We start from the raw sequence: 144,179 nt of genomic DNA on the forward strand, positions 1-144,179 counted from the left end.
AATAATTTTTAGACTCTGTCATTCAAAATCCTGGAGTGTCTTTGAGCTGGAGGAGATGAAAGAAATGGTATCACTTACTCTGGATCAAATATAATTCATTTTAAATTGTATATAAAATGTAATAAAGATATTCTGATTGACTGAATAGAATTAATATGAATAATAATATTCTTTCATTTCAGTTCAGTTCAGTTGCTCAGTCATGTCTGACTCTTTGCCACCCCATGGACTGCAGCACTACAGGCTTCCCTGACCATCACCAACTCCCAGAGCTTACTCAACCTCATGAGCATTGAGTTGGTGATGCCATCCAACCATCTTACCCTCTGTCGTCCCCTTCTCCTCCCTCCTTCAATCTTTCCCAGCATCAGGGTCTTTTCTAAGGAATCAGTTCTTTGCATCAGGTGGCCAAAGTATTGGAGCTTCAGCTTCAGCATCAGTCCTTCCAGTGAATATTCAGGACTGATTTCCCTTAGGATGGACTGCAGTCCTTGCAGTCCATGGGACTCTCAAGAGTCTTCTCCAACACCACAGTTCAAAAGCATCAGTTCTTCGGCACTCAGCTTTTTTATAGTCCATCTCTCATATTCGTACATGACTACTGGAAAAACCATAGCTTTGACTAGATGGACCTATGTTGGCAAAGTATGTTTCTGCTTTTTAATATGCTTTCTAGGTTAGTCATAGCTTTTCTCCTAAGGAACAAGTGTCTTTTAATTTCATGGCTGCAGTCACCATCTGCAGTGATTTTGGAGCCCCAGAAAATAAAGCCTGTGACTATTTCCATTGTTTCCCCATCTATTTGCCATGTAGTGTTGGGACCGGATACCATGGTCTTAGTTTTCTGAATGCTGAGTTTTAAGCTAGCTTTTTCACAAATATTCATTAGCTCCTGACAATGATTTCACTTGCTACTAAGTCACTTCAGTCGTGTCCGACTCTCTGCAAACCCATAGACGGCAGATCACCAGGCTCCACCGTCCCTGGGATTCTCCAGGCAAAAACACTGGAATGGGTTGCCATTTTCTTCTCCAATGCACGAAAGTGAAAAGTAAAAGTGAAGTCGCTCAGTTGTGCCCAACTCTTAGCGACCCCATGGACTGCAGCCCACCAGGCTCCTCCATCCGTGGGATTTTCCAGGCAAGAGTACTGGAGTGGGGTGCCATTGCCTTCTCCGATGATTTCACTTACTTATCACTTATCATGTGTAGGTTTTAGCTTGGAAACTGTCCGCATATGAACAGAAGAGGATCAAATCAGAATTATTTATTGTGTTCCATCTTTCAGCTCCATCACTAATTCTCTTCACCTAGAGCTTTTATGAACATAAGCTGTTTTTATACACTTCTAAAATACTCTGATCTTAATTTTATGTCAAACCTGTTTAGCAAATGTCTTTGCTTTTATATGAATTATACCATAAACTCCTGATATTAAATCATTCTCCCATTTTGGAACATGTATAGCAATAATATATTTAAATGCAATTCAGATTACAAAAATGCATTGTCTCCCTGTCTCTCTTTCTCTCTCACACACACACAGACACAAAGAGACATAGAGGCAAACTAGCTACTCCCTTTTAAGAAAAGTCAAAAGTTCTGATGTATAATATTCACTCATTTAGCCACACTATAAAAAAAAAAATCCAACATTCATTCGAGGTTTAGGATCAGATTCTATGCTATATGTTGGTGATATCCCAAATAATAAAATGACTAGCTCTTGTCAATAATGGACTTTTGATCTAATTGAGAGGCATCTTGGTACATTATCTGCTTGTGTGTCTAACTGCTAAAGTATCAGAAAAGGTCAAATATGCTAAGAGCAGAGAATAGAGAATGACACATTCTCTCTGGGGAGAATTCAAGTAAAGAATAAACAAAGATGTGCAACTTTGTGAAGAACTTGGGTATAGAATCAAATTGACTTGAGTTTCAGTACAATATTTTCAATATAACATCTGCACACCCTTAAACAAAATATCTCATTCTATACTCTAATTTTCGCCTCTGAAAAATGTAACAATTACTTCCAAGGAGTTGCTGTGAAGTTTAAGTTATATGGTAGAGAGAAAATGTCTTAGAAAGTTTTGGAGCCTAGTATCTTTTTCTCTCTTTCTATTTTCTTTCTCCCTTTATACCATCTCCCCATTTCTTTCTCTTTTCTGTCAAATGACTAAGAGGTGAAAAAGCACACCATTATGGCGTAATATTTCACTCATGGCTTGAATAGGAGAGAGGGATTCCAGTTTCACCTTCACATAATGATAAAAGTTTGGGCAGGACCTGATTGTGTAAGTCTCTCTGATCACATTAGAAATTTGGGACTTATGAATTGAAACTACCTATAACCACTCAGGTTATGGTCTACTACTTAAGCATGCTTTTACTATTTCATGAAATTCTTGCTCAGGGAGAAGGAGCTGCAAGTAACTTTATTATTTGCTTCAGAAACCTCCTAAAAATGTATTTATTTGAACAATTTTCATCTGTCAAGGTCGATGGCACTTTCTCAAACTGCTTGACTCATAGAGCTGTTTATACTTCTAAAACTCACCTTCAGACATTTGTCTCCTGTATCTTTCAGTTGTAGACTATAACATCATGAACTTCGGCTGATGCCAGTAGGATATCTGTCCTGGATTACTCACCTAAACCACCCCTCTAAATTTATATATATTCTGTCTTTGACCTTCCACTTTGGAGATGCTACTAAAATTGTCAAATTAGTGACCTCTCTCACTGCAGTAAGCAAGAAACTTGGCTTGCATTATTAAGAAATTAATTTAACTTTTTTTTTTCCCTTTCCTAGCAATTGGCAATCAACAGATTTTAATTACTTTTAAAGTTTATTCAGGTCAGGAAGCAACAGTTAGAAATGGACATGGAACAACAGACTGGTTCCAAATAGGAAAAGGAGTATGTCAAGGCTGTATATTGTCACCATGCTTATTTAAGTTATATGCAGAGTACATCACGAGAAACGCTGGGCTGGAAGAAACACAAGCTGGAATCAAGGTTGCTGGGAGAAGTATCAATAACCTCAGATATGCAGATGACACCACCCTGATGGCAGAAAGTGAAGAAGAACTAAAGAGCCTCTTGATGAAAGTGAAAGAGGAGAGTGAAAAAGTTGGCTTAAAGCTCAACATTCAGAAAACTAAGATCATGGCATCTGGTCCCATCACTTCATGGGAAATAGATGGGGAAACAGTGTCAGACTTTATTTTGGGGGGCTCCAAAATCACTGCAGATGGTGATTGCAGCCATGAAATTAAAAGACACTTACTCCTTGGAAAGAAAGTTATGACCAATCTAGAGAGCATATTGAAAAGCAGAGACATTACTTTGCCAACAAAGGTCCGTCTAGTCAAGGCTCTGGTTTTTCCAGTGGTCATGTATGGATGTGAGAGTTGGACGGTAAAGAAAGCTGAGCGCCGAAGAATTGATGCTTTTGAACTGTGGCGTTGGAGAAGACTCTTGAGAGTCCCTTGGACTGCAAGGAAATCCAACCAGTCCATCCTACAGGAGATCAGTCCTGGGTGTTCATTGGAAGGACTGATGTTGAAGCTGAAACTCCAATACTTTGGCCACCTCATGAGAAGAGTTGACTCATTGGAAAAGACCTGATGCTGGGAAGGATTGGAGGCAGGAGGTGAAGGGGACGACAGAGGATGAGATGGTTGGATGGCATCACCGACTGGATGGACAGGAGTTTGCGTAAAGTCCGAGAGTTGGTGATGGACAGGGAGGGCTGGCGTGCTGCGATTCATGGGGTCGCAAAGAGTCAGACACGACTGAGCGACTGAACTGAACTGAACTGAACTGAGAAAACTTGATCTAGAGGCACAAACCGATAACAAAAATGATGTGTTAAAATGCTTGTTGAATTAATAAATTCCATACTTAAAGGTCCATCCAAAGCAATTTACTATAACAATAGAAAAGCGGTGTCAAAAGCAAGAATATTTCCAAGGACGACAGAGCAGGTGGTCAGCTCTCTCTGAACCCCTCCTGCTCTGCTTCACTCTGGCCCTTGCCCTCAGTGCTCCCGTCACGTGGGTGACCTGTTTCTCTGGAAACACAGGCTGAAATCCAGCCCATCTTCCCAGAGCCGTACACAAGGCCACTCGATTCAAGAGACTGCCCACGCTCCCTGTGCGCTGCGCTCAGTCGTGTCCGACTCTTTGTGACCCCATAGACTGGAGTCCGCCAGGCTCCTCTGTCCATGGAATTTTCCAGGCAAGGATTCTGGAGCGGGTTGCCATTTCCTACTCCAGGGGGTCTTCCCGACCCAGGGATGGAACCCAAGTCTTGCGTCTCCTGCATTTGCAGGCGGATTCTTGACCACTTGCGCCACCTGGGAAACCCCTCACAGAGCTCAGCGCTGACCAAACTGTAAGTAGCAGTTCTCATAGCGCTTTATTTAAGCTTCCACTTCAAGTCCTCTTTCAAAATATAACCATCAGCTCTTCAATCTAGTCTATGAAGTTTTCAATTTCTTATGTGAGGCACAATTATAACTTAATTCTTCCTCCCTTCATCTTCTGAAAGTGAAAGTCGCTCAGTCATGTCCAATTCTTCACGATCCCATGGACTATACAGTCCGTGGAATTCTCCAGGCCAGAATACTGGAGTGGGTAGCCTTGCCCTTCTCCAGGGGATCTTCCCAACCCATGGATACAACCCAGGTCACCTGCATGGCAAGCAGAGTCTTTACCAATTGAACTATCAGGGAAGCCCTAACAGGAAGTTTACTTCTGCACACAGATTGGATATGCAACAAACTGAAGTGGATTTGAGACTCTTCCCCAGATTGATAACTGAGTAAAGCTGTACTATTCATTGCATGTCTGCATAAGTTATATTAATACTAAATTTTATTTTTAGAAAACAAGTAAAAGCATCACTTTACCCCAGATATTTTTTTTAAAAGTTTGATGTCTTAATTAATTAATTAGAGAACCAAGTAGATGTCATAACTGTTTCAAAGAAGAAGTCTATATATATGTATATATAAATTTGTATGGAGAAAAGACTGTTGAAATTAATATAAAAATAGATGAACACTGACTTTTCCCAGGGAGAAGAAGGTAACCAGCTTCCACTAGACAGAAAATATTTGCAAGTCTATAGTCAAGAATTGCATTGCACTGCTCTCTGTTATCCACAACTTCCAGAGGTGTGAAGTAGCTCACAGAAAATCTAGGCAAATTACCCTTGAGTGTTTACTCTAGACAATACACTGCTTTCCCTTGAAATACATCTTCCCTTGCAGTTATAATAGTTCACTCCAATTAAGATCTGAACTTTTTAGATAAAATATGCAATCTTTCAGGCAGAATAAAAGTTAAGTCTATTCTAATCTGCTGTGTGTTTCCATCTATCTCCCCCTTTAATTCCCACGCAATCTCGTCCAGTAGAATGACTTTAAAATCCGTAAAATGCCACTTCAAGATTTGATTTTTATGTGATAGATTATGCAATCTTGTGGTATTTAAAAACTATCACTATCAAAGGATGTGATTTCTTTTTATTTGGCAAATTATCTTGCGGTACATGAAAAGTGGGTTGCTGTTCATTTCTTCAGGAAGTGTTTTTCTCAGAAAAAAAATGTATTGAACATGAAAAAATTATTAGAATATATATATACACATATATACACGTTTGTACTAGTATGACTGTCAATGCTTACCTATACTTTCCATTATATAAACAATGGTTTTAAAATAAGGAAAAATATTAGTGAAATAAATTTCAAAACTATTTACAATGAAAGCTGTATTTTATGAAGTTTCTTAAGCGATCCTAAAGTTCTGCATTAGGCTCCATCATATTTCCCTTCTAAATGTTCCCAATTATTCTTTGGCCTGACAGTTTCATCTATAGCCGACATTAATTTCTAACTTCTCAGACTATGACAGACAAAGCTAAGATCCTACTGTTTACTTCAATGGTAATTTCCTCCAGATTTTGTGTTCTAAGCCAGAGCCCACACAAAAACTTTACTTAAGATTTTTTCAAAGTTTCTGGTTCTTGCAAATTTCAGTTTTAAAAATTCCTTCCCAAGTTTGGTATTATATCTTCCCACACAGTAATCCTTCTTTTACCTTCTTACATTATGCTTTTCTTCTTGAGGATAAACCAAAAGCACTGGAGAGATTACATTTAGACTTCAAAAATGTCTCTCCTTTATTTCAGGAGGTGCCAAAACCTTTCAGATGATTATACTAGTTTGTGATCAAAGATCCTAGTATAAGTACGTTTCAAAATAAAGAAAATAATAAGGATTAAAAGAGACTGTGACTGCAGCCAAATTATCTAAAATTCACCAATGACAGAAAGATTTCACAAAGATAATGACAAATGGTCATGATAATAATAAAAGTTAAATTTATTAGACACTTCTTATATATTAGAAACTTCTCTAAGCGTTTCATATACATTGTCTTATTAAATCTTCATGCAACAAGAAATATTTTAAAAGTATTAACCTCTGCTTCTTTTTACCCATTACTTATTCAGTTATGTAATTGTGAGGGCAACCCATACTTTCCTTCTTCCAGGTAGAAAAGTAGCAACAGACATACAAGACAGAAAACGTAATGCTTTATCATTGTGTTTCAGACACTTAAATTCTTGGTACAGATTTTGCATCAGTGAAAGGACCTTTAGAGAAAATTTTTTTCTCCTTAAAATCAAAATCCAGAGACTAAAATGACTGAAGGCATACAATTTATGCCATAAAGAGTAGGCATCAAAGAATGCCTAATGAGTCACAGCCAGTCTTCCTGCATACTCAGAGAGAGAGAGAAAGGAAGTCTACCACACATTAATGAAATGATCTTATTCAGACCATTGCAATAGGGAGTTTTATACATGAGGAGTATCCTAAAAAAGTGGGCTTACCTTGTGGCTCAGGAGGTAAAATATCTGCCTACAATGTGGGAGACCCTGGTTTGATCCCTGGGTTGGGAAGATTCCCCTGGAGTAGGAAATAGCAACCCACTCCAGTATTCCTGCCTAGAAAATTCCTGAAAAAAAGGAGGCTTGGAGTTTTTTAAAGGCAGCTAAATAAGGGAGTCACGGGGAAAGCTAGACGTGGTTTCTACCTGGGAAATGAGAGAATATGGGCTCCCCAGATGGTGCGGTGGTAAGGAATACACCTGCCAATACAGGTGATGTGAAAGATACAGGTTCAATCCCTGGGTTGGGATGATGCCCTGGAGTAGGAAATAGCAAACCACTCCAGTATTCTTGCCTAGAAAATTCCATGGACAGAAGAGACTGGGGAGGGGGTCTACAATCCAGGGGGTTGCAGAGAGTGGGATATGATAGCACACACACACACACAGACACAAGAGAGAAAGAATATAGTGGTCCTTGGCTATTACTCTCTATTCTGAAAGAGAGAATGATGGAGGGATTTTCTAAACTTAAGTGCTTCCCCACAGTGCAAAGTTAAACATTATACCACATGAGAAAAATATCTCAGGGGCTGGGACTGAGATGTAGAGTCAGAGATACTAGCAAAAGAGTTAAAGGCTGGGTGGGCTTTGCAAAGGTGCCTCTCACCTTGATCTCACACACAACCTCAGGAGCCATTAGATTGGAGTCCAAATTTGAAATCTAGGCAGGATAGGAGAGGGATGAGTATGAGGATCTGTGTGGGAGAGATGCGGATCATTGCTGAGTGTGGTCCGGGAGAGCAACAGATTACCCTTTACCCTCTTGCTCCCCCTCTCCCTTTCCCAATCACCAACCTCCAATCCCTGCAAGGCTCATAATCAGAATGAATGGACAAGGGACACAGTGTGTCTGAACAGAAAGACCAGACATAAAGTCAGTAGAATTGCCACTTCCAAAGAGGTGCATATGGGCATGCAATTTCCTAGCAAACACTAGCTAGGAATCTGCTCTCAGGTCAATAATTCACACTGAACAGACATTTCTCCAAAGAAGACATACAGATGGCTAACAAACACATGAAAAGATGCTCAATATCACTCATGATTAGAGAAATGCAAATCAAAACCACAAGAGATATCACCTCACACCGGTCAGAAAGGCCATCATCAAAAGTCTACAAACAATAAATGCCAGAGAGGGTGTGGATAAAAGGGAACACTCTTGCACTGCTGGTGGGAATGTAAATTGACACAGTCACTATGGAAGACTGAATGGAGATTCCCTTAAAATCTAGGAATAAAACCGCCATATGACCCAGCAATCCCACTCCCAGGCATACACCCTGAGGAAACCAAAACTGAAAGACACACATGTATCCCATTGTTCACTGCAGCACTATTTACAATAGCTGGAACATGGAAGCAACCTAGATAATCCATCGACAGAGGAATGGTTAAATAAGTTGTGGTATATATACACAATGGAATATTACTCAGCTATAAAAGAACACATTTGAGTCAGTTCTGATGAGGTAGATGAACCTAGAGCCTATTATACAGAGTGAAATGAGTCAGAAAGACAAATATGACATCCTAATGCATATATACGGAAGCTAAAAATAAAAATGGTACTGAAGAATTTACTTACAGGGCAACAATGGAGAAACAGACATAGAAAACAGACTTAAGGGCATGGGGAGAGGGGAGGAAAGGGTGAGATATATGGAACGAATAACATGGAAACTTACATTACCACATGTAAAATAGATAGACAACGGGAATTTGCTCTATGGATCAGGAAACTCAAACAGGGGCTTTATATCAATCTAGAGGGGTGGGATGGGGAGAGAGATGGGACGGAGGTTCAAAAGGGAGAAGATATATGTGTACCTGTGGCTGATTCATGTTGAGGTTTGACAGAAAACAATAAAATTCTGTAAAGCAATGATCCTTCAATAACAAAAATAAATTAATAAAAAATAATAATTTACACAAGGCATCTTGTATCTTCCTTGTTGAGGTTTATAGGGCTCTTTCAGGCTACTAGCTTTCTCTGGGCTCTTTGTCGAACTTCTCAAGGAATATAGGAATGGCATTCATCTTTATATGTCAGTATATCATTTTAATATTCAGTATATATTTGAACACAAAACTCAGAAGTTTTGCGATAATGTTCATATTTCACCTATGGTTTCTCAGCCTCCAAATTATTGCAACTTTGATCAGGATAATTCTTTGTCTTTTCATTCATTGTTAAGATATTTCCAAATATCTTTTAACTTTACTGATAGATTACAGCAGTACTTCTCCCCTTCTTCTGCAGTGTAGGTTGTGACAATCAAAAATAACTTCTCCAGTCATTGCAAAATGTCCCCTGGAAAATAAAGTCCCTCTCAATTGGGTGAAAGCCACTGGGTTAAACTATGAATTGCTCTTGACTGACTGGCATGGAAGCGGGCAGGTGATACTGGTCTGGCCAATAAGAACAAGTTTTCTGGGCGACTTCTTTTCATGTGAGTTTGCTCAGGCTGTTCTAAAACTTACCATAGGCTGGGTGGCTTAAACAATAGATTTTTTTTTAAATCCATTTGGTTCCTGGTGAGAACTCTGTCCCTGACTTTCATTTAGCTGCATTCTCATCGTGCCTGCAGATGACGGGCACTGAATGATGAGGGAATTAGACAGAGAGGAGTCTGTTTTTCTTCCTCATCTTATAATACCATGGTCTTATCAGATTAGAGCTCCAAACTTATTTAACCATAATTTATTCCTAAAGATTCTGTCCTCAGAGGGAGTCACATTGGAGATTATGGCTACAACATATGAATTTGGGTGGAACACAATTCAGTCACAGCACCTTCTGAGAAGGTGTTTTTTTTTTCCCCTACTCTTACAAAGGACCACAAAAAATGTGTCCTGTTGCTTATTTCTACCTTTTAAAATGGTCATTTGAGGAGTAGAGGCATTGACCTACCTCTTATGCCATCTTTAGGAAAATGGCTAATCCACTGTTGATGATGACTGGAAAGTAGGAACAATTTTTTAATTTCCCCACTTCAATAGATTTGTTTCAACCCATTACCTCTTATATCCTCCTCAAGCTTCAGTTATAATCTGTTCTGGCTCTCTGATCAATAATTGAGTCCATAAACTCCCAATGTACATTATTGGACAAAAAATTAAATCATCACAGCAGAGTCTGGGCATCCCTCAAATACTTTGTTCTAAGATTATCTCCAGGAAACTCAATTTACGCCCCGCAAGCCACATTTGGAAACAGAAAGAACTCTTCAGTATATCTTTATCTAGTAGCAAGGAGAGGAGGAGACCTTCACTGAGAAGGAATGAAAAGGCAAACCTGTGTCCTGCACAGGCTCAGAAAGATTACCTTCTCCAAGACTCGACATGTCTTACTGTGTCATAAAAGAGAGAGAACTAAAGGGAATTTGAAGGAGGGACTGGCGGCAATTTAGAAGCTCCAGATTTTCTATATGGAAACAGGGTAGGGGAGAAGGTTTGCTTGGATGGATGTCAAGAAAAAGCATGGAATTCACCGTGAGGATGGGCTGCTCGGCCTCATGACTGAGGGATGCACAGGGAAGGATCAACCTAGGCAACCCTACACAAAGGCCCAGAAGTCAAGCTGGAGAGAAAGCCCAACCCTAGCACAGCAACTTAAGGAGAGTTTTGCTGACCTAACAATTCAGCAGGGAAGTCTCACTGCCTAGGATTCAAGACCTTGTAGGCACCCTTGTCTTATTACCACAAAAGATGCTCCAGAATGGCCATAGGATCAAAAGGCCTCCGTAAATCTCTATATATCTGTGTCAAGTTGGTACAGATTTGTGAACTACTAAGCGTGGAGAATTTCTTATGTCAAAAGATTACAAAATCCTAAAGGAAAGAATTATTTTATATTTGTGTTCCCTGTACTAAGTAGAGTACATGAACAACTAAACCTTTCTGGAGGAAAAAAAAGAAGAAATTATATAAGTGTATGAGTCAGTCTCAGTTGAATTATGGACAAGAACAAAACACTCAAGGTAACAGACTAACTAGCATGTGGACGTTTGGAAGGACAAGGATGTAAGTTCTGCCAAAGACCATACTTGTCTTGGTCATCACTGTATCCTATGTGGTGTGAGCAGTGCCTGGCTGATGTATAGCTGTCACTTCATAGACAGTTAATAGAGTTAAAGCTACTTTTTCCCTTTAACTTATGGTTGCTAAATGTGAGACGTTTTTATTTATTTTGAACTTTTCTCAAATAAGTTTTCAAACTTTCTTTCATGATTTATTTAGTTAAACCCGCCCATAGACTTCTGTTTTGCCTTTTTTTTTTAAAATTCATTGTCCTTATTTGCCAATCAAAAAAGTTATCTAAAAATCTTCGGTAATGAAAACTCCATGCATTCAGAAGCAATGAAGGCAAAGCCCTTAGAGGACCTGGATTCTGGATCAAAGGCACATTAAAAAAAAAAAAGTTGCCTGTTCCAAAACTGAACCCTAAGGTAAAGCATATAACTCCCTGCCTGCTTTAGTTGGTGAAGTGAGCAGATGATCAATATGAGGGATTGGTGAGAGAAGGACATTCATTTCAGTGTTGATCAATACCAGACCTGCCTTCAGGGAGAGAGAGCCCACTGAAGCTATGCCACCTGCTCCTAAAAGCACTTCAAAAGGAAAGGAGGAGGGAAGTATTTTTTTTTTTTCCGCACACGTAAAGCTGATTTCTGAAAAGGTAAATGTATATGTTTATAAATTGATAAAAAGAGACATGACAATATTTTCCTCTAAGTATCTTGACTGGTAAAACTGACCACATTTTGTCTAGAGGTTTTCTAGCAAGTTTCATACATGAAAGACAAAATAGAAGATATTGTCTTTAATTTAATTTAAAAACTTAAAAAATTGTTTCGACAGTTTAAAGCTCTGAAAAATGATCACATACAATAGTACCATATGCCTGTTCAACCCTTTACAGTATTGAATATTTTGCTACATGTTACCATGATTTGATTCTTGAGAACTTTTACAGGAAAATTTGTTGAGCATGATCAGACAAAAACTGTTATTCCTATTTGACAGATAAAGGAAATGAAACTCATAGAAGTTAAGTGATTTAAAAGAGATTGCAGAGCTAAAATTCTAGAAATAAAAAAAAAAGTAATGCCTTCTGACAATATTAGACAAGAGGAAAAGTTTCAACTCAGTGATGTCAATTTCAACCAAATAAGAAAACTGGAAAAACAAAGCAAGTGAAATACACAGCATGTTTAAGGAAAAAAATAATAATAAAGATAAAACAGAAATCAATGAAATGGGATACAATAAATAAGAATCAGTGTAACAAAAACTGAATCCTTGAGGAGATCACTAGAACTGATAAGCCTCTAGTCAAAATCATCAGAAAGACAGTAGAGAAGACACGAGGAGAAGACATCACTACAGACTCTGCAGGTAATAAAAGAATACTGTGTAATTCTTACGAGCAATGTTACATCAATATATTTTACAAGTTAGATTAAATGGGAAAATTCCTCTTCATACAGAAATTACTAAGCTTACTCAACAAGAACTAGATAACCTAAATCCACTATATATGAAATGATATTTGTAGTTTAAAACTTTTCCACAAAGAAAATTCTAGGTGTACATAGTTTCACTGTGAATCTATCAAACATGTAGTTGATAAATAATACAAATTCTATGTAAACTTGTTCAAAAAAAATGAAGAGGAAGAAATATTTCTGAGTTTATTCTATCATACGATTATTACTAGCAACATTCATGAACATAGATTAAAAAATACTGGATATGAAATTCAAACATAACTAAGTGGAGCTTATCCAAGAAATGCAAGGTTTGCTTTACCTTTATGGGATCAATTAATATAACTCACCACACTAACAACTAAAAAAGAAAAAAAAACAAATGATAACTTCAATAGACACAATAAGTGCATTTGACAAAAGTCAAAATTCATTCATCAAAAAATCTGTCAGCAAAAGAGAAACAGAAGAAATCTTCAATCTGACAGAAAGCATCTACTAAAATCTACAGCAAGTATACTTGCTGCTGAAAGACTGAATACTTTTCCCCTATTATCAGAAACAAAAATAGTATGTCTTCTCTCACTACTTCTACTCAACATTGTACTGTAAGTTTTCTTGACAGTGAAATCAAGCAAGATATAGACATAAAAATATCCAGATTTTAAAGGAAGAGATTAAAGCCATTTATCTCAGATAATGTGATTATCTATTAGGCAATCTGATGGAATGCACAAAAAAGCTATTAGAACTAATAATTGGGTTTAATAAGGTGGCATGGTATACAGAAATAGATTGTGGCACAGTAAGTCTATTACAGCAGAATACTTGGTCAGGTTTTCACTCCTGCTAAGACAGTTAACTGTTACAGCTTCAGTTTCCCTTACTTTTGTTATGCCCACGAAGTCACAAGCAAGTAAACGTCCTGTTTCATCTTTCACCTTTGAGGTGCTCCGAGGTGGAGCTGAGCTGGAACAAGGTGATCTTTCGTCTTCTTGTTTCAGTTCTAATATTATAAACTACTATCTTTTTCATGGCATATTTAGGGCCACGTTTTTCACATTTTGTGTGTGTGTGTGGTTTGATGGAGACTTGGCTGTTTAAAATGGCTCTGGTAATAGTGATGAGTGGCAAACCACTCCAGTATTCTTGCCTGGGGAATCCCATGGACAGAAGAGCCTGGTGGGCTACAGTCCATGGGGTCGCAAAGAGTCGGCCACAACTGAGTGACTAACACTTTCACTTTCTTTTTTTCATATATTTGCTAAATAATCACACATTATAGCTTTTATTCATCACATTAAAACATATTAGCTACTGGTAACAGATGATTTATACATCATTTGTTTGGAAGCAGAGGTAATGTTGTGTAGTGAAAATAACACTTATAAAGCAACTATTATAAGCCAGCAACAACATTGAGTTTGTTGAGAAATGTTATTTAGTTTCATCCTTACAAAATCCTTCAAGATGTGAAAGACTTTCTCATTTTAGAACTGATAAAATTAAACCTAGAAAGTTAAATAGCTTTCTCAATGTCACGTTTTCAGAGGCTGACCTGCAATTCAACCCCAAGTTTTCGTGACTCCAGAGTTTCAGGATATATATTATATTGTATTATATTTATTATATATGTTTTCTCCTCTCTCTCTTTAGTCGCTAAGTCATGTCCAACTCTTGCAACCCCATGGACTGTAGCCCGCCAGGCTCCTCTGTCCGTGGGGTTCTCCAGGCAATAACACTGGATGGGGTTGCCATTACCTTCTCCAATAAGATGTTGTAAATACCATGTTCTTGTGCTCATACCTCTGAAATGATAACTCTCAGAAACTTTCGAGGTAAACTCTCCGGTGTCATGATTCTGTATGTATCTCATTCAGCCTTCCTATAACAATTCATGTAGCTTCCCAGGTGGCGCTAGTGGTAAAGAACCAACCTTCCAAAGCAGGAGACATAAGCCGATCAGGTATGATCCCTGAGTAGGGAAGATCCTCTGGAGTAGGAAATGGTAACCCATTCCAGTATGCTTGCTCGGAAAATCTCGTGGACAGAGGTGCTTGGCCTTCTACACTCCATAGGGTCGCAAAGAGTCGGACATGACTGAAGCGACTTAGCAGCAGCAGCATTCTATAGCAGTGTAATAAGCACAATGTTTATGTAATAAATTCATAGCAACACATATTTTTGTCAATACAAAATACATGTTGAGGAAAACATGCATGTTCCATAGTTAAATACCAAACTCCGGCTGTCTGCATCAGTGAAGAATATGTTTGCACTCCAATTGTTAAAATTAATTATTTGTTTATGTAAGACATTCTGCCTTCATTAATGCACATGATTAAATAGAAATGCTTCAGAACACAATAATTATTAACCTCACTTCACTAAAAGGAGTCTCACATTCAGTCAAGAGCTTTATAAGTACGGTTACAAAAAAGGCAAAAAATCTTCCTTAAACTAATTCAAGGTTTGCTTGAAGAAAGGAAAATATAAATTCCATTGATGTGTTGGCTCATTGTTCTTAACACAGGCTTCAGTCATTGCACCATCTTCAATTATAAAAGCGTATATATATGTGCATGAGCATATCCACATATGTCTGCATATGCATATGAAAGCCAAACAGCATCAGATATAGTTTAAAACTTTGTAGTTAAAGATACCGAAAGAATTGAGTATATAATCTGGCACTGACTTATACTAACTTTGGAGAATTAATAAACCATGTCTTTGCATTGTATCACCCCAAAAGCCATGCTGAGCCAACAGAAAGGTGATGTTCTTCTATTCTGCTAAAAGTGCTGTTCATACCCTCATGTTCATCTGAGAATACGGTTATAGCTCAGTCACTCAGTTGTTTTTTACCACTCTTTGTGATCCCATGAACTGTAGCCAGTCAGGCTCCTTTGTCCATGGGGTTATCTTGGCAAGAATACTGGAGCAGGTTACCATTTCTGACCCCAGAGGAGTTCTTGACCAAGGGACTGAACCTGTATCTCTGGAATTGGCAGGCAGATTCTTCACCACTGAGGCACCTGGGAAGTCCTGTCATATATATATGGCATATAATGAATATGAAATATGTTTTCCACCAAAGAAATTAAGAGGATGAAAAATGGGGAGATTTTTGCCAGTTTTAAGTTAAGATAGAGCTATGGTTTTCAATGTACAATCTTTAACCTATTGTTAGATTAGGAAAATCCTTCCAATGGGCTGTGAAACTAAATAAAAAATATCAGTCTTTCATACGGTTCTTACTGGTTTGTGACAATTTCACAGATTTTTTTTTATATAAATAAATAGGAACTACTTCTTGGTAATCAATTAAGTAAATTACTACACATTATTAAAATTTGGAATTCATGAATTTAAAAGTTCAAGGACAATAAACATTTTGCTAAAAAGTCTTACAGTCACACAAAGATGGAAAGTTCTGTGAGTTCTCTCTCCGGGCTTGAGCACAGAGGGTTTTCCAGAAATATCACGTTGTCTTGAGTTGCACATTTTTAATTGCTGTTCTTCTTTTCAGTAATTACTTATCACAATTAAAGAGTTTGCTGCAGTGTCTAAGTGAGTACTGTTGCATTTTTCTCTAACTAGAGTTTATTCGGTTCAGTCACTCAGTCATGTCTGACTCTTTGCAACCCCATGGACTGCAGCACGCCAGGCTTCCGTGTCCATCCCAAATCCTGGAGCTTACTCAAACTCATGTCCATTGAGTCGGTGATGCCATCCAACCATCTCATTATCTGTTGTCCCCTTCTCCTCCTGCCTCTAATCTTTCCAGCATCAGGGTCATTTCCAGTGAGTCAGTTCTTCCCATCAGGTGGTCAAAGTATTGGAGTTTCAGCTTCAGCATCAGTCCTTCCAATGAATGTTCAGAACTGATTTCCTTTACGATTGTCTGGTTTAATCTCCTTGCAGTCCAAGGGACTCTCAAGAGTCTTCTCCAACACCACAGTTTGAAAGCATAGAATCTTCAGCACTCAACTTTCTTTATAGTCCAACTTTCACATCCATACGTGACTACTGGAAAAACCAGAGCTTTGACTAGATGGACCTTTTTCGGCAAAGTAATGTCTTTACTTTTTAATATGCTGTCTAGGTTGGTCATAGCTTTTCTTCCAAGGAGCAAGCATCTTTTAATTTTGTGGCTGTAGTCACCATCTGCAGTGATTTTGGAGCCCAGGAAAATAAAGTATCTCAGTTTCCATTGTTTCCCCATATATTTGCCATGAAGTGGTGGGACCAGATGTCATGATCTTAGTTTTTTGAATGTTGAGTATTAAGCCAGCTTTTTCACTCTCCTCTTTGACTTCATCAAGAGGCTCTTCAGTTCCTCTTTCCTTTCTACCATAAGGGTGGTGTCATCTGCATTTCTGAGGCTATTGATATTTCTCCCAGAAATCTTGATTCTAGCTTATGTTTCATCCAGCCCAGCGTTTCTCATGATGTACTCTGCATGAAGTTAAATAAGCAGGTTGACAGTATACAGCCTTGACGTATGCGTTTCCCAGTTTGGAACCAGTCCATTAGTCCATGTCCTGTTCTAACTGTTGCTTCTTGACCTGCAAACAGATTTCTCAGGACGTTTGGTGCTTTTCCAAAAACTACATATTAATATATAGTGTGTAGATAAATGTGAATAGGGAAATTACAAATAGTATTGACTTTATTATATATTTTTTTAATTCTGCCTTTTATATGCATTATCATTAAAAAGAAAGATTCGATATGAATAAGTTGGCCTTCGATTAACGATGCCTAGTTTCCTTTTTGAAGCATCAGAAAACTAGAGACAGCAAGGAGAGGGAAAGCTGTAAGTAAACACATGTCCACACCACGGTGATTCCTGGGTGGGGTCTGAATAATTTTAATACTTGTGAGTACGGACTGAGAATGAATGAACTCCCATTACAAAATAAGGACATTGTCTATATTCTATTCTTTAACATAAAGCACAGCTGTGTTCTATGCAGTTGGATTTAGATATTAACTTTTGCTGGCTCCTAAGAACTTAGGCAAATATTTTGAACTATCTTCATACTGGACTCGTCTTTTTTCAGGCCCTTGACTTCATCTTTTGTAATTCCCATGACATCTTGTACATACAGTAGGATTCTTGCTTCAGTGCTCACACTCATTTTCGAAGTCTTAATTTTGATGATGCTTGCTTTTCTCATTGTTTTACTTCACAAGCCTCTTGTTAACTGCTTTCTAAGGAATCATTTGCCTCTCTCAATAGCTCTGCAAAACTTGCCTTTACAGGTCTATGACTTCCCTTTTTCCTTATCAGAATTCCTGGGTATTTGTATGTTTTCTCAGTTGCTTCTGCCTATCATGATGACTATCTGCACAGTGGAATACTAAGTAATGCATTTTAATCTTTTCAAAGCAGAAAGAATTATTGCCTTTCTTGGAGTCTTTGCTAAAAACAGATTCTCCATCAGGCAGCCCTGTGACATTTGCCTTGTAGCAAATGTGACCTAGAACACATTTGTGTTTGTGACCTAGGTCACATATGTGACCTTCAAGTGACCTAGAAGAACAAACTTTTGGGAACAGCTCAGGGAAATTAGTGTTTAACCACATCAAATTCATTTTTTTGTGTAACTGAATGGGTTCTTGGAGTCTAAGTTTTCATATGTCTTTATAACTTTGACCACCCCTAGTGTCTTAGTGGCTCAGATGGTAAAGAGTCTACCTGCAATACAAGAGACCTGGGTTCAGTCCCTGGGTCAGGAAAATTCCCTGGAGAAAGTAACAGCTACCCACTCCAGTGTTCTTGCCTGAAGAATTCCCTGGACAGAGGAGCCTGGTAGGCTTCAGTCAGTGGGTTGCAAACAGTAGAATGCAACTGAGTGATATCACTTTCTCAGTGTGTTCACAATATGTAAAACAGATGTCAGATGTTTGACTCTAGGGTAAACGCTCTAAATAAGACCCTCTGCTGATCTCCATCTACCTTAGAAAACCCTACCTTTAAGAAAGGTTTCACCATGACTAGAAACCCCAGAATAAGTGATATTTTAAAATTGTTAAATGCTTTTAAAATAAATGACTGTCACAGTTTTTATCTATACCACATTAATTCAAATTAAATGTGTTTAAAAAGTAATACTAAATGCAGTCACAGAACTCTGGCAGGAAACTTCTGGAAATTAGTCTTAAAACTGACAAAACTTAAAATCTCAGATGTTAAATTTACATATGGAAGTTACTGTTTAAAATAATATATGCAGAGTTCATTAGAGGAATTTGTGCCCCACACAACTTATCAAAATGTGGCTAAATGTATAGTCATCAGAAACTGGTAATATCAGTTTCTGCTAGATTATTTTCTTTGCTAATAGCCTGTCTAATAAATTAGAATGTTAAAAATGTTTGCATATTTTATACCCATTTGTTATCCTTCTTCAGCCCAGGCAGGCATTGCTCAGTTAAGCATGGAGAGCTCATCAACCTCCAAAGGACTTTGGGTTTAGTCAAGTCCCCAGGGTGTGCTACAAAATGAGAAAGTATGCCTCTTGACATTAAGGTCACAGGAGAGAACAAAATTCTCTACCAAAGCAGTGGGAAATGATCTCCCTAGTGTCAGAAAGTGACAGAGTTAGATATATTTCTAGTTGTTTTTGAACTTCATGGGAAAAACAGGGGGCAGACTAAAATACAGTAACAAAAGTGTTTATAATTATGAACTTTTATCCTGTCTATAAAGTTGTCTCCAGAAATATTGCATCTTGAATCACGAAGTTTTAAACTGGGACAAAATACTCAGAAGGGACTTTTAATCTTTAGCTGGGGAGACACTAGAAATGGGAACAACAGTAACTTAGTTGTTCTCTAGTTACATTAGGAGCACTAGGAAGTAAATTTGGAGATATCGCATGGATTTTCCTAATGAAATCAGCTGTTTTCTTAAGCTGTGATTGTCACCGGCATAGGGCACAATATCTTCTCATTTATTCTCTTCATGTCGGAATCTTCTATCAGCGGGAGTGTTTCTTGAAGGCTCTTACGAAGTCTAGTTCTTTTTTATATTCCTGGTCCTTGGCATATGGAATGAAAATCAAATAAAGCCTTCCTAAACAAAACATAAACAAATGAAGCCCTCTGTTACTCTCTCCTTTCCTGAAACCAGCCATGATTCTATCTATTTTCAATAAGCATATAAAATGCTACCAATTGGACAGGAATTAGGATGGTCAGGATCTCCGAGCCCAGTGGGGGAGCCCCACAAAGCACAGAAGAGGCTTCTGATGAATAGGGACCAGTTTTGCCTCCCTCGTCTCTGATGGGACACTGAGCTGCTGCCTGCTCTGCATGCTGTAACAATGGGAGGCGGAGCGGCCACTGGGGTCACTGCGTGGGCTCTGCTAGAAGAGAGCGGCCAAGGACAGCATGCCAGCTAGAAAAGGAAAGTTTTGTGTTTTGTTTTTTTCCTATTCTACCTGCCTTTTACTCCCTCTAATAACTTCTTGGGGAAGAGCAAACCAGGAAGCCAGCTGACAAAAAAAAGAAATTTATTTTGTAAAGTCCTACTCCCAACATCACAAAGTAGCAATAGAAGAGTATAGAGTTCAGAACTAATACCTTAGTAACCAGGGCATGATGGTATATTAGACAACAAACTCGATTACAAAATCCTTGAAAGCTCAGGCCTTCTCCAGTGCCTATCAAAATGAGTGGAAAATTAAAGGTGCTTAAAACTCTTTGCTGCACTGAAATAATTTCATTTCAAAATTAACTCTAGAACTATTTATCGAAAACAAATATTTATCACAGGCACTACTGGATACTTCAGATAAAAGCATGAATTAGACACCATTTCTCTTCTTAGACCATTTACAGCCTAGTGAGAATATATAGGTAGATGGATAGATAGATTGTAAACAAAAGCGATTCTGGGTCTTCAGTGTGGTATTTCTCTCATGGGGACCAAGTTACTAGGAAGGAGGGACAAAAGGACACAGTTACTGAAAAGATGGCTATTTATTCCACATAGTCAATGATAAACATCATTCCAGCTATGGCTCTAGGCTTTGGGAAAACAATGGGGAACTTGATTAACATAACCTCTGCCTTTCCTTTGCTTACAGGCTAATGAAGGCAAGAGAGAGCAAGGGACAATTTAGCCTCATGTGTCGCAGGATGGGTTTAGTGGATCCGTGTAACTGAGCAGGTAATCTTCAGCACCTTTTTGCTCCATGTGAAAGAGAGGGCATTCCTAGACACCGCCCATACTTTCGACCTAACCTCAAACATAGCATAAAGATGTGAGGTCTCTGCATGTTCCCAGAGGACAGAAAAATTAGATCATTCCAAGGAAGAATACTATTCTGCGATTCAACTGATCCACCAGCGATGTCATGGCCTCCAGACCTGGCAACGAAACCAGGGAATGGCTGCACAGATGAAATGGCACAGCACTTTTAAAACCACAGCAGTTTTACTGCTAGCATTGTATGTGTTGTAGTAGAGGAAACTGAGCTCTGGATTTAGATAGACTGAGGTCTGAATTATGAATCTCTTATTTAATAGCTGAAACGCTAAAAGGAGTCGTCATTCAAATTGTCTTAACCTCACTTTGTGATCGGAAACATGAGAAATGCAGCACCTACTTTCTGTGGTTATTTTGAGAATAAAGGAATACTTTTATATTTCCTAACACCCCACTTGGGCTATCATAGATAGAAAGATAAAAAGCTCTACCATCTGATCCCTTGTATTCTTCAGATTGTTTTAAGGTTGAATTCCACTATCAGGAGAACTCTAAGAATTACATGTGCTTGGACTAGTTACTGGGCTTTCCAGGTGGAGCCAGTGGTAAAGAACCCACCTGCCATTGCAGGAGACATGAAACGGGTTTGATCCCACGGTTGGGAAGATCCCTTGGAGAAAGGCAAGGCAATCCACTCCAGTATTCTTGTGGAGAATCCCCATGGACAGAGGTGCCTGGTGGGTTCCAGTCCATGGGGTCACAGAGTTAGACACAACTGAGGTGACTTACCACACACAAATTAGTTACTAATCCCACTGTACCGCTGAAGAAAAGAAATAGAAAATAATAGAAAATGCTTTTTACCCCTCTTTTTTTTTTTTAACTGATATTCTATTCCAAATAGGTGGCAGAACGCAGTGTACAAACCTGGCCGCCTGATCATTAGTAGCGTTAATTCTAGATAGAAAACGCAATGGAGGGGGGGAGCACACACATTTGAAAATAAATATGTGAACAGAGAAAGACAAAATAAAAAGACAGTTCAATAAATGGATGAATCTATTAATAAGCTGGTGTGTATTTATAAGAAAAGGCTTAATCACTTTGATTAATATTATGTGAAATTATAAGACCTTAAAACTAAGGCTCATCCCTAAAAGGTCTGACACAATTGCTATTCCACAAAGTAAATGTATTCAGACTTTAAAACAGACACTCTGACTGTTTAGAGATCTCTGTAGAGACTAAAACACACACCCATACTCTCTCACTCAAAGTGAATATCTCCCAATACTAAAGCAGCCATTATGAGCATATTCTCAGAGAAGCGAAACAAAGACCAAATCAAAAAGAAGCATGATGTCAGGGAAAGCTGGTTCTCCAACTCAGGTTGCCTACAATTATAAATAGAGAGACTGGAGCCTCTAGGGGTTACTTTGTTTAACTTTTATTTTTTGGAGAAAGGAATAAAAATGCAATAAACTCTAATAGAAACCATGTTTCTCTTCTGGTTCCAGAAGGGATTACAATATTATTCATTTTTCTATATACCTCACTCTATGAAAAGGGAATATGAGTAAGAGAAGGAAAAAAAGAAAACAACTATAGATTTGTTTTAACATTTCAGAGCAGAAAATGGTAACAAAGAAATCCCCATTTGAAAAGAGAAATGCATTTTTCTCCCAATGGCTAAGGGAAACCACATTATTGAACTTAATAGTCTTAGAATGCAGCTGGAGAAGAATTAGTTGGTGGAAACTTTTTACCTTGCAAGTATAAGATATTCCTGAAAATTCCAGTGAATAAGCAGGATCCATGAGGTTTTAAAAGAGAGCAACCGTGGGCAGAAATGGAGATTGGTAGCCTTGGATAAGAACAATTACAGGGCATAAAGAGGAATATCCACATGCATGCAAAGCTTCTGAGCTTTGTAAGAAATTTAAAAAAATTAATTGGTGAGGCACATCAATTTTTGGAGGGCTGTTGTTAAGCTGTGCAGTGCTTACCCATTAAAATTATGAGATGGAATAGTAGATAGCTGAGTTTTTAGATGGCACCTTCATTCACTGCCCTGTTCTATTCGACAATGTCAAAATCCACCAAGCTTAAAAAAATATAAGTTCCATTTCATCATATCCTATCAGTTCAGTTCAGTTCAGTTCAGTCACTCAGTCGTGTCTGACTCTTTGCAACCCCATGAACCACAGCACGTCAGGCCTTCCTGTCCATCACCAAATCCCGGAGTCCACCCAAACCCATGTCCATTGAGTCGGTGATGCCATCCTACCATCTCATCCTCTGTCATGCATTTCTCCTCCTGCCCTCAATCTTTCCCAACATCAGGGTCTTTTCCAATGAGTCAGCTCTTCACATCAGGTGGCAAAAGTATTGGAGTTTCAGCTTCAGCTTCAGTCCTTCCAATGATATATCCTATATCAAAGGAATAATAGTATTAGCTTAGGTCAGCATGCATACATGCTCAATCACTCATTTGTTTCCAATTCTTTGGGATGCTATTGGTTGTAGCCCACCATGTTCCTCTGTTCGTGGAATTTTCCAGGCAAGAATATTGGAGCATGTTGTCATTTTCTACTCCAAAGATCCAAGGGTCCAGAGACTGACCCAGGAATGGACCTTGCATCTTCTGTGTCTCCTGCACTGGCAGGAAAATGTTTTACTGCTGAGCCACCTGGGCTCAATAAAGGACAGAAATGGTATGGACCTAACAGAAGCAGAAGATATTAATAAGAGATGGCAAGAATACACAGAACTGTACAAAAAAGATCTTCATGACCCAGATAATCACGATGGTGTGATCACTCACCTAGAGCCAGACATCTTGGAATGCGAAGTCAAGCGGGCCTTAGAAAGCATAGTATGAACAAAGCTAGTGAAGGTGATGGAATTCCAGTTGAGCTATTTAAAGTCCTACAACACAATGCTGTGAAAGTGCTGCACTCCATATGCCAGCAAATTTGGAAAACTCAACAGAGGCCACAGAACTAGAAAAGGTCAGTTTTCATTCCAATCCCAAAGAAAGACAATGCCAAAGAGTGTTCAAACTACTGCACAATTGCATTCATCTCACACCCTAGTAAAGTAATGCTCAAAATTCTCCACTCCAGGCTTCAACAGCAGATGAACTGTGAACTTTCAGATGCTCAAGCGGAACTTAGAAAAGGCAGAAGAACCAGAGATCAAATTACCAACATCTGTTGGATCACCAAAAAAGCAAGAGAGTTCCAGAAAAACATCTACTTCTGCTTTATTGTGTAGGTCCTTTGACTGTGTAGATCACAAAAAACTGGAAAATTCTTCAAGAAATGGGAATACCAGACCACTATACCTGCCTCCTGAGAAATCGATATGCAGGTCAAAGAGCAACAGTTAGAACCGGACATGGAACAATTCAGTTGGAGAACCGGACATGGTCAGGACAATTCAGTCGCTCAGTTGTGTCTGACTGTTTTTGACCCCATGGACTGCAACACTACAGTCCTCCCTGTCCATCACCAACTCTCAGAGTTTACTCAAACTCTTGTGCATTGAATCAGTGATGTCATCAACCATCTCATCCTCTGTTGTCACCTTTGCCTCCAGACTTCAATCTTTCCCAGCATCAGGGTCTTTTCAAATGAGTCAGTTCTTCGCATCAGGTAGCCAATGTATTGGCGTTTCAGCTTCAGCATCAGTCCTTCCAATGAATACCCAGGACTGATCTCCTTTAGGATGGACTGGTTGGATCTCCTTGCAGTCCAAGGGACTCTCAAGAGTCTTCTCCAACACCACAGTTCAAAAGCGTCAATTCTTTGGTGCTCAGCTTTCTTTATAGTACAACACTCACATCCATACATGACTACTGGAAAAACCATAGCTTTGACTAGATTGGGAAAGACAAATTGGGAAAGGAGCACGTCAAGGCTGTATATTGTCATCCTGCTTATTTAATTTATATGCAGAGTACATCATGCAAAATGCCAGGCTGGATGAAACACAAGCTGGAATCAGGATTGTCAGGAGAAATATCAATAACCTCAGATATGCAGATGACACCACTCTTATGGCAGAAAGTGAAGAAGAACTGAAGAACCTCTTGATGAAAGTAAAAGAGGGGAGTGAAAAAGCTGATTTAATACTCAACATTCAAAAAACTAAGATCATGGCATCCAGTGCCATCACTTCATGGAAAGTAGATGGGGAAACAATGGAAACAGTCACAGAGTTTGCTTTCTTGGGCTCCAAAAATCACTGCAGATGGTGACTGCAGCCATGAAACGAAAGACGCTTGCTCCTTGGAAGAAAAGCTCTGACCTACCTAGCAGCATATTAAAAAGCAGAGACATTACTTTGGTGACAAAGGTCCATCTATATAGAGCTATGGTTTTTCCAGTAGTCATGTATGGATGTGAGAGTTGGACTCTAAAGAAAGCTGAGTGCTGAAGAATTGATGCTTTTGAACTGTGGTGTTAGAGAAGAACTTGAGAGTCCCTTGGACTGCAAGGAGATCCAAGTCCATCCTAAAGGAAATCAGTGCTGAATTTTCACTGGAAAGACTGACGCTTAAGCTGAAACTCCAATACTTTGGCCACCTGATGTGAAGAACTGACTCATTGGAAAAGACCCTGATGCTGGGAAAGATTGAAGGCAGGAGGAGAAAGGACGGCAGAGGATGAGATGGTTGGATGGCATCATTGACTCAATGGACATGAGTTTGAGTAAACTCTGGGAGTTAGTGATGGACAGGGATCCCTGGTGTGCTGCCATCCATGGGGTCACAAAGAGTCAGACACGACTGAGCCACTGAACTGAACTGACACCTGGGAAGCCCATATTCTTAGCATATTCTTAGTCAGTAAATCCATTTGCTTTTCCTTAAAGGATAAGTCTAAGAAATTGTTTTGGCTTACGTGGCTTTTTTTCTGTTTCTTCAGATATGAAGGGCTGACTGGAAGGTCTGTTGTGTGCTAGACGTCTGTTCCCATTGTATCTTGAAAGGCAAGTCAGCTTTGGTCCTATTGAGATTGACTTTCTCCATAAATAATATCTCCTTTTAGATAAACTTGTCTGTGTGGATCTCATGCAGACATCTCAAAATCCGCATGCTCAGAACTTGAGCCATTCTCTTTCCCTTCTTTCCTACCCCTACTCTTGCTGTGCCTCCTGCATCAGTCAGCATGACCAATAATCTACAGAACTACCCAAACCATGAACCTGGACGTCACCATCCATTAATCTCTCTAAAATCACTCAAGTGTCTGCTTGCATTTGTTTTACCCTCTGCATAACTCTGAATGTCTATTCTCTCTTGATTTTACTGCCAATATCCTTGTTCAGGCCCCCACAATCCTAGTCTGTGTTATTAAAACAGTGCCCTACGTTGGCTCCCCATCTACCTTGCTAAACCCTTCCTCTCTGGCTTCTACATAAATGCCAGGTCTGATTTTTAAGTGCCCAGGTGATCCCATCACTTCCCTACTTAAAACCTACTTATTGCTGTCTGTTGACTTTTTGATAAGTTCAAACCCTTTAATGTGGTTTGTCAGGATTTCATGTCTCACTATTATTGCTTCTCACTGTCTAATAGAAGCCTGTGACCACCCATCCCATGCTCAGGCAGACTCTAGCATGAACATCCACCCAGGGGTTTATGAATCTGGCACCAAGAGGGTGGTGGTAGGGGGTGGGGGAGACTGAGGCCAGGAAAGAGAAAGGGAGCCCATATTTTCTGTTATTTGTTGTTGTTGTTCAGCGGCCCGGTTGTGTCTGAGTCTTCACGACCCTGTGGACTATTATAAGCTTGTTATTTATTTCCAGGTATTTATCCTGAATGTTTTTACTATGTGTGTGTGCTCAGTCATGTCTGACTCTGTGACCCCATGGACTGTAGCCCGCCAGGTTCCTCTGTCCATGGGATTTTCCTGGCAAGAATACTGGAGTGGGTGGCCATTTCCTTCTCCAGGGGATCTTCCTGGCCAGGAAAGGTGCATCTCTTGCATCTCCTGCATTAACAGCTGAATTCTTCCCTACTGAGCCACCTGTGAAACCCTGTATTTTCACCATAGTATCTGCTTTAGTTTCACAAACATTCAGCTGAGGTGGTTATTATTCCTATTTCATAGCTGAAGTAAGTAAATGTCTGGCAGAAAAGAAAAAAAAAAGGTCTAAATAATCTATAGCTCAATAATGCCTGGACCTGGGTTTAAATCCAGGTTTGTCATTGTCCAGTTCCCATGATTTCTTCACTATTTCAGGCCGCAGCAGGAGTGGGCCATAGCAACACCATGCATACATTTCCTGTACGTTGCTGGTAGGACATCTACCTTGTTTGTCAAGCTCCTTCCTCCTTTTTTTTCTGTTTCCAGGGAGAAGAACGGATGGTACAGGTAATAACATAGATTAAATAATTATCTCTCCTTAGAATCAAGAAGAATGAATGCTTTAGTTACTCTCTTCTCTTTTCCTCAGTAAGGAAGTGTCCCTAGGACAGGAGTTAAGACCTTTTCTGGAAAAGATATATAAACCAAAAGCTTCTGTCTGTAGGGGTCTCTGGGGGAGATCCTGGTGCATGGTTTGCATAAAGAGTGGAGTTTTAGAAACTGATGACTTTGGTAGCTGCCCTGGACCCCAGGAGAGTAAACAGGTCCTGGCCACGGCCAGGGGCCTCTGGTTGGTGGAGAAGTGCCCACAGCGATCTCGGGGTTTCTTTTTACTAATATCTTCTATTTATTGGACACTGTCTTAGTCAACTTGGGATGCCATAGAAGGGATAACTTTAACAACAGGCATTTATTTCTGGAGGAACTATTTCATTGTTCTGGAGGCTGAGAAGTTCAAGATCAAGGTACATGCTGATTTGGTTCCTGGTGAAAAATTTTTTCCTGGCTTGTAGACAGCTACCTCGTGACTATTTCCTCACAAGATGAAGAGAAAGCTCTGGTTTCTCTTTCACTTCTTTTATAAACAGGAATCCTGTTATGAAAGGCCCACCTTCATCTTAACCTAACTACGTCTCGAAGTCCCCATTCCCACATGCCGTGACATTGGGGTTAGGACTCCAATATATGAGTTGAGGGGTGACACAAACATTTATTCCATAAAGGACACCAGCCATAGGTCAAGCACGAGGCTATAATGTCACATGTATTATCTCATTTGATGCTCACAAGGCGGCCACTGAGATTAAGTATAAAGAGAAATCCAACAGCATGATCCAAGTCTCCCAGAGCCCAAGAATAGCAACAATGGTGATAACATTTTCTCCTGTTATTAAATCCATGCCCTCCAGCCTTGGATATACTATAGTTCACAGCATAAATGCATCACCCTTCTTTCCATGAGTGCAATTGCAGTTTGCTCATTTGCAGTTGGCCTGTGCCTCAGTCCTTCCTGCACAGTGCTTCTTGGGTGAGTGAATCCTCCAGCTCCTGGTTGTCCCCAGCCTTGCCCAAGTTATGTAACAGGCTTTGACATGTGTCACTTGAGCACACCCTTCTTTACATCACTAAGTGAAAGTGAAGGTTGTTCAATGATGTCCGACTCTTTGGGACTCCATGGACTATACAGTCTTTGGAATTCTCCAGGCCAGAACACTGGAGTGGGTGGCCTATCCCTTCTCCAGGGGATCTTCCCAATCCAGGGATCCAATCAGGGTCTCCTGCATTGCAGGCAGATTCTTTACCAGCTGAGCTACCAGGGAAGCCCTCCATCACTAAGGTTACTACTTTAATAACCCATTTCCTTCTTTCCTTTTCTGATATGTTTAAGGAGTGTATTCTCCTTTCCATAGCCTCTTCCTTCTGCTTCATCTCTTGTTACTGGCAGCCCTATCACAAATACACTGCTGGTAGACTGAATAATGGTCCTCAAAGATGTCCACATCCTGATCCTAGGACATGGGGAATATGTGACCTTCTCTGGAGAAAGGGACTTTCCAGATGTGACCAAGGATCTTGAGAAGAGGATATTAATCTGGATTATCCAGAAGGGCGTGATGTATATGCAAGGGTCCTGGTTAGAGGGAGGCAGGAGCATCAGAGTCAGAAGTAGGATGTACGATGCCAGATGTAAGATGTTGGAGTGATGAGGAAAAGGAGCCACAAGCCAAGAAATTCAGGCAGCTTCTAGCAGCTGGAAATACAAGGAAATGCATTTCTCCCCTTAGAGCCTCTAAAAGGAACCAGACCTACTGATACCTTGATGTTAGCCCCATGAGACTGTTTTTGGACTTCTGATCCCTAGAACTACAACATAATAAATCTGTGTTCTCTCAAGCCACTAAGTTTCTGATAATCTGTTACAGCAGTGATAGAAAACTAATACACTTCTTCTTCTCCATAGACTGTTCTGAAATATCTTCCAGTTAGTAAGTCTCAGTTCCTCCTGTACCATCCTTCTTGGATGAGTGAATCCTCTACTCTCTGGTTGTCCCCAGCCTTGCCCAAATTATGTTACAGACTTTGAAATATATCACTTTAGCACACCCTTCTTAAGTAAAGAGGAGATTTACTTAAGAATTCAACATGTTCTGAATGCTTGAAAATATTGTTTATAAGTGAAACAGGACTAAATTAAAAAATACAGTTGACCTGAAAAGGTAAATGATTCAACCTCCTTTTGTCTAAATGACTCACATATGTTGTTTCAACACACATTCAGCTGATGAAATTGATCCTCAGAAAAAATATATAATTATTTTTTCACCAAAGTCTCCCAAATGTCTAGCATGTGATACCAGACATGTAGCACATCAGGAATATCAATTTGTTGAGTGGTTTTATGTGATATTTTGAAATAAAGATCTTATTTACATTTAAGACTCTAAAATCTAAATAAGGAAATATGCCACTTGTTCTCAGCAGTCAGTACTGTGATGTGTCTTACTTGGTTTTAGAATTTCAGCCACTCTGAGTATCAAATTCAGGAAGCAGTTAGTAACTATATCAAAGTGGAGGTTACAGATCTGTACCATGCAACTCATGTAGAACCATCAAAAAAAATCTTCTCAATACAAATAAGTTGGATATGAAGTTTAAATGTAATTTTTATTAAAGGATTGTATCTAAGGAGTTAAGCAGGACCGATGTTTTATCAATCAGAAGGGATTGTAGTTGGAAATCTAAATTAACTGGATCATGTTTCTGATTTACATCGATGATATTTTGGAGCTCCTTATGGACTAGTATCAGTGGATTATCCAGCTACTTGCCCTTAATCTGTCTCTGATTCCCAAATACTTATAAAAAAAAATAATAATCATTATATATGAGCCAGGAAAAGAAAAGCTTCATCAGGAAGCACTTAGTGTTATTTCATGTACTAAAGAAATAAAATGACTTTCTTTTTAACCATTCAAAACTCTTTGAACTTAATTCAAAATATCCACTTCTATACCAGCATTCTTCTACTCTCCAGGTTATCGATGAGATTTTGAAAGTGTGTTATTACCTGAAAAGGAAAGAAAAAGGAAAAATCCTTTGTTCTGAGAGCTACAAGACAGGGTTTCTGACATTGCTTTGGTGAGTAACTTACTCATTTGTGGCAAGATACAGAGAAACAGGGAGATGAGTGCCAATGTGCATGGGTGCTAGCCTCACTTCTGTCATCAAATTTCATCATCTTTAGGTAAAATTTTTATGGCTAAGAAAAGTGTTCCCGGAGTCCAATGGACTCATGTTCATTTCAATTTCAGGATAGCCTGCCTAATAGTTGAGTTAATTTGGATAAATTACTTAACCTATCTAAGCTTCAAATTTTATTTATAAATCAAATTAAAGTAAAGGTAATGATGGAAAGTGTTTATCCATGCATTGAAATATTGATTAAGTCCTTATTATGTCTTCTAAACACTGTGCTAGGCTCTCTAATTAGAGGAAGGACTATTATTTGGTCTCCTGGGATTAATATACAAATTAATGAGAAAATTCTTGGGGTGTCTTAACACAATTCTTGGAATTTAGTGGGAGTATTTTAGCTGCTACATCATATTCGACTCTTGTAACTTCATGCACTGTAGCCCTCCAGGCTCTACTGCCCATGGGATTTTCCCAGGCAAGAATACTGAGGTGGGTTGCCATTTCCTTCTCCAGGGGATCTTCTCTCGGTCCAGAGACCAAACCCAGGTCTCCAGCATTGCAAGCAGATTCTTTTACCACTGAACCACAAGGGAAGCCCACCTGGAATCTAGTAGGCCCTTAATAAGTATTAACTATTAGAAGTAGCTGATCTAGCAAGACAAAATAGGGACGCTTCTAAGAACTCCTCTCCTCTATATGAGTGTCTTTCTCAGGTCTGATCAATGATGAGACAATGATCGTTGTGAAAACATTTTAGAAGAGGAAGTGTTAGGTAAAGGCAAAGAATTAGTGCTCACAATTGCCCCAGTTTGTCCACCCCAAACAGAAAGCCCCTGAAACTCAATCTTGACATCTGGCATCCTCTTGGCAGCCAGTAAACAAGGCGCATTTTCAGTTTATATGCAGGCTTCTGCTTTGAGCCATAGCAGCTCTAACAGATTGTAAAAGCGGTAAGCTCACTCTCCCTTGAGGACATGGGTCTTGCCTCATGTGAAGATTCTGTTAGCTTTCTAAAGAAACGGTTGTGGCCTTGGACTGATGCTAGAAACGGGCCCTTGTGTCTGGCATTGCGCTAAGTACTTTTGTGAGAAACTATATGGGATCCTGAACTTCTGACATTTTAGAGCCTGAAGCAAAAATGAAACCAGCAAACCAGTGTAACTGAAGATAGATGAGATGTTATTACATATGAACAAATGACTTGAAGAGTGGAGATAATCCACTGGGGGAAAACCTTAGTAACATGAAATTGGGTTGGGTCTTAAGTGGTTGTATCTCAGGAATCTGGATCAGGGAAAGAATTCACCATCCTAATCCTTTTACTCCAGGGCATAAGCCATGATAGCCTGTTGGTTGCACAAAATTCAAACTAAGGAAAGAAGGTTTAAGAGAGTCTGAAAAAACATAAAAAATCTATGTTCACTAGTGTATGCATTGATACCATGTATGAAATAGATGCTTGCGGGCTCAGTCATGCCCGGCTCTTTGTGACCCCATGGACTGCAGCCTGCCAGACTCCTCTGTCGGTGGGATTTTTCAGGCAGCAATACTGGAGAGAGTTGCCGTTTTTTTCTCCACAGGATCTTTCTGACCAAGGGATCGAACCCGTGTCTCTTGCATCTCTCGAGTTGGCAGGTGAGCTCTTTACCAGCTGAGCCACCAGGGGAGCCCTTAAAATAGATGATAGATAACTAATGAGAACGTACTGAGAGCTCTCCTTAATGCGCTGTGGTGATCTGAATGAGAAGGAAGTCTGAAAGGGAGAGGATATATGTACATGTATGCCTGATTTATTTTGCTGCACAGTAGAAAGTAATGCAACATTGTAAAGCAACTATAAAGATTAATTAAAAAAAAAAGAATCTGAGTTCATAGCAACACGTCCCTCTACTTTGGTATCTTTCCTGTTTCTTATCTTTCCTCCAAAGGCCAATCACCACATGTATTGTTTTAGATCTTTCTCTTGTCACATTATAAACTCTTCTACATTATAAACTCAAATATGCTCTATAAAATTTATTTCCCCCTGCTTAATAAATCCTCTCTCTATTCTAAACCATCAAGTTTAAGCTCTATTCTTTTCTTCTAACTTGAGGTCAAGAATGCTTTTAGGAAACAAAGTGATTTGGCATCATTTGATGTATTTGTGGCTAGTTTCTAAATCTGTTTTTCTGATTTTTACTCACCCTTGGGGAGGGATTAATTGGACTTGATAGCAACACACATAAACATAAAGAACTACATTAAGACAATGCACTTGGTTGGCTTTCCTGGTAGCCCAGACAGTAAAGCGTCTGCCTACAATGCAGGAGACCCGGGTTCGATCCCTGGGTTGGGAAGATCCCCTGGAGAGGGAAATGGCAACCCACTCCAGTACTCTTGCCTGGAAAATCCCATGAACAGAGGAGCCTGGTGGGCTACAGTCCATGGGGTCGCAAAGAGTTGGACACGACTGAGCGACTTCACTCTATTCCTAAGCCTTGCCACACTGTCTTCTGCCCTGTAGCACAAATTTCCTTCTATCTAATCTCTACTCTGCTTCACTTTCCCTCTTCCTGTCTTTTGGCTTCCAGTCATTCACATTGAAGCCCCAAGCAATTTTACAGAACAGATTCCTTTTAATGTTTTATAAACATTTTCCCATCAAGATTGTTTTCTCTATAAAAGCATCCAGGAAAGAAGTGAAGCAGTCAAATGTCACATCATTTGTCTACTGTAGAGTGACAGTCAATAAAGGCTGACTTGAAATTCCTTGAGAAAACTGAAAAATGAATTTAACTTTTAAATTGTATTTAAGTAATTTTAAATCATGACTACACAACCAGACTCACTCCGAATGCCGGCTTCATTCAGTTTTCCCAAGGTACTCTGCTGTTGCCTCTTTTAAGGATCCAGGGAGCCGTAAGAGAAAACACTGGACCAGCTGAAGAGTTTTGAAGGAGGAATACAGTTACTACCGCAGAAGAAATGAGATTATAATCATGCTATTGAACTATAATAGACGAGCATTCCAAATAGAAATTAGCAAACCACAAATGTGCAATTAGAACCCAATAAATCACACTAAGAAGACTGTCAATATAGTGAGGTGTACCCAGTCATCACAATTAACGCCTGTGTCCTGTATTGGCGAAAGCAAGCTGTTTTCATGTTAAAGTCATTAGGGATGAGATAGTTTCTGCAGTTGAATTGTTACAAGCAGTTAAGTGTCTAATAGAGACGCTGCACTTTGAACAAGAACCGTTGCTTTTAAGTTCTACAAACTACAGGAGTTGCTAAACCATTTTAAAGAAAAAAAAAAGTAACAGCCACTATTTTATTTGGAATACAGCATCTTTGTAAGAGCATATAAATAAAACACAAATGTATAGTTCAGAAGAGAATGGATTTTTTTTCTTAATGCTTAATTTTCCAGAGCTAGAGATATCAAAGTCAAACATAAAAAGAATGTATGATTTTCAAATGAATTAAAAAAAAAAAACAACAAAAAACGCTAGCTGAAGACGTGGCATTTTCCTTCCCAGGATTCTAGACTTATCAACTGAGAACTGAAAAATGGGTGGTTTGAACTGGAAATAGTTGAGGTAGGAATTTGGAAATTTGAGCAGTAATATAGAATTTGCTACAAATGGTCTGCTTGCTCACTCTAGCTTTCAGTTTACTTCAGTCACACTCGTGTCTGACTCTGTGACTCCATGGACTGCAGCATTCCAGGCCTCCCTGTCCATCACCAACTCCCGGGATTTACTCAAACTCATGTCCATTGAGTTGGTGATGCCATGCAACCATCTCATCCTCTGTTGTCCCCTTCTCCTCTTGCCCTCAATCTTTTCCAGCATCAGGGTCTTTTCCAATGAGTCAGCTCTTCGCATCAGGTGGCCAAAGTATTGGAGTTTCAGCTTCAGCATCAGACCTTCCAGTGAACACTCAGGACTGATCTCCTTTAGGATGGACTGGTTGGATCTCCTTGCAGTCCAAGGGACTCTCAAGAGTCTTCTCCAACACCACAGTTCAAAACCATCAATTCTTCAGCACTCAGCCTTCTTTATGGTCCAACTCTCACATCCATACAAGGCTACTGGAAAAACCATAGCTCTGACTAGATGGACCTTTGTCAGCAAAGTAATGTCTCTGCTTTTTAATATGCTGTCTAGGTTTGTCATAGCTTTTCTTCTAAGGAGCAAGGGTCTTTTAATTTCATGGCTGCAGTCACCATCTACAGTGTTTTGGAACCCAAGAAAATAAAGTCTCTCACTGTTTCCCCATCTATTTGCCATGAAGTGATGGGACCAGATGCCATGATCTTAGTTTTTTGAATGTTGAGTTTTAAGCCAACTTTTTCACTCTCCTCTTTCACTTTCATCAAGACGCTCTTTAGTTCTTCTTCACTTTCTGCCATAGGGGCGGTGTCATCTGCATATCTGAAGTTATTGATATTTCTCCCAGCAATCTTGATTCCAGCTTGTGCTTCATCCAGCCTGGCATTTCACATTGCATGTAAGTTAAACAAGCAGGGTGACACTATACAGCCTTGATGTGCTCCCTTTCCAATGTGAAACCAGTCAGTTGTTCCATGTCTATGTTTAGTCTGTTTTTTAAGAGTTCATGAGTGCCAGGGGGATGATCTTTTTTGAATATTTAGAAGCCTCAACCTAGAATATTGTTTTAAAATTCAAGTCCCTTCCATTTGCCAGGGCTTCTGATATGCAGGAAGAAATTGAAATGGATCAGAAGCATGTCAAAACTCGCCTACTATTTGAATATTATTTCACACTCTTGTTTATCCAAAATCTGTTTTAGTTTTTCTCTCACCTTCTTTTAAAAGATAATCCATTCTTTTGTATGTACTGTAGCCAGTCTTTGATGATAGCATGCTATGGTCATCAGCAATTCACAAACAATTCTCTTTAACTTCCAAACTGTTTGAAGTATCACGACAGTGCTCAGTAGTAACACAAAGAGGGATATAGGCTACTGTTGGATAATGATGAGCAAAGTGTTTGTTGAATAGGAGTTGAGAGAAGTAAAATGAAGCCACCAAATTTCTTTAAGCAATGGAATGAGCTTTTTTCATAAATATTTAGCTTCTCGCAGTTACTTTAAGTTAGATTTAGAGATTTTCCTGAAAAATATGTTATGTAGAATTAAAATAAAATAATCCAGCCTTGTATCCCTTACAAAATGAGACATTATCCTAACACTGAACTCACATCATCTCAATTCTTACAAAATGCCCTCAAGGTATAGAAGGGCTGTACAGTACCATATAAGCCTGAGTCAAAGTTCCAATTATTTGTCAAGCCAAAATTATCTTTGGAAATCATTCTAGTGCAAATTTGCTGTTGTCCTTAGAACAGGTGCCAAAGAGATTAAGATACCTGCTCAAATATACAGAATTTAGTAGTGAAGCTACTATAAAATAATAGATTTTGGGCATCCTTCCTAAGTACCCATGAGAATACACAATAAATTCAACAGAACTCTCATTTGATATTGCAACAGATGAAACTCTATTGATTGTCATTTATTTTGAAGCCATTTATGTCTGCAATTGTATATATGTAGTTTGAAGAAAAAATAACTTAAGTGTACAAAACTGAAAATGGAAATGAGACCTTTGGACCAAAATCCCTCAACTCCTTGTTTATTTTGTCAGGTGAAAATTACAAATACCAAGAATATTGTTTTTTTCTTGCTGTTGCAATGGTAGGATTTAAAAGCACCAAGTCTAATGTTTTAGATTAAATAGGATTTTGTTAAGCACAGAATGCCAAATATCATCACTCTTAAATGTTTGTAGACTTAAATACATTTTAAAAAAGAAACATAAAATGATGAAAAGTTGAAAATTTGAAAAATGTATGTAAATCTCTAAGCTCCCTTTCAACTCTAGCACTTGATAATTCTATAATATTCATTGTAGTTTATTTAAACAGATTATTAAATATAAATCCTACAGAGACATGTATATGTAGACATCTAAGCAACTTCAAACATGTGTATGTGTGTGTGCATGCACACTCAATTGTGTCTGACTCTTTGCGACCCCAAAGACTGTAGCCCACCAGGCTCATCTGTCCATGGAATTTCCTGGGCAAGAATACTGGAGTGGGTTGCTATTTCCTTCTCTAGGAGATCTTCCCAATCCAGATATCAAACCTGAATCTCTTTCATTGGCATGTAAATTCTTTACCACTGAGCCAGAGGCGAAGTCTAACTTCAACCATAATGTCAATTAAGTTAGTATCTCAGTATCTATGTATAATATGCAAAGTATAATGCTGCTTACAATACACATAATGTATATGACATATTATTCCAATCATAAAAATGCATGTGCATGAAAGTTGAATTAAACAGTGTGAAAGGGCTGCTTTGCAGATAAAAACAATCAAACATAGAGAATTTTGTATGGGCTATTCCTAGGTAGCAGAGTTATGTTTTAATTTATTCTTATATTGATACTTTCCTATATTTGATAAAAGACCTTTGAGGACTATGCATTCCTTTTATTATCAGCAACAAATAAAGTATACCTGAATTTGAGAAGACTCTTGAGAGTCCCTTGGACTGCAAGGAGATCCAACCAGTCCATCCTAAAGGAGATCAGTCCTGGGTGTTCATTGGAAGGACTGATGTTGAAGCTGAAACTCCAATACTTTGGCCACCTGATGCGAAGAGCTGACTCATTTGAAAAGATCTTGATGCTGGGAAAGATTGAGGGCAGGAGGAGAAGGGGACGACAGAAGATGAGATGGTTGGATGGCATCACCAACTCAATGGACATGAGTTTGACTAAACTCTGGGATTTGGTGATGGACAGGGAGGCCTGGCGTGCTGCAGTCCATGGGGTCACAAAAAGTCGGGCATGAATGAGCGACTTTCACTTCACTTCTTCAAATGGGTGCAAGTAGATTATCTTGCTGGAAATTTCTGGTTTCAGTTTCCGTGACACTCTCAGCTGACAACTTAAACCTGCAACACTCAGTGCCTAGGTACCTGGCAGCACAGCCATATAGACTCTCTGTTAGGGCCCACTCTCTTAAACAAAGGATATATAAAGGTGGTGCCAAGTCCGCTCTCTTTAACATGAGCCCTGGTTTTCAGGACACACTCATGCTTGCCTTGATCTTAGTTGCTGTTTAAAGTCCGCCCAGTGCAGGAGTCTTCTTGATGCTTGATTAACACAAGGCCATGCCCACTGTCTTTGCCTTTATGAGTCTCAGGCTAGGGGCAGAGCCGGGTAGTCCACTGTGTCTAACAAACTTTGGGTGACTCATATCAAGTTCTCCATGTAGTCCTTGAAGCTCCACTCATAAGCAACGAAACAAAGGCAAACTCTCTTTTCCTCAAGAATGAGGAAAGGGTCCAGCACCCCCACAGTTGACTGCAAAGCGTGTTTCCCTTGATTTCTGATCCTCAGTCCTCTAGCATTCCCAAGAGTGCTGATGTTGTTCAGTTGCTCAGTCATGTCTGACTCTTTGTGATCCCACGGACTGCAGCACGCCAGGCTTCCCTGTCCTTCACCATCTCTCAGAGTCAAACGTATATCCTTTGAGTCAGTGATGCCTTCCAACCATCTCACCCTCTGTTGCCCCCTTCTCCTCCCACCTTCAATCCTTCCCAGCAACAGAGTCTTTTCCAATGAGTCAGCTCTTCGCCAAGTATTGGAGGCCAAAGTATTGGAGCTTTAGCCTCAGCATCAGTCCTTCCAGTCAGTATTCAGGGTTGATTTTCTTTAGGATTGACTACACAAATTTCAAAGAACCAGATTTTGCTCATCTTCTTGGTAAACCCTCCACAAGTAAGCCAGTGTCTCACCTAGGGATGTAGGATATTTAGCACAGATGTTTTATTTTTGCCCTTTGGGGCCTCAGCCAAAGAAACAAAGACTCCATTTTAGCTTCCTATTAAATGCATTACTTGATAAAAGGAAAATAAATGCTCCTTAGACTCAGTATTCTTTCTCTTATTCACCTCAATTTGGTCTGCACTTTAGAGACAACTGTGGTACAATACTTGGTTATACCCTAACTTAAAACCAAAATTCTCCAAAAGGAAGGCTCTTTCCTGAAAGAATCTGGGGCCTTGCAAGGCAAGGGGTTTCTATAGACCTATCTCTGAAGGTCTCTTTAAGTTAGCAGGGACTGAATTTTCAGCCGTGGATGAATCACTGTGGTCATGAAGCCCTCAAAAAACAGTATTGGTATTTGTTTAAAGAATATTCTATCTTTAAATGTCTATAATTTTATCTTGGGCAGATGTCCATGGAAAAATCTTTTAATGGTCATTATTTTTGAGAATGTTGGTTTAGCTCAAGAAAAATATCCCTGCAAAGAAAAATATTCAACTTTGCTAATCTATAACTTCTGGGGCCTTTTATACTAGAAAAGATTAAATAGCAGTGTCACTAAACATGGTAATTCAGAACAGATTAAAAATAAAAATACAAATGGTTGAAAATAAGGGCAATAATATTGGATAGCTCCATGATTATAGTGATATCATTGCATGTATTTATGGTCGAATAAATATGGTCTAATTATTGTGACTTCATCTTCTCTTGGCACAGGATAATTTCTGTCAACTCACTAAAAATCTGATAACTACATGAGAGGAAAGTAACAGTTGAGAAGGCTAAACAGAGAAGGAATGTTAGGCAGCAATGCTTGAAGTTAAATCCTGTAATTATTTACCCTGCAACCCCTGGCAATGCTTAGGACTCACCAGTATATTCCAGTGTGAGTTGCTATGGTTCCTACCAACAGTTATTGATGAACTGATGGTGGATCCCCTTCAAGGCAAGGGAGAGGGGGAGGTTCCACAAGACATTGCTCTAAAAGTGAGAGTCCTTGGGGGTTTCTCTAGTGGTCTAGTGAGTAAGGCTCTACGCTCCCAGGGCAGGGGACATGGGTTCAATTCCTGGTCAGGGAACTAAGACCCTACATGCTGTACAATGCAGTCAAAAATATAAAATAAGATAAAAATTAGAAGGAAAAAAAAGTTCTTTACTAAACACCAATTGTATGCAAACTATGGTGTCTTATGTTAGGGAGGTAGAGATAGAGGGATGATAGAAAATGTATTCCCAGTACTAAGATAATTTATATACCATTTATTGGGAGGATACAGAGATGCACAAAAATGACCTCAAATAATAAACAAGTTGTTAGAAGGTAGACCGTGGCCAAATCTGAGGCTGGAATTGTCAATTCTGTTAGGAATATAGACAGATTTTAAGCCCCCATTTCAGAGTCTCAGTGAAAATTAGAGTCCTGGCTACCTGTGAATATAGTAATGTGACAGATCTAAGCAGATCAATGTCCACGGGGTTGGGCATATAAGGGCTTCTCCTAACCAGGCAGCATTTTATAAGAGACTTCTTTACTTGGTATATCAACCTAAGATGCAAAGATTTAAAAAACTATCCATTTGATTTGTTAATTCCAGGTCAAGAAACTCTATTTCACCAAATAAGAAATGGTGTGCTTCGTACAAAAATTCATTTATTTTTCTTAAAAGAGAATTAAATACACATAATGTGCACACAGATTTGACCTTCAACCAATCTATGTAATGGATTTCTAGTTTCTGGGCAGGCCACTTAACCTCTCAATCTCTATTTATTTATCACTAAAATGGGCAGTTATAAGGGTTTGTATGGCACTTTAAAAGTACTTATTATATTGCTTAACCTGTGGGAAAAAAACTAGTATTTGTTGATCAAAGTGAAAATAGAATGGCAAATTTGTATTTTATCCCAAATTTAAAACGTATACTGATTTAGTCATTCATAAATATTCATCAAGGCTGGTTATTGCTAAATACTCTTTTAGGTTTTAGGGATTTGGAGATGATAAATTGACATAGTCCTCACGGGGCTTATGTATACTAGTTGGGGAGACATAACATCAACAAATAAACAATAGCATGATATAGATAAGAAAACACAACAAATTTACAATGGGTAAACCTGGTATAAATAATTACGAGTATATTGTTCTATAACTATTCTGTAGTATAATATTAATTGGAAGTTCTTCTTCATTAAAATGTTGAAAAATCCTTAGTCAAGGGTATGTTGGGGAATTACAGGTTGGGTTATTTTGTTTCTGGCCAAGATTTCCTTCTTTCATTGGACTTGTTCTCCCCTCGCACGCTTCAATTTCATGCTGTGTCCCAGTTCTCATTTCCTGTTATCAGAGCTAAAAGGCTAATTATACTGGCCTCCACTTGTTTGAAGTTCAGACTTCAACATAAAAGAAATATTTTACGGATATCGTAGATTATGTTACTATCCTCCCATTACCTGTCTTTTTATGTCCTCAATTCCTGTTGGCAAAATCTACGGTGGTTGCTGCTCCTCTCTGATGAAAGTTTCCTTTAAACATCTTTGAAAACCATGTTGAGAGGGGGCGATTTCATACAGCTCCTTGTATTCACAAAGCAAAATAACGTTTATATTTCCAGTTGAATGCTAATTACTATTTCTCCACCATAACTTGCAAGACTTTTATGCCCTAAGTTGCTTCAAATCCCACCCCAGTAATTCCCAAACCCAGTTATTGCATTTTAAAGCTGCCATCTGAAAACAAAACCCTACCTGAGTAGGCATTTTCTATTTCAAATCACATATTCATGATATGTTAATAGGAATGCATTTCTGTCACATTGAATAACATCCTAATTCTGGCTCCTGGTGTCAGAACATGATATAAATCTATGGCCCAAACAGATATAGAAATACCTGATAACTTTTGCAAAATATTTTGTTAAAACTAGCATCCAATAAGATATGTCAAAAGAAGAGTACGTATAACTCCAGAACACTTGTGACATTTCTCCTTCGGCGAGTATGAATCACTGCATAAGCAGAATCAAGGAATGTGGTCACCGTGCCAGTTTTCTTCCTTTGCTGTCTAGTCAATCTCCTGACTTCAATCTTGCCCACCAGTAATAGGTTCTCTATCATACAGTCATTATGTTTCCTTCTAATAATGTATTAGTCTAACCCTTCACAATGTTGGAGAAAGTTTCACATTGCAGCATATTTACATTTTTAACGTCTTTGAAGATGAGCGTTCCAAGTTAAGATGAAATCACTGAGCTGGCTTCGTGACAGTCTCCAGTGACCCGTTCATGTGATTTATAACACGCAGCCAGTTTAATAGCACAGGTATTTGAGTTCTATGTTTCTACCCTTGGAGAACAACACGTATAAAGATCAAAAGAAAAGTGTTCCCTAAATTCATGGTCGATGGTTAGAACATATTATGGAAATGCTGAGGTGGAAGGGGAATGATAAGTCTCAGCAATTGAAAGGAAGTTAAACGATCTGTTCACAGAACTGACTAGCAGGAAAGCCACAGTCTTGTTCACCCACATTGCATTCTCATTCTGCTCCAGAAGAATAATTGCCCAGACAGGTCACCCAGTGTTCGTATGAGATCTGTTGCTTGTTGAGTTCATGAAATTTGTCTTTGTGCGTTTACCATCACTGACTTCTTTTGCTCGATTGATCAGCTCCGCTCTCAGCGAATTCTCTGCGGCCACTCTTCATTAAGAAAAGTCTCCTTGGAGGGCTAGAAATTAACTATCTCCTTCCACCTCTATTTTCCCTTTTTTTTTTTTTTTATGTCAAATTAAGCTGGAGTATGTTGGTCCTTATTTGAAATCTCTGTAGCAACTCCCCAATGTAAGGGTCAGAAAACATGAACTGGACATCCAAGGCTCTCTAATTTCTAGTTTCATGAAAATGCCATTTTCTTCTATTGTCTAAAAATGCCTGCGTTTTCCTAAGCCTAACAGAAAATTTTCATATGTTCTGTTTTGTTTCTGGCTCTCCTCTTCTATTTCCTTCAAGGTCTAGCTCCACACCACCCTCTGGGTCAAGCCTTTCATAAATGGTTATTAGCTTTTCTGTATTTCTATAGTCCATGCCTCTATTACCCAATGTTTTTCAGTTGACTGTGGTCATTAGCCTACTGATTCATTTTCCCCACTGTGCTGTGAAATCTCCCAAGAGCTAATAAGTTTGTCTTCTGTTTTGATTGCCTGTATTTCATGCAGTGCCTGGTTTTTCCCTGACACTCTCCCCTTAATACTCTCTTTAAAAAAATTCTGTCACCTGAGAACTACATTAAGTCTCTAGGTGTGCAGCCATAGTCATCTATTACGCACACACACACAGAAACACACACACATGCCCCCACACACACACAGAATGGCACAACGTTAATGCAACTGGAAAAGAAAATATTTAGAATCTTGATAAAAATGTCTGCAACTTTTGTTTGCAATGTATTTAAAATAAAACCCAATTGTGTAATTGTTAGAGATATAATTCTAGGTTATAAATCAGGAGAAAGATTTTTAGAATGTGCATTTTTTTAACTCAGTGTGTGTGTGTTTAACAGCTGTACTTGTTTGTTTATTTAGGGCTGTGCTGGGTCTTCCTTGCTGCTTGGGTTTTTCTCTAGTTGCGGCAAGCAGGGCTACTGTTCCTTGCAGTGCTCGGGTATCTCATTGCAGTAGGGTCTCTTGTTACAGAGCATGGGCTCTAGGGCACATAGCCTTCAGTAGCTGCAGTTCCCAGATTCTAGAGCACAGGCCTAACAGCTGTGGTCCATGGGCTTAGCTGCTTCGTGGCTTGTGGGATCTTCCTGGGTCAGGGGGCAAACTGGTGTCTCCTTCATCGGTAGGCTAATTTTTTACCACTGAGCCTCCACAGAAGCCCCAGAATATGCATTTGCAAAACAAAGCTCAGTGACAGAGCCATAACAACTTCGTTTTTTATAATGAATATCCCAAAGCATATAGTTAGCTGCTTTGCCCTTAGTGGCGATGCAATATATCCTGCCATTAATACACACATTACAGCAAAAACATTTGGCAGAATGTGGTCCAGCAATAATAATAATTTTCACTTATAGCTCAAAACTAATAGCTCAGAGCACTTCACAATGTGCTGTTTAATTTCTGCTCATCACCATATGCTACTTATTTCATCTTCATTCATCCTGCAAGGTATATGAGTATATGACTTTCATTAAAATAATAAAAATAAATGAAATGTTTAATATGAAAAAGAAAACTGAGTAACTGCAGAGCCCGTGGTAGGCCGGAAAGCATAAGGAGTATTTGCTTGGAATTTCTCTGAGCTCTGGGATCACTTGAAGGTGAGTGGTAAAAGGTTCTTGTGAATGAAATGCTAATTTGAGTAACTGACTTTTATCTGGGGCTTTGAGAGTCAAGTTGTGGTGAACAATTCAGGAGACTTTTATGCTTTTAGATTTTCCCTGGTAATCTTAGCAATTAGCACCCATGGAAGAGAGAAGCAGACTTACTTCTTATAACAACTAGTCTGAAGATGCCCGCTAGAGCAGGGGTCCCTAACATCCGGGATCTAATGCCTGATGATCTGAGGTGGAGCTGATGCAATAATGATAAAAATAAAGTGCGCAATAAAAGCACATTTGCTTGAATCATCCTTGAACTATTCCCCCACCTGGATTCGTGGAAAAATAGTCTTGCATGAAACTGGTCACTGGTGCCAAAACGTTTTGGGACCTCTGCTCTAGAAGGTTAGAAGACATCACTAAATCTCAGTGTTCTTTTGGGGATCTCTGGTAGGACGGGTGGTTCCTCAGTCTGTACCTGGGTTCTGGTTATACCTTCATACGGAAATCCAGGGTTTTTGCTATGCTTATCTTCTTTGGTTTTCTTCTCTCAGCATCCTACAGCAGACTTAGTGAAGACAGAGTGAAGATTTTGGTTGTTTGCTAAGATCTGAAAATGAGTCATTTAAAATAATTTTGTTCAATTTTCTAGTTGTTTTATGGTGGGAAAGTATTTTAGTTATTGCTACTCCCTGGCTATAAGTGGAAGTCAATTTCTTTTAATACACATACATTTATTCAGATGTTCTTTCTTGTGTGTTAGGTTTGGCAAACTATGCTTCGCAAGAAGTTTTTTTCATCCAAGTTGTCAAGTTTATTTTTGTATCATATTTCTTAGCATCCTCTTATTATCTTCTTAATGTAGCTCTTGTGAGCTCCCCTTTTTCATTCCTAATATTTGTCATCTGTACTTTCTCTCTTATTCCTTGATCAGTAGTAGGGTCAGAGTTCTATTAAATTTGGCTCTAGTAATCTGGGCCTTCATAGTTTTCTGTTTCAGAAATACATGCTCCTTGGTTAAACCCAGCTCTAAGGGGCCTCACTCATAGCTCAGTTGGTAAAGAATCACCTGCAGTGCAGGAAACCCAGGTTAGATTCCTGGGCTGGGAAGATCCGCTGGAGAAGGGATAGGCTACCCACTCCAGGATTCTTGGGCTTCCCTTGTGGCTCAGCTGGTAAAGAACTCACCTGCAATGTGGGAGACCTGGATTCGATCCCTGGGTTGGGAAGATCCCCTGAGAAGGGAAAGGCTACCCACTCCAGTATTCTGGCCTGGAGAATCCCATGGACTGTACAGTCCACGGGATCGCAAAGAGTTGGACACAACTGAGCGACTTTCACTTTCACTTTTGGCTAAATCCAAAGTCAAGGAGGAAGAAATGAAGGAGAGTAATGTGAATGAATGTCCTCTGGTGTCCTGCTTGAATCAAACTCTATTTATCATGTACACTGGCCGGTATATGTGCGCCATTTGACCACATAATGGGCACTACCTTATTTCTTCATTTTCATGACTAACTATTTGAGATTATAGAGGAAAAATACAACTAAACTTGATGGAAGTGATTGTTTAAGGCTGAGTATGCTGTTCTGAATCAAAATCCTCCCCCACAGGAAAGTTTTCTTGGGCATCAGCAGAAGCTTGTCCTCAACTTTGCCCCCTTATTTTCATCCTCAACACTCTTCCCCACCCATCTCTACCTCCCAGTTTTCAATTCCAAACTTCCAGTGACATTCAACTAATTTTTTTGTTGTTGTTGTGGTAAGAACACTTAATATGAGATTTACCCTAACAAAATTTTGTGTGCAATACAGTTTCAATAATTATAAGAGACAATTTGTCTAACAGATCTCTTGAACATCTTCATCTTTCATAATTGGAAATTTGGTACCTGTTGAACAGGAACTCCCAATTTCTTCACATCTTAGCCCCTGGAAACAATCATTCTACTCTCTGTTTCATGAGTTTGACTATTTAGAGACCTTATATAAGTGGAATCTTGCGGTATTTGTCCTCATGTAGCTAGCTGTTTTTAGAATAATGATCCTCCAAGGCTCATCAATGTTGTTGTACCTGGCAGGATTTCCTTCTTTTTAAAGGTTGAATACTATTCTGTTGTATTCTATTATATTCTGTCTCTATGTATGTATATATGGTGTATATATTGCCTTATCCATTCATGGTTGAATATTTAGGTTGTATCCATACTTGCTGCTCCCAGCAGGGCTGTGTAAAATTGGGAGAATCCTGAGGATTCATTGGCACTTTCATGCAGGACAATCTAGTTCACTACTTTTATTGTTATTTACAGTCTATGTCTAAAGAAGTTTCTCAACCAAAATGCTCCATCAAGGCTCACTGAGCGTTTCCTCAAATGAGGGCAATCTACCTCAGAAATGTATTCTACAAATATGCATTTATGAAATTTTGTTTCAAAACATTAGTTTGTATTCTATTCTAAACAAATGGGTCCTAGTTCTGTTTCTTTCTCTCTGCAAATTTCTTAGTATCTCTTTCTCTCATTCATATATATGCACACATGCACACACACACAAAGACAAACTCTTCATACATGACATATGCATTGATGATATCTTGATGTACATACATTTATCTCAACATCTTTCAACAGAATACATTTGGAAAGATACACTTATAACTTTAACAGCGATTTCTTGGCAGAATCAGTATGTGGGAGGTGATGAGGGGGAAGTAATCTTATACACTGTTATTTTCTTCAATTTTCCCCCCTGAACTTATAATACTATTTTTTCCACGTAAAATAAACATATTAAAAATCCATCCCTATTATGTGTTCTTTTTAAAATCTTTTTCTTCTTTCCCAGTTGTGAAAGAACATATTGATAGTTTAAGTTTTTATATCATCCCATTCCTGAAATTATTTTCCTGATCTGTGTGTTGCTGATTGTCTGTGCAAGTGCTAAGTTGTTTCTTTGCGACCCTGTGAACCACCAGGCTGCTCTGTCCATGGGATTCTCCAGGCAAGATTACTGGAGGGGGGTGACGTGCCCTCCTCCAAGGCATCTTCCAAATCCAGCATTGAACCCACATTTCTTATGTCTTCTGCATTGGCAGGTGGGTTCTTTACCACTGGCATCACCTGGATTATCTGTTTAAGTAATAATTCATTTTGGCTTTTTCTTAATGTAATACACAGTCCTCAAATCCACTGGGGTCCTAGTTTACCTCAGGATGAAGTGTTTAAAAATGACCCTATTTGCTTGCAGAAAGTCCAGAAATACCAAAACAATCTGTTCCTTCCTGAGCATACTGCTGCTGCTGCTGCTAAGTCGCTTCAGTCGTGTCCGACTCTGTGCGACCCCATAGATGGCAGCCCACCAGGCTCCGCCATCCCTGGGATTCTCGAGGCAAGAACACTGGAGTGGGTCGCCATGTCCTTCTCCAATGCGTGAAAGTGAAAAGTGAAAGTGAAGTCGCTCAGTCGTGTCCGACTCTTCCCAACCCCATGGACTGCAGCCTACCAGGTTTCTCTGTCCATGGGATTTTCCAGGCAAGAGTACTGGACTGGGTTGCCATTGCTTTCTCCCTTCCTGAGCATAAATACGAGTAATAAATTTCTTTCAATTGGATTAGTCACTGGGTTAACAGTCTACATTGAAATATCTACCTATATGTATGTATATACAGATAGATAGTTTTAATCGGAGTATAGTTACTTTGCAATGTTTCACTAGTTTCGGTTGTACAACAAAACGCTCATTTATATATATAGTCCCTCCTTCTGGAGTCTCCCTTCCACCCCCATCTTACTCCTCTAGGTCATCGCAGAGCACCAAGCCGAGCCACCTGGGCTATAAAGTAGCCTCTCACTAGCTGTCTTTTACCCATGGTAGTGTGTATATGTCAATCCTAATCTCCTAGTTTCCCACCTCCTCTTCCCTATTGTTTCCATGTGTTAGTTCTCCACGTTTGCATCTCTATCCCTGCTCTGCAAATAGGTTAATCTGTACCATTTTTTCCTAAATTTCACTTATAGAGTGAAATAAGTCTGAATGAGAAAAACAAATATTGTATATTCAGGCATATATGTGGAATATTTATATTTAGCAATCAAATTCCTAGATTTTGATGAACCGGATCAACTGTATGTTTTAAGACCATGAGAAAATATTATTATATAAGCAATGTCACTGTTACCATAGTAATGAAATAGAAGAAGCTCACTTTATGTTCAACGTGGAGTCTTAAAATAAAAGACAATCCAAAATGTCTATACTTAGGAGAAGGGCAGCAGCAGCTACTGTTCTAGTCTTTGGATTTCAATTATTATGACACTATTTGCTTTAAGAAAATTTCTCTAAGCTCAAAAAAAAAAAAAAGAAGATATTAGGAAACAATACCTTGTAATAATAATTTTAAAATTTCCAATATAACTGTTATTTCCTTTAAGTCTATCCCATACTATGTTGGAAACCATGGATGAAAAATATAAGACATAATGCTCAAAATCAAGAAGATGATTGTCTAACTGGTAGGATTCCTACACAATTATATATACGCGTGTGTGTCAGTCACTCAGTCATGTCCAACTCTGCAACCCCATGGACTATGGCCCACCAGGCTCCTTTTTCCATGGTGTTATCCAGGCAAGAATACTGGAGTTTATTGCTCTTCCCTTCTCCAGGGTATCTTCCCGATCCAGAGATAGAACCCAATTATATGTAGTATACATACAATTAGTTAAAAAAAAAAACAAACCCTCAATATTACGTTGAATGAAACTCTAAATTATATGACGCAAATAAATGAGCTGGGAAGAAACGGGGATTTGGGTAGCATGGAATACTCTAGAAAGCTTTACTTGAAACTGTGAGGAGTTTTGATAAGGTATTATGGGTATTTAACTAATTGGAGGCACAAAGTCAGTTCAATTCAGTCATTCAGTCGTGTCCAGTTCTTTGTGACCCCATGGACTGCACCGTGCCGGGCCTCCCTGTCCATCACCAACTCCTGGATTTACTCAAACTCATGTCCATTGAGTTGGAGACACACTTTAAAGACTTTATTATGATCTACATATTCAGCAGGTGGGTTTCCCAGATGGTCAAGTGGTAAAGAATCTGCCTGCAATACAGGAGACTCAAGAGACACAGGTTTGATCCCTGGGTCAAGAAGATTCCCCTGGAGAAGAAAATGGCAACACACTCCAGTTTTCTAGTCTGGGAAGTCCCATGGACAGAGGAACCTGGCAGGTTACAGTCCATGGGGTCGCAAAGAGTCAGACACAACTAGAGCATGGGCAGAATTATATATTCAGTAGGTACTTTGGAGACTACAAAAATGAATAAAACAGACTTTTTGTATTTGCATGCTTTTCAGTTTAATGGGACATGTAGATGTATAGGTGATTACAGAACGATAATGCAATGAGTAGTACAACATCAAGAGAACCAGGAGACTGGGGAAGTGAAGTAGTTAATTCCCACCAGAGGATAAAAGAACGTTTATTGGAGAAACATATATGAATTTGTTATTGAGATATTGATAGGAGTTCAATAGCAAGAATTAATGAAAGATAGGAAGGAAGAATGGAAAAGGAAATGGCAACCCTCTCCAGTATTCCTGCCTGGAGAATCCCATGGACAGAGGAGCCTGGTAGGTTCCCAGTCCATGGGATCACAAGAATCGGACACGACTTAGCGACTAAACCAGCACCACCACCAGGAAGGAAGAAGATGTGGTATTTTTGTTGTATTCATAACCATAATTAAAATAGTCACTTGATTTCCAAGTCCTTTGCCCTTTAACTTTGTAATTATTTTCCACTCTGGCTCTGATATCAGCAAATGACTTTTTAAGGCTAATGAGATATTGGGAAATTTGGTGGAAGTAGAGATTTATAAAAAGCATGCCAGTCTCAAAACTATTGCATGTTCATCTTTATCCCAATATGGTCACTTAAATCAGATTCATAGAAAGCCCACAACATTTTATAATGGATCTGTCTAGGGTAAAGAGCCTGAAGTAAACTCAGAGGAATAGACAGATAAATTTTTATTGAGGCCTCTGGGAACACAACTTTATAGAGGCAGGAAATAGGCTAAGAAAGTTTCTGAGGAGGCACAGTTTCCAATTATCTCCTAAGAAGTGATTAAAGAAGGTCATGAAGAGAAAGTAGCTCATAGAAGCCCAGGCTAAGATGGCAGGCCTGAGCCGATAAAGGAACGGGTCTCTCCTTGGGACTGACGGACTTGGCAACCTGTGCTTCACTGTCCTCAGTCAGCTGTGAACCAGCGACTGCTCCCTGTTTGTTACCATTTCCTGCTGTCAACGGTAGTGACAGTTATGGCTATCTTGCCTCTGTCTCACCATTGTGGATGGGTAGGGAAAGCATAACTTAGTTCACACTATGTTACATATAGCTAGTCCATATATCAAAAGGAGCCAAATTTGAGGAGCTTTGTGTTGACCTGAACTTTGCCACTGATGCTGTGAATAGATGAGATTCTTAGGTGTCTTCGAAGTTAGTGAATATATTGTGCAAGCGGTGGGCAGAGAGGGAGGATTGTTGAAGATTGATTGCATTAATGACTCTAATTATTTTTCTCCTTGTACCTATGTCCTTTGGGGGCTTCCCCAGCAGCTCAGCAGTCAAGAATCCACCTGCAATGAAGGATCCATAAGAGATGTGGGTTTGATCCCTGGGTCAGAAAGATCCCACGGACAAGGGCGTGACAACCCACTCCAGTATTCTTGCCTTGAGAATCCCATGGACAGAGGAGCCTGGTGGGCTGCAGTTCATGGGGTGGCAAAGAGTCGGACACAACTGAAGCGACTTAGCACCCATGCACCCACAATAAAAAAGAAAGCAAGGGAATAAGGCCTGGAGAACATTAGAAATATAAGAGCAGACAAAGGTAAACACAGTAAGAGATTGGGAAAAAAAAATTGATGAAAAGGGAAGAAAAGCTGAAAATAATGACAAAGAAGGAAAGAAATAGAAGAAGGAGGAAGTGGGCAGCAGCGTTTCTTGACCCAGAGAAGCTGTAGTAACTTAGGGATCATTAGTTCTCTTGATCTCTTCAGTTTTAATAAAATGATGGAAACCAAGCTGTTGTTGGTAGCGCTGAAGAATTCATGCTTTTGAGTATTGGAGAAGACTCTTGAGAGTCCCTTGGACTTCAGGAAGATCAAACCAGTCAATCCTACAGGAAATAGTAGTCTATTTTGTGTCTGGATGAAGTAGGAAAGAATCTGAAGGTGAGGGAAATTAATCAGAAACACCCACCTCTACCAACACTACTGGACTCAGGTCACACTGGATTTCTGTCTGTCCCCTGAAAGCACCAAGTACATTCCCAATCTTAGGTCTTGATCCAATTATCTCCTCTGCCTGAACAGTCTTCCCTAAGAGTTTTTCTTGCTGGTTCTTTCTTGTTATTCAAACTTCAGCTCAAATGTCACCTGCTCACGGGCACTGCCCCTGTGAATCTTAGAGGGGATGTGAATCTCCACATGCACACATATAAGCAAGAAGTAACTTCTATTGGATTAATCTCTCAATACCCTAAGGTTTATCACTCGTCCCACTCACCAAAAGTCAGGTGATATGAAACTGTTTATCTAGCCTCATACGTCACCATATCCTTACTCTTTACGAGGCACCTTGGAGTGATTCAGGGAATAGTTGTTACCAGCTCGTGTTTATGCTCAGAAAATAGATTACAGATGATCTGATAGGTGGACTAATTCTAAATGAGAAAGAAAAAATATTTGCAATATGGCCATGAGAACAGTTCCTAAAATAAAATAGATGTGAGAAAATTGTCATTGAGGAGGCCAAGAGGGAAGGTCTGGGAAGAGTTTGATGGAGTCACCAAGTATTTGTCTAAATCAAGAAGATGTAGAACCCATAGAAGGACAATAAACAATGATGCTGGCTCTGTAGTAACTATGAGTTTGAAGGAATATAAGGCACGGCAGAGAATGGCACCCACATCTCCTAGTTTTTGGCCTGCAGGAACATAACCATGCCCCACTTGAGCCCTTAACACAGTCAAGACTAGTCCCTGTAAAAGATGAAGTAGAGAAGGGTGTGTTTAAAATGAATTATTACTTCCACAGATAGTGTTGCTTTATTTATTTATTTTTCTTGGCTTTCTTAAATCCTGGATAAACATGAATTTTTAGGACTTGAGCTAGAGGCAAAATGAACATAATGATGGTAGTATGGAGCTTGGCACATTTTGCAGCTCACCAAATAGCTGCTCAATTAGTAGATGGATCATGGTAGATCTCATCAGGATCTACCATATATGACTTTTATTGAATTTTATTTTCTCTCTCATTGAAAATGCTGACATTGTTATTATACCCTTTATTGACATTGTTATCATGCCCTATAACTGTTCTAACCAACATGATATCACCAGTCACCTGTGACTGTTACGTCTCAAAGGAAACGAGTTTAAATGAAATAAAATTTTAAGTGTTCAATGGCTACATGTAGGCTAGTAGCTACAATAGTGGACAATGTGAATATTAGAAGAGTCCAATCATCCCAGGAAATTCTGCTAGAGAGAATTGCCATAGGACAGATGCAGCCGTGGTCTCTTTTCCTAATTCACTCATATTGCATGTGTTTTTAACCTTTCAATCCGCCCTATACTATTCCTCTAAGACACTGGGGAATTACATGAAGATACACATATTCATCGATGTTGCACTTAAAAGTTTCCTGCAAACACACATGAACATTGGCCGCCTTCACCTCAGTGTTTCTCTGATCAGCCTCCTGCCTATTCCGGTTTGCATCCATTTCCTATCAACCCAAGGTGCTCAAGTCCCGACATATCTTAAGCCTATATCTTAAAGTTATAAAAGTGAGTAGTGACTGATGATTGTCATCAGAGAAAAATCTTTTTTCTAGTATTTCATTTTAAAGGAAGATGCAGACAAAGCTATATTCCTTCAAGGAAGAAGATGAATATGAAAAGCCATAATACTGGCTTGATTTATCATCTATTACTCTTGATTTTGTCCATTTTTAAGAATTATTTCTTTTCAAGCAAAGACACACAGAAAATATGGGTAATAAAGCAACCATATGAGGAAATAGAAATGAGAAAAGTTTTGTTACTAAACTGTGCATTAACCTTTTCCTCAATTATCTTCCTCTCTAAAATTTGGGTATTTAGTATTTATTCCTCCTTTATCACTGCAGTAACTGTCAGTGCATATTTATGGCATTTAGGGATCATAATTCAAGCAAAGGTTCTTCTTCTCCAAAGTGCAGCCAACCTTATTTATTCATTAACTCTCTCCTGATTTATTTGTTAAGTTCATTTTTAATTCTCTAAAATCCAAATATGCATTACACCATGCATATTGAAGGCAAATATGGCAGAGAATGTAACCTTACTGTGTTAGTGATGCATGCAGACTAACAATTTTTAAATAAGCAATGTGCTAACAGTCTGGCAGTTCAGCAGCTTGGAAAATAAAAACAAAAGAAAACAGTAAATGTACATAGACTTTAAAAATCTATTTCTTTTCTTACATTCAGGAGTGAAATGGTGTTAAACCAGATGGCGATAACGTTGTGCCTCTTAACTTCTTATATTACTGTTGTTAAGTTCCAGTAGAAATTAATTGGTTTAGAACTGAAACATCTTCTTTTTAGCAGATATTCAAAATAGTCATGAATGGTATACAAATTTAAAACCTTCTTTCCAAAAATGCATGAGAATAGAATTATGCAACTGCACAACGTGTAGTGAAGGAAAATGGTTTCCTCTTTGAGTCTTAAAATCTGGGAACTTGGCTGTTATCTTATATTTGTTGTTTGGCAAAACAAAGGTATTGCAAAGGCAGCCTTGTTGCAAAAGTTCCCTAGATAGAATTAAGAGAAATACACATATTTCTTTGATTTGAGTGACCATTAAGAATAAAACAAAAGTGAGATTAAAGATCTTGCCTGTATTCTATCAGCTTCACAGACATTGCATGCTATTTTTACTAATAATTCAGATGTTTGCAAATATGATGCATTTGACTTCACTTGGGCCACATTTGTAAGTGAAGGAATTTTTACTTTTCAATAAATGTTTTGGTATTGGAGAGATACAACCTCTGTGTGGTTCCCATTAGCAGCAAGTTAGCGAGTGTGTTTCCCAGGGCCAAGCATACATTGTGGTTATGGCCGTGCTAAACTGTCTACAACACACACTCAGAATGCCTAGGGTAATTGTGACCTGGGCTAATGAATTGTGGAAAGATAATTTTCTCTGCCAATTTTTCCCTTTAAACAAATTGCAGCTTCATATTTCAACCAAATGACCTTTCTAAAACTCCACAGTGACTAATTATGAGAGAATGAGGGGGCATTGACTATTAACAGAAATGAGATTATGTTTTGCCATAACTTTGGGAGGCAATGTAGCCAATGATGTTTATAATCTGGGGTGATTAGAAGAGGGTCTCCTCCAAAGGCTACTGTAGATTGTTCCTGGCGCCGTGCAGCTGAGCACAGCCTATTCAATGCCACAAAGTCAGAAGCCTAAAATCTCCTGTCTGGTTTTTATGTGACTAATAATCTTCAATTTAGGAAGCAAAGGGGAGCATGGGCGATAAAGCAATAGCATGAGAAAATAGAAATAAGAAAAGGTTAAGAGAGAAGAACCAAGAATAACTACTTACTCCCAAAATATTTATTAAGAACCTACTATGTATGAAGTGGGCTTCTCAGGTGGCTCAGGGGTAAAGAATCTGCCTGACAATGCAGGGGACACAGAGACAAGGTTCAAACTTTCTGGTCAGGAAGAATCCCCTGGAGGAGGAAATGGCAACCCGCTCCAGTATGCTTGAGCCCAAAATTCCATGGACAGAGGAGCCTGGTGGGCTACAGTCCACGGAATCACAAAAAGTCAGATATGACTGAGCAACTGAGTGCATGCGCACACGCGCGCACACACACACACACACACACACACGTGTGTGTGTGAAGTGCAAGGTTCTGGATATTGAGAGTACAGAGTGAAAGAGACATGAGAAGTCCCAACCTTGGTGATATTTACAGTCAAGTTGGACAGAGACAGACCAAAAATAAGAAAACAAGAAACCAATCTCAATCCCAATGTGTGATGTGATCTAAAGAAAATGAATGAGGTGATACAGATGAAACTAAGAAATCCTTCAAAAATAATGGAATGGCTTTTATAGTGAAGTTGTAGGATTGAGAAGGATCCAAGCATTCCAACAGTGTAGAGAAGAGTGAACGGGAATGATGTGAGTGGAAGTCTTGAAATATAAAGAAAATTAAGTATGTTACTAGTCCATGATATGCTAATGGGTCTGAGTTAAAACAAGAGGAGAGTGGAGAGAGGAGATGCTGAAGGTGTATGTCAGATCCTATACTTGTGCTTGATTCTGAGCAATGATATGTCTTTAGGGTTTTGAGGATGTGAAGTGCTTGATCTGTAATTTACAGGGAGTGAATGGATTGGACCTAGACAAAACTGGAAGAGGAGACATCAGTAAGATGCTTGCAGGGGTGCAGCCAAAGATGATGATGGTAGTGGAGGTGCAGCATGAAAGAGACATGGAGAGGCCTGACAAATACGTACAAGTCAAACTATACTGAATTTCCTGCAGGACTAGATGTGGGGTTTAAAGAAATTGAGGACATCTCCCAGGTTTCTGACTTGAGCAAATTGGTTGATCAATTTAAATATGTCAAATAGGTTAATATAGGTTCTAGAGCTTTTTTCTAGGGATCAATGTTAGTATATTATTCAGAGTTCTCCAGAGATAAAGAACCAATAGGAGAGAGAAAAAGACAGATGAGGGAGAAAGGTATTCAGTATAGGAAATTGGCTCCTGTGATTATGGAGGCTGACCACTCTTAAGACCTACAGTCCACAAATTGGAGAACTCAGAGAGCCAGTGTGTAGTTTCAGTCCCAGTTTAAAAGCCTGAGAACCACAGGAGTCAGTGGCGTATTTCAGACCAAAAGTCAGCAGGCTCAGGACCCGAGAGGAATTGATGTTTCACTTTGAGACTGAAGGCAGGAAATAGGTGATATCCCAACTCAAAGGTAATCAGGCAGAAGGAACTGTTTTCCACTCTGCCTTTTGATCCATAGAGACCTTCAACAGATAAGATGAGATGCATTGGAGAGTGCAATCTGTTTTATTTAATTGACCAATTCCAGTCATTGGTAGACTCATCCAGAAATGCCCTGACAGACACAGCCAGAGCTATGTTTGATCAAATGATTGGGCAATCAGCGGCCCAATGAAACTGACACATAAACTTAACCATCCCAGCTAAAAATATAAACTTGAGGGTTAGAAGTATAGAGGCAGGATTTAAGCCATGGGATGGATGAGCTCAGTTAAGAAATGATACAGGGGGTCAGGATGGGGGACACATGTACATCCATGGCTGATTCATGTCCAATGTATGGCAAAAACAACTATAATATCGTAAAGTAATTAGTCTCCAATTAAAATAAATATTTTTTTTTTTAAGAAATAACACACAGAGGGAGCAGAGGGCATAGTCCCAAAGGAACTGCATATTTTAAAGTTTGTACAAAGCAGGAGGAGTTGGAAGAGACCAACAGGAAATGTCTTGGTTCAAGGAAAGCAAAAAGAACGAATACTAGGTAAGTCCATAGCCTACTGAATGAAATTCTAAGTTGTGAGCTTTTCTTTTTTCAGATTATCTATGACTTTAATCCTCTCTCTCTTTTCCGCTCCTCTGTTTGCACGCCCGATAACCTTTTCACACTTGGGAATACATCCTCAGCCCTCATTCTACTTACTTCTCTGAAGGTCACCACTGTGTGTTTTTTTTTTTAAACTATGTCCTGGCATCTTATTCCTACTGGAACTCCAGCTTCTTGAGTATCCATATTACCATTGTTTAAATCCCCCTCGGGATTGTCAGAATACATACACCCTCCGTGCACTGTCACTGTGATGGCTCCAGTCAACGGGCATCCTCTTCCAAAAGGTGTCTTGTACTGAGAGTTCAGGAAAACTAAAAGGAGCCTTTCCCAGACCCCCTCTAGCTGGTTCTGCACATGAGTTAGATTTGGGCCCGATAGAAGCAGTATCTTGAGAGTTGGGAAGTATAGGTTAAGTTCAGGTTGTCTTCCTGTTACTTTTTCTTCTGATAAGGAGATCTGTGATGTTGAAAACAGTTGTGGTGTTTGGATAGGCATTCCAATGTCTAGACACTGGCTCTGTGATTATCAGTCAGGACAAGCTTCCCGACTTCCAGAATTTGACTATATAACTATAGTGGTGTGTCTTTAATGTGATTTCAGTGGTGTCCATCTGACTGCTCAGATGTACAAACTGAATCCTTATATTAAGTCAGTTTCTGCTCAAATACCCAGAGACCCTTCTGTTCCACACACTGAGCTTTAACTCAGAAATATATTGTAAGAGAAGGGAAGCCTGGCATGGTGCAGTCCGTGGGGTCACAAAGAGTTGGATACAACTTGGCGACTGAACAACACCACCATATTGTAAGGATTTAATTATAGGATGCTCTACAATTCGAAGATAAGAAATGGAACATAATTAATGATGCAAAGTTAAGACTGAGACAGAGGCAAAGGAGCAAAAGTGAGTAGTACTTTAATAATAGTTTATCTGTGGAGTATACACTGGGTACATACTGGGTGGGACAATAGATACATCCAGAGAGAGCTAAGGTTCTAGGTAAAAGAGCAGAGAGGTTGATGGTCTCGGGAAAAGGGGACAGAAAGACTCATATCAACACACAAATAAAAGGAGCTAAAATGGTTTGTATGTTTTTCTTACATAACAAAACTCTAAAAGTCAGACATCCAAACTTTGGCTTAGTGGCCAAACTTTCCATATTTTGCTTAGCCTTTTGAAGTGATATTCATCTTCATGGTTGTAAGGCAACTCCAGTAACTTCAAGCATCGTACCCGCAAAGAACAAAAGAAGGAAGAGAGACTGAGAGTTCCTCGATGATGCTGCTTTATACCAAGAAGAACATTTATTTTCTTTCTCTCCCATAGCCTGTTGCCTGCTTTCCTATGCCAGATTCAAGAAGACTAAGGATGCAAGTGTCTAATCTTACCCAGAGTGCAAATTTAGTGGTCTAGATCGAGTCATGTTTCCTGAAAGATCCATATGTGGAGTCTTAACTCTCAGAATGTGATTTTATTTGAAAATAGCATTGTTACAGATATAATTAGTAAGTTAAGAAGAGTCATATGCAGACAAGTTGGACTCTTAACACAATATATCTGCTGTCCTTACTAGAAAAGCAAACCAAACAAACAAACAAGCAAACAAAACTGTGAAAATTGAGAGATGTTGCTGTAAATCAGAGCACTGTAGATATCCAGGAGACCTGGAAGAGATCCTTCCTTGCTGCCCTTGGAGGGAGTATTATAACCCTCCTAACACCTTGATTTTTAGTAAAACTTTAGTAATATCTCTTCTTAGATAATTGGGCTTCCCTGGTGGCTCACCAGTAAAGAATCTGCCTTGCTGATGCAGGAGACCTAGGTTCTACCCCTCGGTCAAGAAGATCTCCTGGAGAAGGAAACGACAGCCCATTCCGGGATTCTTGCCTGGGGAATCCCATGGACAGAGGAACCTGGCAGGTTATAGTCCATAGGGTCTCAAGAATCTGACATGGTTTAGTGACTAAACCACCAACAACAACTTAGATAATAGATCCATAATTAGCAAGACCTTTAAAGAACTATGAAATATAAAGCAGTGTCATTATAAACCTGGAAACATGTATTAGTAATTTTCCATGGATCTATTTTTAAAGATTTTCACTTCCAATTATGATTCTTATGTAAATGGTGATTCTACTTTATGTTACTGTTCTGATGCACATTAATTGCACTTGAGAATGAAGCCTAGACAATATTATTTTCTGCATCACCTTTGCGCCATCAACATACATAGAGGAAGAACATTTTATTACAGTGAAAAAGTTAGAAAGTGCAAGAAGCATTCATACAAGGCTTTTCCAAAAGGTGTAAATGTTGAAACTATGAATTCAATTATGTGATCAATCCTGATTATACTCATTTAATTTTAGGATCACATCTTATTTTTCATTTCTAAAAAATAAATTGGAAGAGACACATAACTGATTAAGTAAAAATTGATTAATTAGGGCCATCATATTATTGTTGAAAAATGTGTGATAAGATATAGCAGACTTCATGCCACTTTTGCAGAAATCTAGCCAATATAATTATTGGTACTTAGTGTGAGGACAATACCTAATTTCACCCAAGGAATTTATTGTGATAGAGGTTTTTATTGACTTAAAAATAAACAACATGATCCTAAGATCCACTCAAGAAACAAAACTTATGTGAACATTTTAGTCATGAAATTAAAAAAAAAAAAGCAGAAATATACTATTAGAAATATATTAATGTATCAGAATGGAAAAGTTCTAGAAGATCAAGGCCAAAAAAAAAAAAAATCTCTGTGGCAGCAGAAATGTTAAATAAATTCAGATAAAGTAAAAACAACCAAAGCTAGATTTAAATTAGCTACAAAGATTGCCATTAGCCTGTCTTAGTTTCCTGTCCTTTAAATGAGAAAAATATTATTATAATCAGTCTTTTGTAGCTATTGAAGTCATTTTTGCTTTTTATTTGTTTTCTTAAGCTAAAAGTCTTGATGGGTACAATAATGAAAAAAATAAAAAAAAAAAATATGAAAGAAGACCAAACTCTCTTGAAGCTAATTTCAACTCTATAGGTTTTTGTTTTTTCTTAACCTTTTACAAAGACAAACTGGTGACTGCAACTGCTAATAGATGACCAGACAAGCTCGGATGTTTAATTCACACCCATGGCCCCTGCATTTACCTGTAAGTTACAAAGAATTGTGGCTCCCAAGTGATTCTGCTGCAAGTGACCTATGAAGGTCTTTTCTGCTAGAGAAAGAAGCAAACTCATTCTTTCCAGATCAGATGTTGGATTCTGTGATATACAGCACTAATTTCAAGTCAACTTCTTTAAACACATAGCGTTTAGAATAGAACCAGAAGGTGGATAAGAGGCCTGCTGCTGCTGCTAAGTCGCTTCAGTCGTGTCCGACTCTGTGCGACCCCACAGACGGCAGCCCACCGGGCTCCCCCGTCCCTGGGATTCTCCAGGCAAGAACACTGGAGTGGGTTGCCATTTCCTTCTCCAATGCATGAAAGTGAAAAGTGAAAGTGAAGTCGCTCAGTAGTGTCCGACTCTTCGAGACCCCATGGACTGCAGCCTACCAGGCTCCTCCATCCATGGGATTTTCCAGGCAAGAGTACTGGAGTGGGGTGCCATTGCCTTCTCCAGGATAAGAGGCCTTAGCCCCACTTAAAAGAGATCTCTCAGAAAATAGACAATTTTGTGCAAACCACAATAGACTTGACATTGACAACAAGCAATATAACAAAGCAAAGTGTGGTTGAAATAAAACAATTTGTTTAGAAATCAATTTGCTGCATCCATTTGCTTGCATTTAACCATTTTTGTTTTTGTGTTTTTTTGTTTTTTTTTACCAAATGCATTTCCCCATGTATGGGTAAAAAAGACTAAGCTATAAATAGTTGGAAAAAAAAAAAAAAAAACAGTTCAAACTTTGTAACCAAATTGCTGAATAATGAAATCTTAGAAATTTAAAGGAGTCTCACAAATCTTTGCTTGTGGATGGATTTGCTAGAAATTCTCCTTGAAAACTCACCATTTTGAAAAGTAGCCCATTGAACTTTAGAGCAACCATTACTGTAGTTAATTCTTTTCCATTCAGTTCAGTTCAGTTCAGCCACTCAGTCATTTCCAACTCTTTGCAACCCCATGGTATGTAGCCCACCAGGCTTCTTCGCCCATGGGATTTTCCAAGAGTACCAGCGTGGGTTGCCATTTCATTCTCCAGGAGATCTTCCTGACCCAGGGATCGAACTTGGGTCTCCCGCTTTGTGGGCAGATGTTTTACCCTCTGAACCACCAGGGAAGCCTGTGATGAGCCCTGAGGACATTGAAGATGTGAAGGCAGAGGATACCGGCCCCAGACAGCTGAGGTGCATATCAAGGGAATGATTTCAGTGAGCCCAGACGCTTGCATTTTCCCACCCATAGAAAAGTGCTAAATCATTAACTTTTGACATCAGGTTTTCCTTTAATTAACAATAACATTTTGGTGTTCAGACTATCTGCCCTTTCTGACAAGACTCCTATATAACCTGACTTCCATCCTTGACTTCTCAGAGCAGTTCTCTCAGAATTACTTGAGGGATTGCCTCCTGAGCTCTAAGTCCTGAAAATTCCCACCGAATACGACATGACCCTCGACTTTTATGTCATGAATATTTTTTTAAGTTGACACATATAAACCTCATTCCTCATAAAGAATCCTCCAGTATGTGAATCTTAGGCAATCTTTTTACAAGTGAACTATTGAACAATCCCAAGATCGTTCTTCCTCTTTTATTTCTGGTCTGTTATCATAGCTGGGTTTGTCAACCTCCTTCTGGAAGTATGATCTGGCAGCAGGGCTCCAGATATGGAGTGACGTCTTCTTGGTTGTGGGTCCGATACTTTGATGAATGCATCCGAGGTTCCTGTCGACTTCAGCGGTGACTCCATCACCCTGCTGGCTCACATTAATCTTAAAGCTGGTGAAAATGCCTCTCACACTTGAACCCATGTTGCTGTTCAGGCTTGTGTCTCCCTTACTCTCTTGAACCATCTGCTTTCTGACCCAAGCACAGAATATCACATTTATCTTTATTAAATGTCATCTTCTTAGACTCCATCCACTGCTTCAGCTTGTCAAGATGCTTTTGAATCCTGATTCTGTCATCTCGTGTTATTAGTTATCTCTCTGAGCTTGTTGTCAGCCCCAGATTTGATAACAGGCCTTCTTTGTCCTCATCCAATTCAATGATAAACTTGCTAAGGGGACCAAGCCAAGGCAAGAGCCATGCTGGCAGGCCTCCAAGTTGCGAATGCTCTGTGGATCTGAATTCATTCAGCCCTTTGAATATCCACCCAACCACATTAAAATTTCATCCATGACTCTATCTAATATGTAAAGATATGGTGAATCTGGCTCTGCCTTCTTCCTTGACATTATCTGATCCTTCAGTCTCAGGACTTGTTGCATTCCAGCCAGACTAGCAATCTTTCTGTCTCTTATTGATACTGAGCTCCCTTTCCATCTCAGAACTTTTGTAATTTTTATTTCCTTTACCTGAGTTACTCTTCTCTTAGATATTTGCATGACTGGCTCCTTATTATTCTGGTCTTAGTCCAAAAACCACCTCCTGAAGCTGTGTTTCTCAAACTTTATTCCTCAACCATTGACATTTCGAGCTGAATGGTTTTTGTCATAGGGGAAAATTTCCCTCAGTAATGTTTTGTGATTTTTAGTGTACAATCCTTACACTTCTTCTATTAAATATATTCCTGAATATGTTACTATTTAATGATATTTTGAGGGGGATTATTTCCTTTTAAACAACCTTAAAGCATCAATGTTTTAAATAACGTTTTTTAAACATATATATTTCTTAGTGAACATTTTTATTACTGATTGCTAATCACATAAAATCAGATGCCAGTCTGCTTAAAGAACTATTCTATAAAATTCAATCCATCTATGATGTACCTGGGATTGGATGTAAGGCTATGTTAGGCATTTCACCTGGCTATTTTGTTAAATATGAATAAATACCCTCATTTTCCTTAAGTAAATTTATGTATATTCTGTTTCTACAAATATAATTCCTAAAATAGAGGTCCCACAAAATGACCTTCCATAATTCTGTTCACTCATATCCTAATAATACACTTGAATTCAAGTTAAAATGCGGGACTTCTTACCTTTATATAGAATCAAACCCTATATAAATAACAGGTCAAGTTATTTAACTTATTTGACCTATCATAGATGACCTGGGTGATGTGAAGTTCTGGTTGAACGGTGATGGTATTAAGATCTTTGACTAGCCCCTTGCATTATTCTTCATAACCCACCAGCAACCAAGATTTATCACTTATTCTTATTGTGAAATGTGTTTCATATTTAGTCTTCATTTCATCTTTGGCAACATTATTCTAAGCAACAACTTTTATACAGTACCTGAAAGAAAGGCTAGATCAGAGTCACAAAGCGGTGAGAAGACATTAGTATTTAAAAATAAAAACAATACAAAACTTAAAAATATATAGTGTGGGAAAGTCTGACAAAAATTTGGATTTTATCTGGGAGACTATTTTAGTTCCTTAAAAAAAAAATCAGATAAATACAATTTTCAAATTTTCCTTTAATTTGTGCTCTAATTTTCTAGTGTCTTAAACACATCTTTAGGATTAACTGGATAATCCATCACTGTATGGGGACTATAGAAGCATATTTCTTTACAAATTCTGTATGTATAATATATACAATATAATCTCATTGTATATTACATATGTGTGTGTGTGTGCTAAGTTGCTTCAGTCATGTCCAACTCTTTGTTATCCTATGGACTATAGCCAGCCACATTCTTTGTCCATGGGAATCTCTTGGCAAGAATACTGGAGTAGGTTGCTGTGCCCTTCTCCAGGGAATCTTCCTGACCCAGGAATCGAAACTGCATCTCTTACATCTCCTTCATTGGCTGGCAAGTTCTTTACTACTAGCACTACCTGAGAAGCCCTTCTCCAGGGGATCTTCCCAGCCCAGGGATGGAACCCAGGTCTCTTGCATCACAGGCAGATTCTTTACCATCTGAGCCACCAGAGAAGTCCATATGTGTTATATGTGTGTGTATATATATATATATATATAAATAAATATATAGTGCAGAGTGATATAGAAGAATGTACTAGAATGCTTGAGTCACACAGCTGAGGATTTAATTCTCTGACCCCTTTTTTGTTTTGTAACCTCCTAGTTTACAAACTGTCAATGGCTGACCATTGCTTATAAATCCATAGGCCTAATCTTGTACTAGACAGATGTCCTTTGCTATCTAGTGCTTCCCTGGTGGTCAGCTGGTAAAGAATCCCCCAGCAGTGTGGGAGACCTGGGTTCGATCCCTGAGTTGGGAAGATCCCCTGGAGAAGGGAAAGGCTCCACTCCAGTACTCTGGGCTGGGGAATTCCATGGACTGTGTAATACATGGAGTCTCAAAGAGACAGACAAGACCGAGCGACTTTCACTTAGACACTTAGACTATCTAGTGACCCAGAAGATGGGAAACTGACATTTATCAGCTGACTACTCTCTGCCGGGAACTTTAATGCATTATACCACATTTAGTCCTACAAATCTGATGAAACAGGTATTTTAAACTATATAAATAATCTGCTCAAAGTCATATAATGAATAAATGATAAAGCCAAATTTCAAAATCAGATCTGTTCCTACATATCAGTCTAGAAAATGACATGGAGAACAAGAACAGCAATAAGCTAACCAAGGTCCCATTGCTTACAAGGATTACTAAAGTGGACTGACCACAGAACAAACAGTCTTTTAGGAAATCTCACATTAGGAATCTGATATTAGCTTCCAGCAGTAACACACTGTCATGGAGTAGCCAGAGTCAAGAACAGAGATCAGGGACTACAGCCATGTCCATTTCCTAAATAAAAATTAAACATTTACCCATTCAATACATTCTTAGTTTGGTATAATTCTTAATGGCCAGAAATTCCTCCCATCTCAATATGCATATTCCTTTGCATTGTGACTATGACATTCTTAGAAACAAAACAAAACAAACAAACAGCAACAGCAAAAAAATCAGGTGGTGATGGGAGCCTCCAATTCACACCCAGTGGGTCAGAGGAAACAATCTGGACTTGCAACTGGCCTCTGTAGCAGAGGCAGTCTTGTGGAACTGACACTTAACCCATGGGATCTGAGGCTAATTCCAGGTAGATAGTGTCAGAATTGAGTTGAATTGTAGGACACTCAGCTGATGTCACAGAATTGCCTGATATGTGGAAAAACCAACACATTTGGAATCAGTAGTGAAATATGGTCTAAGAATATAGGAGACAAACAAGAGTTTGTTTTTGTTTTTTTTTTCTTGAACAATCACTGATGAACATGGTTCTAAACTGTTTTAAAATAGTTTTAGTTAACTGCATATTTTGGGCTTCCTGGTGGCACTGCTGCTAAGTCACTTCAGTCATGTCCGACTCTGTGCGACCCCACAGACGGCAGCCCACCAGGCTCCGCCGTCCCTGGGATTCTCCAGGCAAGAACACTGGAGTGGGGTGCCAGTTCCCTCTCCAGTGCGTGAAGGGGAAAATGAAAGTGAAGTTGCTCAGTCGTGTCCGACTCTTAGCGACCCCATGGACTGTAGCCTACCAGGCTCCTCCGTCCATGGGATTTTCCAGGCAAGAGTACTGGAGTGGGGTGCCATTGCCTTCTCCGCCTGGTGGCACTAGTGGTAAAGAATCTGCCTGCCAATGCAGGAAACACAAGACATGTGGATTTGATACCTGGGTTGGGAAGATCCCTTGGAGAATGAAATGGCAACACACTCCAGTATCCTTGCCTATAAAATTATTTGGGCAGACTAGCCTGGCAGGCTACAGTCCATGGGGCCACACTAATCTAGTATTGATATATTCTCTTAATATAGCATAAGGAAAACCCACATTATATGTATTAACCCTATTTGTATATCCATTGTCTGAAAAATTCCACAAGGGCTATAGCTGTTTCAGGGTACACTTTTATTTCCCACAATGTGGTACTATGTCATGGGAGTTGAGTCTCTTCCAAATTTCATAAATTGAGTGTGGAAAAGTCAATAACTGGACTTGGAGTGACAAGATCTGAGTTCTGTTCCCAGGTCTACAACTCAAGAGCAATATGGTCTGGTCAAGTCATTCAGTCTCCAGGTGCTACATTACGGCAGTTTAAATGATAAAAGCCATGTAGCTTGCAAGGAACATTTTATGATCTGGTAGCATTCTCAGTCACGCATACTAAAGCCAGAGGACGGAGGCTTCAATAATATATGACATGGGTGCAAAGTATTATTATATCAGTTAAGGAATGAGTTATAGGTGTTTTGTAACATAAATTTCCATCCCTAATCTGCTTAAGTGAATGTTCAAATATATGCTTGATCAGTGTACTTCCTCAATGTTGAAATTACATGGAAAGGAATGGACCTCTTGTTCTCAGGAGAAGATGATGGTCTTTATAGTATCTTACATTTGTTGTTGTTGTTCCGTTGCTAAGTTGTGTCCAGCTCTTGGCAACCCCAGGATTGCAGCACACCAGGCTTCCCTGTCCTTCACAATCTCCCAGAGTTTGCTCAAGTTCATGTCCATTGAGTCAGTGATGCTATCTAACCATCTCATTCTCTACTGCCCTCTTCTCCTTTTGCCTTCAATTATCCCAGCATCAGGGTCTTTTCCAATGGGTTGGTTCTTCATACCAGGTGGCCAAAGTATTGGAGGTTCAGCTTCAACATTAGCCCTTCCAATGAATATTCAGGGTTGATTTCCTTTAGCATTGACGGGTTTCATCTCCTTACAGTTGCATACATACTAGAACATAGAATACCCTACTCAAGCCTTGGTTTGCCACATGGAATGACTATGTGTCTAAAATTTCTTATAATTGTTTCATTGTGTTTCATTTCTCAAGTTGAGATATGTAACTTAAATAAATTATGTTACTTGCCTTTTACCTAATTTGAAACAATTTAACCACATCAGTCAGGCACTCAGCAGGGCTCCAGCAAAGTGAGGCTAGCTACCACCAAGGGCAAGCCAGCTGAAGGCTGCAAAGAATCGTGATCAGATTAGCACAGTCACATCATAGGCAAAAAGATGATCCAATTATGAAATAATCCCCCACCCATGAGGGTGAGGGAAATAAGGTCATTGAAAAGCTGAAATAGTTAAAGATCATAGCATTCTTAATTTCTTTATTTGTGAGATGAAGGGAACAGAATCCTTGTAGGTTTGAAAACATCAAGATGATTTGAATTCTAAAAGAAGGCTATACTTCACATCACTACTGACAAACTGAAAATAATATTACTACCTTTAAAGCATGCCAAAGCAGGAAATGCATAAGGATTCAAATTGAATTTAGTTAACTATCAGGATAGCAATGTCATAAATTGACTAAGACAGCCTGGGCGAGGTAAACTTTTGAAGGTGAAATGGATGCTATTTAATGTGACATTAAGTTGTTTAAGGGTAGGAGGAGGCACAAGGTGAATGGGTGTTGACGGTGGGTTTGGGCAGGCTGCCATGGTGGACAAGAGCCAGCCTGGAAGCAATTGGGGAAAGTACAGAACTACACACTTGGTGGTTTTGTCCGCGGGTGTCCCTGATCAGTGGTAACCTCAGAATTTGCATAATGCTTTGTATTAAAATATATCACACTGAAATGTATATACTTTTTGTATTTAAATTTTAATAAGGAAATTAAACAACTATTATAAAAAGACCTAAAGAACCAACATGTCTCTCTCTCTCATACACACACACACACACACAGTGTTTGATGATTTTAGAGAGAAACTGGAACAGAAACATATAAGAATTAAATCAGGTCCTCATTTTCTTCCAAGAAAGGACTCTCCCACCCCATAAGCCAGACTATGTATAGTAAATTGAATGCACTATATGATTTTTATTCAAATACTGGCACAATTCACAAATTGCACAAAACACAGTCGAATAAGCCATTTGGACATCTGTTTCAAGATTTGAATCAGTTTACTCAAAGTTTACACAACCCATTTATTATCTGTTTTCTTAGGAGATGAGGGTTATTTAAGAGATGGAGCTCACCAGTCCAGACAAGATCCTCGCATGGCATATTTGGATTCTGTAGGGAAGTGTCACAATTTCATTTCAGACTTAAGAGAAGTACATCAGCCAGCAGTCCACAGTCTCCTACACTTGCTCTAATATTTTAATTACCTGTATCTTAATATGCTAGACCTATGTATACAGAGGTTTCCAAAAAAAAATTCTCCTTTTGAATCAAGGTGTTCATCAGCCACCTGGAACTGCCTCCCAAGCTTCATCCATTATGCAAATAAGGTTTAGTATTCGTCATGTTTCATCTACTGATACTAATGCATTAATGTTGGATGTTCCAGCACAAGCCCCTGAGAAGACATTGCCTTTTCATCCGTCATCGGCTGGGCTCACACCTCATTACTTTTAATGGCTCTGTGGCATTTAAGGTCACTGAGCTCCTAACTGCCGCCGCCTAGGGTGCTAACAATAAAAGCACCTTTCTCTGTTTAAGTGAAGCAGATTCCCCACTTCATTCGTTTCTTCCTCTTCTTTTATTTTGTTTATATATATATTTTTTGTTATTGTGGAATTACCATCACTTGGGAAAAGATAAGGATGATTTGAAGAAGTAGAGGCTGTCTTCAGAAGTTTAGGTAAACAAAACTATTTCTGGGAAGAGTTTAAGAAGAAAAAAAATGTCCATTGACCTGTGTGTGTCTCTCTTTCTCTCTGTTTCTATATGTGTGTGTATATATATATATATACATATATATGCATATACATATAAGTACCCACTATGTATACATATATATACATATATACATCATATATATATATATATACAATGTACATATGACTTTTATTGCATTCTTCAATTATTTCTTTAAAATAATTTTCCTTTTAGCATACTATAGCACACTTAAAGCATTCTTGGGTCAAAACTCATTTTCATTCCTGGCTCTTTCACTTTCTAGCTGTGTGAGTTTAAGCAAGTTACTTAATTTCTCTGTGTCTCAATTGTTTTCATCTGTAAAATGGGAATACTGAGATAAATTATTTCATAAGTTCATAGTGAGAATTAAATCAATTAATATTAAGTGCTTAGAAACTCTGGCACTTGCTATGTACTAAACAAGAGGTCATTAGGTCAAACTGCAATGACCGCAATGTACAGATTTAGATATGATTTTAAGAACATGATTATGAATAAGTGTTCAAACTAAATTGTTAAAAATTCAATGAGAAAGGCAGCACAGCTTAATACTAATAAGATGACTATTAATAGAATGGCCAATTTTCAAGGAAAAAGATGTTAAAATTTACACAAAAATTAATTTAGAAAGTATCGTTAGACTGATAATTATGAAATTACTGTATATATACATAAATTATATATATATACATATATAAAGGACTCCCTAAAGGCACCAGATTTAGCAACATTTCAGGCAATAGCACAGGCAATACCTTCCAAAAAATATAAAAGCGAAACATTTCCCAGTATCTTCAATGAGAATCTCAGGCCATGATCATGAGAGTCTGCTCCGTCACATGCTTCTCTCTGGAACTAGAAAGCGGAGTCAGAATTGCAATGAAAGACCTTGCCTGGGATTCAAGCCAATGAAAAGAAAAACACCCTTTCTACCAACAGAATGTGATGGAGAAAAGGCAAGCTATGAGTGATCTGGAAGCCTTGAATCCACTGTTCTTGAAGCAAGCCTGTTTTCCCTATTTTGTGACCCAAAGACTTTCCTTTAGTTTAAACTTGTTCAAACGGACATATTGTCACTGCCACCAAAGCAGTTCTTGACTGAAACTACAAGTCAAGATTGGGAAAATAGATACTCTTCAGGGAACAGGGACAATCTTTTAACCTATCTTTACAAATAATTTCAGTGAGTATTTGTACACCGGAAAACATTTAAAAAATTTGTGTTGTTTACTTCAGGTGGAGGCATTTGAAGTGACTTGTCATTTTGTTTGCTTGTTTATTTGAATTTTCTTTCCTTTCCTTTTGGCCTAAATAAGCATGACTTATTTGTATACTGGAAGCACATCATAACTAAAATGTAATATTTACTTAGCATGAGAGAAGTAAGAACCAAGCTTACATTTTCAGCATTCTTGTCATGAGTTTTGTATCTTGTGAAATGTGTTGGGTGAAAAATCAGCCTCTACTGAACTAATTAACCATCACTTTGGTAAGGCTAGCTGGTCCCTCTGCCTGGTGCATCTCTTTCTCATCACTAGAGACCAGCTGCGCTGATTTTCTGAAGTTAGAAATTCAAATAATGTCATGTATTCACTGTAAACCTACCTCTATGCAAACATATTTGTTTCCAGAAAAGCTTTATTTTTAATCAGTTTTCTCAAAGAGCAGCCTTGGACCACCTGTAGCACGATTACTGCAGTATTTGTTAAAAATAGGTTACTATATCCAACATTAGACAAGGATGAATCAGAATATTTATTGTTGGGGTACTGGAATGGTTACTTCTAGGCAGCTTAGATCTTCCATCCACATTTTATAAACCAAAGGTCTAGTGTAACAAAAACTTACTTTCTTTATAAGGATATACCCTGAACTAAAGTTTATTGAAATGAATGCTCAAGAGCAAACATTAGTAATCACTAAAAGCAAATATCTTCATATTCGTGTGTTACTGGTGTTTCTCAGCTGAAATCAGATATCATTTCATATCCAGACTGAGAGAAAAAATTAAAAAATAAAATATATATTCATAAAGGGAGAACAACCATTTTTATTTTCAAAGAGTCACATCTTATAGAAAAATATACTGATAGGTTTTACTAGTCAAGGCAGGTAATAGAGTAAAACAATGATTTTTCTGCCTTCAAGTAGAAGAATGAAACATATCTAAAAACAGCAGGAGATTGAATTACAGGTAGAACTAAAAGAAAATGGGCTCTGGGATAAAATTCTAGCAAATAAGTGAATTTAATGCTACTGAATTTGAAAACTAACTTTCATTACAATATATGTTGATTATAATCCATGTCCTTAGTTCGTGGGTTACAAGATCCATGATATCAATTTTTCTGAGTCATTTTTATGTCATTCCACAAAACTGCAGGCTATGTCTGAATGCACAGAGAAGATTGGCAACACAGCTGTGTCTAAGAATGGATTCATTGGTAAAACATACTGGAAATCAATTTATAAAGTATAAGGTATTTTTCAAATATTATACAATATTATTTGTTATTGCTTTTTCTTAGTAGGCCTAAAGCAGATCTGCACCGTATGATAACAGAGTGTTATCAACACACTGAAACTAAGATATTTTATTTTCTTTGTTTCTTGTCTGCACTATGTAGGGTATTAGATCCCTGAAAAGTAAAGTCGCTCAGTCGTGCCCAACTCTGCGACCCCATGGACTGTAGCCTATCAGGCTCCTCCATCCATGGGATTTTCCAGGCAAGAATCCTGGAGTGGGTTGCCATTTCCTTCTCCAGGAGATCTTCCCAACCCAGGGTTCGAACCCACTTCTCCTGCATTGCAGGCAGGCGCTTTACCGTCTGAGCCCCCAGGGAAGCCCTTTGAGCCCTTAGTTACCTGACCAGGGATCAGATCTGTGCCCCTGCAGGGGAGTTGTGGTGTCTTAGCCACCGCACTGCCATGCATTCATGCTCAGCTGGCATCAGTCCTGTCCGACTCTGTGAGACAGTAGGGACTGTGCCCACCAGGCCCCTCAGCCCATAGGATTCTCCAGGCAAGAATGTGTACTGGAGTGCCATCTCCTTCTCCAGGCCATCTTTCAGACCCGGGGATCAAACCCATGCCCCCTGCCTCTCCTGCATTACAAGCAGGTTCTTTACCACTGAACCAGGCGGTGACCCACTGGACCAGCAGGGAAGTCAAACCAAGAACTTATAAAATATGTATCATTAAGATTTCCTACAGGAAAGGTTTGAAAGTGAGTGAGGCCCTGAGGGGCGCCCAGGCACAAATGCTTTTCTGTCTCCTGTTTCTCCCTGGCAAGACTCCAGCCATTAGGAATGTCCCTGAGTTCCAAAGGGTGGTTTCCAGAGTTGCTAATCACGGGAGAAGCAGCCAAGATATCACCGGAGGCAAGATTAAAGGGATCAGAGATGTTCACCAAGATTGTGCTGGGCTTAGTTGCTCAGTCTACTCTTTGCAACTTCATGGGCTGTAGCCTTTAGGATGGACTGGTTGGATCTCCTTGCAGTCCAAGGGACTCTCAAGAGTCTTCTCCAACACCACAGTTCAAAAGCATCAACACTTCAGTGCTCAGCTTTCTTTAAGGCCCAACACTCACATCCATACATGACCACTGGAATAACCATAGGTTTGACTAAATGGACCTTTGTTGGCAAAGTAATGTCTCTGCTTTTTAATATGCTATCTAGGTTGGTCATAGCTTTTCTTCCAAAGAGCAAGCATTTTTTAATTTCATGGCTGCAGTCACCATCTGCAGTGGTTTTCAAGCCCCCGAAAATAAAGTCAGTCACTGTTTCCACTGTTTCCCCATCTATCTGCCATGAAGTGATGGGACCGGATGCCATGATCTTAGTTTTCTGAATGTTGAGATTTAAGCTGACTTTTTCACTCTCCTCTTTCACTTTCATCAAGTGGTTCTTTAGTTCTTCTTCACTTTCTGTCATAAGGGTGGTGTCATCTGCATATCTGAGGTTATTGATATTTCTCCCAGCAATCTCGACTCCAGTTTGTGCTTCCTCCAGCCCAACATTTCTCATGATGTACTCTGCATATAAGTTAAATAAGCCTGGTGACTATATACAGCCTTGACGTACTCCTTTCCCAATTTGGAACCAGTGTGTTGTTCCATGTCCAGTTCTAACTGTTGCTTCCTGACCTGCATACAGGTTTCTCATGAGGCAGGTCAGGTGGTCTGGTATTCCCATCTCCTTCAGAATTTTCCACACTTTATTGTGATCCACACAGTCAAAGGCTTTGGCATAGTCAATAAAGACAGGTCTTTAGACAGTTGGATATTTTTAGAAGCAGATTTTGTTATCTCAATTCTTGCATCCCCTCATATCTAGAGAAGCACTAAGTCCCTTCATGGTGACATCAGATCTTTATGACTATCAAAAAACCTTTTTGTAAAATGAATGTTTCATGGTATTGAGCTCCCCCTTCACCAAAGCCTCATATATCGCCTTCCCCCGCTATCACTTGTGAGCAGTCTCCCCGAGCATCTGAGATGCTGCCTCTTGGGCTGCAGTCCTCATTTACCCCAAATAAAACTTAACTTGCAACACTCAACTTGTACTTCTTTTTTAGTCAACAACCATACTAAACATTCTTTGGTATTGCACTTGTTTAGGATTGGAATGAAAACTGACCTTTTCCAGTCCTGTGGTCACTGCTGAGTTTTTCAAATTTGCTGACATATTGAGTGCAGCACTTTAACAGCATCATCTTTTAGGATTTGAAATAGCTCAACTGGATTTCCATCACCTCCATTAGTTTTGTTCCTAGTAATGCTTCTTAAGGCCCACTTGACTTCACCCTCCAGGATGCCTGGCTCTAGATCATCGTGGTTATCTACATCATTAAAACCTTTTTTGAATAGTTCTTCTGTGTATTCTTGCCACCTCTTCTTCATTTATTCTGCTTCTGTTAGGTCCATGCATTTTCTGTCCTTTATTGTGTCCATCCTTGCATGATATGGTTCCTTGATATCTTTAGTTTTCTTGAAGATATCAATTCTTTTCCATTCTATTGTTTTCCTCTTTTTTTTTCCTTGTTCATTTATGAAGGTCTTTTTATTTCTCCTTGCTGTTTTCTGGAACTATGAATTCAGTTGGCGATATATTTCCCTTTCTCTTTTGCCTTTGGCTTTTCACATACGGCCCTTAGTCATTTAGTTAGCAAACAATGGTGAGTACTTGCTATGGACCAAGCAATATTAATCTTTTGAGAGGTGGTTTAGGGGGGAGTCAAAGAAATAGATCAATATATTGCAACAAATATATGTTTTGATGGTGGCAAGAGCTGGAAACTCTGAGACTGTGTATAAGGGTTGCAGACCTCAGACTTCCAAGGTGAAGCAAAATTGTTCATAAATGGAAGTATTATCAAGCTGTATAAGATGAGAAGTAGTTTACCAAAGACATAATGGCAGGTGACTGGAGATTATGTATCAAGAATTATTGGATGTGATGTAGGTTTGTTTTTTTTTATAAATTTATTTATTTTAGTTGGGGGCTAATTACTTTACAATATTGTAATAGATTTTGCCATACATTGACATGGATCAGCCATGGGTTTACATGTGTTCCCCTTCCTGGACCCCCCTCCCTCCTCCCTCCCCATCCCATCCCTCTGGATCATCCCATTGCCCCGGCCCTGAGCCCTTGTCTCATGCATCGAACATGGAATGGTGTTCTGTTTCACATATGATAATATACATGTTTCAATGCTATTCTCCCAGAACGTCCCACCCTCACCTTCTCCCTCAGAGTCCATAAAATAGTTCTATGCATCTGTGTCTCTTATTCTGTCTCGCATATAGGGTTATCGTTACCATCTTTCAAATGCCATATATATGCATTAGTATACTGTATTGGTGTTTTTCTTTCTGGCTTACTTCACTCTGTATAATGGGCTCCAGTTTCATCCATCTCAGTAGAACTGATTCAAATGTATTTTTTTAATGGCTGAGTAATATTCCATTGTGTATATGTACCACAGCTTCCTTATCCATTCATCTGCTGATGGACATCTAGGTTGCTTCCATGTGCTGGCTATTGTAAACAGTGCTGCGATGAACATTGGGGTACACGCGTCTCTTTCAATTCTGGTTTCCTCGGTGTATATGCCCAGCAGTGGAATTGCTGGGTCATATGGCAGTTCTATTTCCAGTTTTTTAGGGAATCTCCACACTGTTCTCCATAGTGGCTGTACTAGTTTGCATTCCCACCAACAGTGTAACAGGGTTCCCTTTTCTCCACACTCTCTCCAGCATTTATTGCTTGTAGACTTTTGGATAGCAGCCATTCTGACTGGTGTGAAATGATACCTCATTGTGGTTTTGATTTGCATTTCTCTAATAATGAGTGATGTTGAGCATCTTTTCATGTGTTTGTTAGCCATCTGTATGTCTTCTTTGGAGAAATGTCTGTTTAGTTCTTTGGCCCATTTTTTGATTGGGTCGTTTATTTTTCTGGAATTCAGCTGCAGAAGTTGCTTGTATATTTTTGAGATTAATTGTTTGTTGCTTCGATGTAGGTTTTGAATAAGGGAGCGTTGAGAGGTAAGCCTGAAGGTTGATGTGGTATTTATGTCCTCAGGACATTGGAAGACCTTTGAGATCTTCTAAACTGGAGTACTAGATGATTTAGTGCAGAAGTTCTATCAAAGGCAGATGGTAAATATTTTAGACTCCCTGAACCATTTGCTTGACCATGTAGCATAAAAGCTACATAGATGAGAGGACAACACAAATGATCATAGCTGTGTTGCCATAAAATCTTACTTACCAAAACAAGTAACTGGCTGGATTTGGCCCACTAGCTGCTGTTCACCAACCACCCATTTTGAAGTTCACAATGGCTGAAGAATTAAAAATGAATTTAAGAGTAACAAGGATGGAGGCAGAGAGAATATATAAGATATTATTGCAAAACTGTCAGTAAAAGAGTCACAATTAAGAGAATGGCAGTACCTGGATGAATTAGAAGAAGGTGAATACGGGAAACTTCAGAAATTTAAAGATGTAGCCGTCAGTGATGTAATGGATGTATAATGAAATGATCAATGCAGGTCAAGGATGGCTTGCCACTGGGAAGGTGATAGGTGCTTAGAGCACATAAGAGCTGGAGTAGGGTTGGTGTTGAGTGGAAAAGAAATCATTTCTGTCATATACAACACGAAATCTAAGAATTGCAATATCCAAATAGAAAACAATAATGTCTATTAGGCCAGAAACTAAGGACAGAGATCTTGGGAACAGACATCATTTATTGGTCCAACTCCAGAATGCTCCTACCTAGAAGCATGTTGAGATAAAGAAATGCGTAACACAAATAAAAAAATTAAATAAATAAACCACACCACCCCCAAATGGTGAAGCCCATGTTCTGTGGCACATCAGTGTGAGGAAGGTATAAAGGAGGTTTACACAAGAAAATAACTGGAATGTTGAATGGCTGAGAGTAAAAATACTTTTGCGTTATTGTAGAATAGAGTACTTGAGGACATTTTTTTTTTTTTCTTGTAAATTTTACAATGCTAAGATGATAAACCTGACACAATACACTGGGAATGTTAAAATGTAATTATTTCCCATGGATTCAATTTGAAAATGCCAGCCTGGTGGCTCTGTAGTTAATGAAAGCAGTGCAGCTATTTCACTGACAGACAGCTTTAGATATTGAGGTAAAAGATTACAAGCCCATGAGGAGAATAAATAATGTTCTCTTGCTGATAATGGCAATGTCTATTAAAATTGGACATTAATAAACTCAATATTGATTATGTTATTGGATATACTCTTCCTTTGTTCTTTACATGACAAACAAAAACACATAACTTTCCTAAATAGTTCTTCTGTATGCTAGAATTACATGATAACATGTTTAGTGACTGTATGGATTGGGGACATAACAGAGTTCAAATAAAAGGCCCATTGAAACACAATTACATTAAGCAAATACCAAAAATATGAGTGTCAAATTTACTCCTGTAAAAGTATGCTGTGAAAACCTTTCACCATATAGGTTTAGATTTTACATAAGCCAAGTAATAACAATTTCCAGGATCATTTCCCCAACTGTCTACAGTTTAAATTGCAAATGTATTGCCATTTTATTAAAAGTGTGAATGTTGTGATCCTAAATCTTTTTATCTGACTGTTGTGATTCTTAACATTACATGACACTTGAAGATATACTTGTTCACAACCCAGGGCAAATATTTTATTTCCTACTTAGTACATTTTCATACATTTACATTAAGTGTATATAAATATCCAAGCAGACATGTAAAGGGTCAAGGGAAATGTTTCAGGGTTATTTAGAGCAGAGAACAATACGTTATATTTACCCTCCACGATCATGATCTCATATTCTCAAAAGGTGGTATTTATTTTTCACCTCACAGAACACAGTCAACTGACTACTACTCTGTGTAGAGTGTAAAATTGCATCTCATGACTTGAAATGAAAATATTTGTGTAAATAGAAGTCAGGAATTTGATTGTCAAATGCACTGTTATTTTATTCTGAAAGTTAAGGAAATAATAGAAGTGAATAATGACTATTGATGCATTTATTAGGGGATCTAATCTGATGCTTATTCCCTGGGAATGGACTCACTGAGCTGAATTTTATACAGGTGTTATAAAGGCTTGTGAAATCAACTAAGGCATTGCAGATGGGAGATTAGTGTGTCTTGGTGAACATTTTATGATTCTGTTAAGTGCAAAGTCAATGAACAGTACCAGAAGAAAGAACCTATCTATAAATCACAGACAATTTGCAATGAATCATAGGAATATTTTACATGATAAATGCAGCTAAAATGCGCCATCAGGGATTTAATTACAGCAAAGGTTCATGATTATGCATCTTTACTTTCTCCCCTAAACATGCTTTTCTGTGATCTACAAGACTTTATCATTACGGAGTGTATCATTCACTGAATGCTGTACCTCCTGTCATGGATTTCTTTTGTGAATATACAGCTTGGACAGATCAGTCTTCAAGAAATATTTGAAAGCCACATGTAATAATGTGATATCTCTCATAAACCCGTATTAAGAAGGGCAAATTTTGTGCCACATTTTTCTATTTATATTTTCCCCAGTTAGTAAGCCATTTTTCAACCTTCCTCTAAACCATCCAAGAAAAATATAACTTAGCTGAGCATTAATAATAACTTCAAATTAGATATTCAAGTAAAAATCTGACCTCTTTTCAAAGATTGAAGGTTGGTCTTCACAATGTTGTCCCAGGTTAGCTAACTAAAACTTGGAAATTTTGATGTGCTCAAGATATGGCCTCTTTAAGAGCTTTATGCAAATTATTTTTCTCAATTGATCTGCTTCAAATTATCTCCTTCTTAATTCTTTCCATACTTAAATTTGACAACATTTCTCATTTAGTAAAATATTTCTGAGAGTACTGAATATGAATTCAGAATTAGAAGCAAAAATCTTGAAGTTGAAATAAGTCTTTCAATGTCATTAACTATCTTCAACAACATGAAATGAATCAAGTTTGCTGCCAAATACTAACTGGTGTCTGTACTTTTCTTTGTCTCCTAAATATAATTCATCAGGCTATTATTTGTAGAAGTGAATTTTGAAATAAGGCATAGAAAATTGCAGTCTTTTAAATTTTCTGCATTTGCTACATAATATCAGAGATAATCCAACTGTATTCATCCTACTGAATTTGAACTGGGTTTTATATTAGTGCTTAAAATGAATTCTAACTTGGAAAATCAATAGGAAGCTTGTAAATACTTTTTCTTACCCCAAGTTCTAGATAGCTTTGGAATTCACAATGCATGCACAGGTTGTTTAATACCATTCAAATTTTCTAGAGAGTAATTTAATTTCATCTAAAAGCAAACTGTGTACAAAAGAATTCAGAGATAGTCCCTGTTCCTCGAAAGAGCAATATGTGACAAAGAAGTCTAGGTTAAAGGAGAAAAGAAAGCAGATGTTAAAAGTAGATAAGAATAGAGATTTGAGTTGTTTAGTGACATTATCGCTCAGTCCTTCACCTGTGCAAACTTGTACTAAAAACCTTTCCAGTGTTTCTCAACCCTTGGAGCATTCTTCATCGAAATCTAGATTGTTTACCCAAATCGTGGAAAATACTAGCTAACACATAACTAGGTACATTTTCTGCCCAGAAATCTTCAAGCAGCAATGGTTTCTATGATTCCAAAGGCTGAAAAAAAAAACATGTACGGGTGTAATGAAAATAAATATAAAACACATAAGTATATATACATGTGCATATAGGTATATAAAGCTAGATATGCATTTTACATTATGTATGTATAGATAGAAATACATACAATGAGAGAGAGAGAGAGTGCTATAGCAGTACTTGTTTCAGAGTCCAAATCTATATGTGTCTATTTTCTTTTCATATTTCCTGATGTTTTCCAAGTAAATCACTAATTTGAGCATAAATTTGACCATTTACACATCCAAATGCACAATGGTCATCTAAATACGTCCATGACATTTCAAAAATTACCTTTATTTTTCAACTGCACAATTACTATCAATTGAAAATATTTTAAATAAACTTTAAAGATATACAACAAATAAAACACAAGAGATTTAGAGAATTGGAAACTTTCAGTTACAATGATGTGAAGGCTCAGGAATATATTCCATTCCTTTGAATAATATAATCATGAATGTTTAATTTTTTAATATGTGTGTATTTATTTGGCTGCACCATGTCTTAGTTGCAGCAAGCAGGAACTTCAATTTTTGTCAGGGTATGCGGGATCCAGTTCCCAGATGAGGGATTAAACCTGGCCCCTGCATTGGGACCAAGGAGTCTTAGCCACTAGACCACCAGGAAAGTCCCTAATCATGAATGCTTTAAAACCACTCAATGTGGCTGAATAAATCACCTCTACACATGCAATGATAAAACTTTTACTTGTTGTTACTCATAATTAGGCCCATATATCAGTTCTACAAGGTGTTGATTTTTTATGTTTATCCTTTACTTATCATTGGAGGAGATGACCCACTTTAAAAAATGAGTTAGTGCCAGCGAAAGATTAGACCAGAAGCGTCTATTATGCTCCAGTGTTAACCAGAAGATAAAGAAAGGAAAAGTGTGGGTAGCCTATCCCTTCTCCAGCAGATCTTCCCAACCCAGGAATCAAACCAGGGTCTCCTGCACTGCAGGCAGATTATTTACCAACTGAGCTCTCGGGAAAGCCCAGATAAGAAGATAACTTAGGAAGATAGGTTATCATTAAACATAAATCAAGTCTTCTGTTTCATCATCATCAAGCTTCTTCTTCTTTCTCTTGATATCACCATTCTCTTTCATTTTCTGCATTGAGGACAACCAAAATTCTTCTTTTCCCTTAATATTACTTTAATATTACCATATGAATATCCCCAATACTTGACTATTCCACATACTCCCAGGCAATTTGTAGAGTTTTCATAACTGACTCATAGGATTAGCACATTTCCCCCCATTTCAAAGATGAGAGAATTGAGACGATGCAGTTACTGACCTGTCCAAGGTGGCACAGTACTAAATATCCGAGACTTTGAATCAAAAACAGTTCTTTTGAATGCCTATCCTCACAGATCCAGTCTGGATATTTACTGTTAAAAATATGATTTCCTTCCTTTTCCAGCTCTCTCTGTGTCATAACCATTCAGAGAAGAACTAATGGGTTAATGGCTGATGATTTCTTTCATAAAAAGAATGCAAATGGAATTGTTTATGCCGTGTTTCCTGGTGAACAACTCTGGGGTTGTTTATTTCTGTGCTTTAGTAACCATCTTGCTGACCCATTCACCCAGCTCTCACGTTGCTTTCTTGGGAGCTCTCTGCCTTGCTCACACTGGCTCTTCCCCAGAGCACAGCTGTTAGGCACAGTCTTCCTCGCGGCTGAGATTGATCCCTGAGCTGGCAGAGTGTCACTAAGCAACTCGGCTCTCCTCTTATCTTGCACTTTGCACTTGCAAAGGTGTTAGCAATGTCACCACCAGCCCCTGCCCGCGGCTACTCCAGCTGTCAGCTTCTTCATGGGCAAGATTGCAAATTCTTCCCCTTGTAGTTCTTGTCCTCAGAGTTACAGACCCTGGATGGTGATATATCTACTGAATGGCACTAGAAGGTGCCAGAAAGGTGACTATGGAGTTAGATTTCCTTCTCAATTTTATTTTGATGAAATTTTGTAAAATCTATCTTGGAAACATCTTTTGTTTTTTTGCTTTTTTTTTTTTCTCCTCCCCCCCCACCCCCATAACCCACATCAGTCTCAAATTCATTTCCATTTCTTTCAGTCTTAAGGTTGAGGTTTCAGTATAGCCTTGCCATTGTATTTCTTTTTCTTCCCTACATCATAAAGTTTCTTCTATTAAATACTTTCACATTTTCTTCTATCATTTCTACTTTAAAAAAGAAGTTGCCTCACCAACAAATGATGTGATCCCAGGAGTTCTGGCTAGGTTTGGAGTTATTTTTAATGTTATCAGAAATCTGAAAGATTGTGTTGGGACACATTCCCTTTTAGGCCCAAAGCCACAAGCATGTCTTTTTTTCCATGTAATCATGGAGCACCAACTCTTTATATTGTCTGTTCATCCCATTGCTGATGCCTTCACGGAAATGCCCTTTGGCACTTGTCAGCCCCTTCACCACAATAAACTGTGGAAAATTCTTCAAGAGAGGGGACTACCAGACCACCTTACTGGCCTCCTGAGAGATGTGTATGCAGGTCAAGAAGCAACAGTCAGAACCGGACATGGAACAACAGACTGGTTCCAAATCGGGAAAGGAATACGTCAAGGCTGTATATTGTCACCCTGCTAATTTAACTTATATGCAGAGTACATCGTGTGAAATGTTGGACTGGATAATGCACAAGCTGGAATCAAGATTGCTGGGAGAAATATCAATAACCTCAGATATGCAGATGACACCACTCCTATGGCAGAAAAAGAAGAAGAATTAAAGGGCCTCTTGATGAAAGTGAAAGAGGAGAGTGAAAAAGTTGGCTTAAAACTCAACATTCAAAAATTAAGATCATGGAATCTGGTCCCATCATGTCATGGGGAAACAATGGAAACAGTGAGAAACTTTATTTTCTTGGGCTCCAAAATCACTGAAGATGGTGACTGCAGTCATGAATTTAAAAGACGCTCGCCTCTTGGAAGAAAAGCTATGACCAACCTAGACAGCATATTAAAAAGCAGAAACATTCCTTTGCCAGCAAAGGTCCATCTAGTCAAAGCTATGGTTTTTCCAGTAGTCGTGTATGGATGTGAGGGCTGGATTATAAAGAAAGCCGAGGGCCAAAGAATTGATGCTTTTGAACTGTGGTGTTGGAAAAGACTCTTGGGATTCCTTTGGACTGCAAGGAGATCCAACCAGTCAATCCTAGAGGAAATCAGTCCTGAGTATTCATTGGAAGGACTGATTCTGAAGCTGAAACTCCAATACTTTGGCCACCTGATGCGAAGAACTGACTCATTTGAAAAGACCTTGATGCTGGGAAAGATTGAAGGCAGGAGGAGAAGGGGACGACAGAGGATACGATGGTTGGATGGCATCACCCACTTGATGGACATGAGTTTGGGTAAACTCTGGGAGTTGGTGATGGACAGGGAGGGCTGGCGTGCTGTAGTCCGTGGGATCACAAAGAGTCAGACAGGACTGAGCGACTGAACTGAACTGAACCCCCTCACTTCACTGATACATACTCTGCCTGATATCAACCAGGGTTTTTGGTCTTCCCTAATCTATCAAAATTGTTAAGAGATCAGGTAAGAAACTAAGGCAAGGCTTTATTGAGGCCCGTGCTACACGGCAGGGAGAGAAAAAAAGTAACAGGTTCCCTTGCCAGCTCCCCAGGGGAGATGGGTGAGCTTGCTCTTTATTTGCGGTGAGAGTAAGGGTAGGTCCAGGGCTTGGGCCGGAAGGGTGGCTTGTGTGTTTTGCCCACCGCCTTTGCTGGTGTTGAGTGCAGGGCGCATACTCAATCCCCTGGTTTTGCCCTCAACACCACATTTTTGCTCCTGGCTCTTTGAAAGTGGCAGTTGAGTTTTTGTTTTTTAGGTTTTTTGGTCTTTTTGTATCTTGTTTTCCATAATTTGCCCCAACTGTGCGTATGCACAGTTATTTTTCAGTCCTTTGTTTCTTTGCGTTTTGTTGAGATTTTTGAAATGAGGAGGCGTTTGTCCAGCAGCAAGCACTTCAGCAAAGGGTCCCAGGTCCCAGCCTGTCTTATATCCACATCACACTGATTCATCCTCCTGGATTTATCTTTTTAAAATAACTGATCATTTTATGACCCTGGCCCCTGTATAAAATCTGACATTTTTTCACATTTTCTATAAGACACAGTTTACAGTCCTTCACTATTTGGCTCCAAACATTTTCCTGATGGAGCTGATAAACCTTTCAGTCGTTGTCTTACTGGTGCCTCGTCCCCTGAGACCCAGTTAACCGCTCTTTCCAAATCAGTTTCTCTTCTACAGAGACGCTCCACCTAGCATATCTGGCTTGGATGATCTCTTACCTAAAAATCCCCCGTGATTCCCATAAAGAGAGGAGCACTCCCCTAGGTGTTCGGGATGGCACAGCCGGGGCTTCACAGCCCAGCCTTACACTTCTCCACCTCACTCTCACTCATTACCTCCCAGTGATCCACGCGGAACCCGGTGAAGCTCCTCAAACTCACTTTCTCTCAGCTTGGAGTCTTTGTGGTATCAGGACATATGCTATGTCCACTTTCATACACAAACACACACAAGCGCTCTCATCTAGAAGACATCCATTCAACTCAGGCATGGATTACTCCAGTAAGCATGGCTATTATTGCAGTTGCTAGAAGTATTCTTGCCTGGAGAATTTCATGGACAGAGGAGCCTGGCAGGCTACAGTCCACGGGATCGCAAAGAGTCGGACGCGACTGAGTGACTAACACAACACAAAACGTCCTCAGGTGTGTGTATGTGTGTGTTTCCAGCAGGCATCACCCTGGATTATAACTGTCTATACTTCTTTCTTCATTAGAACAGAAGCTGTTTGAGGGCAGCTGCGCTGAGTTTGTGCCACTAGTTACCCGGTATCCCCAGTGACGTCTAAGATAGCATCCGCTCCCGGTGAACGTTAGAGATGCGAAGTGAAAATGAAGGAATGCCTTTAAAAGAAGGAGTAATTCCCTCTGCTCTAATTTTACATCTGTCAGTTTGTTCTTTTTCCCAAACATCTTACTGCCAGACTCTGGAGAGAAATTTGTTTCCTATTCCCAGACACACTGCACATTCTCTGTGTTTGATATGCATGCATCCCCTAGACTCGCCTCCAAAGGGAGAACTCCTACTCATCCTTTAAGCCTCAGCATGAACATCATCTCCACCAGGAAAACTACAGCATCTCCTGCTTTTGTGCGCATAATATTTTGCATGTCTAATGGCGTTTGTGTTTTATTGTACAGATTTACGTATGTGTCTCCCTTCTTTGTTCAGCTTTAGAGAATGATGGTTCACCACAGAATATTCAGCTTCTAACACTGTACTGGACACATAGTAAGTGTTTAATAAGTAACTGATTAAGAGATTTGAACAAATCTTCAATAATTTCTGATTTAAGATCAAGGTGGTGGGGGAGGATGAGATAATTTAGAAGATTAGGATTGACATAGACATATACTACTGTGTATATAATATATGGTAGATGGCTAGTGAGAGGCTGCTATAAAGCACAGGAAGCTCAGCTCTGTGATGACCTAGAGGGATGGGAAGTGGGGGCGGGGGTCCGAGAGAGGGGATAGATGTACACAGGTAGCTGACTCACTATGTTGTACAGCAGAAACTAACACAGCATTGTAAAGTAACTAAATTCCAATTTAAAAAATAAAATTTGAAAAATAAAATAAAAAAAATAACTTTACTAGCTATGTAAGATTCTGTCTGTATGTGCAACTATTCTCATACAATATAGGAGATACAGTTGATTCCTCAGTATGAAACACCTCAATTTAGGTATTTGAAATCATGTGTTCTCATCTATAAAGATCGTTTCAATTCTAAAGAGACTACCTTTTATCTTATAAGAATCTCGGAAAAAAAAAACTCAAATATTTTTCTGCATTGATTTTATGGATATGTGCTTATGTTCCTATACAATTTGATTCAATATCTATCTTTAATTCCTGGTGATTTTCTTAGAATGTTGGACGACTTAAACTCTCATTTTATTTCATTATTTTAACACCCTAGAACAGTATCTCCCTACCTTAACCATTTAATAATGATATTCAGAAAACCTACTGTGTGCTAAGTTCTATTCTAAGTTAGAGACACATTAGCAAATGTAAATAGATAAAACCCCACTTTCGTGCAGCTTACATTCTATGCAGAGGGAATAGACTATAAGCAAAACAAAGAGCATTGCATTGCTTCTTAGAAGGTGTTACTGAATAAATTAAATTGAGGCAGGAGTGGCATAAAGCAGAGATGCTGGGATGGTTGGATATGAATGAGAGTGGATTTTGAATGAGGGCCTCTCAGAAGATAATTTTGAGCAATGACTTAAAAGGAGGGAGGTGAGAGCCCTGCAAATTCTGTGAAAATGACGAAGCAGAGAATAGCACCTGCAAATGCACTCAAGCAGCAGCACGTCCAGGCCTTCCTAGAAAAAGCAAGGAGGCCGCCATGTTTAGAATGGAGCAAGAGAGGAGAAAATTATTAGAAGTAGGGACAGAAAAGCGGCAAGTAGACAGGAAGCCGTCAAAGGTTTTGAGCAGAAGAATTTAGCAGAACCGTCTGGGCTACTGCGCTGACAGTAGACAGGGGACCAGCCAGGGGCTGGGAGCAATACATCCAGCCCAGAGATGCGGCTGCCGGAACCGTGATGCTTGTGACGTAAGTGATGAGAAGTAGCAAACATTTGAGTATGTCTTGAAAATAGAACAGAATTTGTTATGAATTGAATGTGAACCCGCAAAAAGGGAGTCAAGAGTGGCTACAAGTCAGGCTGTCCTGAACAATTCAGAAACGAAATTGCTATTAAATGCAGGAAAAGTTGTTTTGGGAAGCAAGAACTATCATAAATTGGATTTTCAATATGGCAAGGTTGAGATGCTCATTAGACATATAAGCGGAGGTGTTAGGCAAGACCGTTTTCTATGAGTCTAAAGTTCAGAGAAAAGATACAAAATGGAGGTAAACTTGAGGTGCACAGAATTTAAAGCCCTGAGATTAAATGAGAGATCTGAGGACTGATTTTTGTCTTATTTGAAGACTAGGATCAGTTGAACCATCATAGGAGACCATGAAAGAGCAGCCATGAAGGAAGAAAGCCAAGAGTGTGTGGTTTAAAATAAAAAGGAGCGGGCAGCTCTGTCCCAGGGAGTGCTCAGTGAGACGAGGACCAGAATGTGACCATTGCTATTGGCAGCGAGCAGATTTCGGGGGACCCGGGCAAACCACTGATGAAAGGATAGAGGCAAAGCCTGAGTGCAGCTTCTTCCGGCCACTCTTTCGTTAGTCCTGTGGGAAGAGTGGACTCTTATCAGGGTTTTCCCACACCTTTGGCGTTGCTCCCCTAAAGTGCTCTGTAGTTCAGTGAGGTAACATGATCAGCTAAATTGTCTTTGATAAAAAATAATGTAAACAATAAGACAAAAGGGGAACATGGCTGCATGAAAAGAGACAAATGTAAATATCTGAAGGGTTACTTGCATCGTGCCTTGGGAGAATGTTGTCTAGAGAAAGAAGACAATGTCCAGTTGTATAGGCTGTGCAATGCATCCGTCCTCGAGAAGCTACTCACATCATCGGGACTGTGAATGGCAACAGCTGGGGTTGCGCAGGTCAAGTCTGGAGTGACTGTACGTGATGGCTCGGTTTGAGACCAATACGAGATGGGGGACATCATCTACTGTTGTTTTAGTCTGTCTCTGTTTCTCATGTTTGAACTTTCTCAGCGCAAAATAGTATTCACCAGTTTAAACAAATGCATTTTTCAAATAGCATGTAAATTTAATCCAACTTCTTTTGGAATGCACAAAACCACGCAGTCTATTTTATCACAAGCATTTCAAACTACGTGAAGAATAAGTTTTGATGAGATGCCTTGTGTGTCAGCCTTAGAACTTAACTCCTTACAAGATGAATGTCTTAGTATCTCCTATTTCCTCACCGGTCAAACTCTGGGACTGAGATAGTTTTCATCCAGGCATTCAACAAATGTGTCATGCTTAAATGCATCTTTCCATCCTTCAGGAATCTATGTCTTTATCCCCTATATATCCACACAGTAAATAACTCTTAAACCACCAACATATGCCAGACTCTAAACACTAGGAGCTCACAGAAAATAAAGACATGCTATCCACTGTTCTTATCATTAGGTTATATCTTATTTTGCAGTAAATTCTCCCCAAATGTTTAAAGAGAAACTATTTTACCATGTCTTATGATTTAATGGATAAGGAAAGTGTGCAAGGTTCAGCTGAGAAATTCATTTATCGCATGCATCAGAGACTGATCACTGGTAATATTCAACTGGGGCCTCTGTTAGTCTAGAGGGTTTATGACAGCTTTACTCACATTCTTAATGCCTCTGGCTTGGAGGAATGGCTGGAAGACTGGGCTTAACTGGGTTTTACTCTCTCTCCATGTGATCCCAGACTTTTCAACACGCTCTCTCCAGAAGGCAGGAGAACTACTTGCCTCATAACTCAGGAGTCCAACAGTGAATGGTTCAAGAGAAGGGAAGCAGAAGAGAAGTCTCAATGCCAGGCTAAGAAACTAGCTCATCCCTGCTGATGTGTTCTTATGGTGAAAAGAGTTACATACCCTTCCTAGATTTTAGTGAATGGTTGGTTCATAGACCACAACTCTCAGATGGGTTGTGAAGTGAAAGCTTTGTGGCCGCTTTTAATCTGAGAAATCTGCTAATCTTTTCATGGAGAAGGTATATTTATTAACATTACTAGCAGTCTAGGGAGTGGTTGATAAGATCATTTTCTTCTGCCAAGTGTATCTGGAAAGCCTATGTTAGAGCTTAAGTGACAAAATATTTGCTTTGCCAATCCAAATATGGATGAATACTTAGGAAACCCAAGACTTAAATTCTTTCCACTTAATGCTCTGCTCATTAAAGGAAGTGTTTCTGAGAAGACAAAGACCTCCACCATAATCAACCAAAAATGTGACACTTCATTTTCAGATCTCCTCCAGTTCCAAGTGACTTAGCTCACCTGATAGTCCCTTAAAACTGGGACTGTACAGCGATGGAATAGCAAGATGACCACCTGAAACAGGCAAGCAAACAATACGCCCTGTGCACAATGACCCTGTCTGGAATGTGTGTGAGATCAAGACATAAATCTATTATTCTCTTGGTTTCTTATGAAAAAAAAAAAGAATTCAGTATGTGGCTATTGAAAACAAGATAATTCAATATTATATTAGGCTCCCATTGTCTTACACTCCTTAATGACCCAAAGTCAGTCTGTAGAAGACAGATTGGTTGGACATAAATGCCAAAGGTTAGTAACAGTCTATACAATTGGTTGCTGATTCACTGTGATTCATTCTGATGACTCAATCATTCTGGTGATTCACAGAAAATTCTTGACAAAATGAGAATACCAGACCACTTTACCTGTCTCCTGGGAAACTTGTATATGGGTCAAGATGCAAAACTAGAGCCAGACATGGGACAACGGACTGATTCAAAATCGGGAAAGGAGTATGTCAAAGCTGAATGTTGGCACTCTGTTTACTTAACTTGCATGCAGAGTATATCATGAAAAATGTTGGACTGGATGAAGCACAAGCTGGAATCAAGATTGCTAGGAGAAATATCAGCAACCTCAGATATGCAGATGACACCACTCTAATGGCAGAAAGTGAAGAGGAACTAACAAGTCTATGGATGAGGGTGAAAGAGAAGAGTGAAAAAGCTGGCTTAAAGTTCAACATTCAAAAAATTAAGTTCATGGCATCTAATCTAATCACCTCATGGCAAATAGATGGGAAAAAGGTGAAAAACAGTGATTCCAAAATCACTGCAGATGGTGACTGCAGCCATGAAATTAAAAGACACTTGTTCCTTGGAAGAAAAGCTATGACAAGCCTAGTCAGTGTATTAAAAAGCAGAGACATCACTTTGCTGACAAAGGTCCATATAGTCAAATTATGGTTTTTCCAGTGTTCCAGTTTGTCTTGTGTGGATGCGAGAGTTGGAACATAAAAAAGACTGAGTGCTGAAGAATTGATGCTTTTGAAGTGTGGTGCCTGAGGAGACTCTTGAGAGTCTCTTGTATAGCATGATTAAAACAGTAATCCAAAAGGAAAACAACCCTGATTATTCATTGGAAAGACTGAAGCTGAATCTGAAGCTCAAATATTATGGCCACCTGATATAAAAAGTTAACTCATTAGAAAAGGCCCTGATGCTGGGAAAATTGAAGGCAAAAGGAGAAGAGGGTGGCAGAGGCTGAGATGGTTGGATGGCACCACTGACTCAATGGACATGAGTTTGAGCAAACTCTGGGAGATGGTGAAGGATAGGGAAGCCTGGTGTGCTGTAGTCCACAGTGTTGCAAAGAGTCAGACATGACTGAGAGACTGAGCAACAATAACTGATGTATTTAAAAACCATTTAAATGTTTAAAAGAATTGCTAGAAAAATTGTTGCATATCCAATGTGTAGCTGTATACGAGGCTACCGTCGTTAGCAGAGAACAGACTCAAAGTAGCTTTTTATCTTAAGAATATATGACTCACTACATTTAGAATGCAAAAATTTTAGTTATTCCTACTCCAAAATCACCAGAGTGAGTTTATTTTCTGTCTGAGACTTCACCGCTCATATCATCTTTTAAATACTGACTGAAGATTTTATATTTTCATAAGGAATTAAATGTATAGTAAAATAAATTGACTTTTAGGAGTCTTGAGTTTTCAGAAGTGACAAAAAACAAAAAAAATATAAATAAAACTGCAGCAACAACTCAGGAATCCTAAATGGAGTAATTTTCATTGTTGCTGTTGAGGTATTCAGATAGTTACAACAACAGCCTTATTTTTCCTGAGTATGCTATTAAAAAAAAAAAAAGAAAAAGAAAAAAAAAAAGAGTGAGATATACCATAGTGGGAACAAATCCATTAAAAGAAGATAACTATATACATTTTCTTCTAATAAAATAAATTATTTTAATGAGTTGTGCATTTTTAAGGATTTCTTTCCCCAACATGACCAGTCTTTAAAAATGATGTACTTTCCCACCAACATGATTAAGTACAGAAAACATATGTTTGTAGCAGTGGAAAAATCATTTTTAACTAGTTTGCTTTCTAAATTAAAAGCTTGATTATGAATTATTATACCTATTTTGGCATTTTTATAATAGAATATGAATTAGAAACTAAGAATTGCCCCCTCTTCATAAAAATATATTGAATTTGAGCTTAAAGGTATTTGAGATCTAAACTACAATTCTAACAGGCAGTGTTCTTTTTATTTTGGTCAAGAGATTATATACAATAGTGAAAGGTAAAGTTAGAGAATGCTCATGGTGTTATCAAAATATAGTATTTTGATATGCTATTTACCTAGCAGTTTATATTTTCCAAAGCATTTGTCAACACTTTGTTTCATTTGCTTCTCACAAATTTCTGTGAAACAAGTTACAATAAGTACTTTGATGTGAGTTGCTTTTTTTCAGATGAATACACTAAAACACAATGACACAGTCAAATTTGCAAAGTTAAGTGTGAACTAAGTTCCCCCTCTGCTACCAAGTAAACCAAGTAACTTGCCTGAGTAAACCAATGTAACATTTAATCCCTCATGCTTTTGAGTCAAATGATGCTACACAGCTTGCTAACTGGCTGTTCTATATTTCAGTGTCAGATATTAAGAATAAGTTTAAATTCAGTCTAAATTTGCAATGTATTATACTCAACTAGAGTTTGTTACAGTTCAGATATGGCTGAGATTGGGAGAATCCTCCAATCAAGAACAAAAACCACTACACCTTTTATTTATGTTCTAGCAAAAATCTGTGCATGGAATTTTCCAGGCAAGAATACTGGAGTGGGTAGTCATTGTCTTCTCCAGGGGATCTTCCCGACCCAGGGATCCAACCTGGGTCTCCTGTATTGCAGGCAGTTTCCCTGAGCCACCAGGGAAGACCCTGATGCTGGGAAAGATTGAGGGCAGGACAAGAAGGGGGCAACAAAGGATAGGATGGTTGGATGGCATCACTGACTCGATGGACATAAGTTTGGAGATAGTGATAGATAAGGAAGCCTGGTGTGCTACAGTCCATGGGGTCGCAAAGAGTCAGACATGACTTAGTGAGTGAACACCAACAAAGCCAAAATCTAGATATCTGACAGAGATATTTAATATTCATCAAATACCCAAGGATTCTTCTCCATCTTTTGCAAACTCCTCTGAAATAAGGTAACAGTCATGTGTTTATTGATGGCCAGTTGAAATAGGAGTCACACAGATGTGTTACTCCTGGATCAGTGCAGTTAAGGAGGTGATGAGCATGCTGCTTCCATGATGCAAATGATGTTCCAAACTGTAGAGTTTGAAGATGGAAGAGGATGGCCTGACTTGCATCGGACTGAGACACGAGCAAGAATAAACCAACATGATGCTAAACCGCTTCAGTTTCAAGAGTTTGCTTGCTGCAGCGTCTAGGCTCAAATAGCCTAATAAATCTGTTAATAACAAGAAACAGAAAATAGTTTCTGGATTTGGTACAGTCCACATGATGTTCACCATCAATTGATTACAGGGTAACATTTCAACTATAGAACATGTTTAAGAGTCCCCGAACTTTTGTACTGATGGGGCATTTAGAACTTAGACTCAACGTATGTGCGCGCATGTGTGTGTATGTTAGTTGCTCAGTCATGTCTGACTCTTTGCAGCTTCATGGACTGTAGCCCACCCAGCTGCTCTGTCCATGGAATTTTCTAGGCAAGAATATTGGAGTAGGTTGCCTTTCCCTTCTCCAGGGGATCTTCCCACCCCAGAGGTTGAACCCAGGTCTCTGGCATTGCAGGTGGATTCTTTACCATCTGAGCCACCAGGGAAACCCCTAGACTCAACCTGGAAGCCCCTAATTCTCACCAAAATCTAGAGCATAAAATAGCACGACTCTGTTGCACAACCTATAACACATCATGAAATGTTTAGATCACAGAGAAACTGAGAACCACAAATGAATGTGTCAGTGCTAAAGAAGACAAGAAAGGACAGAGAAATGATCAGTCACTGAAAGGTATTTTGAGATGGAGATGTTAAATATATGTCATTAATGATACAAATAATTAGGTAATTAAGCACAATATCAAAGATGTCTGAAATGACAGTTTGTGCTTTCATCGTTTAAAGACTGAAGATGCAGTGGGCTTCAGTCTCAGCAATTCTAAACACTAACACAAGAAAAGTTACCAGTCTTCCCACTGCATACTCACTTGGGGTACTGACAATATGGAATATGTAGAAGGAGCCCCCAAAGAAAACAGAGTTAAATGAGACGTTTTTCTTTTTCCTTTAAGGATACCTGGATAATAATTTTATCAAGTTCTCAAAACAAGAAATAGAAGTTAATACCCAAATACACTTGGGATGGTCTCTTTCGGTGCCAAACTGTGTATAAAGCATCGAATGTGTTTTAAATAAATTAAAACTCTGTGTGGCTTAGGTCTTAAGTATCTATACAAATATCCCTACAGGAACCTCTTTTTTAAAATTGGATTGGACAAAGAATAAAATCTGAGCCCAGTTCTTGATTAAAAGTCACCTTCTGTTAGACTTAGATAAAGGTAATTTTTATAGCCAGCTCTGGTAAACTGCAGAAGCTAGGTGGGTTTTGCTTTCAGTTTTTCCTTGTAGCTGCTGTGATGACTGGGATGAAAACTTTGCTGCTCTTTCCCATTACTGTTGTCATTGTTCAGTCGCTTCATCGTGTCTGACTCTTCATGACCCCATGGACTGCAGCACGCCGGGCCTCCCTGTCCCTCACCATCTCCCAGAGTTTGCCCCATTACTAAAATACCCCTAAAAGCCAGAGTGAAGGAAGCTGAACAGTGTCATCAGGAAGGACCAATCCATAGAGTTTATTTTGATCACGCATCAGACTATAAAGCAAAGGCCACCTCGGTTTAATGAGGTAGAGTTTCAGTTGGGAACCAGAATAAAACATAATTGATTTCAGTAACTTCTTCAGTTTTTTTAATCCTCAAGTTATCCACAAAGCAAAGGAAACAGAGGGTACACAAATCAAATTTACCTTTTTGTAAGCACCATTTGATGTGGCCTGAAGTATTTCTGTTCTACTTTGAGATGTTTCTACACACATACAAGCAGATTTGTGCACACGCTCATGTTCTGTCACATGCATGCACACTCACACCCACAGGGCTGAGGAAAGAAGGAAAGGCTTAGGTGGGCCTACGGGAGCTTCTGTGCTCATGTTCCCAGATAAAGGGGTTCAGTTAATCACTGGGTTAGTCTGAGGGCTTTGGGTTCTCATGTTTATCTTCCTTGTCAATAAATAGCCTGCGAGTGAGTGTGGGGAAGTTGGTCAGTCCTGTCTGACTCTTTGCAACCCAGGCCAGGGTACAGGAGTGGGTAGCCTTTCCCTTTTCCAGGGGATCTCCCCAACCCAAGGATCAAACCCAGGTCTTGGATTCTTTACTGTCTGAGCCACAAAGGAAGCCCAAGAATACTGGAGTGGGTAGCGTCTCCCTTCTCCAGTGGCTCTTCCTGACCCAGGAGTAAACCCAGGGTCTCCTGCATTGCATGTGATTTCTTTATGGTTATAAACATTTCATTGTATTAGACCCACTCTAGGTAATACCAAAAGTAATGATAAAGGAGTGGGTTATCTATGATGGGCTGGGTGGAGCGATGTTGCCTACAGAGGGGGCAGAGTCCTGGCTGTAGGAGCCGAGGCAAAGTGGCTTAAGGACAAAATGACAAGAGGCAACAGACCAGATATTTGATAAATTGGAGTGGAGATTTGATCTGGGGGTATATTCGCAGCTTTAGGAGAAGGGAGGCAAGGGTTTGGGCCCGAATGGCCTTCAGGGCTAACTCTCAAAATAGTAAACTTGTCCCTGGAAGCCCACTTGCCCTTGAAGGGATGCCACCAGCAAACGGACTTGTAGCAGACATTGTGTGTCTGTCACCCGCCCTAGCGGATCCATTGAGAGATGCTACTGTGGCACATGTTGCAGCAAACATGGAAGACACAGGCCTGAATCTCTAGAGGGATTGGACATTATACAGTATTTCCCTCCAAAGGGCCAGCTATTTTCTGGTTGGCCCGCTAGAGGATTGTAGAGGCAACATGTGGGCCCAGACGGGGCTCACAAAAAGAGCGTAAAACAGGAGGGAAGGGAGTAAATAGGATATGCATGTTTTACTGTAGTGTTTACATCTGTGTTGGGTTTTTGTATATCAAAGAATTTAAAAATCATGGCATACAAATAGCCTGAGTAGCAATGATCAATCCTACATCTCAAATATTATAACAGATTTATCAGTAAATGATTCATCAGTGATATTAAGCCAAACGTGGGAAGCTTTTCTAGTACGGCAAATACCTCTTCCGAATGTTCAATTTTATATTCTCTTTCTTGTTTCTATTATTGAAATTCTCACATTATGTGTTTGTTCCAACTCTGACATTATCACAGTTTTCAACCTTGCACATTCCTTGTCCTTGATAAGTGAGAGTTCATTGATTTCTTTTCAAAGAGGCATCTCCAGTTTAATGAATGAAACACTTATGGTGTGACCTTAGGAAGAACTCTTAACCTCTCTGGGCATTACCTTCTTCCTATGCAAATGTAAATGAAAGAGCAGGGATCACTCAGTGAGTTCTTTAAGTTCTGTTACTGGATAACATTTTAATACTATTCTCACAACAGAATTTTATTTCTTCCAAAAAAATGTATTACTGCACAGTCATCCTGATGAATGAAAGAATAGTGAAATGGATACATTTCTAACAACCACTCATAATCCTAGATTTTTCTAAAATACATTTCCTTAGACTCTGATGTCTAAGCATGTACTGCATATCTTCTACTGAAGCTTCTTTTCCTTGGGGAAGGGAATCAACACTTAAAGGAAGCATTTGCATCACAGACATTTTGGTCCCTACTAATGCCTGTCCAAGGACATAAATACATCAAAATGGAAGGAGTCTTTGTCCTACTTTGAGGTTAAACACTTACTACTCCTAGGGAAAGGTTACATTTCTTTTGTGCAATGTGTCTGTGAAAGTTTTATGAATCCAATTGAGCTTAAGAATCAAGTTTCTCTGACAGACACAGTTTATTCAGAGGAATAAAGAGACAGCAGAAAGTTATTGATTTTTGAGGGATTCACGCCTTGTGAAAAATTAACCAGACATTCCTTCAGAATCAATACGATTACCCTTGCAGCTTCACACCTGTTACTCTGAGTCTGACACAAAGAATGTCTTCATCATCATAGAGGACAATGGTTACTTTGGTGGGTCTTTTGAAAACCAAGGGCAGGTGATTTTCCCCTATGAATGAATCTCTCCTTCCCTCCTGTAATTTCAAATCCTTGACTGCTTTCCACAAACGCATGAAGAAAAAACCACCTTCAGTTTTCTCAGGATCCATCTGTGGTTTTGCGAGCTTCTAGAGCAGTCATATGGAAAATGGAGATTACCCATTGAAACCATTTCTAGTCTGGGTAGCTAGTAAGACTGGTATTAAGCTTTATTGCCACTTTCCCATTGAGGTTACCACTCAGCTCTCTGTTACTCATCAATTCTGATCACTTTTTTTTTTTTGATAACTGAGCATGGACTACCCTTTCCCATAACTGCTTGGATGCAAAACTGTCTCTTCTCTCACTCATTGAATCAATATAAAGTCATACATTTTGCATTCCTATGTTCCTATCTAGCTCATTGGCAAGTAACTGAAGTCCTTCTCCAGTATGCACTCACTGTGCATAGTCCCTCAGGTATGTCCGACTCTTTGTGACCCCATGGACTGTATCCTGCCAGGCTCCTCTGTCCAGTGGGATTCTCCAGGCAAGAATTATGGAGTGAGTTGCCATGCCCTCCTCCAGGGGATCTTTCCAACCCAGGAACTGAACCCAGGTCTCCCACATTGCGGGTGGATTCTTTACTGTCTGGGCCATCAGGGAAGCCCATGCATTCACTGTGGGTCAGGCAATAAGCTTGTTGCTGGAAAACACAGAGGAGCAAGATATAAACCCGGTAGTCAAGGAATTCCTTAATGCACAGCATTTCTCCAACAGAGTGCTCTTGGCATTTAGTGCAAGGAAATATTTTGTTGTAAAAAACTGCCCTGTGCTTTTGTATCCTTAGTCCAAATACATTGTCAGTAATGCTCCTCTGTTGGCCCCAGTGCTACTGTGGCAGCTGGAAAAACCTCCTTGAATTTGTAAAACAACACTGGATAAATAATACTGGCCTCATTTGAGGTTTTGGTGGGCTACTAAATGTCTGTTTTGATGCCTGGTTAACAGATTTATAGCATATTTCTGAATACAGGTTTATAGACTAGGCTCTTTACTTTGATCTTTTGGTTCCCAAACCTCAAACCTTTTGCTCAATTAAGCCCCCGGTCCCTGTGGGGATTCCAGTCCCTGACATGTCAGGGATCTCTGAACACCACGTCTAACTACGTATGTGCTGTGCTAAGTCGCTTCATTTGGGTCCAACTCTTTGCGACCCTACGGGTCATAGCCTGCCAGGCTCTTCTCTCCATGGGATTCTCCAGGCTAGAATACTGGAGCAGATTGCCTCGCCCTTCTCCAGGGGATCTTCCTGACACAGGGATCTAATCTGCATCTCTTATTTCTCCAGCATTGGCACGTGGGTTCTTTATCACTAGCGCCACCTGGGAGGCCTCTGTATAGATACTGTCTAACTCACTTGGTCTTCTCTTCATAGGTAGACTGGGTCTCAATGAATCTAGTCCTTCAGAGTAATGTCTTACAGTGCTCAGTAATTTCCCTAGTAGAATATTTACCAAGATTTTATTAAATAATTAACACTGTAATATGAGATGTTTCTCAGGATGGCTCCATACGGAAACTACTTCTGGTTTTTCATTCCATCACTCTAACCGTTCATGCGCTGCACTCAATATGCCAGCAAATTCGGAAAACTCAGCAGTGGCCACAGGACTGCAAAAGGTCAGGTTTCATTCCAATCTCTAAGAAAGGCAATGCCAAAGAATGCTCAAACTACTGCACAATTGCACTCATCTCACACGCTAGTAAAGTGATGCTCAAACTTCTCCAGGCCAGGCTTCAATAAAACATGAACTGTGAACTTTTGGATGTTCAAGCTGGTTTTAGAAAAGGCAGAGGAAGCAGAAATCAAATTACCAACATCCGCTGGATCATCGAAAAAGCAAGAGAGTTTCAGAAAAACATCTATTTCTGCTTTATTGACTGTGCCAAAGCCTTTGACTGTGGGGATCACAATAAACTGTGGAAAATTCTTCAAGAGATGGGAATACCAAACCACCTGACCTGCCTTGAGAAATCTGTATGCAGATCAGAAACCAACAGTTAGAACTGGACATGGAACAACAGACTGGTTCCAAATAGGAAAAGGAGTACGTCAAGGCTGCATATTGCAACCGTGTTTATTTAACTTATATGCAGAGTACATCATGAGAAATGCTGGGCTGGATGAAGCACAAGCTGAAATCAAGATTGCTGGGAGAAATATCAATAACCTCAGATATGCAGACGACACCACTCTATGGCTGAAAGCAAAGAAGAACTAAAGAGCCTCTTAATGAAAGTGAAAGAGGAGAATGAAAAAGTTGGCTTAAAGCTCAGCATTCAGAAAACAAAGATCATGGCATTCGGTCCCATCACTTCATGGCAAATAGATGGGGAAACAGTGGCAGACTTTATCCTTTTGGGCTCAAAAATCACTGGAGATGGTGACTGCAGCCATTAAATAAAAAAATGCTTACTCCTTGGAAGAAAAGTTATGAGCAACCTAGACAGCATATTAAAAAGCAGAGACATTTCTTTGCCAACAAAGGTCCGTCTAGTCAAGGCTATGGATTTTCCAGTAGTCAAGTATGGATGTGAGAGTTGGACTATAAAGAAAGCTGAGCACTGAAGAACTGATGCTTTTGAAATGTAGTGTTGGAGAAGACCCTTAAGAGTCCTTTGGACTGCAAGGAGATCCAACCAGTCCATCCTAAAGGAGATCAGTCCTGGATATTCATTAGAAGGACTGATGTTGAAGCTGAAACTCCAATACTTTGGCCACCTGATGTGAAGAGCTGACTCATTTGAAAAGACCCTGATGCTAGGAAAAATGGCAGGAGGAGAAGGGGATGACAGAGGATGAGATGGTTGGATGGCATCACCGACTCAATGGACATGAGTTTCAGTAAACTCTGGGAGATGCTGATTGACAGGGAGGCCTGGCGTGCTGCAGTCCATGGGATCCCAACGAGTCGTAGATGACTGAGCGACTGAACTGAACTGAACCATTCATGATTAATTGAGCTACTACTAAGTGCAGAGATTTCACAAGCCTTTAGGAATATAGATCCAAGCTTAAATATGGTCCCTTCCCTCAAAGGTTTTGCATGGTATCAACAAGAGACACTAATCAAATAATGACACAAATTAATGAAAATTATAATAATAAGTGCAAAAGAAAGAGAGCCCTCTGAAAGGATATTTGGGAAAATCATCTTTGTCAGATAGCACTGTGACAATTATCCAGAGAAACTGTCACCTGTGATTAGGTCTAAATTTTATATTGTAAAGAAGAAAAAGTAATTAACTAAATGAAGTTGAGGAAGGAGAATGCTCCATCTAGAAGACTAACATGGGCAAATGCCTCCTCTGCCAAGATTCACACATATTTACATCCATTCTTGCATGTATACATGTGTGAATGGGATAAGACCTTTCAGTATTTGAAGGAAATTACCTGAATTCTCCCCCTAAATCTGGCTTAAATATTCTTATTTATATTTGGCAAGCCATTCAGCTTCTTTAGACCCTACTTTTCTCATATGAAAAGTGTAACAGTGAAATGAAGTATTCTAATGGCCCATCAAGTTCAGGCCTACAGATTTGTTTAGTGAAAATAAGCAAGAAAAAGTAATTATTACTGCTCCTTAGAATATCAGAATTTGGAAATTCAGGAGAAAGAAAGTTTAGATGTGCAGAGTTTCAAAAAAGTTTGTAAAGACATTTTACATTTTATTCAGTTTAAAAATATAAAAGTTATTATCTTATGTTAAGACAATCTTTTAATGAGGCTTTGGATTTTTACAAACTAAAAAATTTAAACCATAGTAAAATGTAAATGTTAATGAAACTACCTTATGCTGAGCATTTCTTCTCTTAAATGATTTTTTTTCCTAGCCTATAATTGGCCACACATATCTTTTGGCAATATCCATGGCTATTTCTGGATATGTTAATTCAATATTATTACTACTATTTTGTTTTCTTTTTACATTCCTGGGCCAAACAGATGTCTCCTTCTACATCTGTCTGTTACCGGGGTTGACAGGTACATATTTGCCCATCAATCTAATTGCTTGCATCATCGACTCAATGGACATTTGTATGACCAAAGTCTGGGGGATCATGAAGGACAAGGAAGCCTGTCATGCTGTAGTCCACTGGGTCACAAAGAGTTGGACATACCCAAGCGAGGGAACAGGAACTAATTGTTGGACTGATCACATGTTGTGCATACGTACTTAGTTGCTCAGTCCTGTCCGACTCTTTGCAGCCCCATGGACTGTCTCTGCCAGGGTCCTCTGTCCGTGGGGGTTCTGCAGCCAAGAATACTGGAGTGGGTTGCCATGCCCTCGTCTATGCTAGTTTGTATGTCCATTGGTTAAATTCTAATAGTAATATCAGCTAGGTGCTCTCTCATTAGTTTAATTAGCTCTATTTTTAATTGATGGTTGAAATATACCTGTCTTCTACTCCTAAACCAAATCCTGACAGAAAGACTGCTCTTGAGAATTAGGACACCTAAAGTGAATTGAATTCAGAAAAGCTGATTCTAGTCCCTCTGACTCCTTTGTTTCAGCTACTCCTCCTTCCTTGTTTTCTCATTTATCAAAGCATCGTTTGAAAAGAGATAGTGGTTATCCTACTATGTTTCTTGGTGCCTTGCATTTTAAAGAAGCACTTCTGAAAATGCCTGGGAAAGGCTTATCTTCTGGTGTTACCTGGGGGATTTCATGTAATAAAGAGTTCTATAGCCATACAAACAAAACACATCCTGAATTGGATTTTTTTCTGATATTCCTCCCATTTCTAACTTTCTGTGGATCTTTAAATTCAATAATAAATGCATTAATTTATTTCTAAGAAGGAACAGAGTATTTCCACAACCTTGGCGAATACCTGTCTCTAATAGAGCATGGATTTGTATAAGGGAAGACAGAAACATTTCCTAAAACAGCAAGATAAGGCAATTCAATTTCATGGGAGAAACTGATTGATTAAGTAATTCATTTGATGACATGCTGGGGATACAATGGTGAACAAAACATAATCTGCTGTTTTAGAGTTTATCGTATATTGGAGGAAATAAATAAGGATATCGTTGCTACTGTTTAGTTGCTAGGTCACGCCCAACTGTTGGTAACCTCAAGGACTATAGTCCAACAGGCTCCTCTGTCCATGGGATTTCCCAGGTGAGAACACTGGAGTAGGTTTCCATTTCCTTCTCCAGGAGATCTTCCTGACCCAGGAATCAAACCCAGGTCTCCTGCTTGGCAGGTGGATTCTTTACCACTGAGCTACCTGAGAAGCCCAAATAACACACACACACACACACACATAAAATAACATGTTAAATACTGATGCAAAAAAAAAATCAGGGAACAGGCATAGTGAATGATGAGAGTCATCAACTTCATCACGTCTATTGCTGTGAACAAATATTCCTAAAATTTAGGGGCCAAAAACAAAAACATTTTTTAGTTGCTCATAATTCAGTGATTTGAACTGGGCTCAGCCGTGTGGTTCTGCTAGCCCTGCAGGAGATATCACACTTCATTCAGCAGGCTGGTTGGCTGAGAGCTGGGCTCAGCTGGATAACCGGGCTCTTCTCCCTTTCTGTTTGGGATGCTTTTGAACTGTGGTGCTCAAGAAGACTCTTGAAGAGTCCCTTGGACAGCAAGAAGATCAAACTAGTCAATCCTAAAGGAAATCAACCTTGAATATTTATTGGAAGAACTGATTCTGAAGCTGAAGCTTCAATACTTTAGTCACCTGATGAGAAGGGTCAACTCCCTGAAAAAGACCCTGATGATGGGAAAGACTGAAGGCAGGGGGAGAAGGGAATGACAGAGGATGAGATGGTTGGATGGCATCACTGACTCAATGGACATGAGTTTGAGCAAGCTCTGGGAGATGGTGAAGGACAAGAAAGCCTGGCGTGCTGCGGTGTATGAGATCACAAGGAGTTGGACACGGCTGAGCAACTGAACAACAGCAACAATGTCCATGCACCTGACTTCTTCCTGGCATACTCTACATGTTTTGCTCTGCAGTGCAGTCAGACTTCTGGCAGGGCTTGAATGAACACAGAAGTGGAAGCTCTTGAGATTACCCAAAGGCTTAGGTCCAGAAATCTTGAAGTGGCATTTCTATTTGTTCTATTGATTAAACTGAGATAGCCCAACTCCAGCAGAAGTGGCTACAAAAGTGTGTGAGTACCAGGGATGTTTTATTAGGAGCCACCCTTATAACAAAACTATCCCAGGAGACTCTAGTGCATAAAATTTTGAGTAGCAGAGGCCTCAATGAGCAGAGACCTGAAGTGACAATGAGTAGGAAAAGGGAGTGAAGCCAAAACCTGGGGAAAAGCTTTCAAGTGGACAGAAAGTCAAGTAAAATGACCCCAAGGTGGGAAAGTTCGGTTATATGAGGACTGGATGGAAAGCAAGCATAAGCAGAGGGGAAAGACTAAGTGGGAGAATGGTAAGAAATAAGGCCAGAAAGACAGGGTTCATATCGCATAGAACCTGAACGACCATGCCCAGGTGCTTGCATTTTATTATTTTTACAGTAGAAAATTATTGGAGAGTCTCAGGCAGAGAAGTGACAGAATTTGACTTAAAAAAATTAAAAAAAAAAAATCACCTGACGTCCGTGTGAATTGACTTCGCGCCACAGTAGAGGCAAACAAGAGAAAAGGAAGTAATTGTAGCCTTGAATGTGAGACTATTACAAGAATTGGTCATGGCGGTGGTGGAGGGTTAAGAAGTTGATAGGTCTGAAAACTATTTTGGAGGCAGATTTGCCAGACTTGGTAATGGATGGGATGTGGATTCGGCAAAGACAGGCATGATTTTACCATTGAAAACAGAGTTGGGATGATGCCATTTACAGATCTGGAGAAGACTGGAGAAGCTGATGGAACTTGAGAAATCAAGAGATCTATTTTGAACCTTTTGGATTGAAGATGCTTCCTCAGCATTCGGATCTGAAGAGTAAATAGTTAGATGTTATAGTTCAGGGACAGTAGAAAGCCACATATACCTCTAAAGCCATTGGACAGTATGATATCACTTAGGAGATGAGCACATAAAAGGTAAGGCAGGAGCTGAAAACTGAGATTTTGAGGCCAGGAAGAACAACTCTAGCAGAAGGAAGCGCTTGAGTATCGACCCCAGGAGCAGGGAAGTATTGGGAGGCTATTGCAACAACACAGGGAGAGACGACTGTCTTAAATTTACAGAGTAACAACCAGAGGGGGAGAGTGAAATTCAGGTTCACTTATGGAGAGGAATAATAGAGTTCAGGGGTCTGCAGGATATGGTGGTGGTGATGGCTTAGTCTCTAAGTCATGTCCTACTTTTGTGATTCCATGGACATTAGCATGCCAAGATCCTCTGTCCATGTAGTTTTCCAGGCAAGAATACGGAGCAAGTTGCCATTTCCTTTTCCAGGGGATCTTTCTGAAAGTGAAGGTCACTCAGTCGTGTCCGACTCTTTGCGACCCCAGGGACTGTTCAGTCCATGGACTTCTCCAGGCCACGATACTGGAGTGTGTAGCTTTTCCCTTCTCTAGGGGATCTTCCCAACCCAGAGATCGAAGCCAGGTCTCCCACATTGCAGGAGGATTCTTTACCAGATGAGCCACAAGGGAAGCCCAAGAATACTGGATCTTCCTGACCCAGGAATTGAACCGGAGTCTCCTGCATTGAAGGTGAATTATTTACCAACTGAGTTATCTATCAGGGAAGCCCTAGGGGATCTTTCTGAGCAGGGATCAAACCTGCATCTCCTGCATTGGCAGGTATGTTCTTTACCACTGAGCCACCAGGGCATGATATGGAGAAGCTGCCAATGATTATATTATTTATTGAATTTTTTCTTCATAGATTGGGGATTTAAGGCCTTGAGTTTAAATAGTTCTCTCCCATATAGGCTGAATCATTTGCAAAATTATAAAAAACAGCATGAAACATGGTTTGTAAAGAACTGCTGAATACATAGAGAGATGGCTGCTTCCATAACCCGTGACAAGACAAGACCATTATAATCCAGTTTGTTCATCACAGTTTGTGGAATCTTAAAGCTCTGGACAATATCCAGGTATCTCCTATCACTGTTTCTCCTTTTTCAAAAGTCATCATTTCCTCAGATTTCAAGTCTTTTTTCAGTAAGTCCTGTTTGGATTGCTTACAGTTTCCTAAAAGGCAAATTCAGAATGGCATCCATAGGAAAGAGGCATGTGCTGAGAATGAATTACTACACCTCTACTGTGTTACTTTTGGTGTGGGTTCTGGAACCTTAGAGAATGCTTTGGTTTTAAGACAAATAAATAAGTTAAGCAAATGCCTGCTGCCCCCTCGTGGCAGATTCTTGGGGAGCAAACTCTCGGCATCTCTTGCTTATTGTCTGCCAGGAGTGTGCATTGGTGACACCAACATGGTACACAGATGGGAACTCCAGAAACAAAGGGATTTTATAGACATCAAAACCCTGACTTTGCATCCATAATTGCATAAAATATTGATTTGTCTGTTGTGATTGCAGTCAATGGAGCTCTTAATTCCTAGGCTCATTCAGTGATGACAGGACCATGTCATTTGTCAGTCGGAAGTCTGTCATTCCGCAGACGAGGAGAGCAGACTTGTGAACACAGAGTGGGAAGAAGGGGAGGGAACAAATTGGGAGAGTAGCTGTGACATATATACGCTACCATGGGTAAAATAGGTAGCTTGTGGGGCCCTGCTCTATAGCACAGGGAGCTCAGCTCGGTGAGGACCTAGAGAGCTGGGATGGGGGCATGGCAAGGCGGCTCAAGAGTGAGGGGATATATGTATACATATAGCTGATTCACAGTGTAGTACAGCATAAACCAACACAACATTACAAAGCAATTATCCTCCAACTGAAAATTGAAAAAGAAAAAGGCCATCATTGCTTGATGGGTCTAGCAATTTATTCATTTTACTTGCTGAAGTTCCAAGTCTTTGTTTTATCCATCGTCATCATCACGTGACCATCTGGGCTTATTGAACCTTGAACGGGCATGGTAGCATACGAGTGTGTTCCCCTGGCCTTGTAGTTTGATTCTGCTCCTTGATTTTTATGTCCTTATTCCCTGCCCCACGTTTATTGACTATGAGAACTGCTATTTCCTCCCACTCGTAGGGTTGGGATATCACCTTCTGGCCTAAAGGACATCATCGCATCAGGTTACAATGGTTTAACTTCAAGAGTCCGCCCACTCTTGTTCCTCTTCATAGTCTCTTCATGGTTGAAATAGAGAATGACCTTATCATTTTCCTAAGATCCTTCTAACACAGCTTCTCATTTACAAACAACTGCTCAAAACGAGCTATATACAAATTCACAAGAAAAATCCGCAGTTTACAAAGATAAAAATTTTGTTCTAAATCAAGCTCAAGAAAGTAATATTTCTTCCCAAAGAAGCATAGGGGAAAAAAATCACACTCATTTTCTTCTGGAAGATACATACAATTTAATTTACCAAACAGTACAATTCATTTGTAAACCTAAGATATCCGCATACGGTATATGACATCTATTCCAGGAGTAAGATGGTGACTAACTGTTTTGCACTCACAGAATAAGAAAATTTCTTTTTGTGTCTTTTGCCAAACAAAGATACCTGGGGCTTTCCTCCAGGTAAATTTACATTCAAAGAAAAAGGAACTATTTTAATACAGCTTAAACAACAACATTTGCTATTTAAATTGTTATATTTTAGTGTAATCTTCCCCCGCCCCTAGATTTCATACTCTTGAAAAATTAAAAACACTGAAAAGGAAAAAAAAAAAAAAAAAAAGCTTTGAATGGTTCTCACTTTTAAGATACAGTTATTTAGGAAGTAGACATGACTCCATGTCCCATGTCTGCCATCCTCTTGGTCCTTTGAACTTCTTAGTTCAGTTCAGTTCAGTCGCTCAGTCGTGTCCGACTCTTTGTGGCCCCATGAATCACAGCACGCCAATCCTCCCTGTCCATAACCAATTCCCGGAGCTTACCCAAACCCATGTCCATCGAGTCAGTGATGCCATCCAGCCATCTCATTCTCTGTCATCCCCTTCTCCTCCTGCCCTCAATCCTTCCCAGCATTAGGGTCTTTTCCAATGAGTCAACTCTTCCCATCAGGTGGCCAAAGTATTGGAGTTTCAGCTTCAACATCAGTCCTTCCAATGAACACCCAGGATTGATCTCCTTTAGGATGGATTGATTGGATCTCCTTGCAGTCCAAGGGACTCTCAAGAGTCTTCTCCAACACCACAGTTCAAAAGCATCAATTCTTCAGCGCTCACCTTTCTTCACCGTCCAACTCTCACATCCGTACATGACCACTGGAAAAACCATAGCCTTGACTAGACAGACCTTTGTTGGCAAAGGAATGTCTCTGCTTTTAAATATGCTATCTAGGTTGGTCATAACCTTCCTTCCAAGGAGTAAGCGTCTTTTAATTTCATGGCTGCAATCACCATCAGCAGTGATTTTGGAGACCAAAAAAATAAAGTCTGCCACTGTTTCCACTGTTTCCCCATCTATTTCCCATGAAGTGATGGGACAAGATGCCATGATCTTAGTTTTCTGAACGTTGAGCTTTAAACCAACTTTTTCACTCTCCTCTTTCACTTTCATCAAGAGGCTCTTTAGCTCTTCTTCGCTTTCTGCCATGAGGGTGGTGTCATCTGCATATCTGAGGTTATTGATATTTATCCTGGAAATCTTGATTCCAGCTTGTGTTTCTTCCAGCCCAGTGTTTCTCATGATGTACTCTGCATATAAGTTAAATAAGCAGGATGACAATATACAGCTTTGACATACTCCTTTTCCTATTTGGAACCAGTCTGTTGTTCCATGTCCAGTTCTAACTGTTGCTTCCTGACCTGCATACAGGTTTCTCAAGAGACAGGTCAGATGGTCTGGTATTCCCATCTCTTTTAGAATTTTCCACAGTTTATTGTGATCCATGCAGTCAAAGGCTTTGGCATAGTCAATAAAGCAGAAATAGATGTTTTTCTGGAACTCTCTTGCTTTTTCAATGATCCAGCAGATATTGGCAGTTTGATCTCTGGTTCCTCTGCCTTTTCTAAAACCAGCTTGAACATCTGGAAGTTCACGGTTCATGTATTGCTGAAACCTGGCTTGGAGAATTTTGAGCATTACTTTACTAGCATGTGAGATGAGTGGAATTGTGTGGTAGTTTGAGCATTCTTTGGCATTGTCTTTCTTTGGGATTGGAATGAAAACTGACCTTTTTCAGTGCTGTGGCCACTGGTGAGTTATCCATATTTGCTGGCATATTGAGTGCAGCACTTTCATAGCATCATCTTGCAGAATTTGAAATAGCTCAACTGGTATTCCTGTGATGTTTTCTAAGGCCCACTTGACTTCACATTGCAGGATGTCTGCCTCTAGGTGAGTGATTACACCATCGTGATTATCTGGATTGTGAAGATCTTTTTTGTACAGTTCTTCTGCGTATTCTTGCCACCTCTTCTTAATATCTTCTGCTTCCGTTAGTTCCATACCGTTTCTGTCCTTCATCGAGCCCATCTTTGCATGAAATGTTCCCTTGGTATCTCTAATTTTCTTGAAGAGATCTCTAGTCCTTCCTGTTCTGTTGTTTTCCTCTATTTCTTTGCATTGATAGTTGAGGAAGGCTTTCTTATCTCTCCTTGCTATTCTTTGGAACTCTGCATTCAGATGGGAATATCTTTTCTTTTCTTCTTTGCTTTTCGCTTCTCTTCTTTTCCCAGCTATTTGTAAGGCCTCCTCAGACAGCCATTTTGCTTTTTTGCATTTCTTTTCCATGGGGATGGTCTTGATCCCTGTCTCCTGTACAATGTCATGAACCTCTGTCCATAGTTCATCAGGCACTCTGTCTATCACGTCTAGTCCCTTAAATCTATTTGTCACTTCCACTGTATAATTATAAGGGATTTGATTTAGGTCATACCTGAATGGTCTAGTGGTTTTCTCTACTTTCTTCCATTTAAGTCTGAATTTGGCAATAAGCAGTTCATGATCTGAGCCACAGTCTGCTCCCGGTCTTGTTTTTCGCTGACTGTATAGAGCTTTTCCATCTTTGGCTTCAAAGAATATAATCAATCTGATTTCGGTGTTGACCATCTGGTGATGTCCACGTGTAGAGTCTTCTCTTGTCTCTTCTCTTCTCTTCTCTCTTCCTTACCCCTTGTCCAATGTAACGAGCAACGGCTGCACTTTGCTGGAGCAGCCGTGAAGAGATACCTCATGTCCAAGGTAAGAGAAACCCAAGTAAGACGGTAAGTGTTGCGAGAGGACATCAGAGGGCAGACACACTGAAACTATAATCACAGAAAACTAGCCAATCTGATCATATGGACCACAGCCTTGTCTATCTCAATGAAACTAAGCCATGCCATGTGGGGCCACCCAAGACGGATGGGTCATGGTGGAGAGGTCTGACAGAATGTGGTCCGCTGGAGAAGGGCATGGCAAACCACTTCAGTATTCTTGCCTTGAGGACCCCATGAACAATATGAAAAAGCAAAAAGATAGGACAATGAAAGATGAACTGCCCAGGTCGGTAGGTGCCCAATATGCTACTGGAGATCAGTGGAGAAATAACTCCAGAAAGAATGATGGGATGGAACCAAAGCAAAAACTATACCCAGCTGTGGATGTGACTGGTGATAGAAGCAAAGTCCGATGCAGTAAAGAGCAATATTGCATAGGAACCTGGAATGTTAGGTGCATGAATTAAGGCAAATTGGAAGTGGTCAAACAGGAGATGGCAAGAGTGAATGTCGACATTCTAGGAATCAGAGAACTAAGATGGACTGGAATGGGTGAATTTAACTCAGAAGACCATTATATCTACTACTGTGGGCAGGAATCCCTTAGAAGAAATGGAGTAGCCATCATGGTCAACAAAAGAGTCTGAAATGCAGTACTTGGATGCAATCTCAAAAACTACAGAATGATCTCTGTTCGTTTCCAAGGCAAACCATTCAATATCACAGTAATCCAAGTCTATGCCCCAACCAGTAACGCTGAAGAAGCTGAAGTTGAATGGTTCTATGAAGACCTACAAGACCTTTTAGAACTAACACCCAAAAAAGGTGTCCTTTTCATTATAGGGGACTGGAATGCAAAAGTAGGAAGTCAGGAAACACCTAGAGTAACAGGCAAATTTGGCCTTGGAGTACAGAATGAAGCAGGGCAAAGGCTAATAGAGTTTTGCCAAGAGAATGCACTGGTAATAGCAAACACCCTCTTCCAACAACACAAGAGAAGACTCTACTCATGGACATCACCAGATGGTCAACACCGAAATCAGATTGATTATATTCTTTGCAGCCAAAGATGGAGAAGCTCTATACAGTCAGCAAAAACAAGACTGGGAGCAGACTGTGGCTCAGATCATGAACTTCTTAAAGGCAGAAGAAATGACAAATCCATCTTTGTAACCCAATTGATTAGAAATAGTCTGGCTTGTAATAGATGATCAGTAAAAGTCTGTTGAAAGAAGCCAAGAGAGAGGGATATAGGTGATGTTGTTAGCAAGTGATAAAGCAGTATCCATTGAGAGACAAGATGTCATTAGGAGAAACCTATGAAATCATTTAATATTGATTGACAAGGAATTAAAATTCCTTAATTACACTTTGAATTAAAAACTCATGGCCTCTTCACGATAAGTCTTTCCATGTGTATTTTCTGTTTCAAAATACTGAATAAGCTGTAAAGCTGGGCTCATGGATGTTGTTTGCAGCTAAACTGGAGACTCTGTTTAGATACAGGGGCTTAAAAAGACAAAGTTTGCTATTGGTATTGTCTCTCTCTCATCACAGCATACTTTATTTCCTTCCTATATTGGTCAGGGTATCCCTATATCGTCAAGAGGCTTCCCAGGTTGCGCCAGCGGTAAAGAAACCACCTGCCAATACAGGAGATGCAAGAGACATGGGTTTGATCCCTGTCTTGGAAAGATCCCCTGGAGAAAGGCAAGGCAACTCACTTCAGTATTCTTGCCTGGAAAGTTCTATGGATAGAAGAACCTGGTGGGGTGCAGTCCGTAGGAGAGCAAAATGTCAGCCCAACTGAGCAAACATGCCACTTTACCCTGTCAAGAAGGTTATTTAATGTACAACCACCATTGCTGGAGTATAAGCATTTTTAGAGAAGATTTTTTTAAAAAAGAGGGTGATACTGCACATACAGTCATATTACGATAATGAAGGTATTTTAGACATGATAGGGAACACATTTGGAAATGGGGTTTTGGAAAGTAATGTCCCTCAATTATAAAACATAAGCATCAGTTGACATCCCTTAACGAGTCTGTAGTTTAGGCTAGTCACACGCTACACCGTATGCCACAACTCTCTGGGCTCTTTTACTCAAAGCCTTTATAATTTCTACAAATGCACATCACAGGGCTAGGAACTCAGCATCACCTTTTCCAATAAGATTCTTCATGAATCTTATATTCCATTGAAATCCTATATTTATGCCAGTTTAAAACATTCTCAGAGCTGTGGTGCTAGTGGTAAAGACTCTGCCTGCAACACAGGAGACTCAGGTTCAATCCTGGGTTGGGAAGATGCCCTGGAGGAGGGCATAGCAATCCACTCCAGTATTCTCCTCCATGGAAAGAGGAGCCTGGCAGACTACAGTCCATAGGGTCACAAAGAGTCGGACATGACTGAAGTGACTTGGCAAGCAAAATATTCTTGAAGCATACGCGTAATTTTACAAATGAACAAAAATATTCAAAATGCAATTGCTGTTATTCAAAAAGACAGAGCTATTAGAAGATCTTTTTAATCCAGTGGTAAGAGCACTGGTACTGTATTCAATCTCAGTCCTTATTTTAGTAATAATCAATAGCATACTTCCATTCATCCCAACAATTAAGATGTAATATAGATAATAATTAGAATCAATCACTATTTTCCAACAATTTTAAACCAATTCATTTGTTTCAAACTCTAGGATTGATTTTTTAGCCTGGAAGGAAATTAATTGCTTTAGTTTTAATTTTAATTGATTTTTTAAAGCTTTTTCATAAGTACCACTTTGTTTCTAATGTTTTTTTTCCCACAGAGATTTATCTAAATGGCATTCTTTCTTGCCATGTATAACTGTAGAGGTAATTTCTCCAGATTATATGTAACTCAAACTGCCTGTCCAAAATGGTAATTCCTACAGGACGGGAGCAGTAGATACAGAGTGCTATGAAGGGCACATGTTTTAACGCAGACAAAGCTAGACCGAAAGCTTCCCTCTGAAACTTACTAGATGCAAGATTGAACATGTTATTTTTACCACTTTAATTGTCTTCTTCATGCATTAAATTACTGATACATTCTTCCTGAAACTGTTTTGAAGAATACTTAAAATAACCTATTAAGACCCTGGTGCAAACAAAAACTACAGAAGAAAGATTAATTCCCATGATTTCTTATCCAGATCTTCATCAGTTATTATGTCCAGGTTTTACCAAAAAAATCCTATTGTCTAAATAAAGTGAGCATTTTCAACAATAAAAAATTATTCACTTTATGAAGAGAAAGTGTAATCAGAGAAGTTTTGAAAATGCCTGAGGGCATTGAAACGTGGATTCCACGTTTATGTACTTGCTCACCAATAAACCATCATAAGAGATAAGAAAAATGTAAGAACATGGACAGAAAGCTGGACTAGAACAGTATGCTGGACCTTATGTAATGCATTAATGGCAGTAAAGAAACGAGCAGAAATGAATGTAATTAGAGGCCTCTCTGTAAATAATGCTTAACATGCAGTGCTAGCCGAGTGAGCTAATGAAAGAAAGACATTTTAATTATAAGAAAATTATACCTGTAATACCTTAGGCAGAGTGCCTTAAACACGGTCTTAAATATACTGTATATATCAGTTAATTGCTGCAACAGTGAGGCTCATTTCACTATTTTGGGGGACGAAGTTTTTCTATCTGCCAGATGAAGTTAACCAAGGGAAAGTAAGTATAAACTAAGTGTTTAAAAGGTGGGCAGACATAAAAGAATGTGGCCACAAACTGCTGAGGTAATGTTTTAGAAATAATTTAGGCTGTGTTAACTGAATGGGATAGTATTAGAAATAAGCAAAAGGCCTCCTGAACATTTGAAGTTGTGAGGAATTTCCCTCTCTCATGAGTTTTTATATATACACATCGTGTGTTTTGGTGAGGTCGTACCACACAGACAAAACACGCAAGCATCTCTCTTTCCTTGCAGAAATTTAAAATAATAAATAGCTTCATCAGATTCCAAACACAGCTGGTGATTTTCTAATAATATTTGTAGAAGCTAACATCAGGCAATGTCATGAGCATGCTCTCCCAAATATAAACATGGTATCGATAAAGTATAGCTTCATTTATCTGATACAACAAGGAGCTGGAAGGATAAAGACAGATCATTGACTTTCGCCTTAACTGTCTGTCAGTCAACAGGCTTTTGTTGTTTTCCGTGCTGAATTGGTCAATGGTAATGCGGTTATCTTGTACTCTTCTTAGACTCATTACCAGGTGAATTAGAAAATAGCATTTACTAGACAAGTTTCACCAAGTAGTACACTCACAGCACTATCGAAAACTGAACAAGAGAAGGCTGGAATTGCTGTCCGAAACAGTTGTCGAGGTGAAAGTCGCTCAGTCGTGTCCAACTCTTTGTGACCCCCATGGACCGGAGTCCATGGAATTCTCCCAGCCAGAATACTGGAGTGGGCTGCCTTTCCCTTCTCCAGGGGAATCTTCCCAACACAGGGATGGAACCCAGGTCTCCCACATTGCAGGGGGATTCTTTACCAGCTAAGCCACCAGGGAAGCTCAAGAATACTGGAGTGGGTAGCCTATCCTTCCTCCAGTGGATCTTCCCGACCCAGGAGCAGAAAGGGAGTCTCCTACTCTAGAAGACATCACATGGCAGACAATTACAGGGGAGATATATATATATATATATATATATATATATTTTTTTTTTTTTTTTCCTTTGCAGATCGTGAATAGCCTTCATCTACTCTTCCCAGTACGTGCTCAGTCGCTTCAGTCATGCACGACTCTTTGCGACCCCATGAACTGTAGCCCGCCAGGCTCCTCTGTTCATGGGATATACCCTGCAAGAATTCTAGAGTGGGTTGCCATGCCCTCGTCCAGGGGATCTTGCCAGACGCAGGGATCAAACCCGTGTCTCCTCTGTCTCCTGTATTGCAGGTGGGTTCTTTACTGCTGAACCAGCGGAGAAGCCCATACTATTCCTGGAAATCATATTATTCCTTTATTCTAAATCCAGCCTTTTATGTAGTGCATACTGCCATGGGAAACATCCGAGTGAAAGAATCCCAAGGTTAGAAATAACCTTTAAGAAAACGTATCCAAGTATCTATGTGACGCTCACATCATCTCTTAGAATCTCATGGTAAAATGGTGGTCCGATATAAGTTTGAAGATTCACTCCTTTGGCGGCCACTGATTTACCTGAGAACAATTTGAACAGAAGGACTTCATTTCCTTGTACTAGTTGCCAATTTTGCTACCATCTAGTATAACTGCACTTTGTGAGGGAATAATAAGCCAGCTTAATGATTTTTTTCTTCATATTCAGTGGTAAATTAGCATAGAAGAAGGAGTGCCTGCTAGATAAGCCAGGCATTATTTTGGATACAGGAAATAAAATAATATATAAAAGAAGGTCCCGAATCACATGGCATTAATTGCCCTGCGGTGGGATGGCTACAGAACAGGCACATAGATAAGGAAGTACAACAGTGTAATATGCCCTAGGGTAGATATTTACTTAGAATGTAATGAAATATACAGCAGGTAGTTGGATCAGAGGTGATGGGATTCCCAGGTTGTGCAGTGGTAAAGAATCCACCTGCCAATGCAGGAGACGCAGGAGATGCAGGTTTGATCCCTGAGTTGGGAAGATCCCCTGGAGGAGGAAATGGCAACCCACTCCAGTATACTTGCCTGGAAAATGTCATGGACAAAAGAGCCTGGCAGGCTACAGAGCATGGGGTCGCAGAGAGCTGGACATGACTGAGCACACACACATTGAAGTGAAGAACAGAGGTATGACGTGCTATATTTTTCCAGGAAACAAATAGCACTCACATTTATAGCAAGTTCACAAGTTAATAATAAGTCTTATCAGGTGACCACCCAATAATTAGTCTTACTGGCTAAGTCTTATCAGAGGACCACCATGCAGCAGCTACTTAGTCATGCACCTCTCCTGTACCATGCTACCAATACTACGGATGCCCTATGAGAGGTACTATCATTCTTTAGCTTCCTAAGGATGAGAGAATTGAAGTTTGGAGAAGTCAAGTTATTTACCCAAAGTCACTCAACGAGCAAGTGGCTAAGTGAAGGCTCAAATCTTAATCTTTAATAGCATCTCTCCAAAGTAGTGCTGTGAGAATGAACTTCAGAGCAGAGGCTGTTTATGAATGGCAATTCTTCTTTGCCAACTTTTTCTCTTTTAGAAAACACTAGCTAATTTCTGAAATTTCAAGGGAAAGCTTTCAGTTCACAAGACAAATCCTGATAACATGGTACATTTCCTAAGTTAACAAAACTTAGGAAAACACCTGGCTTCTTTCTAGGGTCAGATTCACATTGCCTGGACCCCCTTTAAGCTTCTCACCTCTACACGCACTCCCACTAGCTCACTGGAGTTCATCCCACTGGGCTTTTCTCTATTGCTTAAGCTCTCCATGCTAGATCTTTGTACTTGCGCTCTCCTCTTCTTAAAACTTTATTCCCCATCATTTTCCCATAGCCTTTCATTTCCTTATTCAGTTCCTCAGATCAAACATAGGTAGCCAGATTTGCTGCTTTAGAACCTTACTGCTCTCCACACCCACAAGTCAAAGCTCTCTCTATCTTATTAGCCTACATAATTTCCTTAAATGTGTAGGAAGGAAACTGACCTTTATTGTATATTTATTTGCTTAATAAATATTTTAGTATTCGCCACTGGAAGGAAAGCACCATAAGGCTGAGAGTTCTGGCCAGCATGGTCACTGCATATCCCCAGCAACTAGAATAATGCTTGGCTTCTGGTAAAACTGGAGAAGATTGGAAAAGATAAAAGAAAGATGCATTTACTCCTTCAGTGAGTATTTGTTGAGTGCCTTCTATGTGTTGGACACAAATGCAATTAAAAAAAACAACATGCCTATACCAAAATCATACCTATGTGATTCTATACAGATAAATCTCATTTTCGCCAGTGTAAGATGAAGCTGAGAAATTAAAAACTTGGGTCAGAAGCCTAGCCAGCCAGGTAGAAGATGGATGAGGGAGAATCAAAATCAAATTTCCTCCTCCTCCAGAGCATTTGCTCCTGTATTTCAGAAAATATGGTGAGGGAAAAAATAAAAGTGTGATGATGAAGAGAAATCAGAGAATAAGGAGGGACTGATTCAACTCGAGAGAGTCAGAGAAGTTTCTCGGAAGTGACTATTTCCCTGGGTTTGGAAATTTGAGGAAGAATTTGACAGGAGGAGAGGAACAGCAGAAAGGAAGCCGTGTGCATGAAGCAGGGTTGTGCAAATAAACAAAGGTCCATTTAACACATGCCTTTTGGAAAATAGACTCCACCGTGGCAGCAGGGTTTTACAAGTTGCTCGTAACAATATCTACAAAACAAGTTTTAGCCACTAAAACTCAAACCAAGACGTCGATAGCTCCCATGCAGCCCAATGAAAGTGTAACAAATCAGCATCTGGTTTTGCCTGCCAAGCAGAGATGGACAAGTTGAAGACTGCCGCGTGGACATCAAACACTCACTGCAGTGGCTGGGGATGGAGGCTGAGCACCAGAGGTCATGAGCTTGCCTTCATAATATATTAGATTCTCATAAGAAATGCAGATTACAGTCTGTCATTTTTATATTCATGTTCATTTGAGACAAGCCATCAGAGCTACAAGGTTAACTGCCCATTGAACAGCAGCGTGAAGTCTGCACAAGAGAAGATGAGTATTGATTGTCATGCTTCAGGAGATGAGCTGGAGTCAGAAATCCCTCCGAGAGCCGCATACATTATTTGTATCCTGAAGTCATTGGGAAATTGTTCCATAGACAGATTTAAGTTATAATTCGAGTAATTGTCAAAATATTCCATTATTGACGTGCATATTAAATAGAGTAGGTTCACTGATGATTCTGGGACTAGCATTAAATCCCAACTGAAGAAAAGCCTATTGTCTGTGAGGAGGAAATTTTCTGACACGTTTCTGGTGGTGTGAATGTGCTAATGTATCTGAAAACGAAGTGCATATTACTTTCCTGCCAGAATCATTTTCCTTAACAACTTTCCCTACACTGGGCTTGGAACAAGCTAGGTTTATTTAAAGAACTCTATTTCAAATAATCTCTTTCACATGAAAGGAGGTTGTTTGATGTGTGTCTGTGTGTCCGCACCTGTGAATTGTGTGTTTTTCTCCGAAGAATATTTTATCTCATAGTAAAATACCAGCAGTCAAATGGTACAAAGGCCATTTCTCTGATCAACCCTGTCAGTGGATTCTTTTCTAGATGTGTCCCCTTGAATTGCTTGCATTTTAAACATCTGTAATAAGTTATGTACCATTTCTAACTGTATTAGCACTGAATCATTTACTTTTCCCGGAAATAAAATCTTTTTCTCTGTTCCATCACTTTTTATTTCATGATCAAGCACATGTAAATGCCTTAGGTATTTTTTTGCCCTCAGGGATTTTGCATACTTACCAGGAATAAAAATGAAAAGAGAGGTAACCAACCCATCAAACATTCCTCTCTCTCCAACAGCCAGTAGAAATGCATTTGTAAGCTAAAAGCATGATATGGTTTGAACAAGAAAAGCGGTTAAATGTACCTTTAGAACTCTATGTAGGATATAAAATTCTGAAGATATAGCTCTGGTTCTACTTCATCTCAACCAGCTTTAATTTCTACACAAAGAGAATATTAAATCTTGAAAAAGCCTAGGAAAGGACAAAGCATATTTCTTCATGAACACATTAAAGATACCAGGCTTTTACTTTGTCATAAAACTTGTATGAGCAGATATAAGAAGAGGCAAGGAATGAGTCATTTCTTTTTCCAAGCTAAATTCACCAGTTCTCTTTCTAACAAATTACTTATAGATTCCATCAAAGTGTGAGTCAATGAATTATAGTACTGAATATCTACTGGGAACACAATTTTGCTATGCATTTTTTAATATCCTGTTGAAACCAACTCTTTTAGATGGAAAGGGGTAAATAAATGAGTTAATTAACACAGGCTTCTTAATGCTTTCAGAAAAAATTTGTGAAAAACATTTTTTATGGAAAAGGAAATATTCATAAGAAATGGTATTTTATGTAGAAAACTAAAGTGTAAATTCTACACAAAGATTATCTTTTATAAAAATATTTTTAAAAAGTTGATATTTGTAAAATTAATTTTGTATTTTGAACTACTCAAGTCATTTATAATAGAGATGAATTCATGAATGTACTATAATTTTTTTCCTTTATGTAATTTATAGTCAAATTTGGATATACTATGAATAAAACCATGACTTCTAGGTTCTGTTATTTTAGCTTGGTTCTCAAAGTTTGGCCAAAGCAGAAATGTGAATAAGTTAGTTAAGGACGGTATACAGTTACACAGTTGAAGTACACCCTTTTGTTAAGTTAAACCACCCATATGATTTCTCCATGGATCTCCTGAAAATCTAAACTCAAATCCTTCCTTAAGAAAAGGAAATCTCACATTCAAAGTATAAGTTCCCCTTCAGGCTCATAAGACCTTGGAAATGTTTGATTTTCTATTGATTTAATGGGGACACTTGGAGCTGGGTTGGACTTCTAATTTAAAATGTGGGAGGACCCTACTTTCTCTAAGAGAGTTGCAGTTAACAGGAAGTGTGTTTTCAAAGATCTGAACCTCTGCAACAGCATCCTTAAGAGTTAACTGTGTTTCGAACTGTGAGCCTGAAATCTTAGCCATGAGAAATTTGCTTTTCTTCCAGTATAGACGGTGCTTTTGACTTCCATCAAATCAGCATCATCTGAAGGATACCTTCATCACTGGAGTTCTTACATCTTCAACCAGAATCTTATGAAAACTGCCTACAAAGGCAGAACTGTATATGTGCAATTTACTGATGCTAAAGAAGACAACACTTCTTGCTGATGATTCATGTCATACAGGAACTGAGAAGAATCCTCTACCTCCTTCCCCTTCAGTTATTTATAGGACCACAAAAAAATCTACATTGCACAAAGCAACAAAGACTTATTAAAAGCAACCAGAGTTAGAGGAATTATATCATTTTTAAAATCATACAAGCACAATTTTTTGTCATATGGAGTGACTGCATTAAAAGGACCCTAGTTCTAAGATTAAGAGGAAGACGACTTTTAAATTTTGAAAGACAGTAAAACGGAATTTTCTTCAAAGCTCTTTTGGTGGTGAAAATTATGGAATTAGCTGCATTTGTTTTGTATCATCATTCCTTCTTTGCCAGCTCCACGAAATAACCTTTAAAAATAGCTCTGCAGCAACAGCTAAGAATGGAAATGATCTTAGATGTTTTCTGTAGTGTGCACAGGCACCTGAAGGGATGTGCCATTTCCTGTTCTTAGGAAGCTCTTTATCCTGAAACTCTGGATGGAGGGGATGGAAAGAAAATAAAAATAAAGATTTCATCACAACACAGAACTCAATAGACTGGACATTAAAAATGTTTTCTGTATTATACCATTGAGACCATATCTCAAAATTACATATTTACATAACCCATTTATAAAGCACTCAATAAAAATCTGTAGTCTATAGTATATTTTCATTTTTATTATCCTTGGGCTTGACTTTTTGTTTGACAGCAAATGGAATTTTAACTTGGCAGAGTGCTTGCAGTTAACAGATATTCATGGTGTTCTACTAAATCTCTGCAAATCAGTTGGACTGTAGAATGCTAAGGAGAGTCTAAAAGGAATGGAGTAAGGTCTGTCATTGCTGGAAACAGGTCGTGGATTCACATACATCACCACTGTGCATCCATTTCTCATTTGCTGGGTGACCATTGACCTGTTAATGCTCCCAGCTCTATCCAGGATCTCATCTGTGAGAAAGAGCGATGTGTTTGCCTCACCACAGTGATGTGGGGCTTGGAGCTGGCATGTTTTCTGAATCACTTACTATACTGCAAGACACAGAGTTCAGGCTGAATAAATAACTGATTGTGTCTATATTACTTTATTTTCTTTTTATCATGTGCATATACAAAACGTGCTCTGATGTCTCCCACAGAGAAAGTAAAAATACAGCATCCTGTGACCCTACTCCTCCGCTAGGTCACATACCAGCCAGTTTCTGTTACTACAAAACAATTAAACTTGAAGGAAATATGGCAGTCTCCATATGCTCACCTCTCCTTCTCTCTTCAGTCGTACTCCAATTAAGACATTGCCTCCATCTTTCTTCATGCTGCCGAATCCTTCAGGTATTTCCGTCTACTAAAATTATTTGTCAGCATTCAACATAATTCCCATTTCTCAAAACATTCTTCTCTTGGCCTCTGACACACTCACTTTCCAGTTTTCTGTCTACTAAACTAGCTGTTCTTGCTCAGCCTTTTTTTCTTTTTTTTTTCCAGAAGATTTTTACTTCTAAATAAACATATTTCTCAGTTTTAGTCACAAGTATTTTTTTTTTATTCCTGTGCTGTATGTCTATCATGTAGTGTCACCCATTTCTATGACTTTAATAGCACGTATACATCCAGACATAAAGTTAGGAATCATATGCATATCACCTGATCAGAACTCTCTTTTGCACTTAAACCATCAAGTTGGAATTTCAGGCTTTCCTCAGCTAGAATTGTGGTCTTGATTCAACGCTTCACCTGTATTGTAACTTCTTGATTTCTCCATCATTCTAGATGGCTTTATCACTGCTTAGTTGCTCAAGCTACGAAACTCAGATCTCCATAAGATTCCATGACCAAGACCATGGTCTTTGTGATTTAAATCTTGGCTCTGTCATATTTTTATAGGTGAGTGCCTAAGTCCACTTGGACTGCTGTAACAAAATACAATACATGTGGGAGTGTAAACAACAGAACTTTATTTTTCAAAGTTTGGAGTTTGGGTAGTCCAAGATCTAGGTGCCAGCAGATTTGGTGCCTGGTGTACAGAATCCATTTGCCAATGCAGGAGACTCAGGAGATGCGAGTTCCATACCTGGGTCAGGAGGAAGATACTCTAGAGAAGGAAATGGCCACACACTCCAGTAGTCTTGGCTGGGAAACCCCATGGACAGAGGAGTCTGGCGGGCTACAGTCCATGGAGTGGCAGAGTCAGACTTGACTGAGGGGCTGAGCACACGCGTGAGGCCCATTTCATACTTAATAGATTGTCATCTTTTTGCCGTGTCCTCACACAACGAAGGGATGGTGAGCTCTCTGGATCCCCTTTTTCACAATCACTAAAATCATTCATGTGGGCGCCACTGTTATGATCTACTCACCTCCCTAAGGCCCAAGTCCTAAACACCATCGCATCGAGGGTTCTGTTTTAATGTGTGAATTTGAGGGGGGCACAAATAGTCAGTATAGAATAGCAACTTTGTACACTTTTCTGTACTGCTCTGGGTCACAGCTTCCTCTTGCACTTCAGTCAGCTGAAACTGCTTTAACAAAAAACCATAGGGACTTCCTTGGTGGCTGAGTGGTAAAGAATCCATCTGCCAATGAAGGATTCACAGGAGACACGGTTTCCATCCCTGGGACAAGAAGATTCCCTGGAGGAAGAAATGGCAACCTGCTCCAGTATTTTGGATGGGATAACCCCATGGACAAAGAAGCCTGATGGACTTCGCTCCACGGGGTCACAAAGAGTTGGACACAACTTAGCAACTGAGCGCAGCAAAATACTTTAGACTGGATGGCTTAAACAACAAAAATTTATTTTGTATAGTTTCCAGAGTCTGGAAAGTTCAAGATCTGGATGCCAGTATGGTCAAGTTCTGGTGACAGCCTTCTTCCTAGTTTGTAGATGATGTTCCTCACAAGGCAACGAGAGAGGTCTCCTCTTTAGAGAGATCACCTCTTTCATGACTCTTGTTATTTAGAGCACTGATCTCATTCATGATATCTTCACTCTTATGATCAAATTACTCTCAAAGGCCCTACTTCTAAATATCTTCACATAGGGAATAAGAGATTCATCTTATGAATTTTGGGAAAACACAAACATTAAGTCCATCAGTTCAGTTCAGTTCAGTTCAGTTCAGTCACTCAGTCACGTCCAACTCTTTGAGACCCCATGGACTGCAGCATGCCAGGCCTCCCTGTCCATCGTCAACTCCCAGAGTTGGCTCAGACCCATGTTCATTGAGTAGGTGATGCCATCCAACCATCTCATCCTCTGTCGTCCCCTTCTCCTCCTGCCTTCAATCTTTCCCAGCATCAGGGTCTTTTCCAGTGAGTCAGTTCTTCACATCACGTGGCCAAAGTATTGCAGTTTCAGCTTCAACATCAGTCCTTCCAATGAATGTTCAGGACTGGTCTCCTTTAGGATGGACTGCTTGGATCTCCTTGCAGTCCAAGGGACTCTCAGGAGCCTTCTCCAACACCACAGTTCAAAAGCATCAGTTCTTCGGCACTCAGCTTTCTTTATAGTCCAACTCTCACATCCATACATGACTACTGGAAAAACCATAGCCTTGACTAGATGGACCTTTGCTGACAAAACAATGTCTCTGCTTTTTAACATGCTGTCTAGGTTGCTCATGGCTTTTCTTCCGAAGAGCAAGCATCTTTTAATTTCGTGGCTGCAGTCACCATCCGCAGTGATTTTGGAGCCCAAGAAAATAAAGTCTGTCACTGTTTTCATTCTTTCCATTGGAAATGAAGCTATGAAACATTCCAAAATGGAAATAAAACTTTACAAAGTGGAAATAAGTGACAGCATTTGTTTATGGTGAACTTATTATAAGGACTAAATGAATTTATTAAAAGTGTTGTGCATAGTGCTCTCCATGGAGAAAATAAGTACTACCTGTCATCATCATCATCAATGTCACCTTCAGTGTTGCTGCCATTGTCATCATAACCATCGTCACCATCATCATCATAACCATCGTCACCATCGTCATCATAACCATCGTCACCATCGTCATCATAACCATCATCACCATCATCATCATAGCCGTTGTCACCATCATCATCATAACCATCGTCACCATCGTCATCATAACCATCATCACCATCATCATCATAGCCGTTGTCACCATCATCATCATCTTTAATTTTTAACTGTCATCCTCTACACCCAATCTACAGGAACCAAGGCAGACTTCCAAATATATTTTTATTATTTTATATTTATCCATCCTCTCTTTTTCTGCCACCACTCTATTCAGGCCAATATCACGTGTTAACTTGGGTTATTGTAAGGCCTCTAGTTGACCTTGCCAATTGTTTTCCTATTGTTTTCTAGTTCTCCAATGAAGAAAGTAAATTTCGAACATGTCAATAATTTATCTTTCTATAACTTTATTGTAATTTAGAATAACATTAAAACTCCTTACCATGTCTTAAAAGTCTTATATGGTTTGGCCATACACCAACTCTACAACTTCGCCCTATTCCACTTTCTACTTGGTTCATTTGAATAATCGTACTTTTCTTTTTTTAATGGCTTTGAGCATGCCTAGCCATTTCTTGCCTCAAGGTTTTCTCATGTATTTTTTTCCAGTCTATCTTCTGTTTATCACATTTGTCTTTTGATTAAATAGTTTTAAATATTCCCAATGCAAGTGGGAGTGTAGTTATACACTAGTCAGCAGATGATGATTACCCATATTGCTCTGTAGTGTCCAAGGTTAATATTTAGTTTCCATAGAGTCAGTTTCCAAGTATAAACTTTGTACGTGGCTATGCAAGTGAAGCTATGAAATCTTCCAAAAAAAAAAACCCCAAAAGATAATAAAAGAAGGAGAAGAGAGAAGAAGAAAAAAAATACAGAAATGAATAAAGCAAGTCTTTACAAAGAACAGGAGTAGGAAATGGCAACCTACTCCAGTATTCCTGCCTGGAAAATTCCATGGCAGAGGAACCTGGTGGGCTATCGTCCATGGGATTGCAAAGAGTCGGACATGACTGAGCAACTCAGTACTACTAACAACAATGTCTACACTGTTTAAATGTTAATGTATAGCAAATTCATTTATATTAATATTATTAACATTAATTAAATTTAAATATAAAAATGTTAATAAATTAGTAAATATAATTTAACTTCAAGTATATTATGTAAACATATTTTAAATATATATACATATATATGCCTTATTCTCAATATCAAGGAGAAAATTATTAAGTCAATTTTATTTTTAATATGAAGGTGTCTCCTTTACTGAGTGGTATTTAAGTAACTTTTCCTATAGAAAAGCTACATACTACTACTAATAATAATAAATCACCAGATAGCAAAACTTCAAACACAGTGACTGTTCTCACTGTGATCCAGTTGCCTCCAATTATACCTATTTTAACAAAATGAACTTGTACAGGTTGACTGAAGATTCCTGCCAAATATGAGAATGTGTGTAAATAAGAACTCGCCATTAACTCAGTACATACTTGCCTCATTTCTGTTGTAGAAAACTGTTTCACTGTCTTGAAGAATCTGCTTTCAAAATTTCTTTACATCAAAAAAAAAATGAATTATCTGCAACAAGATATAGTAATTTCAGGAGAAATATTTCTGAAACTATATAGAAGGGTATTTATGTAGATTGAGAAACAAACTTTTTTCTCAGTAGTTGTTTAGCCTATAGTGATATAAACAGATAAATGTTGGAAGAAAACCTAGCATTTAAAAAAAACCAAATAATGCCTCATTCTATTTCTTGGATTTGTATAGTTTTCTATTCATCACACACTTTGGCAGATAATATGTGTAGTTTAGTGAGTTTATACTGACTCACACTGTATTTATTTTCTTTTTTTCTTTAGCAGTCAAATTTTATCATCCTTTGATTCGATGAACAGAGAAATTTAAAGCTAATTAAAAGCTACATGCATTTGGTGAGGTTCTTTTGAGTTCACTGAAGTACAAAACAATGCTTCTTAAAAAGATAATCCAGAAATCACGAGTACCAAATATGATGTCTCAGATATCTGCATAGCCGCTACATAATTTCAGAACCTGAAAAGACATTTGTATGTATGATAGCGTTAGCACAAAATAATGACTCACCCAGATATTCATGCTGACTTAAGAAAAAGGAAACAGAGACACATATAATATATAAATGAGGAATTCAAACCAAAACAAGTTTAATCAAAATGAAAGTACACTACATGAACAAAAGCTATGTGTTACATTAAAAGTGAGAGTATTGGCAGAAAAATGGAGACACCACGCAGTGCACAAAAGTAACAGTGTACTAAGATAGAGTAAAAGGTATTCCGTTTTGGAAGCCAGAGCCATATTCACATTGCAATGGTTGATTTAGTGTCAACAAAAGAACATCATCTGTCACAGAAACCTAATGATGTTAATTTGAATTTTATTATTTGTTTAGCTGTGTTAACACTTAATTTACAAATTCTTTTGACTTTACAGCTTCCTATAAGCTGTAAGTAAGTTAGCTGAGACACTTTGTTTATGCTCGTACTACTTAACTAACATTATAATAAAAATATACAAGTCAACGATGAAGGTTAAGAAACACCATGAATTCTCAAAAAAATACAAAGCTGAAATATTTATTACAATATCTTATTCATGCACATGAAAATCAAGCACATTTGCAAGTAAACAAGAATCTTCATGCTTTCCTCTTCATTTTTCTTATTTAAACTTTTTATTTTGAGAAAGTTGTAGTTTCACATAGAGTAATAAGAAATAATATATAGAGTTCTAGTTTTCCTCAATAATAATATATTGCAAATCTATAATACAATATCTAAGCCAGAATACTGGCATTGATATAGCCAAGGTATAGAATATTTCCATCATGACACAGACTCATGTTTCCCTTTCTTAGCTTAACCAACTTCTCTTCCACCTTTGTCCCACCTCCCTTAGCTCCTGGCAACCACTAAAATGGCTGACACTTTTTAAAATGAATTTGTCGTTTCAGAAATGTTGCATGAATGAAATCACAGGCATGTAATCAATTGGATAGGCTATATTTAGTTCAGTCACTCAGTCACGTCCGACTCTTTGCGATCCCATGGACTGCAGCATGCCAGGCCTCCCTGTACATCACTAACTCCTGAAGCTTGCTCAAACTCATGTCCATCAAGTCGGTGATGCCATCCAACCATCTCATCCTCCGTCATCCCCTTCTCCTCCCACCTTCAATCTTTTCCAACATCAGAGTCATTTCAAAAGAGTCAGTTCTTCACATCAGGTGGCCAAAGTATTGCAGTTTCAGCTTCAGCCTCAGTCCTTCCAATGAATATGCAGGACTGATTTCCTTTAGGATGAACTGGTTGGATCTCCTTGCAGTCCAAGGGACTCTCAGGAGTCTTCTCCAACAACACAGTTCAAAAGCATCAATTCTTCAGTGCTCAGCTTTCTTTATGATCCAGCACTCACATCTGTATATGACTACTGGAAAAATGATAGCTTGGAATAGACAGACTTTTGCTGGCAAAGTAATGTCTCTGCTTTTTAGTATGCTGGCTAGGTTGGTCATAGCTTTTCTTCCAAGGAGCAAGTGTCTTTTAATTTCATGGCTGCAGTCACCATCTGCAGTGATTTTGGAGCCAATAAATAAATAAATAAATAAAGTCTCTCACTTTCCATTGTTTCCCCATCTAATTGCCATGAAGTGATGGGACCAGATGCCATGATCTTAGTTTTCTGATGTTGAGTTTTAAGCCAGTTTTTTTCACTCTCCTCTTTGACTTTCATCAAGAGGCTCTTTAGTTCTTCTTCACTTTCTGCCATAAGTGTTGTGTCATCTGCATACCTGAGATTATTGCTATTTCTCCCGGAAATCCTGATTCCAGCTTGTGTTTCATCCAGCCCAACATTTCACATAATATACTCTGCATAAAAGTTAAATAAGCAGAGGGACAATATACAGCCTTGATATAATCCTTTTCCTATTTGGACCCAGTCTGTTGTTCCATGTCCAGTTCTAACTATTGCTTTTTGACCTGCATACAGATTTCCCAGGAGGCAGGTCAGGTGGTCTGGTATTCCCATCTCTTGAAGAATTTTGCACAGTTTCTTGTGATCCACACAGCTAAAGGCTTTGGCACAGTCAATAAAGCAGAAGTAGAAGTTTTTTCTGGAACTCTCTTGCTTTTTTGATAATCCAACAGATGTTGACAATTTAGTCTCTGGTTCCTCTACCTTTTCTAAAACCAGCTTGAACATCTGGAAGTTCACAGTTCACGTACTGTTGAAGCCTGGCTTGGAGAACTTTAAGCATTGCTTTGCTAGTGTGTGAGATGAATGTAATTGTGCAGTAGCTTGAGCACTCTTTGGCATTGTCTTTCTTTGAGATTGGAATGAAAACTGACCTTTTCCAGTCCTGTGGCCACTGCTGAGTTTTCCAAATTTGCTGGCATATTGAGTGCAGCATGTCGGGAGCCAGCTCACGAGATCCCACCCATGACAGAGTCATGGGAAAGAGGAATGATTGAGCACAGCTTCTCAGGCCTCAGGGATTCTCGGAAGGCTGCCTCAGCACTCACCTTAAAGATATCTGTCTTTCTGATGTTTACTATAATAAACCTCTTCTTATTTTCTGTGACTTAGGCAAAAGGCCTTTCCTGTTTCCCTTCTAAAATAGATCATTCTGAAACCTCAAATCAACAAGGCCCCTGAATGGTAGCACCCTAAATAAAATTATCTGGGATATGGAGTATGCTGATCTAAATTCCTTTTGCTAACATATTGGTTTGTTTAATAAATGTACCTGTGCCTTTGGAGCTAATGTGCATAACTGTTCCTTAACAATAAAATAACATTGAAAGCCTCCACACAGAAAGCCCCTATGGGCACAAAACCCTTCGCAGGAAAAAAGGCTTGTTGGGAAGTGCAAAAAATATTGCCTTGTGGAACTGTTACTTAATCTATATTTACTCACTATGTTTTTACTCTTAACGTATCTAGCCTATATAATAAAAGCATAATAGTTAGAGATTTATATAAATAGAAGTTTAGCTTTAATACAAATAATAAGACAATTGTTGATTTAACTGATGATTCTTACTTAAAGTTGAACTTCAGCTTGCTGTTCTTTGACTTTATGGACCACATTCTTTTCTGTTAAGCTCAAGGCGTAGAGTAAATTACCGAAAACAGGTTTTACTTTGAAACTTCCTGTTGATGAATTCTTTCCTGCTGTGCCTGATACAAAAGTGTTCTGACTGATGAACCCTTATCAGTGGAGAGTCACAAGATGTTAGCAGGCCCCCAGGCTGGAAGATGATGTAAACAAAATGAGGCTTTTGGTAACTAAAAACATGCAAACGGTTTCGATGAGGGTCAAAACTGCTGGCCTATTAAGCTGAATTGATAGGCCCATTAAGCTGAATTCATATGCCCATTAAGCTAAATTGGTATGCCCACTAAGCTGAATTGGTATGACTCTATACTTTACATTTGTTTCTATATACCACAAAAAATATAAAAGCTGTCTTAGAAATAATAAAGTTGGGAGACACTCGGGAGACACTGGGGAGACACTTGGAAACACCGAGACTCGCTGTGTCTTCTCATTCGCATCGCCGACGCCGTCCATCCTGAGGGAACCCCTGGACCTGCTGGAGCTGGACTCCGGCAGCAGCACTTTCACAGTGTCATCTTCTAGGATTTGAAATAGCTCAACTGAAATTCCACAACCTCCACTAGCTTTGTTCGTAGTGATGCTTCCTAAGGCCCACTTCACTTTGCATTCCAGGGAGTCTGGCTCTAGGTGAGTGATCACACCATTGTGATTATCTGGGTCATGAAGATCTTTTTTGTACAGGTCTTCTGTGTATTCTTTCACCTCTTCTTAATATCTTCTGCTTCTGTTAGGTCCACACCATTTCTGTCCTTTATCGAGCCTATCTTTGCATGAAATGTTTCCTTGGTATCTCTAATTTTCTTGAAGAGATCTCTAGTCTTTCCCATTCTGTTGTTTTCCTCTATTTCTTTGCACTGATCCCTGAAGAAGGCTTTCTTATCTCTCCTTGCTATTCTTTGGAACTCTGCATCCAAATAGGAATATCTTTCCTTTTCTCCCTTGCCTTTTGCTGGTCTTCTTTTCATAGCTGTTTGTAAGGCCTCCTCAGACAACCATTTTGTCTTTTTGCTTGGCTATATTCACTGAACATAATTCTCTGGATATCCATTCAGGACGTGGTGTGTATCAATTGTTCTTTCCTTTTTATTGCTGAGTAGATTCCCTAGTATGAATGCACCATATATATGTGTGTGTGTGTGTGTATTTATACATACATATATATATATATATATCACATATTTATCCATTCATCTGCTAATGGATGCTTAGGTTGCTTCCATATCTTAATTGTAAATAATGCTACTATAAACATTGAGGTTGCATGTCTCTTTTCAGATTAGTGTTTTCATTTTCTTCAGATATATATCTTGCAGGAAATTGCTGGATTATGTGTTAGTTCTATTTTGAGTTTTTGAAGAACCTCTGTATTGTTTTCCATATGGCTGAACCAATTTACTTTTCCATCAACAGTGTATAAGTGGTCCCCTTTTTCCACATCTTTTGAAACATTTGTTACTTGTAGACTTTTGGATGCTGGCCATTCTAACAGTTGTGAGGTGATATCTCATTGTGGTTTTGATTTGCGTTTCTCTAAATAATTAACAATATTGAATATCTTTTCATGTGCCTGCTAGCCATCTGCTGTATGTCTCCTTGGAAAAATATCAGTTCAAGTCTTCTGCCCATCTTTTTATTGTTTTTTTTTTTTAATATTAAGTCGTATGAGCTGTTTTAATATTTTAGATATTAAGCGTTTATTGGTCATATCATTCACAAATCTTTTCCCCCGTTCGGTGGGTTGTCTTTTAATTTTTTGTCAAAGGTTTCTTTTGCTGTGCAAAATCTTTTAACTTTAATTAGGTCCCATTTGTTTATTTTTGCTTTTATGCCAAAGATCGCTGTGCCTGTATTCTCTCCTAGGAGTTTTATGGCTTTGAGTCTTAAATTGAGGCCTTCAGTGCATTTTGAGTTTATTTTTGCGTACGGCGCGAGGAAACCTTTTAGTCTCATTCCTTTACATGTAGTTGCTCAGTCTTCCCAGCAGCACTTATTAAAGAGACTGACTTTTCTCCATTGCATATTCTTGCCATCTTTGTCAAAGGTTAATTGCCCTTAAATGTGTAGGTTTATTTTCAGGCTCTCTTTTCTATTTAATTGATCTATGTACCTGTGTTTGTGCCCCTATCATGCTGTTTTGGGGTAGTATGACTATTTTTAAAACGTTAATTATTCCAGTTCAAGAGCAAGAGATTTCTTTCCATGTCTTTGTATCATTTTCAAATTTCCTTCATCAATGTTTCATAGTTTTCAATATATAGGTATTTCACCTCCTTGGTTAAGTTTGTTCCTAGACATTTTATTCTTGTTTAATGTGATTGTAAATGAAATTGCTTACTTAATTTTTATTTCTGATTCTGTATCATTAGTGTGTAGAAAAGTAACAGACTTCTGTATATTAATCTTGTATCCTGCAACTTTAATGAATTCAGTTGTTAGTTCTAATGGTATTTTACTGGAGACTTTAGAGTTTTCTTTATAGAGAATCACATCATCTGGAAATAGTGAGTTTTACTTTTTCCCTTCCAATCTATATGACTTTTATTTCTTTTTCTTTCTTGAATGCTATTCTTAGGACTTTCAATACTATATTAAATAGAAGTGACAAGAGTGGGCATCCTTGTCTTATTCCTAATTTTAGAGGAAAAGCTTTTAGCTTTTCAACAGCGAGTATAAAGTTAGCTGTGGATCTGTCATAAATTGCCCTTATTATGTTGAGATGTGTTCCCTCTGAACCTACTTTGATGAGAGTTTTTTGGTTTTTTTTTTAATAATGAACGGATGTTGAATGCTTTTATCAGGAGTATTTTTTTTTTTCAGGTAATACTAGCATCTCTGTCACCACATTTTTGTTATTTCTTGATTGTCTTATTTCATTTAGTTTGAGCTTGATATGATGTTACATTCAGTTTGAGGCTCTTCACATAACTAGATTTTTTCTATCAGAATTTGAACACTTTTGGGCTATGTTTTGAGACACTGTATCTCATTTAAACCTTATGCTTTAGCTGGCCTTCTCTGACAGTGTTCCCCAGGAAGGGAGTCATTGCTAACTTACTGCTAGTTGTGGGTGGAAGTCCAGTTTCTTCACTCTCATTGTGACTGCTGAGTAGGGGTAGGAGTTCTGACTCCCACTAGGGAGGGCTCCCATGTTAAATCTCTGGGTGGGAAGGGTCGACTATTTCATACTCTTGCCCACATAGCTTACATCATGGGTGAGTAGCTTCCTACTGCTGGCTGACGGTAAAAATCTCGACTGTTTATTAGGCTTCCTCTGACACCACCCTAATGAAGAGGATAAGGAAATGTCTTACCACCGGAAGGGGAACACATGTAAACCCATGGCTGATTCATGTCAATGTATGGCAAAAACTACTACAATATTGTAAAGTAATTAGACCCCAACTAAAATAAATAAATTTATTAAAAAAAAAAAATTCAGGCTCCCCATGCGTTCTCCACTGGCACTGCAGGGGAACAGCGGCTCATCACTGGCTGGTGGGAAAGAAAGCCGTGGCTCCCTACTTGGCCTTGTCTGGTGCTACCTAATCGGGGAAGTTGAAGGACTGTGTTACAACTAACCAGGGTGGACATCTGGGCTTCTCATTCAGTCTTTGTTGATGTGGATATTGAAGGGAAAAAACAAAAACGTTTTTGTGGTGTTTGGTTAGAGCAGAATGATTTTCATCTAAGATATTTATTAAGGCTACCTCTTTCCTGGTCATTTGATTAGAGAGAGCAAGCTTTGGGGAAACATTTTCACCTTCACTCAGTAGTATCACTTGGATGCCAAATATTTCAGCTCTAAGTGTGGGGAATATAATTCACCATCATGTCCTTCCCTGGACCCTGAAGTCTTTAGATGTTCTTCTGCCTTTTTGTCTCCACCTTTCAGTTTTGTTGTTTTTTTTTAATATATATTTATTTTTAATTGGAGCACCATTATATCTACTACTGTGGACAAGAATGCCTTAGAAGAAATGGAGTAGCCATCATGGTCAACAAAAGAATCGGAAATGCAGTACTTGGATGAAATCTCAAAAATGAAAGAATGATCTCTGTTCGTTTCCAAGGCAAACCATTCAATATCACAGTAATCCAAGTCTACACCCCGACCAGTGATGCCAAAGAAGCTGAACTTGAACGGTTCTATGAAGACCTACAAGACTTTCTAGAACTAACACCCAAAAAAGATGTCCTTTTCATTATAGGGGACTGGAATGCAAGAGTAAGTCAAGAAACACCTGGCGTGACAGGCAAATTTGGCCTTGGAGTACAGAATGAAGCAGGGCAAAGGCTAATAGAGTTTTGCCAAGAGAACGCACTGGTAATAGCAAACACCCTCTTCCAACAACACAAGAGAAGACTCTACACATGGACATCACCAGATGGTCAACACTGAAATCAGATTGATTATATTCTTTGCAGCCAAAGATGGAGAAGCTCTATACAGTCTGCAAAAACAAGACCGGGAACAGACTGTGGCTAAGATCATGAACGGCTTCTTGTCAAATTCAGACTTAAATTGAAGAAAGTAGGGAAAACCACTAGTCCATTCAGGTATGACCTAGACCAAATCCCTTATGAGTATATAGTAGAAGTGACAAATAGATTTAAGGGACTAGATCTGATAGACAGAGTGCCTGATGAACTATGGACAGAGGTTCGTGACATTGTACAGCAGACAGGGATCAAGACCATCCCCATGGAAAAGAAATGCAAAAAAGCAAAATGGCTGTCTGAGGAGGCCTTACAGATAGCTGGGAAGAGAAGAGAAGCTAAAAGCAAAGGAGAAAAGGAAAGATATTCCCATCTGAATGCAGAGTTCCAAAGAATAGCAAGGAGAGATAAGAAAGCCTTCCTCAGCGATCAGTGCAAAGAAATAGAGGAAAACAACAGATTGGGAAAAACTAGAGATCTCTTCAAGAAAATTAGAGATACCAAAGGAATATTTCATGCAAAGAGAGGCTCAATAAAGGACAGAAATGGTATGGACCTAACAGAAGCAGAAGATATCAAGAAGAGGTGGCAAGAATACACAGAAGACCTGTACAAAAAAGATCTTCATGACCCAGATAAGCACGATGGTGTGATCACCCACCTAGAGCCAGACATCCTGGAATGTGAAGTCAAGTGGGCCTTAGAAAGCATCACTACGAACAAAGCTAGTGGAGGTGATGGAATTCCAGTTTAGCTATTTCAAATCCTCAAAGGTGATGCTGTGAAAGTGCTGCACTCGATATGCCAGCAAATTTGGAAAACTCAGCAGTGGCCACAGGACTGGAAAAGGTCAGTTTTCGTTGCAATCCCAAAGAAAGGCAATGCCAAAGAATGCTCAAACTACCGCACAATTGCACTCATCTCACATGCTAGTAAAGTAATGCTCAAAATTCTCCAAGCCAGGCTTCAGCTATACGTGAACCGTGAACTTTCAGATGTTCAAGCTGGTTTTAGAAAAGGCAGAGGAACCAGAGATCAAATTGCCAATATCTGCTGGTTCATCGAAAAAGCAAGGGAGTTCCAGAAAAACATCTATTTCTGCTTTATTGACTATGCCAAGGTGTTTTACTGTGTGGATCACAATAAACTGTGGAAAATTCTGAAAGAGATGGGGATATCAGACCATCTGACCTGTCTCTTGAGAAACCTGTATGCAGGTCAGGAAGCAACAGTTAGAACTGGACATGGAACAACAGACTGGCTCCAAATAGGAAAAGGAGTACATCAAGGCTGTATATTGTCACCCTGCTTAATTAACTTCTATGTAGAGTACATCCTGAGAAAAGCTGGGCTGGAAGAAACACAAGCTGGAATCAAGATTGCCGGGAGAAATATCAATAACCTCAGATATGCAGATGACACCACCCTTATGGCAGAAAGTGAAGAAGAACTAAAGAGCCTCTTGATGAAAGTGAAAGAGGAGAGTGAAAAAGTTGGCTTAAAGCTCAACGTTCAGAAAACTAAGATCATGGCATCTGGTCCCATCACTTCATGGGAAATAGATGGGGAAACAGTAGAAACAGTGTCATACTCTATTTTTTTGGTCTCCAAAATCACTGCTGATGGTGATTGCAGCCGTGAAATTAAAAGACACTTACTCCTTGGAAGGAAGGTTATGGCCAACCTAGATAGCATATTAAAAAGCAGAGACATTACTTTGCCAGCAAAAGTACGTCTAGTCAAGGCTATGCTTTTTCCAGTGGTCATGTATGGATGTGAGAGTTGGACTATAAAGAAAGCTGAGTGCCGAAGAATTGATGCTTTTGAACTGTGGTGTTGGAGAAGACTCTTGAGAGTCCCTTGGACTGCAAGGAGATCCAATAAATCCATCCTAAAAGAGATCATCCTGGGTGTTCAGTGGAAGGACTGATGTTGAAGCTGAAACTCCAATACTTTGGCCACCTGATGGGAAGAGTTGACTCATCGGAAAATACCCTAATGCTGGGTAGGATTGGGGGCAGGAGGAGAAGGAAATGATAGAGAATGAGATGGTTGGATAGCATCACCAACTCGATGGACATGGGTTTGGGTAGACTCCGGGAGTTGGTGATGGGCAGAAAGGCCTAGTGTGCTGCGATTCATGGGGTCGCAAAAAGTAGGACACGACTGAGCAACTGAACTGAACTGCTTACAGTATTGTGTTGGTTTCTGCCATACAGCAACATGAATCAGCCATAAGTATACACATCCGTCCCACTTTCTACTTCTCCCATTGTGTCCACAAGTCTGTTTTACATGTAACATCCAGGGTTTTCATTTGTAACCTTAGCAGAAAAAATTGGAAATCATGTCTACTGCAGCTTTTCAGAGATTGAACCTTCCCTGTCTTTTTAAAACAAAGTAATATAGTAAACTTGTACAAGCAGTCATGATAGTCCCAATAAAACATGTTTTTCTAGTATTCCTTCTTTCAACTCCATGGTCCAGTAAATCTCTTTTTATGTTTCTGACCTTCCATTTTACATTTTTCACATAAGTTCAATTGTTCTCCCATCTAAAAATGACTGGCATCTTCTTCCCCAACTATGTTCTAACCACACTTGAAATCTGCTGTTACTTTGCCTAATATAACCACCAATTTTTTAACCTGGATTCCTCCCATTTAGTATTTCTTTGCTTGTTTTTGTTTACTTGTCTGATGCTTTTCTGTTGCATCTTGTCTTCCATTACTGCTTTTACATTTGAGTCAAGTCTTGCCTGGTAAAACAAACTCTAATGGTACATGTGACAGAATCTCAATTCCTTAATCAATTGTTGCTGATTTTAAGAAATGCATGGATACAAACCATCTCAAAGGATGAAGCTTTCCAGAATGGAAGACAAAAAGGTTATCCTCTGGTACTAAACCCTGAATGAGATTTATGGGACTCGACTAGTTCTTATACTTTCTGACCTCAGAGACATAGCCCTTTCTTCTTGACTTCTGGGCCTTTGAATTTTGACTTGCTTTTGACCAAACAGGGTCACCCACTGAGTTAATTCAGCTTTTAGTAAACACTGATATGTGCACAACCTAGTCCGTATTATGTTCCTTCCAAAACACTTTTCCCCACAACTTATCTACCCTCAGCCAAGCACTGAAATGGTTTTGTTTTGATTATTAAATCACGGCTCTGGAAACCCAATATTCTGCTAATCCTTCTTTAAACTAGTTGTTTTATGAAATATAGTGAATGTACTTAGAAAAGTTAAAAAGATTTTTGCTGAAATACAGGGAATTATTATCATTAGGAGTTGTTGTAATTTACTACCCAACTATGTTTATGGAATTCAGATCTAAAAAATGGCCAATGTTTCTCATGGAAGATGGTATACACTTAGCCCTTTTGGGATGAGATGAGGATAAAATGTATTTCTCCAGTAGTCTCATTTATTAACATATTATTCATGTATTACATATGTATATATTTATATATAACTGCACATTTTCTCTATAGAATGATATAGCTTGTTACTATTTTATGATAACATATATTTGCATTAAGTAAATCTATATTCTCATGGTTTTGGGGAAAACTAGAAAAGTCAGCCAATAAAAGCAAGAAAAAGTGAAATATTTTTGGACACTGCCTAGATTATGATAAGCAATGGTACGTAAGGTACTACTCTATTCCAAATATAATCTGTAAATTTCTCATGTTTGATGAGAATTCTCTTTTTACACTAGTACTTAAGGGTGCCACAAAGCAGAATACAACTGAAATAACCTGTCTCTTTTTTTTTGTTTGTTTCCCTTCTACGAGGGAGGAGGAAGGGCAGGAGAGAAGATATAATAGAAAGTTGTTGTTTTTTTCCTGCTCCACATTCTTTTTTTTTTTTTAATTTAAAACACAGAACACTTGTTTTCTTTTGGAAATCTCTCTGCTTTATTATTAATATTCTGTACCCAGGATGGCCACTCAGCCCAGTTATGGCCAATCACCATACTCAAGCTACTGCGGTCCATTCTAACTACTCTAATCAGAGTGACTGACCATGCATCAGGCTTGTGACCAGATCAGCAAATAAGTTTCAGATTTTTCATTGAAAATAATGAGAAAGTGATGAATAAGCATATGAAAAAGAAGAATCACAGACTAGTGACTGCGAGTAAAGACTCTGAACCAGATTGTCCACCTCCAAAGTTTATATCCTCGTGGGCAAATTTCTTAACCTCTCTGTGTTCAGATTCCAAGCTGCAAAATGTGGATAACAATAGGGCCTAGCTCACAGATATTATTAAATGAGTTTGTGTGCGTAAAGTGCTTGGAAAAGGTGTTTGTTTTATTATTTTTTACCTACATTTTTCTAAGCAGGTAGGACATAAATAGCTAACAGCCATTTTGCCATAAACACCCATTAGAGAATAAATCCAGCAGAAACATTGAGTATAGTCAGGAGAGTTAACAGTCAACATCATTTGATCACCTGAATCCCACTCCATCTGATTTACAAAATTCGCAACTTCGCTATTACCTGAACCATTGTGCACTGTGTCTGTCCACTGCAAATGAAGGAGCCCTGAGAAACACAGGAAAAGAAGGAAAGAAACTTTTCCAGGCGGTCTGTTCAAGATCCAAAGAGGAGCAGCAAAATAAGATTCTCCTAAAGAAGAGTTCTATGCTGTAATATATCCGGTCAACTCATTCAGAAAGTTTTTATTAAGTGCTTATTATGTGTCATGTAGAGAGTAAGCACTTAAGATGCCAAAGAAAGACTTGCCCTTGCATTAGAGGAGGTTACTACCCAATAGGGAGATAAGCGTATTAGTCAGCCCAGGCTGTCATAACAGAATCTTACAGACTGGAATGGCTTAAATAAGAGAAATATATCTCCTCACCATGCTAGAAACTGAAAATCCTAGCTCAAGGGGCCAGAAAATTCAGTTTCTTTTTTATCATTGTTTTGAGATATAATTGAAGTATAACACTTTACATAGTAAACACTATGTAAGTTTCAGGCATACACAACATAATGATTCAATATATGTGCAAAATAATCATATTTTGTAATATATATTATGAAATAGTCACTGCAATAAGTCCAGCTGACATCTATTGGCACACATAGTGACGTTTTTTTTCCCTTGTGATGAGAACATTTAAAATATACTCTTAGCAACTTTCAAATATACAGTTCAGAAATATTAACTGTAGTCAGCATGCTGTGCTTTATACCTGCATATTAAGTTTTTGGTGAAGTTCCTATTCCTGGCTTGCAGATGGCTTATTTTTCACTGTCCTCACGTGACACACACACAGAGAACTGACACTTATTCCTCTTCTTATAAGGACACTGCTCTTATCAAATTAGAACACCACCTTTATGACCTAATTTCATCTTAATTACCTCTCCGAAGGCCCAAATCTCCAGATTTGGTCACATTGGTGATTAAGCCTTCAGCATACAAATTTTGGGGTGGGGGCCCATAAATCAGTTCATAACTGCAAACATTTGTGTTCAGAGAAGCACCTGGTTGAATAATGAATCACTGTGATTTCTAAAATGGTCTGTTCATTCAATGAAATAGAATTCTTGATAACAAATACATTTAGAAGCAGCTCCTCATAAGCAAATGCCTAATATAAAGATAAACATTATGAAGATAATTCTTATTGAAAATAATTCTGCCATTCTAAAAGGCATTTTGCTGGAAAAATGTTTATTTTGAAAGATACATTAAAATATATATATATATATATCTCACATTTATAAAATGAATTACGGATACTGACATACAGTGATTAAATTATAATCTATTAGAGCATGCCTGAGCCTAGCTTGTGTTTGTTAACTTTACCAAGTCATCCTGCTGACTTGTCCATGAATGCAATAAAAAACAGAAAAATCAACCAAAACAGAAACTTGACATGATACAAATTTAATATAAATAAGGAAAAGACCTCTTCATTGATCTAACAGCAGGTTGAGTTGAAAACTCAAGTTGAGATGAAAACTGCTGCTAGATGAGTTTTGCCAAATGCTAACAAACAACAAGTAACTCTCTAGACACTTTTTAGGTAAAAATAATTTGATTTTCACTACAAATTTACGTGGTGGGTATTATTGACTCTACTTTGTAGATGAGAAAATTAGGCAAGACTTTCCCTCTGAGGACTTAGCCATGGATCAGCGGCATCTCAGCCAGGACACATGAAACTGAATCCTACACTTTGTTCTTTCTACTTCAACATAAACTGTGTGAGAGAGGAACAAATATGAGCTATTCCTGCATCTGCTGACGTGTGTGACTAATGATGAGGGTGAAGAGCTGTGATAGATCAAAGAACCTCAAGATGCTATACTCAATGCCCATTTATTTGGCTTTAGTTTTCACAAAGTGAAGTGCATAAGTCTTTTATTTAATTGTTTAACAATTTTTAAAATGCTATCGTGTGCTTGATTTTAGAAAGCAAAACAGATCTAAAAATCCTCACTATACAGAAACAAACAACAGCAACAAAGATACCAATTATCTGCTTTGCTTCTCTCCATTCCTCAGTTCCACTCTCCAGAGGCAATGGTTCTATGCAATTTTAGCTTTTTCTTTTGTTATTTAACACATTTCTGAATAATGTGTTTATGCTGCTATTTCTTGATTCAATTATTTAGACATTAGCTATCGGCTCCCGGTGCTGCTGTATGAGGATGTTAGCCCTCTGTACACCTCCCACCACTCCCACTTCCTCTACATATAATTAAAAATCTCTATTCGATCTGATGACTGTAATTATGTCTCATTCTTAAGTCAGGTAGTGAGCAGTAATTATATTTTTCGTTCTTGTACAGTTCTGGTGTTGTTTTGCTTCACTTCCTTTTAACTTCTGTATTGTTTTAACTCTGTAAAAGTTACCAGGGTACTGGCTTTTCTGCATTTTGCTGGGGAGTTTACTCCCATCACTTCATGGGAAATAGATGGGGAAACAGTGGAAACAGTGTCAGACTTTATTTTTTGAGGCTCCAAAATCACTGCTGATGGTGATTGCAGCCGTGAAATTAAAAGACACTTACTCCTTGGAAGGAAAGTTATGAACAACCTAGATAGCATATTTAAAAGCAGAGACATTACTTTGCCAACAAAAGTCTGTCTAGTCAAGGCTATGGTTTTTCCAGTGGTCATGTATGGATGTGAGAGTTGGACTGTGAAGAAAGCTGAGCACCAAAGACTTGATGCTTTTGAACTGTGGTGTTGGAGAAGACTCTTGAGAGTCCCTTGGACTGCAAGAAGATCTAACCAGTCAGTCCTAAAGGAAATCAATCCTGACTATATTAGAAGAACTGATGCTGAAACTCCAATACTTTGGCCACCTGATGAGAAGAACTGACTCATTGGAAAAGACCCTGATGCTGAGAAAGATTGAAGGCAGGAGAAGAGGACGACAGAGGATGAGATGGTTGGATGGCATCACCAATACAATGGACATGAGTTTTAGTAAACTCCGGGAGTTGGTGATGGACAGGGAGGCCTGGCATGCTGCAGTCCCTGGGGTTGCAAAGAGTCGGCCATGACTGAGCAACTAAACTGAACTGAATTGAACATTATAACTTTGTCTGGAACTGCTCAGTCTTTGTGGAGAAAAACCTTCCACCCTCTTGCCCAGGGTAGCAACCTTCTATTTTCAGTTGAGCAGCTCAACTTCTTCATGTGCGGTGGTTCTGAGTTCAGAGAGTCTTAATTGATCTAGTGAATTTATCTGGAGTGGGAGCCTAATTGCCTAACTAAATGGGTGGAGTGGGGATAGAAGGGTCTGATTGTTGTTTGTCTCAAGTTTATATTATCCTGTTCTGGTCTTCTCTATCAACCTACCTTTCCAGTGTCTGATGCTTCTATTTCTGAGAGTTGAAGTTCATCATCCTCTCTCTATGAGCACACTGACCTTAGCCATCAACAGTTCTGCCACTGGATTCAACATTCCTCCCTGTACTATCTATAGTCTTATACTATGATATGGGGATTAGACATTTCCTAGTTTCATCAATGATAACACTTTGGTGTCTGTCTCTTGGACTTTCATTGTTTTGGAGATTACTTTCAAGACACAAATGCTTTGAGATCTAAGAAGGTATTTTTTTTACCCCTTCTTTCTCGAAACCAAGGTTGTCACATTACCAAGGGGAATAAGATATAGTTGCTGAACAAACTTTACCTGAAGCAGAACGTCAGACAGTCAGCCATTGTAGCAGGCTGAGTAACTGTGGATTGAATGTTTGAAGCCATCGGTTATTTGCTGTATTCAACTAGGGACATTATTGTGGGTTTCAGAGAGATATAATACCATTGAGGAGTAATGTTTTCTCTGAAAAAAACTTGGGTTCTATTTAGGTGAAGTTAGGTTTTTCTTGTGTAACACACATCTGTAAACTTAAGTGAAAAGTTTAGTGCAGAATGTCTCTATTCTATGTCCAGCATAGTGCAAAATTAAGGTGTTCTCCCAGCTGAATTCTTATCTAGAGTCTTTGGACACAAATGCACTTCCAAGCTCATGCATGCTTTGATAGAGTTCAGTTCTCATGGTTGTAACACTGAGATCTTCATTCCCTTGCTGACTATTGCTTTCAGCTCCAAGAAAGTAACTTGACAGGTGGTCCTGTCTATCTTCAAGAGAGCAAAAATGCATACAATCCTTCTCTTATATTTTTAATCTCTGGACTTTTTTCACATCAGTTCAGTTCACATAAATAGCCAGAAAAAGCTCACTACTTTTCATAGGTTCATCTGATTAAGCCAGGTCCACCCAAATAATCTCTTTATGTTAAGATGAGTTCAGTTCAGTTACTCAGTCATGTCCGACTCTTTGTGACCCCATGGAGTGCAGCATGCTAGGCCTCCCTGTCCATCATCAACTCTCAGACTTTACTCAAACTCATATCCATTGAGTTGGTGATGCCATCCAACCATCTCATTGTCTGTTGTCCCCTCCTCCTGCCTTCAATCTTTACCAGCATCAGGGTCTTTTCCAATGAATCAGTTCTTCACATCAGGTGGCCAAAGTATTGCAGTTTCAGCTTCAGCATCGGTCTTTCCAATGAATATTCAGGACTGATTTCCCTTAGGATGGACTGGTTGGATCTCCTTGCAGTCCAAGGGATTCTCAAGAGTCTTCTCCAACACCACAGTTCAAAAGCATCAATTCGTCAGTGCTCAGCTTTCTTTGTAGTCCAACACCCACATCCATACATGACTACTGGAAAAACCATAGCTTTGACTAGATGGACCTTTGCAGGCAAAGTAATGTCTCTGCTTTTTAATATGCTGTCTAGGTTAGTCATAGATTTTTTCCAAGGAGCAAGCATCTTTTAATTTTGTGGCCACAGTCACCATCTGCAGTGATTTTGGAGCCCCCCAAAATAAAAATCTGTCACTGTTTCCACTGTTTCTCCATCTATTTGCCATGAAGTGATGGGACCAGATGCCATGATCTTAGTTTTCTTAATTCTGAGTTGTAAGTTAATTTTCACTCTCCTCTTTCACTTTCAAGAGGCTCTTTAGTTGTTTGCTTTCTGCCATAAGGGTGGTGTCATCTGCATATCTGAGGTTATTGATATTTTTCCCAGCAATCTTGATTCCAGCTTGTGCTTCCTCCAGCCCAGCATTTCTCATGATGTACTCTGCATAGAAGTTAAATAAGCAGGGTGACAATATACAGCCTTGATGTACTCCTTTTCCTATTTGGAACCAGTCTGTTGTTCCATGTCCAGTTCTAACTGTTGCTTCCTGACCTGCATACAAGTTTCTCAAGAGACAGGTCAGATGGTCTGGTATTCCCATCTCTTGAAGAATTTTCCACAGTTTGTTGTGATCCACACAGCGAAAGGCTTTGGGATAGTCAATAAAGCAGAAGTAAATGTTTTTGTGGATCATTTCTCCAGAAATGATCCAACAGATGTTGGCAATTTGATCTCTGTTCCTCTGCCGTTTCTAAAGCCACCTTGAACATCTGGAACATCTTCCAGATGTTAAGATCAACTGTGCCAAATAACATAGTCTATCATGTGAGTAAAAGCCACTATATGTAGGTTCCCATGAATTATACATGTCTTTTCCATGAGGGTGTGGGAAATCTTAGGGACCATTTTAGGATTCTGTCTATCATGACTAATAATGCATAGTCTTTTTTTTCATCCTTTATTAAACATATATTTAGAGCTATAGTTATACTTATAGAAAAAGTCCCCCCAAATTCCGTATCCCATATGTCCTTCATCCAGCCTCCTCCAATGTTACCATCTACATAACTAGAGTAAACACTCAGAACCAGGAAACTGACCTTGGTAAAAGAGCTGAGTTATCTCTTTGATCCACAAATATTTGGAATTATCAACTCCACGCACCACCCTTCCTTCAAAAATCCTTACTCTTCTTTCAAATATTAGCATAAAATTTCCCTTCTGGTATGGTGTATGGGCTCATTTTCCATCCACTGAATACTCCATGCCCTTTGTGAATATCTGTATGTAATACAAAATTTATCTGTATTATAGCACTTACACAAATAATTAGAGAACATAATATCTATTTTATTGATCTATAATGTATGTTTATTCATCATATATTTATTAAGGTTCAATATGCCAGATAGGGAACTGCTATAAGCAGAAACCATAGTTATTCACCTTCTGCTCACCCATCCTGCTCTCTATCTGAGTAAATCCTAGACTATAATGTGCTACTTGTTACTATTAAGTAGAATAAATAAGATATAAGTTTAGAGTATTTACAAAGACTATGAGTAAAAGTCCTTTAAAATGATATCATTAGATACTAACATACACGGTATAGATATTCGAAAACAGATTTGAAGTTCATGTACTTATTTTTTGCTTCAGTTTACCACATTAGTGTGCAAATTTTATTTGTCTGATATAGGAAATAAATGGCAAACTATAGTCACATGACTTTTAGTCCATGTATATTCTCTTTTGTAAGAGTAATGGAGCCTTTTCCTTTTTATTTTCAGATGCTAGAATGGATTTTTGATAGTGATGCTCTGAAATTCATTGACTGGGGTCCTAAAGTCCAAGGTTTGGCAGATACCTCTGGAAAGTAAGAACAACTGCACAACTGCAGGAGGTACTTCCATAACATTCCATTCTTTCATGCACAAATAAAATGTGGGAATGATGCTGGTCTCTGCCAAGGAAAAGGACGCCCATCAGAGCTCCACCCTGTAAAAGCAGAAGTCCTTATCAGGAAAGATCTTAGCACAGAAGGACACATAACATATGGAGAACATCACAGAGCCAGCAGGACAAATTAATGATCCCGTCATAAAATATGTTTTCACATGCTCTTAAAACCGTTGTCACACTTCATTGCATAGGCAACTGGAAGCGCATGATGATGGAAGGTGAGGTCAGCTTCCTAAGCCAGCCTGAGTTATAAGTGGCAGTTCATTCCTGTAAAGTCCCCCGGAGCTTAGGGAGCTCCCGGTATTCACTCTGGTCACTTTTGTTGAAAGGAAATAAGTATTGGCCCTTTCACACCAAGAATGGGAAATAAAGATGCAAACTGGTCCTTCCTGGTAGGCACTGCTAACTGGGGTTCCATCCAGATGAGGAAAACAGAAAAATGAGTAAATTCCCTTTAGGAAAATCAGTTGCTTACTTATGCAGTGTCTGGATTATGGAAGATGCCTTATAGCTTTTGTGAAAGAGAGAATGGATTGATATTTCTAAAAACGAATGTCTTCAAACATGTATTACGTTAGCACTCTGTGCGAAAGTGATCTGCAGACATTTGCTTGGACCCGCCTTTTGGACCACCGACCCACTTCAGGAGAAAGCGCAACTTGCTCTGCTCAGTGATTATTTAGCGCCCTAGTCAAACATCAGAAAAGCATGACATTTTCCACTACCTGATAATGCCTGGTTGGAGACTTCACTCGTTTTTAAGGAAATTAGATTAAAAGAAGATGGTGCCTTAGCCATTTTTTTTTGTATTTTTACCACACAATAGTTGCTATTAAAAACAAGAATTTTTTTGTGTGTGGATTTTTTTACAAGTCTTTATTGAATCAGTTTCAATATTGCTTCTGTTTTATGCTTTGGTTTTTTGGCTGCCAACATGTGGGATGTTAGCTCCCGACTAAGGATCAGACTTGCACCCCTGGCCTTGGAAGGGTAAATATTAATCACTGGGCCACCAGGGGAGTGCCAATAGTTGTTAATTTACTGTATGAATCCCAGAACCAAAGTAAACGGAGTATGGTAGAAATGACACTGTGTTGGAAATCAGAAATATTTGTGTCAATAGCTGCATCTACTTTGCTATGCCACCTTGAACCATCATCCCATCTTTCATGTTTAAAAGATTTTTAATTGAGTATAGTTGATTTACAATGTTGTGCTAGTTTCAAGGGTATAGTAGGGTGAATCAGTTATACATATACACGCATCCACTTGTTTTTAGAGTATTTTCCCATAAAGATCATTAAAGACTATTGAGTAGAGTTCCCTGTGCTACCCAGTAGATCCTTATTAGTTATCTGTTTTATATATTGTAGTGTGTATATGTCAATCCCATGACTCAAATATGAGTCATGTTTACCTCATATTTCAAAGTGAGAGAATTAGACAAGCTAACTCTAGACTTCCTTCTTTCTCCAAAATTCTATGATTCTCCAAGGTCATAAGCTAATAGCAATTTCTTTAGAAGATTCGATATGCTAAAAGTGTCATAAAGAATAAAATGGAAATTATAAATTCTGAGCATCACTGCTTCATAATATGTTCTTTATTTCAGGATTCTTTATGAGCACTCTGTTTTTCATAAACTGCAGGATGGTTAGTCAGAAAGCTTTCCGAGTTCAAGAGCTGAATGCTCGCCTTGTCTCACATGGACTGCAACCAATGCAGTTGGCCTGGCACGTAATCGATCACTGCAGAAGGAGGTGGTGAAACCAGAGGAAAGGGATAAGCTCCCTTTATGCATTCCAAGCATTAACAGCTTTTGCTTTTTGCATCTCCTCTCAGATTGTTCTCCTTTACTCATTGAAGACTCCATTTCCTGAACCTAACCTTATAGATGTCTGCATTCAGCTGTGACAACACTGTGTAAGTCCTGCAAAGTCATGTTATCGGCAGCCAAAACACAAGCTGACAGGTTGAAAAATCAAAAAGTGAGTTCACAGACCAATGTATAGTCAATTGCACCATAACTGTGGACTTAACAAAATCTTCTGACATGAAAATATAAATAATAAAGGAACAATGGGGGAAAGTGTTTGCACTTTATTAGGCTGCTATAATGGGCTACCCTGGTAGCTCAGCAGGTAAAGAATCCACCTGCAATGCAGGAGACCTGGATTAGATCCCTGGGTTGGGAAGATCCCCTGGAGGAGGGCATGGCAACCCACTCCAGTATTCTTGCCTGGAGAATCGTCATGGACAAAGAAGCCTGGTGGGCTGCAGTCCATGGGGTCACAAAGAGTCGGACATGAATGAGCCCCCAAGAACAGCTGTACTATTTTCTTAAACTACAAACGGTATACACCACATGCTCTGCACACAAACACCATGCATTTGAGGGCACAAGACAGTTCCCCAGGGTTTTTCAGGATTCTATGGGTTCTCAAATAAAATGAGAACATCTTCTAGCTAGTCTCCTTATTTCAAAAATTCTAACAGCCACGAATATACAATATATAAAAGAAAGAATACAGATGGCCAAATAAACTAATAGAATTTATTCCCTCAAGTGTTTAAAAGCCTGCAAATTAGAATAGAAAACTGTATTTTTTTTGGGGGGGGGATCAAAATTAAGGCATTAAAGTATTTACTGTTGAGAATGTAGCAAAATGATATTGTTCTTTCCCTTTCATCCTCAAAGTATTATCCCACTAAACACTAATGGATTTGGATACATACTGATTTCCTTGAACAGATTTATAAAATTACAAGCAAGTGTAACCTA

General features: G+C 39.0%; 2 long non-coding RNA genes across 2 annotated transcripts; one reads left to right on the forward strand and one right to left on the reverse strand.

Annotated features, from left to right (window-relative positions):
• Nucleotides 1-19,843: 19,843 nt before the first annotated feature.
• On the forward strand, nt 19,844-91,614 carry LOC145512275 (uncharacterized). The gene is made up of 7 exons (XR_014058446.1): nt 19,844-19,886; nt 20,565-20,647; nt 25,618-25,681; nt 55,951-56,086; nt 70,301-70,397; nt 83,383-83,473; nt 91,484-91,614. It is a non-coding gene; the product is annotated as an uncharacterized LOC145512275 (long non-coding RNA).
• LOC145512277 (uncharacterized) lies at nt 20,567-26,844 on the reverse strand. The gene is made up of 2 exons (XR_014058448.1): nt 25,308-26,844; nt 20,567-24,039 (listed from the first exon to the last, which is right to left on the reverse strand). It is a non-coding gene; the product is annotated as an uncharacterized LOC145512277 (long non-coding RNA).
• Nucleotides 91,615-144,179: the final 52,565 nt, after the last annotated feature.

Source organism: Giraffa tippelskirchi, chromosome 7 (assembly GCF_054371585.1).
Source record: "Giraffa tippelskirchi isolate mGirTip1 chromosome 7, T2T-mGirTip1v1.2.pri, whole genome shotgun sequence".
In the NCBI taxonomy this organism is placed as follows: Eukaryota; Metazoa; Chordata; class Mammalia; order Artiodactyla; family Giraffidae; genus Giraffa; species Giraffa tippelskirchi.